Source organism: Aquarana catesbeiana, linkage group LG02 (genome assembly GCF_042186555.1).
Source record: "Aquarana catesbeiana isolate 2022-GZ linkage group LG02, ASM4218655v1, whole genome shotgun sequence".
NCBI lineage: Eukaryota > Metazoa > Chordata > Amphibia > Anura > Ranidae > Aquarana > Aquarana catesbeiana.
The window spans coordinates 212,941,023-213,085,201 of NC_133325.1; the positions used below are offsets into that span (position 1 = coordinate 212,941,023).

The 144,179-nt window shown below is 41.3% G+C and overlaps 1 pseudogene; it reads right to left on the reverse strand.

Annotated features, from left to right (window-relative positions):
• Nucleotides 1-2,421: 2,421 nt before the first annotated feature.
• LOC141126577 (uncharacterized) lies at nt 2,422-94,569 on the reverse strand (annotated as a pseudogene).
• Between the last annotated feature and the right edge of the window lie 49,610 nt (nt 94,570-144,179).

A 144,179-nucleotide genomic window follows, 5' to 3' on the forward strand; every position in this document is an offset into this window, starting at 1 on the left:
CCATGTGAGAACAATCTTTGAATACTGCCTGAAACATTTTGAAGTGTAAAGTGATACACCCTGAGGGCCCATTTCAATTCAGTAAATTGCAAGGTAACCTAAGCCATGATACAGCCTGCTTTCACTACAATAAGTATTATGTTGCTGGAAATATTTCTTAGTACTAATACTTTTTTTGTCTTGTAAACGCCTGTAAAGGCTTCCTAAAACATTTATATGTTTTAGCCCTATGAAAGTGATAAAGTGGAAGACGGCATTTTCAGGGGACTCTCAAGGTCAAGAGTAAATGGAGTGTCAAAAGAGCAGTGCTTGTTTATTATTATAAATAATTAAGGATAGAGCATTCTCCTTTTTGAGATGCATCTGTTCTTTTAAAGCTTCTGTTATTCTGGGGATAATTTAATGTCAATAAAAGATAACAATATGATTAATTATAATATAGTATAAATATATACTGTATATACACACAGTATATATATATATATATATATATATATATATATATATATATATATATATATATATATATATATATATATATATATACTGTGTGTGTATATACTGTATAGAATATACCGTATAATTTTTTTTAATATCTGCTTGGAGGTAGTCTTTAAATCCAAACTTCAGGCAGTTAAAATGATAAAAATCATGCCCTTTGTGATTTAACATATAAAAATTTTACCTAATCCCCTAATCTATGATTCCTCAGACTTCCTCCTTACCAATTTTGCGAAGACTGATTTCCTGAAGCTGCTCCTCATATTAAGCAGGTTCAACTGCTAGTGCTAGCCCTGCATTTTACATGACAAGGAGCGCCCACCCACATTCTGGCATGGGAGAAAGGGAGAAAAGGGGCCCAGGGCCTGGCTGCTATGGGACTATGGTGTTAGGGATGGTACAGCTTGCATGAATGCCTAATTGCTCAGATCATGCCTAAACATTTACTTGCCCTCTAATATTTATGGCTACCTTAAAGTGGAATTCCAGTTTATTTGAAAATACTGCCCTTAATCTGGAAAAATAAAAATCAGCTTTTGCTGATGCAATACTCATCCATCAGTCCTCAGCTGTCACCTGCAGTACTTCTTTGAATGACCCTTAAAGTATAACTAAATGCAAAGCTGTTTTTTTTTATTCTGAATAAAGAAAAGCTGACCATAGATAGAACTTACAACAGAATCTTCTCAGAACGTTCTAATGTTATTTGAAAGATTTTGTTTGCTTTTAACATTTGATTTTGGGCTTTACCCAATGAAAACCACATACACTGTTTACACTGCATTTGAAAACAAATATTGATTTGACCCATTAATCATTAGAAAAAATAATGATTTTTCTTAGAACATTATTTTCCTAAGAATTTTCATTCAAAATTCTAACCATCTATGGCCAGCTTAAAGCAGAGTTCCACCCAGATATATATATATTTTTTTTTAATGGATTATGTTCTATTAAACTGTTTAAACACTAGGAATCAATGCTATTACAGAAATCACAGCTTAATTCTGTTTTTTTTATATTACTTTTTATTTTTTCTCTGCAGAGCGCTTTCATCTCTAGTGTGGGCATGTGAGGCCCACTGGCATTCTCTTCCTTGATATAGTGATGCTGGTTACCCAGCATGCACCCCCCCATTCTCACGTGTGCGCTGTTTACACAGGGTGCAAGGAAAGGATAAGTAACTTGTTGCCATAACAACGGTCAGCAAAGGAGGAAGTGCCTGCCCCGTTGTTATGGTTTTATAGATACGCAATCTAAAGCAAACACATTTAGCCTCAGAGCTGCGTCACCGGTTTTGAAATAAGGCAATGCTAGCCTTCACGCTGCCCACTGACTCCTGGGAAAGGATAACAAACATCTCCCAGGAGCACTAGCGAGCACAGGCACCGAGGGAAATGACATCAGGCGCCACAGAGAGGAAGTGGCAGAAAACAAGGGACCCCATAGCAACAGCCCTGAATGAGTGAGTAAAAAAAAAATTTTTTTTCCAAATGATGTTGCTGATGAATATTACTGTTGATTTCTATAAAGTTAATTTTATAGGTGGAACTCCGCTTTAAGGGAGAATTTTTACTGTCTGTTTCTTTTTGACATCTGTGTTCCATTGGGGAGATTTCCCTTTACTTCCTATCCCATTGCCAAAACAGTATTGCCTCCAAAGTGAGGGGATCTCTGGTTGTCACCAGGGTCACCAGAACTAGTGTCCCCATTGGAAAATTTCCCCTTTATTCCTGTTCTGTTGACAATCCAACAATTAGAATTTTCTTTCATTTTCACCTTCAGTGATAATGGTATACAGGACAAATAGAAAGGGTGAATCTCGCTAATGGGGGTAAAGACAGCAATACAAACCTGACGGTTATTCAAATCCCTCTCCACTCTATTCAAAACTGAAATAAAGGATTTGCATTTTATACTTTAATCCACTTCCTTTGAGCTCAGGCTGTCATAGATCCACCACCTGTGGGATCCGCCACTTCCTTTGAGCACCAGTATGTCCCTACCAGTGTTCACACTTGCTTCTACCTCTTTCCTGCAGATTTTCCTGCTTGCATTACTTGAGTGAGAAGCAGAAGGAACCACCCTCAGTACCACCCCATTCTTCTCCCCCAACAACTTCCAATCATAAGAATTCATGTGCTGTACTAAGCTCTTGATGGCAGTCAGCCGCTCACTCCCACTAACTGCCTCCATTTGACAATCTTTTCCTCTTTGCTGCTTGAGTAAGTGGACCTAATTACCAAGAACAGGCACAAGAATTAGTTCACTGCATGTGCGTGTCCTTGGTGAAAAAAGGCTGCAATGATGTTTGGGCTCTGTTGTGGCTTCTCCCACACAACCAGGGCTTTGAAAGAACAAATTTATTGCTGTGAATCTGTGATTATATATCACCAGGGCTGCAAAAATGTTAATTTTTACCACTTGCTGACCATCCTATAGCAGTTTTACTGCTACAGGGTGGCTGTGCTTTGCAGGATCACGTCTATGTACCTGATCTTGCATTACGTCGAGTGCACACCATCGGAGGCTCGCTCCCTCTGTGATTGTATGCCTGTACCCATTAATCATTCAGGACACAGGCAGAACAGTGATCTGCTTATGTAAACAAGGCAGATCGCCGTTCTGTCAGTAAAGAAGGCATTAATCCTATGTTCCTTCAAAGCAGGGACACGGATCTATACCTTCCCCTAGTACAAACACCTCCTCCACTACAGTAAAACAGCAGCTAGGCACACAATTAACCCTTTGATCACCCCTGAAGTTAACCCCTTCCCAGCCAGTGTCATTAGTACAGTGAAAGTGCATATTTTTAGCACTGATCACTGTATTAGTGTCACTGGTCCCCAAAAAGCTGTTAGTGTCAAATTTGTTCACTGCAATATTACAGTCCCGCTATAAGTTGTTGCCATTCTTAGTAAAAAAAAAAAAAAATCCATAAATATATCCCATAGATTGTAGACGTTATAACCAATCAATGTACGCTTATTTTTTTACCAAAAATATGTAGCAAAATACATATTGGCCTAAATTGATGAATAAATTAAATTTTTTAGATTTTTTTTGGATATGATTTATAGCAAAAAGTAAAAAATATCAAAATTGACGGTTGGTTTTTTTTTTCATAATGCAAAAAATAAAAAATGCAGAGGTGATCAAATACCCCCAAAAGAAAGCTCTATTTGTGGGAAAAAAGGCCAAAATGTTATTTGGGTACAGTGTCAGACGACCGCACAATTGTTAGCTAAAAAAAATGCAGTGCTGTATTGCAAAAAATGGCCTGGTCAGGATCATTCATGAAGAGAGTATGAGGAAATGTTTTTATTTGTGACATTAAAATTATTCCTTAATGATTTTTCATCTGGCCATTGCATATAAATTGCTGGACAGGAGTTTCCCTCATGTGGGTGGATGTCCTATAGCTCATGCGTCTCATGCATGCCTATAAGATGGCATGCCTGCTCTGTGATCACTGTGTCCTTCAGACACAATGGATCACAGATTGGAGTACAGGGACAATAAAACTAGCCATGTACCTTGTGATTGCCGTGACCAATCACAGCTATCACACATGTAAACAAAGACTGCATGCCTGCAGCCTTTGAATTGTTTCCTTTGAAAGGAATTTGCTTGCCTGCTACAGTCATTGGAGTAAAAAATTCTGCCCTTTGAGCAGTATACTGACTGCTGCAATGATGCCACTGTATACCAGTGTAGCAGTCTGTGTTTCTGATTAATAGCCACAGCAGTACAATGTCACCATAATGACACTGCACTGCTCTGGTAACAGTACACATATAGAAAAAAAATTTAACAACATGGAAGGTAAATTAACAGAAGAGAAATCCAAATAAAATTGATATTTGGTGTGGCCACCCTTTGTCTTCAAAACAGCATCAATTCTTCAAGGTACACTTGTACACAGTTTTTGAAGGAACTTGGCAGATAGGTTGTTCCAAACATCTTGGAGAACTAACCACAGATCTTCTATGGATGTATGCTGCCTCAAATCCTTCTGTCTCTTCATGTAATCCCATACAGACTTGATGATGTTGAGATCAGAGCTCTGTGGGGGCCAAACCATCATGTCCATGACCCCTTGTTCTTCTTTTTACTGAAGATAGTTCTTAATGACATTGGCTGTATGTTTGAGGTTGTTGTCCTGCTGCAGAATAAATTAAGGGCTAATCATACATTCCCTCTGATGGTTTGGCATGATGGATAACTATCTGCATGTATTTCTCAACACTGAGGACACCCTTGATCCTGACCACATCGCCAACTCCATTTGCAGAAATGCAGCCCCAAATTTGCAAGGAACCTCCACCAGGCTTCACTGTTGCCTGCAGACACTCATTATTGTACCGCTCTTCAGCCCTTCGATGAGCAAATTGCCATCTTTTACAGCCAAATATTTCAAATTTTTACTCATCAGTCTACAGCATCTGTTGAAATTTTCCTGCACCCCAGGTCCTATGTTTTTGTACATAGTTGAGCCGCTTATACTCGTTTCCACGTTGGAGGTATAGCTTCACAACTGTTTCTGTTTCAGGTAATGACAGTGTTTCCTTGTCAAAAGAAGTTTATTGAGTATACAATGTTATAAAGATACATAAAGTAAGTTTACAAGGATCTATAAAGTAAGCTCATTGTTTTACAGTAGGGTTTATATAGGTAAATATCATGAAATTTCAAATATTAAACATTGGGTTCACGTAAACCTAAATTAAAGATATATATCATTTCCTTAGTTACTTTTGTAGGTATTTAAATGATTTATACCTACTATACATATTGTTTACAAGTAGAGTGTATATAGGTCAAATAAATTCTGATAATGAGCTTTAATCGTAAGGTGGAGAAAAGGAAAGAGAAAGAAGAAAAAGGGTTGAAAGGTAGAGGTATGGTCCACAAGGTTGTCCCGCTCGTCAGTTTATTATTCTTTTTAGTCCTCTTTGAAGCCTTAGAATGGGTGTCTCTGTAAGTCATTTAATCTGTTACCATGGCAACAGGACAGAGTCATTGAAGTTTGACAGGAACTGTTGTTTTATCCAAGGATGCCAAAGTTTTTCAAATTTTGGAATTTGGTTTTGATTGATGGCTACCATCTTAGCATGGGACATTGTATTATTCATTCTGTGAATTGTTTCTGCTAGTACCAATGTAGGAGATTTCCATGCCTTGGCCACTGTTTGTTTTGCAGCCGTTATTAGTTGGATCATAAGTTTGAATTGAGAGAGTGTTAACCATTCTGGTTTTAGATTAAGTAAAGCTAAATATGGATCTGGTTGTATTATTTTTTTAAATATTTTAGATGCAATCACGAAGACTTCCTTCCAGAAGGTTTGGATTACTGGGCACGTCCACCATATGTGTAAATATGTGCCTATTTCTGGGCATCCTCGAAAACAAAGAGCTGAGGTATTAGGTGAATATTTTGCCACTCTAGCGGGTACAAGGTACCAGCGAGTTAGGACTTTATAATTTGTCTCCAGTGCTAAGATGTTGGGTGAAGATGACTTAGATGTGAGCCATATGTTAGACCAGTCCGTGTCTTCTAAAGTTCGTCCCAGGTCCTCCTCCCACCTCTGAACGTAAGAGGGTCTATTAAGATTTGCTACTCCATATAATTGATTATAAAGTGATGAAATTGTACCTTTAGCAAATGGATCTTTTGTACAGATTGATTAAAAAATGGATAATTGGGATAATGGTGTATCCCCCTTTAGGAATGGTGTATAGAAATTTTTGATTTGGAGATATCTAAATATCTCAGAGTTTGGTAGATCATATTTTTCTCTAAGCGATGGGAATGAAGGGAATGATTTAGATGCTATGAAGTCATTTAGTGTCTGAATGCCTGATGTTGTCCAAGCTTTAAAAGAATTTGGGTAGATCCATGCCGGATAAAAGGCCGGATTTCTGATAAAAGAAAGGAGAGGATTGTGTGGAGATTGTAACTGATATTTGGTTTTTAGTTTATCCCAGAGAGATAAGAAGTGTTTAGTTATGGTATTATGAATTTTAAAGCGGTCTTTAGGATCAAGCCATAATAAATTTGATATTAATAGAGGGTCATTTTCTGAAGCCTCTATAAATACCCATAATGGGATTTCCTGTTTTGCATGGTATTTGGACAGACTGGCCAAATGTGCTGCTCTGTAGTAGTTAGTAAAATTAGGGTATCCCAGGCCTCCTTTATTTTTGGGAAGATGTAGTGTGTGTATAGGTATACGTGGTTTAGAAGAGCCCCATATAAACGAAGTTGCTCTTTTTTGTACTATTCTCAAAAAATAGGAAGGAATTGGAATAGGGAGGACTCTGAATAGATAAAGCAATTTGGGTAGAATAGTCATTTTGATTGCATTAATCTTCCCTATCCAGGATAAAGGAAGTTGCGACCATTGTTTTATTAGATTTGTGATCTGTCTTAATACAGGAGGATAATTGGTTGAGAATAAGTCAGAATGAGATGCTGTTAAATGAATTCCAAGATATGGGATTGATTTTTCTGCCCATGTGAATGGGAGTGCAGCCCTAGCCGGGATCAATTCCATGTTTGTGAGTGAAATATTAAGCACTAGGCATTTCTTAGGATTAATCATAAGGCCGGATAGGGCTGCAAATCCATCAAGAGCTGGTATTAAGTTAGGACCAGGGACCTGTGGTGATGATAGAAAAAGTAATATATCGTCTGTAAATATACATAATTTGTGTGTAATATCTCCTACTTCAATGCCAGTTATAGTTTGGTTTGTTCTGATGTATTGGGCCATGGGTTTGAGTATAAGGGCAAATAATAAGGGAGATAATGGGCAACCCTGTCGGGTACCTCTTTCGATATTAAAGGCTTCAGATTTGTATCCAGCATATTTTATATAGGCTTTGGGTTTATTATATAATGCTTTGATCCATGTTAAAAAGTGGGGCCAAAACCCCATTTTTGTAATGAATATTGCATATATTGCCAGGATACTGTGTCAAATGCCCTCTTAATATCGAGAGATAGAAAACATAAAGGGATTTTCGGTTTTTTAGCAATATGTGCCAATAACACTGCCCTGCGTATATTATCGCCTGCCTGTCTATTTGGCATGAAGCCTACTTGATCTCTATGTATTAATTTTCCTATAATGCTATTGAGGCGTTTTGCTATTATTTTTGCTAATAATTTAATATCAAGGTTTAACAGAGAGATAGGCCGATAATTCACACAGGAAGTATCATCAGAAAGGGGTTTTGGGATCATACAAACAATTGCCATTAGTGTTTCTTGCCGAAAAGAATGTCCATCTAGAAGTTTGTTAAAAGTTTCAGTGAGAATGGGAGAGAGTATTTCTGAGAATGTTTTATAGTATAAAGCCGAGTAGCCGTCTGGGCCTGGTCTTTTGTTAAGTTTTAGGTCTTTTATGGCGTTAGCAACTTCATCTATAGTTATAGGCTCATCCAAACTGCTTTTTTGATTCTGAGATAACTCAGGTAAGGTTATTTTTGAGAAGAAGGATTCAGCCTCTGTAGGATTAAATTCATTGTTTGTCTTGTATAAAGTTGCGAGATGTGAGTGAAATTTATGGACTATTTTAACTGGATTACAAGTGTAAACATTTTTTGATAATTTCAAACGTATTGGTTTGAAAGATTTGTTAGCTGAATTTAATGCACGAGCCAAATATGTACCTGGTTTGTTTGTATTCATGTAGAAATTGTGTTTGGAGCGTTTGAGGGATTTATCAACTGACTCAGTGAGAAATAGATCGTATTCCAATCTAGATTTTTCCAGATGAGATTTTGTACTCTGAGATGGATTATCTTGAAATGATATGTAGGCTGCATTAAAATTGAGTTCTAGTTTTTTTGCTAGATTTTTGCGTTCCCGTTTAAATAGTGCCATTTGTCTTTGTATTGTACCACGCAAGACAGGCTTATGAGCTTCCCACAGTGTTATTGGGGAGATATCTGTTGTATTATTAATTGATATGTATTCCTTTAAAGCTTGTTCAATGGCCATCTGATGTAGTGGGTGTTTGAGCATTATGTCCGGTAAGTACCACGTTGGGTCATGCGCTTTTGGTATGGCTGAGGCTATAGTAGTGTATACTGCATTATGGTCAGACCACGGAATCGGAATTATATCTGATGCAATAATTTCTGGTATCATTCCTATTGTTAGAAAAATATGATCTATTCTGGTGAAGGTTTGATGAGGGTGCGAGAAATAAGTGAATTTCTTTTTCATTGGGTTACTTTCTCTCCACGAATCTACCAGATTGTATTTGGAAAGAAGTTGAGAAAAAGGTAATCTAGAGGTTATTTTGGATGGTGTAAAAGGTGATTTATCTAGAAATGGGAGGAGGACCTGGTTCGAATCCCCACACATTATCACTGTTCCTATTTTGTGTGTATTAATCACTTGTAATATATGTGAGAGGAATGGTGTAGGTTGTTTGTTAGGAGCGTAGTAGGAAATCACCGTGATTGCTGTATCCATTATATAACCCATGAGTATCAGGTATCTACCTTCTGGGTCTTTAATTTCTGATGATAAGGTGAATGGTGTGGATCGGTGAAATGCAATTAGAGTTCCCCTTTGTTTGGTACAGGCAGAAGCCGTGTAAATTTGTTGATAAAAAGGAGAAATATATTTTGGAGTAGAATCTTTGGTGGTAATGACAGTGTTTCAACCAACATATGAAATTCATAATTATTAGCATGTGTTGATATGCACTTGACTCTAATCCTACAAAATCCCTGACTTTGTGTAAGTGTACAAAGCGTGCAAGTATACGAATTAATGCTGGTTTGTAGGGTAGTCACATCAAATATTGATTTGATTTAGATTTTTCTTATGTTCACTCACTTTGCATTTTGTAAATTGATAAAAAAAATAAACAATTAAATATATATTTTTTGGAAAGCATTCTTACTTTACAGCATTTCTTCACACCTGACTAACATTTTGCATAGTACTGTATATGTACACCAATCAGCCATAACTTTATGTAAATCACTATTCACAGCATTGTCCCTATCATGCTGCCACAAACACAATATACCTTGAATAGACTAAAACATTTCTTTGTGCAAAAAAAATCCTCAAAACAAATTTCCCAATGCAGTCCAAAAAAATTAAACGCACACAAAAAAATATATATGGATATACTGTATATCTGTCTTGCAAAGTGTCATTGTGCTTAAACTGCTCCAAAATATGGCTTCATAAGGTGCTCCAATGTAAAGTGCTTCTGTGCTGCTATTCCTGCTTCACAGTGCTGCATACATTGCTCTGTGCCCAGTGTCATTCACCAGATTATTTTGACTTTGTGCTTCTCAGCAACAAAGTCTCCTAGGCTTGTGGATATTCCCCTCCCAGATCTTTGCAGGATGATACATAGCACCTCTCCTTCACCATTCCACCAGCAATCTATTCCAATCCCTTGGCCTTAACTCCTCATGCCACATCCATCATATATAGGAAAAGAAGGCGGGGCTCTCATAGCGTAATAACGTTTTTCTCTTAAAATAAAAGCATGTCTCTAATACATCACAGTCACTTGTTTAAAGATAAAACATGCAGTAAAACCAGGAAATGTTCCACAGACTGGAAATTATGTCACTGTGTGGTCCCGTCCAACGTGTTTTGCCAGCCAACAGCTCTGGCACCAAGACACCAGCAGCAGATCTTTTAAGTTCTGCAAGTTGTGAGGTGAGTCCTCAATGGATCAGACTTGTTTTTTCCAGCACATTCCACAGATACTTGATTGGATTGATCTGGAGAGTTTGGAGCCAACACTTCAAACTTGTTGTGTTCCCCAAATCATTTTTGAGACATTTTTGCAGTGTTACAGGGTGCAAAAAAACAGGCTATTGCCATCAAAAAATACTGTTTCCATGAAAGGGTGTTCTTGGTCACTAACATAGTTTTGGTATGTGGTACATGTTTCCCAGCAGAACATTGCCCAAAGCACCTTCCCCAGGTATGCAATGCACACAAACCCAGCCATCCTCATGATGTAAAATAAGATGTGATTCATACAACCAGGCCACCTGCTTCCATTGCTCAGTGGTCCATTTCTGCTCATTTATCCAATGTAGATGCTTTTGGCTGTGGATACAAGTCAGCATGGGCACCTTGCAGATAAAGGGGGTAGTTGTTGGGGCTTAAAACTGTGGCGCAACTGAAAGGTTTTACCACCCCCCAACCTCAATGTGAACAAGCCCTGATGGTTACGGTGTCCAAAAATGTGATTGGTAGTCAGAAAATTAGATGTGTAATGTGGTATTGCCATACTGTGTGTTAGAAATATCTAATCAAATAACAACTTTGTGGGGAAAAAAATATATTTTTTCAAAAGACTCACTATGCCTCTTCGAAAATATGTTGTGCTGTTTACTACGGCATGCAAGTAATATCTTATTAAATTGCCAACTTTGTGTAAAAAAAAATAATTTTATTTTCTTTCTACATTTTCCAAAAACATATGCTTCAGGGCCTCCAAAGATAGTAAGGGAATTACAGGTAGTTGTGTAAACTATAGGGGGCACGCGCGGCGACGCGACGCCAGAGCTGATGCGCATGGCAGGTGGCCGCAGTGTCCGCTAGCGACCCACGATCGTTCCTCAGGGAGCCAGAACAGGGATCTGTCAATGTAGACAGACAGGTCCCGTTCTGTCAGGGAAGTAGAGAGAGATCTACTGTTCCCAGTGATCAGGAACAGCGATCTCTCTCTACTCCCTGTCAGTCCACACCACCCACAGTTAGAAACACCTCCCTAGGGAACACTTAACCCCTTGATCGCCCCCTAGTTTTAACTCCTTCCCTGCCAGTGACATTTATACAGTAATCAGTGGCTATTTTTAGCTCTGATAGCTGTATAAATGTCAATGGTCCCAAAAAAGTGTCAAAAGTGTCTGATCTGTCCGCCACAATGTTGAAGTCCCGCTAAAAATTGCTGATCACCGCCATTACTAGTAAAAATAAAACTAATAATAAAAATGCCATAAATATACCCCCTATTTTGTAGACGCTATAACTTTTGCGCAAACCAATCAATATACGCATATTGCAATTTATTTTACCAAAAATATGTAGAAGAATACATATTGGCCTAAACTGATGAAGACATTTTATTTATTTTTTGGATATTTATTATAGCAAAAAGTTTTTTTTTTTTTTTTTTTTTAATTTACGCTCTTTTTTGTTTATAGCACAAAAAATAATAACCGCAGCATACCATCAAAAAAAAAGCTCTATATGTGGGAAAATAAGGACATAAATTTCATTTGGGTACAACGTCGCATGACCGGCAATTGTCAGTTAAAGCGGCGCAGTGCCGTATCGCAAAAAATGGCCTGGTCAGGAAGTGGGTAAATTTTCCAAAAACATTTGGCAAAAAAATGACATTTTCAAATGACTCTCTATGCCTCTTAGAAAATACTTTCAAAAATGTGGTAATTTTCTGGGTGTTTCTACTGTCCTGGTGCTTCAGGGCCTCCAAAATGTTATAGATGTGTAATTTATGCCCCTAGAACTCCTGAATGTGCTCTTTGGATTTTGGTTGCCTCTATGTTACTAGGCTTTAAAAAAAGTCTCACACAAGTGGTATTGCCATACTCAGGAGAAGCAGAAGAATGTGTTTTGGAGTGTAGTTCTAATTGTGTCTACTGTATGCTGTGTTAGAAATATCTTAATACTTAATGTACTTAAAATGTGATAGGTAAATTAGGTGTAATTTTTGCCCCTAGTGTTGCTAGGCTTTGAAAAAGTCTCACGCAAGTGGTATTTCCAAACTTGGCAGAAGCAAAAGAATGTGTTTTGGTGTGTACCGTATTTATCGGCGTATAACACGCGCCGGCGTATAACACGCACCCCAAGTTTAGGAGGGAATTTTAAGGAAAAAAACTTTTTAAGGAAAAAAACTTACATTTAAATGCCCATGCCTTATCAGTGTTCATCTGCAGCCTTGTCAGTGTCCATCTGCATGCTTGTCCAGTGTCATTTGCAGCCTTTCAGTGTCATTTGCAGCCTTGTTGTGTCATCTGCAGCCTTTCAGTGTCATCTGCAGCCTTGTAGTGTCATTTGCAGCCTTTCAGTGTCATTTGCAGCCTTGTTGTGTCATCTGCAGCCTTGTTGTGTCATTTTCAGCCTTGCCCAGTGACATTGCAGACTTGTCAGTGTCACTGCAGTTTTTAAATATGGCGTCGCCAAGAGACACAGAGCCGATCCTGTGTCGCTCAGCGGCTCTCGGCTGCTTTCGGCTCCTCTCGTAGTCCTGTGGGCGGAGCCGAGCGCCGCCGACATTCATACATAGCCAAGTGCACTTGGCTAGGTTCGGCTAGCTCCGCTCACAGTCACGCCCAGTCCCTGTGTTATATCCATCTTAGGGTGGGACTGGGCATAACTGTGAGTGGAGCTAGCCAAACCTAGCTGAGTACACTCGGCTATGTATGAATGTCGTCGGCGCTCGCTCCTCCGCTCACAATCAGCGGGGGGGATCGGCGGGGATCGGCGTATAACACGCACCCGCGATTTTCCCCTGATTTTAAGGGGAAAAAAGTGCATGTTATACGCCGATAAATACGGTAATTCTAAGTATGTCTATGCTGTGTTAGAAATGTATTATTAATTATATAGTTACAGAGTTAGGTTAAAAAAAGACACAAGTCCATCTAGTTCAACCAAAAAAAGATATCTTATTATTCTGAAGAAATCAATGACATAACACTTAGGGGGGAGTCCTGAGACCTGTCAGTGCTGAAGAGGAGAAAGGTTAGTCTTGCATCAACCCAGCTTGAATGATTTGATCCCGAGGCATCAGACAGACAGAGCCAGAGCTGTGGGGAATGTCCCTGCTAATACTGAAGAACGGTTTAATGTGAATTTTTAATACCTTGAGGGTCTTTAGGGCCTCAAGAAATGTGATAGTTAGGAAATTAGATGCATAATTTATGCTTCTTGAAACCCAGAGGTGCTCCTTGGATTTTGGGCCTCTCTATGCATCTAGGCTGTGAAGAAGTCTCACACATGTGGTATCTCAATATTTGGGAGGGAGTAGCAGAACATGTTTTGGGATGTAATTGTATGTATGTCAACACTGTGTGTAAGAAATAACTCGTTAAAAATAGGATTTTTATAACAGCTTACCTGTAAAATCCTTTTCTTTGAGGTACATCAAGGGACACAGAGCCATAGTAGTTATTTTGTGGTTTATAGGCCACCTTCAGGTGATGGACACTGGCACCCCCTAGATTAAAAAGTGCACTCCCTATATAACCCCTCCAACTGGTGGGAGTACCTCAGTTTTGTAGCAAAGCATTACATGTGTACCAAGAAGGGAGGGACCTCTGTGTCCTGTGATATACCTCAAAGAAAGGGATTTTACAGGTAAGCTGTTAAAAAAATACTATTTTCTTCTCGTACATCATGGGACACAGAGCCATAGTAGTTACTATGTGGGATGTCCCATAGCAATGCCAACTGAGAGGAGGGAGACACAACAAAGTAGGGGACCAAGAGACTAGAGGACTCATACTGCAGCCTGCAGTACACTGCGCCTAAAGGCGATATCCTCATGATTTTTTTACATCTACTTGATAGAATCAAGGCTCCGGATGGAAACTGTCGGCATGTAAAAGAGTGTTGCCAGCAGTTTCCTTCCTGTAAAGCCTACTGGTGAGTCTCCCATCCTGGTCTTTACAGATACTTATGTTTAAAAAATTAATCTTCTGATGATCAGAAAATTGTGAGAAATAAATAAATTCATTGCTGTTCATAGCTTTTAGACATTTTTTTAAGGTTTATTCCGGACCATTCCATACCGAGGAGATATCATCAATATATTTTTGCCAAAGGATGATATATTGTGTATATGTGGCCAACTAGTCATTGGATAGAAAAGTTTTTTCCCACTCCCCCAGGTACAGATTTGCATAAGAGGGGGCGCAACACGTCCCCATAGCAACTCCCTGTACCTGGAGGTAGTGGGAACCCTTAAAAAGGAAGACCTTGTATCTCAAGATGAAGTACAACATCTCGAGTATGAACTCATTAAATTTCCACTCTGTGATTGCCTTTTGGTGTAGGACACGACTAACAGTGGCCACCCCTAGATTGGGGGGGATTGGGGTATACTATTTTATAATGATTCGACGTCTATGGTAACTAAGATCACCGAATCTGGGATCACCAGATCATCCAGTATTTGCAATAGGTGAATAGTGTCCTTGGTATAGGACGCCAGCTCTAAGACATGAGGTCTTAAATGCTGGTCAATGACTTGATGGAGGCTTGGTGATGCACTGCCCTAGAAGCACTAACAGCCCTGGTGGAGTGCGCTTTAATATGAAAAGGAGGAATTTTCCTCTTTAAACCATAAGCTTGAACAATCACTTGATGAATCCATTTGGAAATGGTAGATTTTGACGCTGCCTGTCCTTTTTTAGGACCGTCTGGCAACACAAACAAAACATCTGTTTTATGAATCTGAGCGGTCACTTTCAATAGACCTTGACCGCTCTCACCACATCAAGAGAATGTAGTGACCTTTATTCCACAGAAACGAGGTTCTGGAAAAAAATGAAGGCAGAACAATATCCTGGTTTAAATGAAAACCTGATACTACCTTCGGTAGGAATTCAGGATGAGGCTGCAATACAACCTCATCCTTATGAATAAACCAATATGGCTCTTTACAAAAAAGAGCAGCCCACTCTGATATTCTTCTTGCAGAAGATATGGAAACCAAAAAAATATATATATATTTTTTCCCCCGTCAAGAGGACCAATGAAATATCTCGTATTGGCTGAAAAGGCTGCTTCCGTAAGCCGACAGGACTAAAATTAAGTCCCAAGGGTTCAGGGGTGACCAAACTGGAGGATTAATCCACATTACCTCCTGAACAAAGTTACAAACCAGAGAGAGTGAAGCAAGTGGTCGTTGAAAAAAGACCGATAAGGCCGACATCTGGCCTTTGATAGTACTCCAGGCCAGCTTAATTCCTAATCCTATCTGTAGGAATTCAAGGATCCTACCTATGACATATTTCCTGGGGTGCCAACCCCTGGATTCACACTAGGAGACATATGCTTTCCAGATTCTATAGTATAGGACTCTAGAGGCCAGCTTCCTAGCATTAACCAAGTAGAAACTACTGAAGCTAACAGCTCACTGTGTTTCAGAATGTGGGTCTCAATAGCCAAACCGCTAATTTTAGCGTTTGTAAGGTAGGATGGAAAACTGGACCTTGCGAGAGAAGTCTGGCCATAGTGGTAGGGTCCAAGGGTCCCCTACCACCATCTTTATGATTTCGGCAAACCAAGATCTCCTGGGTCACGCTGGGGCCACAAGAATCACCTCCTTCCCTTCTTGCTTGATCCTGCAAGAAGGTGTGGAAGTAGCAGAACAGGAGGGAACGCATAGATCAGTAAAAAACTGATCCCATGGAAAAACCAAGGCATCTGTTCAGTATGCCATCGGATCCCTTGTCCTTGACCCACATTTGTTGATCTTGTTGTTAAACCTGGACGCAAACAGATCCACATCCGGAATTCCCCATCTTTGATATATTGACAGAAAGATGCCGGGGTGAAGGGACCAATCTCCTGGGAACTATTGTTGGCGACTCAAGTAGTCCGCCTGTCAATTCTCTATCCCTGGAATAAAAAATTGCTGATAGGCAAGGAATGTTGTTTTCTGCCCAAGATAGAATATGTTTCACCTCTTTCTGGGCCGCACAACTTCTCGTGCCCCCTTGGTGATTGATATAGGCCACAGCTGTGGCATTGTCAGATTAGATACTGACAGGACAATTCCGTAGTCTGGGTGTCCAGGCCTCAAGGACCAGGCGTACTGCCCGAATCTCTAGAATATTGATGGACAAGGTCATCTCTGATTTGGACCATTTCCTTTGGACAGATGCTTCTTCCAGGACTGCTCCTCAGCCCAGAAGGCTGACATCTGTTGTTACCACTTTCCAGGTTACTGGTAGAAAGGATTTTTCCTTTTTGAAGGTTCTTGGATATCAACCACCAATTGAGGCTCTGATGCACATCGGTGAATAACTGCATTGGAAAGTCCAGAGCTTGGACTCTTTTGTTCCAAGTTGACAGGATACTGTTTTGCAGCAGTCTTGAATAAAACTGCGCATAAGGAATGATTCTTCTTTGTTTTGAGAAAATGAATCAGTTCCCTTATGGAACTGATCCTTTCCCGGGGCAAAAAACACTCTCTTCTGAGCTGTATCTATGATCAGCCCCAAGTACTGCAATCTCCTTAATGGTTTTAAGGAGGATTTCTCCAGGTTGAGAATCCAACCTATGTATCCCAGGTAGCTAACTGCGGTGACCAAAGTTTGGTTTAAGAGGGCTACCGATTGATCTATTAAGAGAAGATTATCTTAAGTAGGCTAGTATTGTTATACCTTGAGCCCTTAACCTGTCCAAAGGTGGAACCAGGACCTTTGTAAACACTTGAGGTGCAGTAGCTAGACCGAAAGGCACAGCTAAAAACTGGAAATGAAGATTTTCTACCTCGAAGTGTAGAAATTTCTGGTGAGCAGGGAAAATCGGCACATGGAGATAAGCATCCTTGATGTCGCTTGACGCCAACAGTTCCCATCCTTGTAGGATGGAGACTACTGATCAGATTGACTCCATGCAAAATAATGGATATTCAAAAACCGGTTTAGATCTTTGATACCTACAATGGGTCTGACTGTACCAACAACTTTTCCTGCGAACCTGACACTTCCGTATCAGGTTCTTCGGAAGAGGAGACATCAGCCTCTTCCTGGTCCTTTGAAAGAAATTCATCATCTCTTGCTCCATGTTCCTCAGTAAGAGGGTCCTGAGCAATGGAAGGGGACCTGCTACGCTTAGTCCCACTCCCAATCTTTTGCTTCCAACTTAAAATGGTTGAAGAAACAACCTCCTTAGTAATATACACACAGGGGCTGCAGTGTTTAAGAGCAGCTGCAACACTTGCCCCTCCTGATGGCTCACTCTGACCAGCCATATTACTCTCAGGGGAGGATGCCATCTTTACTGGGATGGATCTAGGCTTCTGTGTGACTCATAAAAGTCTTTCTAGAGCCCCTTTTTGAGGTGTTTTTCACCCCCCCTTCTGAACATAGCCCGATGCACAAAGCAGAGGTACTATCAGAAGGAATGCATCCACTGCTTGAGCAATAGTCCAGCTCTGTCACTGCTATTAATGCTCAGCCTTATGCAGTAGTAAATGTGTCAAAGGAATGCCTGTGTCACCAAACTCTAATGCCCTGTACACACAGGCGGACTTTTCGACTGAACTTGTCCGCCAGAACAAATCTGTCGGACAATCCGACCATGTGCAGGCTTCATCGGACTTCCGACGGACCTTTTCAGTTGAAAATCCGACGGACTTTAGATTTGAAACATGTTTCAAATCTTCCTGCCGGAACTCCGCTGGAGCCAGTTCCTATCGGAAAATCTGTTCATCTGTATGCTGGTCCGACAGACCAAATACGACGCAGGGGCAGCTACAGCACCTGCCCGCGGGAATGTTTCCAGCGCGATCCTATTGTGCTGGTTCTCAGCGGCAGGGTACTGTACATCTCGCACTCGCTGCAATGGGAAAAACATATTTTCCTATTGCAGCGAGCATGAGAAAGAGGCGACAATGTCCCTTAGGTCTGGTATGAATTTAAGGGGAACCCCCTACGGTTTGCTTGATACTGTCTGGGAAAAAAGTGTTCACCACAAGGAGCCACAAGCAGGGGACCACAGATAGTGTAGTATATTTATAAAAAAAATGATAGATTCCACATAAAAAAGAAAAAGGCTTCATCCAAATGCCAGTAAAACAATTGTCATGACAAAAAAACAGTGCACTTACAAAGAGAGCCGCCAGCGAGACGTCAGCCTGTAGCTCTTGCCCCAAAGCATGTCATGCAATTGCACATCTTCAGGAGATGCTAGTATGCCAACATCCATACATTACCTCCTTAAATAGCCTGCTGCTGAACAAAGCAAAGACACTAGAGCCACTCGCTCTAGTGTCTTTGCTTTATTCAGCAGCCGGCTTTTTAACTACTTAAGGACCAGCCACCACCATTATGCGCCGCTATTTCAACGTTAAATACTGTTGTTATGGTAGCAGCTAGCTGCCATAACCCTGGCATTTTCAAAAACAGCGGATTGTTCTCCTTCAGATAAAAGTGGTCATGGTGGCGGGTCCACTTTTATCGGTGGCGGGAGAGGGCCCCTCCTGCCGCACTCTGGTCATCACCACCGCTTACGGGAGCTGTCGGTAGCGGCGGAGACAATTGGGACAGCTTTCCTCACTGGCTGGATGCCGAGTGAGGGAAAGATGACCCCGGCTCGGGTCCATAGCATTGGAGGACGGAAGCGACTTCAAACATTACTTCCGCCCAATGCTCTTAAAGGGGAATTTTTTTTCAAATGATATATTTTTTTGTTCCATTTTAGTGTAAATATAATTTCTGAGGTCTTTTTGACCTCAGATCTCATATTTAAGAGGTCCTGCCTGCTTTTTTTCTATTACAAAGGGATGTTTACAAATAAAAGTGACCCAATTTTTTTTTTTTTTTTAAAGGACAGTGTCAAAAAATAAGATAAAAAGTAAAATAAGAAAAAAAAAAGCAAATGGTCCTGTACTGGAATTAAGAAAAAAATGTCATCGGTAGTGAGAAATACAGAAGAGTATGATTCAGACTGACTTGGCCCAGAATCTGTAGAATATTGCCCATGGAGGTCACAGGACCAGAACAACCAGGACTTTTGCCCAAAATCTCTTCCTCTGTAACTTTCTTGCTGCTGAGTTGCAACCACTATCTTTTTTCCTGCTTTGCCACTTTAAAGCGGGGGTCCACCTATCTATCGTTTTTTTTTTTTTTTAGTTCATTCACAAACTTTTCTTCTCAGCATTACATACTCACATATTGTGTGTAATATGTCCGCCTGTGTCAGATTTCGTCGGAAAGAATAACTTATATTATTCACTGCAGGCGGTTTTCATCTTCATTGTGGGCATTTGAAGCCCACAAGCATTTATTTCCTGGATGTGGTGAATGCTGTGCTCCCAGCATTCACTGCTCGTTCCCGCACATGCTCAGTGGCATCCTGGGAAGCCTGAGACTAGCTCCCAGGAGGCTGTGCGGAGTGTGGGAGAGGCTAGAAACACGCCTACTCCCACGGGAGGAGAACCAGAAAGTGCAAAGAAGAATAGAAAAATAAAAGGTAATTACGGCGATTTAAATTTTTTTAAACGGCATGTCAGCATCTAGGCAAGGAAGAGAATACATACAGATATTGTTCAAAATTTGGGTGGAACTCCGCTTTAAAGAGCATCTTAACCCAAAATAAACATACAATATATTGCAGCTTTAGATTTCTTATATGTCATAGCTGCATTTGTGTTCTTATTTTTTTGTTGGGATACAGAATATTTTGTGCAACAACTTCTGTACATCAGTATTTAGTAGATATATATTCTTCAACCAGTAGATGGCATTGTTTATATCTTTGTAGCTGCATCTATGGACTGCTCTATGTCTTTTCTCTGAATAATGTTCCTATTTCCTGTCTGCAGTTAAGCAGCAAAGCCCGTGTGGACTGTGCACTGTCTGTTCTCTAGGGCTATATACAGATTTTCTAACATTTTCAAACAGTTTTTCAGTTATTTCTTCTGGTAATCCTGTGGATAATAAGCTTCATGTACCTTTGTGTTCATTCTTCTTTTCCCTGTGTTTAATGGGGACATTCATTATTGTTATACAAACTGGACTTAAAAAATGTCTGCCTTTGTTTATCTCCATTACAAGGTGAATTATTGGGACTAGAAGTTTAAAACAAAAGCAAAATGAGGTCCTTTGCGCTTTTTTAAAGGACACTGCAGTTCTGGCACGATCAACATGTATATTCTGCACCAACTGAAAAACTTCTTAGCTGGAAAAAAGAAAATTATTACATCACTGCATCTGAAGACTGGTAAGCTGCAATATGTTGAAATTTAGTTTTTGGATTTTGGATGAACAATAATAGAATGTCATGCACACACATCTATCCACCTCCTGTACAGACCTCAGGGTGGCTATGGTTATGCTCTGGCCAATTTCATTTAGGAGAAATGGGTTTGTAGTTGTGAAAACATTATCTTGTGTTTTTCTAGTGAAGCTGCAACAAAAAAAAAAATATCCTGCTTATGGTAACAATATACAGTATATATACAGTATATCCAGTTCAGCTTCAGAGCAATTTTTTTTTATTTTTTACATACATGTAAAAATCTTATTTTTTGGCAATAAAATGAATTCAACCCCCAAAACATTATATATTTTCTGAAAGCAGAGGCCCTGTAGAATTAAAAGGTGATTGTGCAACTGCTTATTAAATGCAATTTTTTAGGAAAAAATATAATAAAATTTATTTTAATGCAAAACTACACCATATAATACCTATTTTTGGTTAAAATATAAAAGATGAGGTTGCATTGAGTAAATAGATACCAAACATTCCATGTCTTAAAATTACGTGCGCCCACAATATCGCCAAAAACGATGATGCCCAAAAATCCCCATAGGTGACGCTTTAAAAGCCTTTACAGCTCATCATTTTAGAGTTGTTCTCACTCTGACGTTCGCAGTGATATGTCACGTGGTGCGACCGTGGTTTACATACGCATGCACACCCTGGGCTCGCGTTTGTGCAAGTGTGCAGGGCTATGGGGGTTTTCGGCAATTTTTTTTTTCATTTTATTATGCTTTTATTTTATTTTTTACTTCTTTCTATATTTATTTTTACTTGATTGCTACCACAAGGGGTTAATAAACCCCTATGTAATAGCATTAGGCAAGTGACAGGTACTCTTTATGGAGACAATAGGAGTCTAATAGACCTCAATGTCTCCCCTGCCCTTCACATCATCTAATCAAGCATAGATTGGTTTGGCTAGAAGTGTCCCCTGGCTGTGCTGGCCAGGAAAGGGTGCATCTGAAACCGGTAGTGACATCTGCGGTCCCGCGGAGCTTCCAGCACCAGTGCTTCCCTTCCGGTTTCGGTCCGTGGAACGCACACGTATCCCAGACTTCTTGATTTTAAACGTTTTAATGCCTTTTAAACAATGTAGGTGCAATTTAAACTATTATTGAAATAAACAGTTAAAACAGATTTACATTATGGGGCCCGTTTGTTGTTATCTCTGCATGTGAGGAGTCTGGAGGGACAGGAGTTCGTAAGAGAAGCTGAGACAGTCCTGTACCTGAAGATTGTGTACGTGCTTTGAATGCTGGCTTACGCCTCAAAGGGGAGAGAATCTGGTGAATGAGGTGGAGAAGGGGGAGCACGTTTGGAAATCACCAGTACACCACAAGATTTATGAACCTAATGCCGCGTACACGCGAGCGGACTTTTCAGCATCAAAGGTTCGACGGTCTTTCTGACGGACGTTCTCCGGAGTTACGACAGACTTTCGAACGACCGGACTTGCCCACACAGAACGGACTAAAATCTGGTCGAAAGTCCGTTGGTTTGAACGTGATGACATACGAAGGGACTAGAATAAGGAAGTTCATAGCCAGTAGGCAATAGCTGCCCTTGTCCGTTAGACTAGCATACAGACGAACAGATTTTTCGACCAGTCTTGAGTCCGTCGGAAAGATTTGAAACATGTTCCAAATCTAAAGTCTGTCTGATTTTCGACAGAAAAAGTCAGCTGAAGGTCCGATCAAGGCCACACACGGTTGGATTGTCCGTCGGATTCATTCCGTCAGACCAGTCCGGTCGAAAAGTCTGGTCGCGTGTACACGGCTTAATACTGCATTATGGACTTATTATTTTTTGCTTTTTAGCACAAATCACTTTATGGACTTTTATATTGTATCATAGCACATCACTTTTCCAGGGATGCTATCGTAAGCACAGCACAGGCACTTTATATTTTGCATAGGGTGCAAGTTTGATGATTCCAGTGTTACATGAATTTATTAACCAATATATTGTTGCAACCACATATTCATTAATAAGCGGTTTACCTATTTATTTTGATATTATATTTTATTTTGCTTATTTGCACACCTAACCACCTTATCCAGCACACTTATCGCAGGTGCATTTAAAGGGACATACACCACTAAAAATAAGCAGTGCCACACCCACTCCTTTTAAATAATTTTTGCTGACTCCAGAAGATGATAGTCTCAGTGGTGGGCGGCAGCTTAATAAACTCTTTTTTACGCATTTGTCCATACCATGGAACACCTTTTTTTTTTGGGTTCATAAGTGTTTTCATAGATCAGCCCCCTGCAGCAACCTCTTACATTGCGAGTTGCCAGGAAGTAGAACTGTACATTAAGCTTCATCCCTGTTGGAGAGGATACTGTAGAAATGCTTCCTGTCTGTAGCAGACTGATGACATCACCTCACCCTAGGTCATTTAACTGGAGCTCAAGGACTGTGTTTTTTAATTGTAAAAGGTATAGCTATTTTTTTTAAATGTTACTGTTGCTGGTCATTGTAATATGTCAGGAATTTATTTACACAGACCAGACAGAAAGATCCAGTTTAAACTGTGGCTCTTTAGGGCTATTACCTGAAGGTACTTACCTGATTTAGCTGGCTTGTGTCGCTGACTAGTCAGCTTATGTTGCTGTTTAATACTGAATACATGTATAAGCATCTTAAAGTAGTCCACATAATAGAATGCCATTTGCCAAATCTTTCTGTTTTTAGTAGGATCAGGCAGTGAATGATCTTTATGGAGGCATGCAGATGCTCAATGGCCAAATGCTTTTGGGGAAACGTCAATTGCACCCTTTCACATTTTCATTGTTCCTTCCAAAAGAAAAACAGTGCTAGTTCTGCCTGTGTAACTCACCTTCTATGCCTTGATTTAAAGCGTAACTCAAGTCTGCAGGAATCTATATTTTTATGCTTTATCCCTACATGTTGTGCAGCTTTCTTTCTTTATTTTAACATGTATTAATTTTCTAAAAAATGGAAAGAAAGACACATTTTTTATTTCACTCTGCACTGACTTGTAGAAGAAGTCAACGGGAGCCAGCACATCACTGTAATAACCCTTACTCAGGGGCGTCAGGAGGGGGTGGCTAGGGGGGGCTGAAGCCCCGAATGGGTCCCCGAAAAGCCCAGAGTCTCAGGAAGGCACCGTCCAATTGTTAGCCCCGAGCGCCGCTGGCTGCCACTGAGCGGAGACCAATCTGATCCGCCGAGTGCGGCCGAGTGTGGCCGAGTGACATAGTAGGTCCCGCCTTCTGGAGCTATGATGGACATCTCACTGGTCCAATGCTGGGACCGCGGGACGTGTGACGTCCATCATAGGCACTGCAGGCTCCAGAAGGCGGGAATTACAATGCCGCCACGCGACATCACTGAGATCCCCGCCCGGCGATCGGAGAGATCAGAGCAGTGGAGGAGCGATTGGGCGAGATCTGCCGCCAGTGACTGCACCGATGATTGTAGAGGAGGGGATGAGGATTTCCAGAAGAGGAGCCCGGCACTGTGGTGTGTTGATGACCTGAGCTGTGCTGGGGGCGGATGGCAGAGTGAAGAGCTCCGGCTCTCGGTGTGTCCGATCATGGGCACTGGAGTGTGCAGCAGGAGGCAGAAGAGTCTTCTCAATACCACCTTGTGCCTGCTGGGCCAAGCTGGGACTGGTACGGCAGACTCTACTTTGTATAACTACATGTAGGACAAAGCCAGGAGCTCCAAGGTCCAGACGATTAAATTCAAGCAGTCTCCTCTCCTCCTCTGGCTGCCTGCTGTGACACATGATGGATGCGCTGCACACCGCACACTATGGCTGAGGCTGAGCTGAACTGCAGGACACCTGGACACATGAAGTCTGTCTCCTGATCACGTAGATGAGGTCAGTGTATGTATGTTAGGTAGGTGTATGTATGTCAGGTAGGTCAGTGTATGTCAGGTAGGTCAGTGTATGTTAGGTAGGTGTATGTCAGGTAGGTCAGTGTATGTTATGTAGGTGTATGTCAGGTAGGTGTATGTAAGTCAGGTAGGTCAGTGTATGTTAGGTAGGTGTATGTATGTCAGGTAGGTCAGTGTATGTTAGGTAGGTGTATGTCAGGTAGGTCAATGTATGTTAGGTAGGTGTATGTCAGGTAGGTCAGTGTATGTTAGGTAGGTGTATCTATGTTAGGTAGGTGTATGTATGTCAGGTAGGTGAGGTCAGTGAATGTAGGTCAGGTAGGTGAGGTCAGGTAGGTGAGGTCAGTGTATGTAGATCAGGTAGCTGAGGTCAGTGTATGTAGGTCAGGTAGGTGAGGTCAGTGTATGTAGGTCAGGTAGGTCAGTGTAATGGTCAGTGTGTCAGGTAGCTGAGATTAGTGGTCAAAATTGATGGGCATTGGTAAGCCTCAGGCAGCAACCAGCAAGTAAGCTTACCCCCGCCACACAACCCCACCGCCCAGCCAAAAAATCCAGTGCCACGACCACCCTGGATCCCCCCCGGTGCCAGCATCAGACTTCAGGCTGAAGCCCCTGGTCTTTTTGCCACCTAGCAACGCCCTTGCCCTTGCTTAACATTAATTGACATTTAACAGATATCATGCCTACCCAAACTAAAACATACAACTTTAGCCACATTTAAACAGTAGAGCATAATAAACCAGATGCTGTGTATTACATTAAAAACAAAGGTATCGCTCTTTGGGACTTTATATAGGTGTGCACAATAAGCCGCTGAAATTAACAAATATAAATACAATAAAAACATTTATTGCAGAAATAATCACACATAAAAGAGTAGCATAAACAAAGACAAAGCCAATATAATTTGTACATGGTTAAAGATCTCATTGCATTAGAAATACATGAGTATACATAACATCTAAAACACTAACGCGTTTCGCGAGATGTGACTCGCTCTTCAGGGGTGGATGCATGTAGTATATATCTGGAAATGAATGACCAAAAAGATAATGTAACACATAAATAAATGATGGACAAACGGTAAGAGGAAAAAATGGGGTGCGTGGTGGGACTTTAAATGAGGCACATATATTGTGCCTCCATCCCTAATTTCAAAGTCAATAACAGGAAGTTTGGGACTTTGAATGAGGTCATAGACATAGTGGAGGTAGGTACCGGGTACAGATTGGTTGGGTATCTGTTCCTCCTTTGATTGGTCTAATTATACTTTACTAATTTAATTTTATTATATTCTGTAGATATCTCATTAGCACCCGCCACTGATGAGTGTGATACAAACGCGTCGGTCATTGTTTGGGATGCAGACACAAGCCCCCATTCAACCATCTACTTTGGGCATTTCGGGATGTCTCTTTTTATCTCGACATTATTATTTATTTTCCAATTTGATTATGTAATTTAGTTTATTATGGTCTCACTGTCTTATTTGCAAGTGCTGGTTACATGCCTTTTGTACCATTATGTACTCATCAGAATGTATTTACTGATCAATCCAGACCACTATGGGGCACTTGGCTACTATACTTGGATGTACCCTAGTTGTCTGTATTGCACGCACACTTATAATAGTGTGTGTGAACAAACATGAAATTATATTTACTACAATGTTTTTTCACCTATGTGGTTTCTGTTATTGACATGTTTTATGATTTCTATGACAATAAATGTGTACTTTTATTCAACCTACCTCCACTATGTCTATGGCCTCACTCAAAGTCCCAAACTTCCTGACAAACGGTAAGAGGGGCCTTACAGAAAAAGAAAAGACCCCATACTCACCAATCAGCAAGGCCTGGGTGCCTGTGGCTATGTTCACCGAGGATGGCAGCAATATATGCTTGGAAAGGGAGTGGAGGAAGCGGCGCCATCCAAAAATCCCGACCAAGGAACAACGGGAAGGCTGACATGGCATGGGTAGAAATTAGTGACCTTGGAGGTCCTGAATAATCAGTGTCAACTATAATATAATATGATATAATATATATTTAATTAAACATTGCTACATTGGCAAAATAATCATGAAGTATATAATGTGATGCATGAATGCATGTATAAACCAACATGTTGCGTTGGTAAGATGGGTAAAGGCCATGGAGGGATGTGTGCAAAACTGCAGATATGTGAAAAGGGATGTCCAAAAAGGCAATCCCTAAAAGAAAAAGGGGAAATGTGAGAAAATGTAAATATGAAAGAAAACATAACCAGGCACAAGAGAGTGCATGAGAAGGATGAAATATGTATACCTGTGTAGAATCAGTAGCTTACAGCAGTAGAGTGAACAGTCCCATGTGACGTGAGAGTGAAATGAAAGATCCAAGTCATGTATGCTCTCCCATTTATAACCCCACAAGGGCTCCAGCGGGCGCCGCCCCTGGATAATCAGTTCAGGTGTCTACTATAATATAATATGTATATAATCGACCATTGCTAAATTAGCAAAATTATCATAAAGTATATAATGGAATGCATAAATGTATTCCAGGGCATGAGTAAGAAGCATGCATGCGTCGAACGCGCGCACCCTCCCGCTGAACTTTAATCCGGAAGTGACGACATCGCAGCAGGACATTCCGGTGTTCACGGATCCCTTCCCCTGGATACTGAAGGCATTGGACTCCACCACTGCGTTCGCTACCGAGGACGGCTTCTCAGTGCACACCGGTCCCAGCCCTGCATCCTCTGGATAAGTGCGGATGACACCCATTATACATGCCTGTCTCTCTAATCTGTTTGTGAGTGTATTCGCTATTAAATTTTTAATATACTATACTTAGAAGGCGCCGCTTTCTTTTCCTCACTATGTTTTTATTGTACTATTAGGAAAGGAGGTGTGTCACTGGTGACACCAGATCTTTCTTTTATTTTTTTGCTGTTTGTTACATGTGTTTGCAGTCCAGATGTGATCAGGACTGCAAATGCATGTAACACACAGCATCTGGCTTATTATGCTCTACTGTTTAAATGTGGGTAAAGCTGTAGGTTTCCATTTAGGTAGGCATGATATCTGTTAAATGTCAATTATTGTTGAGTAGGGGTTATTACAGTGATGTACCGGCTCCAATTGACTTCTTCCACATGTAGAATACACTGGTATTCTAATAGCAGACTACAATGTCTGGAAGGGGGGGTCATTTCTCCTTCCTTGTATGAATCTGTTAGTTATTTTTTAGTTTAGTCGGCTGGCTTTACAGGCCATAGATTACATTTTCTTTCCTTCCACTACAGGAGAAAGGGAAGAAAATTGCTCAATTATCCCATCAACACAGTCAGTGTTGATGGGGGAATACCTCCTGCAGTGCTGTTATATTCTGCCAGGGGGGATTGTGGGGAGCGCAGGGAGCCTTGCCTGCCACCAGAACACAATGATCAGTGTTGTCAGCTGTAGCTGGCGGCACTAATCATTCAAGAAAAACCAGACAGGTTGGCTGTAACAAGTTGACTGATAGAACCAGGGTGCCCATACACAGATCAAAATTCACTTTAGCAGGGACCGGCTGAATTTCGATCAATGTATGGCCAGCTTAAATGAAATCCTGGGATTTATTTCCAATGGATGTTGGCTCAAGCTTGTCTTGCATACACACAGTCGCACAAATGTCGGAAATTCCGATCATCAAAGAACGCGGTGACGTACAACACGTACGACGAGCCAAAAAAAGTGAAATTCAATAGCCAGTGCGGCTCTTCTGCTTGATTATGAGCATTCATGGAATTTTGTGCGTTCTAATTGTGTACACACGATCTGAATTTCTGACAACGGATTTTGTTGTCGGAAAATTTGAGAACCAGCTCTCAAATTTTTGTTGTCGGAAATTCCGACAAAAAATGTCCGATGGAGCCTACACACCGTTGGAATTTCCGACAACAAGCTCCCATCGATCATTTGTTGTCGGAAAATGCGATCATGTGTACGTGGCATAACAGTTTCCAGTTCACAGCAGTTTCTAGAATTCAGTATGCACAGGGGGTGGGCTTTGCAGTAGCTCTTTCTCATTCAGATCAAACTGATTCTGGAAGTTGTGTGCACCACAGCAGCTGAAGCCCAAGGGGTGTGTCATAGACATTTTAAGACAGTCAAGAGGCCTTGTGGGAGACCAGACATCTGCAGACCAGAGGTGTGCATGCTGAAAAGCTCTTCAATAAAAATGTGGTGGCACAAAATGGATTGGTTAGGGGAGAAAATTACAGAGCAACAAAGTTTGAGACAAAGCACCAGAGGCAGAACAGAACAAAATAAAGTTGGAGTTCTGCTTTAACACAAATATGTGGCTGAGTTGAGCATTTCTGTCTATGGCAGAATCAGCTGCCAGGGGTGCCAAATAACAACTCAAGTAATGCCTATATAGCTAGCTTCCTTCTAATGTTTTTAGGCAGCTTTAGTCATGGAAATGATTTGCATTCCTCCATAACCTGGAAAAAAGAGATCCTAGAACTGAATGCAACAATTCTTATGTGTCATGTTAGTTTAAGTGCAAAGTGATAAAATGCCTTAACCATTTTAAGAAATAATACTGAGAACATCTAAACATAACTTTGAGCTGCATAATATCTTGGGTCTACCTGCATATATTAACCAGAATATTTTATTCATGTTCAGTCACTTTGTCTATGATGTTTACAGATTTTGATTTTACAAGGCAGCTGCCTTTTTCAAAGGTGCTTTTGCTCTTTGTGTCTAACCTACAACAGATGGAAATTTTGCTTTTTCATGAGAGACAGTAATATATTTGAAGTTTTAATACCTTTTAATCATTTTGCAAAAGTTGCACACATCTGCCACTTACCCTGCTCAACAATGTTAATAACTTACTAATTAGAGAATAATAAGGAAATGCATTGTTCATGGAACACTGAACTCTCCATCAAATTCTAGAATGCAGAGCATGAACGCTTTTGCAAATATATATTTTTCAAGCAAAACATGATATGGAACAATATTTCAAAATCTCCTGACAGAAAACCAATCTCTTTTCCACACAGAGAATGTTTTGACCATAACTCTTGATAATAGATCTTTTTAATTTTGAGCATGTGTGATGAAATATGAAAATGAAGTATCACAAATGAAAGATATACGAAGTCTTTCAATCTTTTGCCTAGAAATCAAACCTTTTGGTGGTCAAATGTTGCATTGCGAAGTCACAAAGTGGCAGCTGGCACCACACAGCTCTTCTATAATGAAAACATGAGGTGGTTGCCATTACACAGTCCTGCACTAATGAAAACAGTAGGAGGAAAGCATTACATTGCTCTAATGAAAACAGGAAATGACTGGCAGTACACTGGTATAATGAAAACAGGAGGTGGCTGGTATTATACTGGTACAATGAAGAAATTAAATGTATGGCATAACCAGTTTCATCATTTTCAATTTGAATTAGACCCTGCTGTTGGTAAAACAAGTTACAACATTGTAGTTCATCTTTGATATATGATGTAAATTAAAATATTGCATCATTCTTGTGTAAAATACATTTTACTTGTCAACAGGAGGCTTCCATAATTAAAAATATAGCTAGAGAAAAATGGAGCTGCTTCTTATCTGTATTGTGTTTGGATGAGTTTGAAGAACTGGGAAATTTAGGAGTGTTTGGCAACATGATAGAATCCCTATCCTTGAATGGAATGGTAGAGTTTTATTTAAAGTAAAATATCAATATTTGTGTAAAATCCTTCCAGTCCTCCTCCCCAGCATATATGTTCACTATACTATATATTTTGTATAAGGTGACCCATCCCTAACTTACCTCCTCTGACACCAGCGGCCACCCACGTTGTCATCTTAGCTGGTAAAAATCTAGTGCTGGCCCGCCCACACCTCTACATAAAATCCTATAGACCTGAAAGTGAGGTTGCTCCTGCAGTTTTGGTACAGAGTCTCGTGGGGGTTGCTATATAGAAATATACCTGCAAATGCAGAAAAGAATAGTGCTGTTCACTTATTCACCTAATTTGATTTTTTAGTGGTTATTTGCTTTTTATCATTTTAAAGTTACACTTTAGTCAAATTAAACAAAATATGAGCACAGGGGACACACTTACTATCAGTGTGAAGCATCCCTGCTGCTTTGGTTGAAATCTTCCGAATCACATTGCCCCTTCAGAGGTAATCATTCAGTGCTGTGGGGGTTAATATGTGACAGACACTCATCAAGAGTTCCAACTATGCCAGCCTTTCTGCCTCCACCCTCTCTTGCAGTCATAGAAGCTATACTATAGCGTCCACGAATAAAAAATTATCTATGAATGGAGGACAGGTGGCTGAATATAAGGTCTGCCTCCTCCATTCATAGATATTATTTATTCACTATAGTACAGCTTCAATGAATGGAGGAGGGTGGTGGAAAGGGTGGGCATAATTGGCACTCATGATGAGTGCCTTACACAGGTCCCTCACCCCTATTAACAACTGCAGCACCAGAGGATTACAGCTGCAGGGGTAGGGTGAAATTGAAGGATGGAAGATTACAACTAAAGCAACAGCAATCAGAACAAGGGACACTTTGGAGTGACAGTAAGTACTGTGCCTTGTGCTGATTTTCTTTTTTTTGTTGAACTACACTTGGGCCCCTTTCACACATATATGTCCATTTAGGCGGACTCCGCTTGCTCGGTGGGGATCGCTCCGTTGATCCCCTATGAGCCGGTGGATGACAGGTCAGTCTCTGCTCACTGTGCAGAGACGGACCTGTCAGATCTCCGCTCTCCTCTATGGGGGGGTCGGATGAAAACAGACCGCCTGTCTGTTTTCATCCAATCCGTCAGATGGATGGAAAATAGGGTTTCCATCCATCTGCATTTAGCGGATTGGAGCGGATCAGATGTCAGCGGACATGTCACTACATAGAGGTGCATGGAGCGTCCGTTCAGGTCCACCTGAAAAACTTACAGGCGGACCTGAACGGTCTACATGTGTAAAAGAGACCTTTAATAAAAACTGGCTCACACCATAAAATACTTATGTTTTTTTTAGCTCATTAAACTAATTCTGGCTATATGAGCAGCTAATGATTGGAACAAAAATCTGAGCCAAATTGTTTCTGAGGGAGGAAATGATTTATTTTTTTGAGCTACCTATAGTTTGGGGGTCAAATATGAAGTTTGATAAAGGGGGATCCACCCTTGAAAAGCATTGCCTTGGTTACCATGAGGAAGTGAGAGGGTATACATTGGCTCCTGAGTTCTAATGAGCAGAGCTCATTCCTACTAAATGTGAATACAATGTAATAATTGCTGTTTTATATGGTTAATTTTTATAATACAGATCAGTGTGCTCTCTTCTGCTTGTATATGTTTTTAAGGTTCTTTTGGGCATCACTTCTGCCATTTTTTTAGAAGCCTGAAAGATCAGTGTTTTACAATCTGATAACTGGAATCAGATTTTTTAACCACCTAGAATATTTAATAAGTGTGGGTCTTTTTGAAGTTTAGCTCAAATAATGTTGGTGAGTGTTGGTCCAAGAGATGAAGAGTGATATCACTCTCAGTGTAATGTGGTAAACTTTGTGTTTTTTTTGTAATCTATTTATACATTTTTAGGAGAAACGGGAAAAATATCCAACTACAGATAAAAGCACATATGTCAGTAATAATGAGAAGTGTCATACAGAAAGGGGAGACACAATCATAATAGCAAGAAGAAGTAATGGGTAAATAATTAACATGAATGTCATCAGCGCACCAATCATTTTTGACAGTGGATCGTTTTCTAGGTATAACAAGGTATAATGATTGTCAAGACATATGGTATACATAATACTTGTAAAGTCACAATGACATTACTCTGTGGACTAGAAAGTCAACGAGGTCCGACTCTACTAAATGTGCTTGTACACATAACACCAAAAACACAAAGGATTAAAAGACAGTAAAAGGAAAAGAATGTAGCAGTAATTGGGTAAGAAGAAAAAGTAAAGAGGGTACAAAGATACACTGGACGGTGTGGACAGCAGAATCATCCCAACCTAATGGGGGGAGTAAAAGAGCAGAATTGAAAGTCAATAGAAGCCACATCAACCTGTTAAAATGCATTTGAATTCTTCTGAGAAAGAGTATACATTCCAATAAAACCATCTTTTTGCATTGCTCTTCTCTACCCTTCAGTGAACTTGTTAATACCTCCATATCACTGATGTCTTTACCCCCTTAATGACCAGGCCATTTTTTGCATTGTGGCACCGTGTTGCTTTTACTGACAATTGAGCTGTCTTGTGATGTTATACCCCCCAAAAAATTATGTCCTTTTTTCCCACAAATAGAGCTTTCTTTTGGTGATATTTGATCACCTCTGCAGTTTTTATTTTTTGCGCTATAAACAAAAAAAGAGCGACCATTTTGAAAAAAAAAAATATTTTTTACTTTCTGCTATAATAGATATCCAAAAAAAATGAAAAGAGCATGGCACAACAGAAAACCTGCCAAGAGATGGCCGCACACCAAAACTCATGGACTGGGCAAGGAGGACATTAATCAGAGAGGCGGCACAGAGACCTAAGGTAACCCTGGAGGAGCTGCAGAGTTCCACAGCAGAGACTGGAGTAGGACGACAATAAGCCGTACGCTCCATAGAGTTGGGCTGTATGGCAGAGTGGCCAGAAGAAAGCCATTACTTTCAGCAAAAAATAAAATGGCATGTTTTGAGTTTGCGAAAAGGCATGAGGGAGACTCCCAAAATGTATGGAGGAAGGTGCTCTGGTCTGATGAGACTAAAATTGAACATTTTGGCCATCAAAGGAAAAGCTATGTCTGGCACAAACCCATCACATCACCCAAAGAACACCATCCCCACAGTGAAACATGGTGGTGGCAGAATCATGCTGTGGGGATGTTTTTCAGCAGTCAGGACTGGGAAACTGGTCAGGGTTGAGGGAAAGATGGATGTGTGATTTGAGGCTAGGACAGAGGTTCACCTTCCAGCATGACAATGACCTCAAAAACACTGCTAAAGCAACACTTGAGTGGTTTAAGGGGAACATGTAAATGTGTTGGAATGGCTTAGTCAAAGCCCAGACCTCAATCCAATAGAAAATCAAATTTGTGGTCAGACTTAAGGATTGCTGTTCACATACGCAAACCATCCAACTCGAAGGAGCTGGAACAGTTGTGCAAGGAGGAATGGGCAAAAATCCCAGTGGAAGGATGTGGCAAGCTCATAGAGACTTATCCAAAGAAACTTGGAGCTGTGATAGCTGCAAAATGTGGCTCTACAAAGTATTGACTTTAGGGGGGTGAATAGTTATACACATTGACTTTTTCTGTTATTTTGTCCTATTTGTTGTTTGCTTCACAATAATAAAAAAAAAAATCTTCAAAGTTGTGGCCATGTTCTGTAAATTAAATGATGCAAATCCTCAAACAATCCATGTTAATTCCAGGTTCTGAGGCAACAAAACACAAAAAATGCCAAGGGGAGTGAATACTTTTGCAAGGCACTGTAGGTGTTGCAGCCTCTGGGGCCTTTCAAAAAGGTGTGTATATGTAATGACAGATCATGTGACACTTAGATTGCACACAGGTGGACATCATTTCACTAATTATGTGATTATGTTCTGATCCATCACATATAATCCAGATTAAAAAAAACATTGAACTAAAGGCTGTAATGTAACAAAATAGGTAAAAAGCCAAAGGGGTGAATACTTTTGCAAGGTACTGTAGAGTGAATTATGGGAATCAGAAAAAATAATGAGATACAAAGAAACACTGTTTAAAACGGGAAAGGTCATGGCACAATGAGAAATAATTACACTAAAGGGAGCATATTATGATACTTAGAGGGGAAAATAGACATACAGTAAGATAAAATCATTAGAAGTATCCTTGGTCAGTCAATGTATCAGTTAATATGCACTGACCCCAAAGTAGAAGTGAAAAGGTCAGAAGTTAGCTGCCAAGACAACCAAAATAAATCAAATAAAAAAGAGCATTCCAAACCTTATACTTAGTAAAGAGATATTTTATTTCAAATGGGAAATACAATGTAGCAGCAAAATGCACCACTTCTTTGATGCTAACAAAATGATATCATATAATGAGACAAACGTATTTAAACTGCCATTTTAGTACTCTTTTAAATGACATTTTTTAAGAGCCAGAAGAATGAAATTATTTTGCTCTTTAACCTATAAACGCTATAGTAACATGCTACATGCTAGTTCATAACTAAAGAAATCCAGGTAGGAGGCCTGGTATTGTCAACTTTGTGGTCTGGATGAATTTTACTTTCTGTCAATAACATATCTGAAAAACTTTAATCTCAGGATCTGAGACGTGTCTGCCTTTAGTTTATACATCTCCCAATACAGGCCCTTGCTTGAAGTCCTATGAGGGGGATCATATGAGGTACCTAAACATCAGCCTGTGATGCCTGTTACTTTATGTGAATAAAGTACAAGATTATCAGTATACCAAAGGGTCCTGGTGAAGATCATTATTTTTCAATGGACATGGACCAGACCATAAAGAAATTGAGGGCTACTCCCTTTTTGTTACTATAACCCAGGCAAGATCAATGTTTAAATACTTGGTAAAAATCTACTGGACCATTGTTTGTTTGTGTTTTTTTATATTTTTAAAAATTCTTCTTGGCCGAACTAAAGTTGTCTTTTTTTATGGATGTATCAGTCTTACAGGTTTAAAAATGTACTAGTGTCCCTTTTAGCACTTTTTTAGCACAAGTGTCTCCATTATGAAAGTCATAATAAAGCTTGTATATACACGTCTAAAAAAAAAAAAAATTAGAGGCTTATATTTCCTTTAGGATAGTGAAGTCATTCAAATAGGTCCTTTTTTGTCTCTGGGCCAGCAGTGCATCCAGACCAGCTTGTTTACATCACAAAGACTCAGTTATTTGCAAAAGAAAACAGAAGAACTTTTTTTGAGACATATCAGACAAATACAGTACATCAGTGGTTACATTTTTGGGTAATGTAAGGATTACAGTATTACATAAATGCAAAAAAGAAAATTAAACCTTCAAATGTATGTACATAGTATTGTTAAGGGCTACGCTGTAGTGTATCAAATACACTAACAAATATCAAAGCAAGAATGGAAGGTAAAAGAGGTACAAGAAAAAGAAAAGTGAGGAAAGCAGGAAGAGAAAAAATATGAGATATGAGAGAGAAGTAGGGTAAGGTGTGATCTGGAGATGCATCACAATATATTGATCAAAAGTGGCATAAAACAAATCTATTAATTTACTGCATATCAAGACTTAGACAACATAACATTCAGCCAAGAGGTTGTAGCCTTGAAAATGACCCAACAGGACCATAACTTATGAACACTTTATAAGCATTCTTATTTTGTTGTGTGTTGTTCTTGATTGGCATAGAACATTTGTTACCAGTGCTTGGAATCTAGTGCTGGGTGTTTTTAAAAAAAAAACTCTATGAATGGTTGCTTGCTAGTATTTATTTTTTTACAGGAAAGTACCCCCATTTACACTTATCCTGCCTCTACCTGAGCACTTAACATTTAGCCACTTAAGGACCGAGCCTCTTTCTGAGATTTGTTGTTTACAATTTAAAAACAGTTTTTTTTGCTAGAAAATTACTTAGAACCCCCAAACATTATACATTTTTTTTCTCTAATACCCTAGAGAATAAAATGGCGGTTGTTGCAATACTTTCTGTCACACCGTATTTGCGCAGCAGTCTTGCAGCAGTCTTACATGTGCAATTTTTTGGGAAAAAATACACTTTTTTGAATTAAAAAATAAGACAACAGTAAAGTTAGCCCAATTTTTTTATATTGTGAAAGATAATGTTACGTTGAGTAAATCGATACCCAACATGTCACGCTTCAAAATTTCGCCCGCTCGTGGAATGGCGACAAACTTTTACCCTTAAAAATCTCCATTGGCGATGTTTAAAAAATTCTACAGGTTGCATGTTTTAAGTTACAGAGGAGGTTTAGGCCTAGAATTATTGCTCTTGCTCTACCGATTGCGGCAATACCTCACATCTTTGGTTTGAACACCGTTTTCATATGCGGGCACTACTCACGTATGCGTTTGCTTCTGCATGCGAGCTCGTCGGGACGGGGGGCACGTTTAAATTTCATTTTTTCTTATTTATTTTACTTTTTTTTACACTGTTTTTTTTTTTGCCAGCAACAGAACATTTTTGATAATGGATATTTCATTAAAACATATTTTGAATGAAAGCTGGGCATGAAATTTGAGCTGGGCACATATATCTGTAGTGTTTTCTTACCTCTCTTCAAAGCACTATGTCCCGTAGCTTTCTGCAGCTCATTAGGTCTGTTATCAGCCTGATAACTTCTGACAAGCTCTCTGAGATGGCAGCCTGAATTTTGTGTCATGGGAGGTTGCTATAAATAGATTAGCAGACAGCTTGCCGTCTCAGAGGAGAGCTCTGCACCTTCCTCCCTTCCTTTGCCAATGTGGAGAGGGGGTGTGTGCCTTTCCTCCAATCAGCTGTCTTGGCTGTATGCCAATAATCCACTCCCAGTGCTAAACAGGAAGAGAAAAATCTGTAACACAAAGAGCACTTTCTAAACGATATATAAAGATGAAGACAGCAGATAAACAAGTAAAACTTATGTAGGGAGATTTGTTTCATCCCTGTGTATCATCTGCGGCTGTTCACTTCCCTGGATATATGTGAGGGTTTACATCCACTTTAGATACCACAGAGGAGGTAGCAGTGTAAAATGGCCAACAGCAGGATAGTTTTGTTCAGTGATAATAGATCTAGGTAAGGTTTGCCTAACTATTTTTTCCTCAGGGATATGGGGTGATTGGGATGTGAGTGATATAATGTGAGGTAGTTAAGGTGCACACTGTGCTTACATTTCCTTTTTTTTCCCCTTTTCAAACAATGCAGCAGTATTTTGTGAACAAAAGAATGAATGATCAGTAACAAGTAAATACTCTGCTTTAAAGTAAAAGTTCAGCCTAAATTTAAAATCTCTAAATCTACTGACAGCCACATTCTAAGACTAAACTATCTAGCGCTGTAAAGAAGAAATCACTATACATACCTGAAGCGGCTCCGGTTAGGTCCCATGCTGAGCTGTCAGTGGCAGCTTCTGTGTGTGAGAGTGTGCAGAAGAGGCAGCCGACAACGGAAGCCTCCATAGTAACTCTCTGATTGACATCACTTCCCAGGCATTTCTCAGCCACTGTCAGCTGTCTCCTGCACACAGCTTCTGACACTGAAGAGCGGACCAGAGCGGCTTCGGAAAAGGTATGTATAGCAATTTTTGCTTTACAGGGTTAGATAGGTTAGTCTTAGAATGTAACTGCAAGTAGATTTAGAGATTTTAGTTTTTTGGCTGAACTTCCACCTTAACCATTTGACCTCCTGAAGATTCCCTCCCCCTTTCATGACCAAGCCATTTTTTTGCTTTTTGGCACTGCATTTGCACGGTCATGCGATGCTTGACACAAATGAAATTTAGATAATTTTTTTCCCACAAATAGAGCTTTCTTTTGGTGGTATTTGATCACCCCACCATCTGAATGTCGCAGATGAAATTAAGACAAGCAGACCAGGCAAGGTTTTTCCAATCTTCTACTGACCAATTTTAGTGAGCCTAGTATCCTTAGTTTCCTGGTCTAAGCTATCAGAAGGGGCACCAGCTTCTGTAGTCCACCTGCTTCAAGGTTTGATGTGTTGTGCATACAGAGATGGTATTCTACATACCTTGGTTGTAAAAAGTGGTTATTTGAGTTACTGTTGCCTTTCTATTATCTCAAACCAGTCTGCCCATTCTCCTCTGACCTCTGACATCAACAAGGCATTTTGTCCACACAACTCTCCTCACTGGATATTTTCTCTTTTTTGAACCATTCTCTGTAAACCCTAGAGATGGTTGTGTATTACATTTCCAGTAGATCAGCAGTTTTTGTAATACTCAGACCAGCCCGCATGACACCAAAAACCATGCCACGTTCAAAGTCACTTTCTTCCCCATTCTGATGCTTGGTTTAAACTTCAGCAAGTTGTCTTTACCACGTCTAGATGCCTAAATGGATTGAATTGCTGTCATGTGTTTGGCTGATTTGTGTTACCAAGCAATTGGATGTCACACCACTTCCTCAAACTCAATCTAGCCAAAACCGAACTTATAATTTTTCCTCCCCCATATGCCTCTTCCCCTGATCTCTCTGTCAAAATCGATGGCACAACTATAAGCCCATTCCCACATGCCAAGGTTCTAGATGTACATCCAATCACTGTCCAAATCCTGCCACCTCAACCTCTGCAACATCTCCAAAATATGCCCCTTTCTAACCAATGACACAGCAAAGCTCTTAATTCACTCGCTGGTCATCTCTCACCTCGACTACTGCAACTCCCTTCTCATTGGCTTACCTCTACATAGTCTATCACTTCTTCAATCCATTATGAATGCCGCTACCAGACTTATCCACCTTACCAATTGCTCTGTGTCTGCCACTCCTTTCTGTCAATCCCTCCACTGGCTTCCGCTCGGCCAAAGAATTAAATTCAAAATTCTAACAACTACGTACAAAGCCATCCACTATTTCGCCCCAGCTACATCACTAGCTTAGTCTCTAAATACCAACCTACTCGTTCTCTTCGTTCCTCTCAAGACCTCCTGCTCTCTAGCTCCCTTGTCACCTCCTCCCATGCTCGCCTCCAGGCCTTTTCCAAAGCCTCTCCAATCCTATGGAATGCCCTACCCCAATCTGTCCGCTTATCTCCTACTTTATTAGCTTTCAGACGATCCCTGAAAACCCTTCTCTTCAGAGAAGCCTACCCTACCCACACCTATCAACTGTATTTTCATTTTCTCCATCAGCTCATCCCCCACAGTTATTACCTTTTGTTTCCACTTTACCCTCCCTTCTAGATTGTAAGCTCTAACAAGCAGGGCCCTCTGATCCCTCCTGTATTGATTTGTATTGTAAGTGTACTGTCTGCCCCATGTTGTAAAGCGCCGCGCAAACTGTTGGCGCTATATAAATCCTGTATAATAATAATAATAACAATTGAACAGGTGTACCTAATAAAGTGGCTGGTGGGTGTACTTGTCCTTTGAATGAGCTGCAGGAGTGCTGATCAGCAAGCATGTAGTTCATTCACACTACCTACAGCATTGCAATGACAACCTGGACACAGGTATAGGCAACAAAGCTATAGACAGTGTGTGCAGGAGCCTGACATTGCACTTGTGATCTTCTAATTGTGGGTGCAAAGCTTTTCAGGCTCCTGTTTTAAAAAATAATAAATACACTATTTCTTTTTTACCTGCAAGAAGATGTGCATATATTATGTTTTATGTAAAGGTGAACTTAGTCTTTAAATGTATGTGCTATGTACAATAAAAGAGACTTAAAGGATAAGTTCACCTTTGGGAGCATGTTACACGTTACACCCAAATTTAGGATGTGCTGTGTAACATGATCCAGCAGCTCCCCTATCCTCCCGATCTTCCACTGTGATAGTATGCTGGTGTTCTTCTACCCGCATGCGCTGTCACAATTTAAAAATAGCGTGGCTGCATGGGGCTCCACCCACACAGTTGTGTCATTCATTCACTGTAACCGGTGAATGTGTGGACTACAAATACTGTCTGCCACCACGGCAGACAACTTGTAGTTCCCAATAAATTGTAAGAGTATGCTGCAATATCATCTCATACGTTGTGCATAGTAAATGCCGTGCAAGCACATGTTGGTTTGCCAACTGGGTTTGTGGGTGCATCGAAGCAAAATGAATAAAGTGAATGACCATACACTATTAAGTAGCACTACATTTAATTTTCTTAGCACTGGTCACCCAGTGCTGAACATGTGACAAAAGTTAACATCACTGTGTAAATAATATATTAAAAGTTCATAAATAAAAGTCTGATTTGTGATGTTCAAACAATCCTTGCGTGTTCTATTCCACCAAAACTAAACAGGATCCTCAAATTATATCCACCACTGTGTTCCAAGTGATTTCCACTCCCCATAAGGTTCCGCACTCACTGACTATATATAAAACACATGCTCTCATCAAAAATGCCTTTACAATGGCCCCACTTCCAATGCATCCTCTTCAGCTCCACACAAATATTTAAAAATATTTCTTTATTGTATTCCATTTACTGGGTTTACTAATTACATTGATTGTTTTATTAATTACATTAAAAGTTGTTTACCTTATAAAAATGTTCCCTGCTCTGGCCAACATGTGCAATGCTTCACTAAACTTCCGGTCCAGAAAACACACAATTACTCCTTAATGAAGCGACCATAGGACTTTCCGATGGAAAAAGTGCGATCGGATTGTGTTGTCGGAAATTCTGATCATGTGTGGGCTCCATCAGACTTTTTCCGTCGGAATTTCCGACACACAAAGTTTGAGAGCAGGCTAAAAAATTTTCTGACAACAAAATCCGATCAGTTAAATTCCGATCACGTGTACACAAATCCGACGCACAAAGTGCCAAGTATGCTCAGAATAAATTAAGAGATGAAAGCTATTGGCTACTACCCCGTTCATAGTCCCGACGTACGTGTTTTATGTCACCGCGTTCAGAACGATCGGATTTTCCGACAACTTTGTGCCACCATGTGTATGCAAGACAAGTTTGAGCCAACATCCATCGGAAAAAATCCATGGATTTTGTTGTCGGAATGTCCGAACAAAGTCCGACCGTGTGTACAGGGCATAAGTATTAAAGTGCAGAAGTTTCATTGACTTTCTGCTATTCTCTCCTCCCACATTTCCACATGTGGAGGACCACAGTGAAATAAAGTAAATACATGTTTGTTTTGTTACATAGTTACATAGTAGGTGAGGTTGAAAAAAGGCACAAGTCCAACCTATGTGTGGGATTATAAGTCAGTATTACATTGTATATCCCTGTATGTTGTGGTTGTTCAGGTGCTTATCTAATCGTTTTTTGAAACTATCGATGCCCCCTACTGAGACCACCACCTGTGAAAGGGAATTCCACATCCTGGCCACTCTTACAGTAAAGAACCCTCTACGTAGTTTAAGGTTAAACGTCTTTTCTTAAAATTTTAATGAGTGGCCACGTGTCTTGTTAAACTCCTTTTTGCAAAAAAGTTTTATCCTTATTGTGGGGTCACCACTCACCAGTACGGTATTTGTAAATTGAAATCATATCCCCTCTCAAGCGTCTCTTCTGCAGAGAGAATAAATTCAGTGCTCGCAACCTTTCTTCATAACTAATATCCTCCAGACCCTTTATTTGGTTTGTTGCCCTTCTTTGTACTCACTCCATTTCCAGTACATTGCATGCCATTGCTGAGCCTATCATCTACTAGGACCCCCAGGTCCTTTTCCATCCTAGATTCCCCCAAGGGTTCTCCCCCTAGTGCATAGATTACCTTCATATTTTTGCCACCCAAATGCATTATTTTACATTTAAATAATAAATAGGATTGGTCAGAACACAGAACCCTGTGGGACACCACTACTCACCCCTGAACATTCTGAGTATTCCCCATTTATCACCACCCTCTGAACTCGCCCTTGTAGGCAGTTTTAAATCCATGTACTCACCCTATGGTGATGCTAACGGACATTATTTTGTACAGTAAACATTTATGAAGAACCGTGTCAAATGCTTTTGCAAAGTCCAGATACACTACATCTACAGGCCTTCCTTTATCTAGATGGCAACTCACTTCCTCATAGAAGGTTAACCACTTGCCAACCATCTGCCGCAGTTGTACTGCGGCAGAATAGCACGGCTGGGCAAAACATTGTTATGTAGTGTCGCTTCGCCCTGTGGCTACTAGGGGGCGCGTGCGCACCACCGGAGGCGATGCGAGTGTCCGGCGGTCGCAATCATCGTTGGGATCCCACGATCGCTGGGGCACACGGAGATACGGAATCTGTGTGTGTAAACACACAGTTTCCTGTTTTCTGAGGGGAGAACAGACAAATCAGAGAGTATGAACAGCGATCTGTCATCTCCGCTGCACAGTCCCATTCCCCCTTCAGTTAGAACACACAATAGGGAACACATTAACCCCTTGATTGCCCCCTAGTGGTTAACCCCTTCACTGCCAGTGACATTTTTACAGTAATCAATGCATTTTCATAGCACTGATCGCTGTAAAAATGCCAATGGTCCCAAAAATGTGTCAAAATTGTCCAACGTGTCCGCCATAATGTTGCAGTCCTGATAAAAATTGCAGATCGCCGCCATTACTAGTAAAAAAAAAAAATTAATAACAAAAATGTCATAAAGCTATGCCCAATTTTGTAGACGCTATAACTTTTGCGCAAACCAATCAATATAGGCTTATTGCAATTTTTTTTACCAAAAATATGTAGAAGAATACATATCAGCCTAAACTGAGGAAAAAAATTTTTTTTTTTATATATTTTTGGGGGATATTTATTATAGCAAAAAGTAAAAAATCTTGCGATTTTTTCAAAATTGACGCTCTTTTTTTGTTTATAGCACAAAAAATAAAAACTGCCAAAAGAAAGCTCTATTTGTGGGGAAAAAAGGATGTCAATTTTGTTTGGGTGCAATGCATGACCGCTTAATTGTCAGTTAAAGCGATGCAGTGCCGAATCGCAAAACGTGCTCTGGTCAGGAAGGGGGTAAAATCTTCCGGGACTGAAGTGGTTAATAGATTGGTTTAGCAAGAACGATTCTTCATGAATCCATGCTGATTACTGCTAATGATACCATTTTCATTACTAAAGTCCGGTACAGTATATAGTCCCTTATTATCCCCTCCAAGAGCTTGCATACTATTGATGTTAGGCTATCTGGTCTATAATTACCAGGGATGTATTTTGAGCCCTTTTTAAATATTGGTGCTACATTGTCTTTTCTCCTATCCGTTGGTACCATTCCAGTCAGTAGACTGTTAATAAAAATTACTAACAATGGTCTGGCAATTACTTGACTGAGTTCCCTAAGTACCCTCAGGTGCAAGCCATCCTGTCCCGATGATTTTCTAATGTTAAGTTTAAGTCTAATTCTAATTCTGTCCTCTGTTAGCCATGAGGGTGCTTCCTGTGATGTGTCATGAGGATAAGTACTGCAGTTTTGGTTACTAAATACCTTCGCCATCTCCCCATCCTTTGTAACCAGATGTCCTTCCTCATTCTTTATGGGGCCAATATGGTCTGTCCTCCCTTTTTTACTGTTTACATACTTAAAGAATTTCTTGGGATTTTTTTTGCTCTCCTATGTGTCTTTCATGTTCTATCTTAGCCACCCTGATTGCACCCTTACATTTCTTGTTGCATTCTTTATAAAGTCTGAATGCTGATGATGATCCCTCAACCTTGTATTTTTTGAAGGCCTTCTCCTTTGTTTTTATGTGCATGTTTACATTGGAGTTAACCCATCCAGGACTATTGTTCGATCTTTTAAATTTAATACCCAATGGGATGCACTGGCTAATGCCCATATTTAATATGCTATCCTAAAGCAAACCCATCTCTCCTCTGTGTTCTTTGTTCCTAAGATTTTATCCCAGTTTATATCTTCTAGCAAGGTTCGTAGTTTAGGGAAGTTGGCTCTTTCGAAATTCAGTATCTTTGTATTCCCCTTATGTTTCCTATTTGTGTGATTTATACTGAAGCCAATTGACCTGTGATCGCTATTTCCTAAATTGCCCTGTATTTTCACATCCGTGATCAGGCCTGTATTGTTGGTAATCAGTAGATCTAGTAACGCTTTATTTCTAGTTGGTGCGTCTACCATCTGACCCATAAAATTGTCCTGTAATACATTTATGAACTGGCGAGCCTTAGACGAATGTGTGGTTCCCTCCGCCAAGTCTATGTCTGGATAACTGGATAATTAAAATCCCCCATTATGATGACACTTCCCACTGCTAATCCAAATTGTGATAGGAGGTCCACCTCCACCTCCTCCTTCAGGTTAGGGGGCCTATAATACAATTATTACAACATTTTTAAAATAGGAATTGCACCAAATCAAATCGGATGGGTGGAGAAGTGGATGGACCAGACATCCTCTTCTGCACCAATTGTGCCACATGTATGTGTCTGCGTAACTAGAGTGGCCAGATGTCCATATGTAGTCCTGGATGGACATGTACCATGGTGACTAAGATAAATCTCCATAGGGAACCATTAAAGCTAGGAGCCACAGCAGAAATAAAAGTCTGGCAAAGAAATACATCAGGTTGATCTTGAGATAAACAGGATAATGGCAGCAATATTAAAAAGCATCTTATAACATAAATAAGTGTGGTTGCGTCATAGAATATGTGTTGATGAGGTTTTAATAACGCCTTAAGGTAAGCCTTTTCTAATAATAATAATATAAAAAGAAAACAGTGCATTCAAGCTCTGAGAATGCATATTGTGGTCTTGATTTCAATAAATTGTGTCCTTTGTAGATGATTTACTCTATCAATATCTGTGTATCATCTTCTCACTGGATAACAAAACATGCATATAAGCCAGTGTCATGACATCACAGCCTGCATCACTATCAGTGCAGGCACAGTGTCAAAGCTGATGCTTGTGTATTCGTATCATAACAGTGGAGGCCAGCATGGTGACCTAGCAGCTGACATCAGCATACAGCACCTGGCAGAGTGCTTGGACTGGTGCTCATGCCTGTGCAGTACTAAATTGAGTGCCCACAAATAAAGGTGGTGAGGGGCGAAGGAGGACATTTCAGGAATGGGGGGACTTCACAGTCTAGAAACGTGCAGAGAAATTTCCAGTGATGTGGGAACACTTTATTCAAGTATCACACATACTACAGGCTTAAAAGTGACAACAAAAGTGTCTTTCCTTGATCAAATTAGTATTGAATTATTTGAAAATAACAGTTTTATACTGCAACTATTACAGTTTATATTGACACAATGCTTTTATATTTGATGGCTCCAACTACTTTCAGATGCAGGTAGTGGATATGGGACTACGTTTGCTCTGTTGTACACAAACCTGTACTTGGAGTGAAAATGCTGGCTTTTTTTAAGGGAGGATTCGTCTATGTACCTGCACCACATTGGGGCATGGCATAGGTACATACAATCCCTTGAAAAAGTATTCATACCACTTGAAATTTTCCACATTTTGTCATATTACAACCAAGAATATAAATGTATTTTATTGAGATATATGTGATAGACCAAAACAAAGTGGCACTTCATTATGAAGTTAAACCTGAGTTCCAGTCCCCCAAAACTTTTTTTTTTAAAGACTACTCTGTAATTGTCCAAACATGTACATTAACATTTGCAACATGTCATATACTTTTACTTTCTTGAAAAATAACTTTTTACTTACAGATCTCAGAAGCAGACAGGTTCAGTTTTATCTGTGGGCATCTGAAGACCTCCTGTCTTCGTTTCCAGGATTTCCTTGCAGCTGGCTACCCAGCATGCACCTCCCGATCTCGCGAATGCGCAGTAATGCCGCTGCATGGCTCTCCTTCTTCCTGACAGGTTGCCAATGCAAGATATCGGCAATACGCGATTCTCAAGGGCTCCTGGGATACATGATGTCGCTATGCCAGGAAACCTTGCGAATTGTCTAGTGACGTAATCACCTTGGCGGGGATGGCAGAAAGTACAGAAGAAATCACACTATTAAAAGGTATTACCAAGAAAAAAAAAATAAAAAAATTGCACTGGGGAAAAGGATGAGCTAAGAGCATACCATAGAGAGAAAGTGCAGAAAATGGGTGGAACTCCGTTTTGAAAACCATTTATTATTTTCCTTTAATTTGTTTTTACAAATATCTGAAAAGTGTGGCCTGCATTTGTATTCAGCCCCCTTTACTCTGCTACCCCTAACTAAAATATAATGGAACCAATTGCCTTCAAAACTCACCTAATTAGTAAATAGAGTCCACCTGTGTTTAATTTAATCTCAGCATAAATACAGCTGTTCTGTGAAGCCCTCGGAGGTTTGTTAGAGAGCCTTAGTGAACAAACAACATCATGAAGGCCAAGGAACAGACAGGTCAAGTATACAGTTGTGGAGAAGTTTAACCACTTAAGGTCCAGAAGGATTTTCCCCCTTAATGACCAGGCCATTTTTTGTGATACGGCACTGCGTTGCTTTAACTGACAATTGCGCGGTCGTGCGACGTCGTACCCAAACAAAATTGATGTCCTTTTTTCCCACAAATTGAGCTTTCTTTTGGTGGTATTTGATCACCTCTGCGGTTTTTATTCTTTGCGTTATAACCAAAAAAAGACAGACGATTTTGAAAAAAAAACAATATTTTTTACTTTTTGCTATAATAAATATCCCCCAAATATCATCAGTTTAGGCCAATATGTATTCTTCTACATATTTTTGGTAAAAAAATCACAATAAGCGTATATTGATTGGTTTGCGCAAAAGTTATAGTGTCTTACAAAATAGAGGAAAGATTAATGGCATTTTTATTTTTTTTTTATTTTACTAGTATTACTAGAATTACTAGTAATAGCAGTGATCAGCGATTTTTAGTAGGACTGCGACATTGCGGCAGACAGATCGGACACTTTTGACACCATTTTGTGACATTATTACAGCGATCAGAGCTATAAATAGCGACTAATCACTGTATAAATGACACTGGCAGGGAAGGGGTTAACACTAAGGATGCAATCAAGGGGTTAAGTGTGTCCTAGGGAGGTGTTTCTAACTGTGGGGGGGAGTGGACTGACTGGGAGTACAGATAGATCGCTGTTCCTGATCACTAGGAACAGGCGATCTCACAGAACTCTCCTGTCAGAATGGGTATACGCTTTGCTTACACTGGCAGATACCCGTTCTGCCTCTCTGAGGAGCGATCACGGGTGGCTGGCGGACATCATGGCCGCTGGACCTGCGCATCAGCTCCCCCGCTGTGCAGCGTGCACACAATATCTCGTGTACGAAATGAGTGATTGTGGGCGAGCAGTTTATATTCAGTGGGTGGTCCTTAAGTGGTTAAAGCAGGGTTAGGTAATGGAAAAATATCCCAAGTTGTGAACATCTCATGGAGCACTGTTAAATCAATCTTCCGAAAATGGAAAGAGTATGACACAACTGCAAACCTACCATAAACATGGCCTTTCACCTAACCTGACAGGCTGGGCAAGGTGAGCATTAATCAGAGAAGCAGCCAAGAGGCCCATGGTAACTCTGGAGGAGATGCAGAGATCCACAGCTCAGGTGGGAGAATCTGTCCACAGGACAACTATCAGTCTTCATTCCACAAATCTGGCCTTTATTGAAGAGTGGCAAGAAGAAAGCTATCGTTGAAAGAAAGCCATAAGAAGTCCCATTTGCAGTTTGCGAGAACCCAGTTGGGGGACGCAACAAACATATGAAAGAAGGTGCTCTGGTCAGATGAGACCAAAATTGAACTTTTTGGCCTAAAGGCCAAAACGCTATATGTGGCGTTAAACTAACACTGCACATCACCCTGAACACACTATCCCCACCATGAAACATGGTGGTGTCAGCATCATGTTGTGGGGATGCTTTTCTTCAGCAGGGACAGGGAAGCTGGGGATGGATGGAGCAAAATACAGGGCAATCTTAGAAGAAAACCTGTTAGAGCCTGCAAAAGGCTTGAGACTGGGGCAGAGGTTGACCTTTCAGCAGGACAGCGACCCTAAACATACAGCCAGAGCTACAATGGAACGTTTCAGATCAAAGAATATTCATGTATTAGAATGGTCCAGTCAAAGTTCAGATCTAAATCCAATGGAGAATCTGTGGCAAGACTTAAAAATTGCTGTTCACAGACGCTCTCCATCCAATCTGACAGAGCTTGAGCTATTTTGCAAAGAAGAATGGGCAAAAATGTGACTCTCTAGATCTGCAAAGCTGGTAGAGACATACCCAAAGAGACTTGCAGCTGCAATTGCAGCAAAAGGTGCTTCTACAAAGTAGGGGGGGGGGGTAAATACAAATGCATTGAGCACTGTTCAGATATTTATTTGTAAGAAAATTTGAAAACCAAATATCATTTTCCTTCCACTTCACCATTTTGTTCCAAATTTAGGTTTTTGGTTGTAACATGAGAAAATGTAAAAAATTTTCAAGGCACTGTAGGTGACATCCTCGTGCTGCGGTTGAGCCCTATTGAGATGCTGACACATTTCTGAAATGTTTTAAACATTAACCCATTTCCTTTGAAATTTACCATGGTGCATGATAAAAATAATCTATTCCATCTGGATCTTATGATCCCACACCAGAAGGATAATATTATTAAAACAAATTAATTTAGGAAACTAACTTCTGGGAATATGGTCTTATATGCGAACAGCGTTCACCCAAGATGCATTATAAAGGGTATTCCAGTAGGGCACAACATGCACATTAGATGCAATTGCACCAAAGATGAGGATTTTAAGCAGGAAACAAAACTTCTACAACAAAGACTCTTGAAACAGGCTATAATAATAAAAAAAAGTGCTCACGCAAGTTTATAAATTAGCTAAAAATAGTCCATATGACAATTTGCTTTTCCAAAGTGAGTTTTCACCAGAACCTCCAAAAGTCCACCCAATCACCCAGTTTTGTGACCAAGTGGATTTTATATGCTGGGTGTTCATGAAACACTGGTATATTCTGACTAGTGATCCAATTGCTCAATATAATGCTGAGGATTGATCCAGTATAACTTTTAGAAAATTTTATTCTCTAAGGAAAATGCTAGTTCCAAGTCATTTTGAAATGGGTTCTAGGGTTCATTCCTGTCCCTCTACCTCTAGGATCCTGTCAATGCTGGGCATGCAAGTATTGAAAATGTATTAACACTGATCATAACATTATCTTGCCAAATGGGCAAAAGCTCATTATGTATCATTTTGTCAATTGTCAAACTCCCGATGTTGTGTATTTGTTACCATGTAAGTGTTAAGCCTTCTGTGTGGGAGAAACAAAATGATGTCAGTGGAGAAGAATACACAGGATAACCTTACAGTATATATGACATTTCCACAGGAAATCTGAGAAGCCTGGTAGCCAGACAATCTGCATGCTATCATCACAATCAGTTGCAGGTTTTGAGTTTTGTAGCATTGGATAGGGTGCACCCACACACTTCTGGTGGTGACTCAGAAAAAGCTTCAGGTCAAGGCTAGGTGGATCACAAACCTGAATGCAATACACAAACTTGACCGAACACCTTCATTTTGCACCATATCTGTGAGCCTGAACCTTTCACTCTCTATTTATAAATACTGTATATGCGGTATATAACGAGATAGATAGATAGATAGATAGATAGATAGATAGATAGATAGATAGATAGATAGATAGATAGATAGATAGATAGATAGATAGATAGATAGATAGATAGATAGATAGATAGATAGATAGATAGATAGATAGATAGATCGATCGATCGATCGATCGATCGATAGATAGATAGATAGATAGATAGATAGATAGATAGATAGATAGATAGATAGATAGATAGATAGATAGATAGATAGATAGATAGATAGATTTGTCCCAGCCCACTGTGTCTCCACTTTACAACTAGATGAGGGCATATTGTAGCTGATGTGGGCACTGTGATTCCAAATTTACGCACTGAACAGGCACGAGTGCCAGTTAAAGCACTTTGGTAGGTGCTAATTGCTAATGTCAACTTTTAGGTCAGCAATGCTGGCCTGCACCACTATGCACATGTACGAGCATCAGTCTTGACACTGTGCCTGCAGGCTGTGATATCATTACACCAGCCTATATACATGTGCAGCCATTTGATAGCATTTACTCCACACTAAAGCATGCACAGGTTTTTTAGCATAGGCAGGTTGAATCTCACTCCCCAACCTCTTGTAGACAGACCCTGTTCCCTTGGTTTGAACCACTAAGCATTTACAAAGTAAGATCCCTGGCTTATTTCAACCTGAAGCTGTTTAGCCTCTACTTTTTCGCTGGTTTACCGAGCAATAAGTCTTGTCATACTTTATTTATCCTCCCACAGGATGCTTATCCATTTATGTGGGCATTCCTGTCCTGGTTTCCCAGGTCCATTTGTGGAGATGGATGGTTATTGTGTCTGGGGCCTGTCAAGATAATGAAGGAGAAAGGATTTTTTTGTACTTTTGGATCTGTATTTGGAGCTTAAACATGTAAGTAATCTATGTGATTTTGATAAGTCAAAAGGGCATAAGATAGGGATATAAGCACATAAAAAAAAAAACAAATACCATAGCATTTTGGTCTTATTGTTGTCAATTAATTTATTTTTATGCTATTATATATATATGTATTCTTTTGCTTCTAGATGGTTCTTGAGACCATTGCTTACCATCTCTTACTAGTACTTCAACAAACACAGTTCTGAAGAAGCAGCATTTCATGTAAGGTGTTAAAAAGCATTTCTTACATTACTGTGATGAATATTTGATGGAATACAGAACAGTGGTTGAATGTTATTGTTTATGGTATCTGATGATAGTACACATTGTAGTCTTTGAATAAGACCATGTTGGGTCTGCCATTTTACATACAATTTTGCCCATATGGGTATATAAGATACTGAGTCTTCAATGTCACAATTTAAAGTCCTTGCAAATTTGTACTTGCTTTGTGTATTTTTTTGAATGAAGACATTCTGGACTTCTGTTCCAGATAACAATTTAAGGTTGGAAGAAAGGTGGTTTGACCTTAGATTGCAGAAAGGGTTCTATACTGTACTATAATGATCACCTCTCAGGTGGTCAGGCAATATTGCTTAGTGTAGCATTACCCATAGCAGTCCCCATTCTTGTAAGCCAAACAAGCTTAGCCTAGTGGTATCTGACTTCCCCCAGGAATGTGATGTTCATTGGCCAGGAAGTACAGAAGGCTGAAGAAACTTGATTAATAAACAAGCCAGGGTCAGTATAGGCAGTGGGCAGAAGCAACACTGTTCTGGTGTGGTGGTGGTGAGCAGAAACACTTTTGATGACTGCACTGGTTCTGGTGACACTGTACTGATGTAGCAGAGATCAGGGACACTGTTGCTGGCTTCACTGGTCTGGTGACATTGTCACTGGCGTGGCGGCAATCAGTACCACTCTGACTGGTTGTACTATTAGGCCTTATTCACAGGGAGTACCCATTTTGAGGGTTGTGTTTACCCACATAGGAATGCACAGGCAGTTCCATTTATGTCTATTGAGGCACAGTGGCTGCACAGACACAGCCACTGCTCCCAATCTGTCTGTGTTTGGGCCTTGTACGGATGTCAGATTGGGAACATTGGCTGTGTCCATGCAGCCAATGTGTCCCAATAGACTTGAATGGAAGTCATGTGCATCCCCATCCAGATAAACGTGGTACTTGCATGGGTTACACATTGATATGTCCCATGTGAATTTGTACTTTTGGTGACACTGGTGTGGTGGTGTTCGGGGACACTGTGACTGGCTGCACAGGTGTGGTGAGTGTGTAAGGGCTCATTTACAATTGTGGTTGGGGGCCAGTAAAACACAGCAGTTGAGCTGCATTTTTACTGCCTCTCAACCGATCCCCTTTAGCTGGGAAGGTAGTGGCCAGGGGTGTACACATGCTACAGCATACCCCTGTGGCACTTGGCAGGCATTACTGCCTGCTGAGTTCAACAAATTCAAGTGAATGGAGCCCCATTGTAACTGCATTGCCACCATGCACAATGCATGTGGCTGCGGTGTATTAGTCCAACATTTAGGAGGGTAAAACTGTTTAATGCTCTCTGAAAAGTGATCTGAAACATGAATCAATCTTCCAAAAGCAGCACAAATGTGAATGAGCCCTTCATTTTTTTTAATAACTTAAAAAAATAAAAGATCACTGTCACCATTCAGTGTCACTATGGTGACATTATATTGCTCTGATCAATGATTAGAGACACTTTATGCTGTGCACAGCACTGTACTACACACTTTCTCTCCTCTCTTAGCCAGTTCCTGTGAGAGGAGAAACTTCATTGGCTGATGCTTTGCAGCCCCTGTTTACATCACTGTGATTTGCCACAGCAATCACTTAGTACAGGGCCAATCACAGCAGCCCTGTATCCCAAACCTTGATTTGCTGTGTCTGGTGGACACAGTGATCATAGATCACACCACTGTGTGGCCCCCAAGGTGCCCAAATGAGGAAGATGTATGGCTATGTCCTCCCAGTACGGTGTTTGTCCCACCCGGCCGTCTATCTATAGTGGCTGGGTGGAAGCAGTTAAATAGCTTTCCTCAGGTGTTAGACTATTATTTTATGTATATTTTAAACTGACAAGCTCTATAAGATTTGCACACATAAAATTGTTATTAAGATAATATTCTGACCATGAGGGATATTCTGACCATGAGAGAAGATATTTTCCAACATTGACTTCTACTTAGTGATGCAAATGAAGTACATTAATGCAACCTGTTCTAGTCTCACTTCAGCTAGAATAGCTGAAATCGAAAGATGTCCTCAGCAGAAAAGTAATTGAAAATCTCAAGTTCTGTATAGGGTCTAGCATACAAATTCCTAGCTAGTATTGTCATATATTTTTATTAGCAGATATTTTGCATCATAATCAGTTTATTTATAGTACATCTAATTGTCTTAAGTTAATTTATGTTGTATATCTGACGCATAAACACTCTACAGTTTGGTGTGTTATAGAGTTTTGTACATTAATGTTGGACTGAGAAACAATCACAAAGAGGGGTGCGCCTAAAAGAAGGTGATGGGTCAATTTGGTACAGTAGGTGATGGTATTTTGGCCCACTACCTTTTCTTTGGTGCTCCATCGTTTTCCTCCTTTATTGATTGCACCCATAGTTGTCTGAGTGTATCACAGACTTGTTTTGAGGACTGATTGATGATTTTGAGAACAGGTTTTCTAAAGATTTATCAATATTTGGAACTTCAAAAAACTTCAACTAAATATACTTTTATATCCAGTATCATCTTTTTTGCAAGTTACCTATAGGTCAGTAAGCAACGTAACTTCAGCTTGCTGTCAAGCAAAAAAAATGTCTTGTGTTTGAGATCATACTGGAGGAGAGGGGGATACAACACCCTCACAAATGTCAAAAGCAAAAACACAAATATTTGTGTACTCTCATTCTTATTGATGATTACAATGAAAGTGGGACAGGAGGCACAATGTACAATAAATCCACCACTGATGCATGAAATATAGTAGTCAAACTTTCCCTGCAACTTTTCCTGCTTTGTCTTCTGCACTCCATTAAAAAAAACTGTTCTAAAAATATGCTGTATTATAGCATAGTAGAATGGTTGGCTACAATGAGACTACAACAGGTTCTGCAGGTAAAAAATAACAATTAAAAAAGCCACCCACTCTCTGGCAGTTCACTCTAACAACTGTGCTCTACGCTAGGATGTTCTTTGACTTTTCATCATTTGAAACAACAGGGGTCATCAGGACAAAAATGATTACTAATGTTTCAGTAAAGGAAAAGCCCAGAGATGGACCTGGGAATTAGCATATCACTGTGGGTTGAACTGAATGGACTTGAGTCTTTTTTCAACCAGACTAACCAAGCAACTATATAACTGCAACGGGCTCACAAAATACAATATTATGCTTTATTAATAGCACTATAAATGCTTTATTATATTGTTTAACCTCCCTATCATCTAAGTGGGTGTCAGAATTAAAAAAAATATATTTCTAGTGTCAAATCAGCTTTTTTTTAATATAATAATAAATCAGAAATACAGTAAATTCATCTTTTGCAGGTTTAAAAAAAAAAACTAAGTGTGCATCAATTGATTTATTAAGTGCTTTTAACTATATTTGTACTAGCTACCTTTTTTACACACTACTGTGATAGTTACTGCTACAAGCATGTCCTTTGTGTATGGTGTTCATGAAAGTGTGGCTGTTCTCTAATGTTTACTTTTTTCCTTCACATCAAAAATATTCTAAACAACTGAGTTTTTCCTGATTTTTTATTTAAGAAAACTACTAAACAGTTTTTGTTTCAAACAGGAAAGTGAAAAGATGAATAATGTATCAATTAAATTCACTGCTGCATCAGGTTTGACATTTCCTTTCAAAAGAATCCCACTTCAAGGTGACAATGGCTTTTTGTTTTAAGGGAAAAACACCAGCTCCTGCCTTTGGGCATCACCGCTGGCATTCTTAGAGCTTGCTGAGTCTTGTGCCAAAATTTAGCTCTGATTTTGTTTTGCTGAATTAAATTTGCTTTTTATACTCTATGCAGCACGAAAGAAATTAAGAGCAATGTTTAAAATCTTGATCTGTCCTTGAATTTACCTATGTGATCTCTAATAAAAAAGTTCAGAAAACTAAACTAGGACAATACTAAGTTTTGTCATTTGTAGCTCCATTGTAGCTCCATTTTGATGCAATTAATATGCATACAAAATCAGCTGATATTGACAAAAAATAAAAGGTCAGCAATAATAATCATAATAAAAAAGTGCAATATGTATTCAAAGATCCTCTGTGTCATAAATGACAGGCATGATTTCCCCTGGATTTAGGTCCTCAAAGTGCTTTTGGGCATCACTAGGGATGAGCTCAGGTTCATCTGTTCAGGTTCAATGAGAACTTTCAGGATGTTTGGTGAGACTTGCCCAGCCTAACATTCCAGAATGCATTGCAAAAACAGCATTGGTCAAAATCTTGAAGTTTAGTGTGCTAAATAAAAAATGATTTAAAAAAAATGATTTTTATTTAGCTTTTTAGTGCTTTAGAGTTGTTGTGTTGGTATTTGGTTTTTTTTTTTTGTTTTTTTTTTTAATGTTTGATACTTGAGCTCTTTATGGGACAGTAGCGGCAACAGGAGCGTTAAAGGCTTTGTTCACCTTTTTTTTCTAAATTCCAGCTCCCAATATGCACCAATATAGCAATCATGTACTTTTTTTGCAAAAATATCAAAGCTTTCCATAAAATTTACAGACACTTACCTTACTGTCCTCATCCATGTTTCCAAACATATCTATTGCTTCTGTCTTACTTTCTTACAGACTATAGGTCATGACACAGGAAGGAGCTGACCAGCTGACCTCATTAGCATACACCCTGCAACATCCACCCACCCACTCCCAGCTGCACGTTTTTTAAATGAAATGCAATCAATCAGTGATCTCTCTTCTCATTAAATACACAATATACAATCATATTGCATAGTGTATGACCATCTTTATACAAGTACATAGGAGGGAGTGGACAGAAACACTCAGTTATCAAGCCCTGTTCACATTCTACATAGTGAGAACTCAAATTCCCACATGTGCTTTTTTTTTTTTAGCAAGGCAGGGAGGAGTTTTGGAGCATTTTCACTCATCACACATAGGGAAGCCCATCCACCTGAATGTGCTGCCGTACACACAGAAATCGGTCCAAAGAAGCTTCAGAACTTTTTTTTTAGAGCAGAACTTGGTGCGTTTTTTACTGCGATTTTTGGTGCAGCACATTTCTGAAATGCAAGGAAACACACAGATGTGAATGGCACCTCATTGTTCTTGTGTTACCGCACCAATTTCACATTCAGGCCCCATTCACGTTCAGGGAATTTGAGTTCCTGCTATGTAGAGATGTGAATGGGGTTTGACAGCTGAGTGTTTGTCCATTCCCTCCTATGTACTTGTATAAAGATGGTCATACACCATGCAATCTGATAATATATTGTGAGAAGGGTGATCACTGATTGATTGCATTTCATTTAAAAAATGTGCAGCTGGGAGTGGGAAGGTGGATGATGCAGGGTGTGTGCTTATGAGGTCAGTGTCATGACCTATAGTCTGTAAGGAAGTAAGACAGAAGCAATAGATATGTTTGGAAACATGGATGGAGGACAGTAAGGTATGTGTCTGCAGATTTTATGGAAAGCTTTGATATTTCTGCAAAAAAAGTACATGAATGCTATATTGATACTGTAACGAGCCCCTGCTCGCTCTGTTCCACTCTCCCGACATGCCTCTGTGGCTATTGAATCAGATTGCAACGTCTGATGGTTCGGTCATCTGATGCTCCGGGAATCTACAGTTATGTGCCGTTCAAATCCAGTTGTGATATCTCATGTGATAGCTCAGAACAAACACCAGGCAGGCTGTATGTAAGTTCAAACAGGAATCTCACTTTTATTGATGCACACAACACACTTTTATACACAGCAGTTTGAACACCCCACCCCCAACAACCACTTTCCTATTGGCCAATTGTAAAGTACACTCTAGTCTTCACTCAGGTCCTCTTGTCCATGCAAATGAGGACTTGAAACAGGGTCAGCAGAGATTGGTCCGATAGCTTGAACAGGAGGACTGATATGTGCAATGACACAGAGAAGCCCCAGGGGGTAATTAAAGTACATAAACAAATGGTCAAACACAGAACAATGCCTTCCTTCCAGACCATGGAGCCGTCTGGAGGGGGTTAACCTTAAGACAGGGCAGAAGACCCCCCACTGTGTAATAAAATCAAAGGAGAAATACTTCAGTATTCCAAGCTTCATGACAATCCAGTATTCCAAGGTTCATGACAGATACACAGGGGAGCTGGAATTTAGAAAGAAAAAAGTGAACAAAGGTAAGGTAAACTTATCCTTTAAGTTGTCAGTGACACCACAGAAGTTGCCATTTGATTTTTACAGTGGAACACCCCATACTATTATGGGGCAGTTTAGTCCTCTAAAGCACAACAATGTGAACTGTACCAGAAAAACACATTCCCCATTCAGCTCTTGCTATAGCTAAAAAAATAAAGGAATAACCCCACATTAATATTATGCATGGGAAAGAGAAAGGTTCCTTTGCAGTGTGCAGTTATCAGGGGGAAGTAGCTTTCGTATTCACAGGTCAAAATGATGGCCTGGCTAAAGCATAAAGAGGCAGGGTATATGTGCCTTTCTTTTTGGGCAGTGTTTATGTCATACAGATGGAGCACCCAGAGGTTGTGGTGGAGTGACTAACCAAACCTTTATCATCCTTCTCATCTGTCTCCCAAACAAAAAGGAGCAGGAAGTCATCAGCTGCAAAAGTAGTTTTCTTGCTCCTCATCCACAGCTACTCCTTTTCCCTTGCAAACTGGCAAGGAGATATTATTTGAGCTCAATGTCAAGTACTTTCTGCAAGAGTTTGCACAGCATTTAATTGTATTTGAGATTTAGAAGAAGAGCAACATGAGCATAAGGAGAGGTGACAAGCAGGCAGGGAGAAACAATTGACACACATGTTCCTGCAGCTGCAACCTACTGTCAAGTTGACTTCAGCATTGAGGAGGGGGGAATGATGATGAGGTTTATACCTGGAATCCATACCTGGATTCCAGATATACTAGACTAGGAAAGAGAGAGAGAAACAGCATGAGCGAGGTAGGAAGCCAACCAGCAGCAGCTTGCAGATGAGAAGAGAAAGCAGCCTCCCTATTTTACCAAATGAGAGAGCTCCACATGTCCAGGCCACTGTAATCCTCCAGTCGACCCACCAGATTACAACTGCTGGATCCAAAACAGCTTTAGAGGCACTCACAGTTGTTGCCGTAGAGATAAATCAGGGCAACAGCATTTTTATTGTCAACATTTCCAAGATGGCTTGAGAAAGATTAAATGATGCTCCATTGAAACATTAACTTATAAATCTCACTTATTCATAGATGAAATAGAACAGGACCTAGTACAGAGCCTTGTGGTACACCACTAGTGACTGGTCTCTTCCAAATGAAACCCATTTCAAACCACACTCTGGTATCTATTCATCAGCCAGCTGCCAGCCGCACACTCATGAGCAGGGGCGCACTCACGAGCAGGGGCCAGCACTCTATGTATATTGCCACCAGACAGACTATTTACTGTTTCCTTTTTGCTGACCCAGCTTGCCTCTGACCTGAACTTGGATCCTGCTTCTGCTCTGTCTCCCGTTTCTGACCACGGCTCAGTTCTTGACCACTTCTCTGTCTTATGACTCGATACCTCGCTGCCTGCTTGCTGCTGACCTCGGCTACCCTCTGACCACTCTGCTGTTCCCAGCTCTGCTCTCACATCTGGTTCAAGTGCCTATTTGGTTGTCATCTGTATCAGCTCTGCTCATCACAGCAAGTTCCTGTCTCAAGCCTGCTGGGAGCTCTGACAAGTGTCACATCTAGAACCCGCAACCTGTGTGAAGTACCCCTTTAACTTGGGCTTGATCTCATGCACAGCTGCCAGGGTCTGCATCTCCTGCTGCGACCACTCCTATCAACACCTGCTGCCATTCATGTTCCTCCTGTCCCTCGGTACCCTCTATTCCACCTCGGCAGGACCTGGGCTGGACATACAAGAGAGACCTACCTCATCATTTTAGTCTCAGATCAGGTACTTCACAGTTATTGTGCTGCTTCAGCATCTCCATTCCTCCCTCTGCTCCCACGTAAACTTTTGTAGCGCTACCCCTGCAAGGGCTGTAGGTAACTGTCTCCCCTATTCCCACACAGCCAGGCAACAAGCACTTTTGACTTGCATCCGGACACAAGAAGTCAGTCTCTGGACTTGTTTTTGTTGTTTTTATTAAGGATAATAACTTGGATGGGGTAAAGGGGTTATGGGATGCACAAATTGACAGAAACAATGAATTGTGAACAACCTCCATCTTCTTTACAAAGTAATGATCCTAGACTGCTCTCCCCCCTAGACACCTTCAGTCCTTTAGGATCAGCAACAAAAAGTCCCTTGAGTGCTTGGAGATCTTAGCCTCCTTTAGAAACATAGCACCATCTGTAAACTGCATGCAGGAGTTTCTCATGTCCTTTGTAGAACTCCTGACAGCAAAACTGTCTGTAGGTACTACCAGCTCACCTGGCTGTTTTGAAGATCTCCCAGAGCAAGGGATAGAAAGGTTGTCCTTCAGAAATCTTGCTACATATGGCAATCACTCCCTGGGTGTGCTGATGTACTCACTCTGTCCTCCTTGCTCCCTGCTGCTCCTTAGGCCCCCACAGACCCAGGGGTCCCCTCCTAGGTCACCGACTGGCTCCTCAGAACTCCATCTTCCACCCGACTACTCTGCTGGCATGGCTCCCCCATATTTAAGGGCTGATATAACCACCCTGCTAGGATATTCTGTCTGGGGATTGCCCCAGTTCCTTTAAGTATGCAGTTCGGAACTTCCTGGCCTCTATCCACTAACTTCTAGAAGCTTCTGCCAGCTTCTAGATACAGGGGGAGGTACAAGAGACCTGCCTCTGTATAGCCTCCCAGCCTGACCTGCAGTAACCCGACCCAATTTCTGACTCACACAACTTACCATGAGTCGTGACTTAAATTTGCCTCTACTAACACTAATAGCACACTAGAGGGTGCTACACTTTTGTATAACTGCAGTGTGATTTGAGTTACAGTTCTGAGTCTGCTGGGGCTGATGACATCACATCACAAGCCACCAACTCAGGGCAATTGGATATTGATACAAGGAAGACTTTTATAACAAATAAGATGTATACAACATGTTAAATGCACATATAATCTTGAGAATCTTCTATGAGAAGATTTTTGTTAAAATGAGTAGTATGGTGAGAGGATCTTTAAAAGTTAATAGATTTACACTATGAATGAACGTTCAACTATTTTTTAAGTGTCCAGTGGAACTGATGCATTGCTGGAGGCAGGTTGAGAGGCTTCAGGGGCTCTGTGCCTCCATTTTTAAAAAACTACATTTTCTTATTTCTAAATTCAGGACCACCATGCCCCTAAAAAGGTAGAACATAGTTTGTGTTTTTAATGACATATCTCCCCTAATGGTGCACCTTTATGAGGGCATCAAATGTTAAATGGTTATCTTGACTCAGTTTTGTTTCTTTCAATATGGACAATAACCTTTGGGAACCTCTACCAATGGGGATTGTTTGTCAATGTTCTCATAATCTGGCTTTCATTGGTCTAATATCTATCCAAATATAACATGATAGGCATAAGTAGGTATCATAAACTACAAGCCTAGGCATCAATACATAGAAAACAAACATGGTTATACATGTCATGAAATCCTTTGCCACATATAATTCCCCAGTCTGTATGAACATCCCTTAGCTGGCAACATAATATACAAACACAACATGGGGTTAAACGGTATAGAGCTTTCAATTCTTCAAAAGGAGTTATCAAGCAGGTTCATCTCTGATAACTATAGTGCACCAATTTTGTTTTCCTACTCTTCATGTACCTACGTTTTTTGTCAGAAGCATTGTCCTTTAAAGCTGTAGTTCACAACTCCAGTCCTCAAACACATCCAACAGGTAATGTTTTGAACTTTCCTTAGATAAAAAAAGCTGTCATGCAGTAAACACAAAGCCATTTACATTGATTTTTTTATTTTATTTTAATTAAAAATTTTAATTTTTGCAGAAAAATAATACAGCATAGATTTGTAAATCCATCTATGGTAAAAAAACAACAAAAGGTATGCAATTCGACAAACTGAAATAGCTTCATAAAATAGCATTATTACCAAAAGTATAGGACATTGTAGGAGGCACACTTGAAATAAAATTCCTCAGCAGAGAATACATGTAGACAACCAAAAGAGAAGGGAAGAAGGTGGGAGAAACCCCAAGAGAGGGGAGAGAGATCGAAGGAAAAAACATCAACAAAAGGGATAAGGAAAGCAAAACAGCCAACCCCTATCACCAAAAAAAACAGCGAACGGCATGTTAACACATCAGTATCTTAGCAATCCCCTGGTCAACCGTTCCAGCACTAAAGAGCGGCAGAGTAAACATTACAAAAAATGGGATGCACAAAATCATAGTATCAGTTGTTTGTACTAGTCAGAGGACGTGAAATCTATCAAAGCCATTTACATTGATTTAAAGCACCTGTGCAAGGTGAAGGAAATCCTGAAAACATGACCTGTTGGGGGTACCTGCTGACTAGGGTTGGGAACCTCTGCCCTGAAGGGACCTAACTATGTTTTCCCCCAAGCAAATTCTAACACATTGGCTCAGTTTTTTTTTCTTTTCTTTTTTGCTTTTTTTTAATTGTATGTTTCTTGCATTTTGTTATGCTGCCCGCCAGGGATTTTCTTTTTGATTTTGGCACAAAATGTCTAAATGTGTTCATGTGAAGATGAGCCTTGAGCTAAGTCCTCCTTATTGTGAACATTTTTTCCAATTTCTGCTGTTTTGCTTTCTTTTCTGCTATCACCTAGATCCAATTTTTGTTTTTTGCTAAAGAGTTTAAAGAATTAGTAAGATATTTAATTATCTGCTAAATTGTATTCTATGTTAGTGAAAGTTCTTTAATTGTTTTTGTACATTTAAATTCAGACAGTTCCAGTACTAATTTTGTTAACCTTTGTCACATTCCAAGTTTTTTGTCTCATTTTCACACGTTCCTTTTAACCTCAAACTGAGACACATCTTTGTTAATCTAAAAACCTTTTCCTGCATTTCCACATTCCAGATATTGTTTCAGTGTGACTTTTGTCCAAAACAATCTCACTTATATTTCAGCTAATGGGTAGGTTTGCTGTTATCCTTCAATCAACTTTTAACGAATGCATTAAAAGAACAATTGGTTGACTTTCAGCACCCCTTTACTACAATGCCGCGTACACATGATAGGAAATTCGGCCAGCAAAAGACCGATGAGAGCTTTTGGTCAGAAATTGTGACCGTGTGTATGCTCCATTGGACTTTTGCTGGCCGAATTCCAGCCAGCAAAAGATTGAGAGCATGTTCTCAATTTTTCGGTCGGAAAAAGTTCCTATCCGAAAATGCGATAGTCTATAGCAATTCCAACGCGCAAAATTCCTGGGGCCAGCCCACGGGACACCCCTGATGTAGTGCAAGGGCCTGCCGGATTGGATTGATGGTGTCTCCTCCTCCTATATCATTTTGGTAAATTGAAAGGAGATTGTAAAGAGATTGTACAATCAGATTGTATAGTGTATGGCCACATTTATACACCTAAAATTACCTAGTTGTGCTTTCAGTGTCATTAATTGTTAACGGCACACCAAACACAGAATAAAACACACATTTTGCCACATGAAAAAACAGGTGACAAATGCAGTAACAAATTTTCAAAAATGCCCTATGAGCTACTTTGCTAGGTGGAGCACAGCCCATTGAAAATGACTGACTGTCCTATGTGTGTCACAGGGAAAACGAGCCAAAAAACATGCACTCCACAACAGGTGTGAATGGGGCCTGAAAGTGAAATTGGTGCGTTTACAGAAGAACAATGAGGCTCCATTCACATCTGTGTATTTCCAAATGCATGGCAAACTGTGCAGAAAATGTGCGCTTTGCCATGCTTTTCATAAATCCTGCAAATGTGCATCATGTTTGCGTTGTCATCACATGTCAAAGGCTCCCCAAGTGCGGTAAACACTCTGAACACTGCAGTAACGCACCATGCAGCACTCCAAAAATAGTTCTGAAGCTTCTCTGGTGCTATTGTTGTGCGTAGGGCAGTCTATTCAAGTGAATGTGCTGTCCTATGCATGATGAGTGAAAACACTCCAATACACACAAAACAAATGCACGCAGGAATGTGAGTTTTTGTTAGGTGGTGATGTGAATGAGGCCTCATGACTGAGTGTCTCCATCCACTCCCTCCTATGTACTTGTATAAAGATGCCATACACTATGCAATCGGATTGTACAATCTCTCTACATTTTACTTTAGATTTACCAGAACTATGGAATAGAGGACACACCTGAACAATCCATCCAATTTGTAACAGATCAGGCAGACCCTTGTACTACATAGCTTATGGAAGATCTAAAGGAGATTGTACAATCAGATTGTATAGGAAGTGGGTGGAAGGTGGTATTGTAATGAGGGAGCTGTGGTCCAGAGTGGTGAACATGCCCTATCACACCCTCTTCTGTGATGCAACAAGGAAGTGATGGCTTCTGGGAGATGGCCTAACAGGAAGCGAATGCTGATACAAGCTACAGGAAGTGATGTAATCTGAAAATCGGTACCAGACATGTGTCTGCCAAGAATACTACGCTTCTTTATTCTTAATATCAAACCATGTGCTGTATACGTGCATATATATTTTCCATTATGTTATCTGTATAATTCCTATATTTATATGAAATGAATACATTTGTTATTGTATATAAAACGAATACTCTTTTTTTATTGTTTGTTATTTATTACAACCAATAAACATTTCATAATGCAATTCAATATGGTACTTTTTATCTCCACTACCTAAGCACTTCATATAAAGTCCCAAATCCCCTTTTTTGTATATACCAAATATCGGGATGGAGGCACTTAATTGCGCCTCATTTAAAGTCCCAAACTCCCCTTTTTTCTTTTTCATACATTATCGGGATGGAAGCAATTGGGTACATGGGATTGGTAGTGTTCCCCTACCCTCCCGGTGTGAGTTTTGCCCTTAACTACAGGGTATCATCATATATAAGATATGGCCCCTTTTATGGTTTATACACCGTCTATATTCAACTTAGTCATGGACATATTATTGCTCATAATTGTTTTCATCTATTTTCATGTTATTTTTTAATTTTCTTAGGCAGCACCTTGGTCACCGATCGATTGCCCCACATGGCTTTTTCCATAGGGATCCTGGGCACGCCCTCCACCTGGCCAGTTTGTGCTTGTGTGCGGTTTTTGGACGTTTGGGCATTGCTGGTCTTCCTCTCTGTGGGAGCTGCGATGCACCAGTGGGTTCTCCCTTTCTCCCCATTCACTCAGTGATGGGAGACATAGGGCGGACGCTCCTCTGCGCATCGACGCCACGTACCCTACGTCGAGCGTATGACGTCACATTTTGACATCACTACGCCGACGTACAGCGTGTCCATCCCAGTGTCATTATGGTAGGATTTCCTCCGCGCCGACCGCTGAGTGTATACTCGGCTCAGGTGCGCCGGCTCCTCCTCTATGCCACCCACGTGGCGTTGGCGGCATATTTATATTCCCCACTTGGAGCTGGCTGTTGACACAGCTGGTCTCTTCCTGGGATGATTGCACACCAGCCTTGCGGTCAACGTTTGGCTGGTTGATGCTCCTACATGTCACAATGGGGTAGGTTGTTGTATTTTCCTCTTTTCCCTTTGTCTATTTAACTGACTGTTCCATATGGGTTCAGATGTCCCCCCTTGGTGAACTCACTCCTTCCTGTCTCTTCTCCCCTTTTTCACCTACCACCCCCTTTTCCTTGCACTAATTGCACACCACTTCTCATCCCAATTTGGCCACTATACATTTTTCACTTCCACTGTCACTCCTGGTGTAATATATAGATTTCCAATACTCATTCACCTTTTCATTACACACACTATTACCTTTTTTGGAGTTTACTGCGTTTACTATTTAGACTGATTATTGTTATTTGTGCAACAATATTGCAAATTTATATATACCTCATATTTTGTTCCCAGATACGTCTGCTCCCATCACTACACACTCCTGATTTTGAACATATTCTGCTCCATCTTGCCCTTCTTCACCCTGCCTGTTGTTGCATTTATATTTATGCCGCCTCAGCTCCCGAGGAGGGGTTATGCTTCTGGCCCGTCCTACGCCCATTGCCGCGCACCGCACTTGCTGTCAGAGTTGGTGAGTGTGTTTGATCCAATCATTTGGATACATCAAATATTTATTTACATATTTACTTTCTATTCTTACATATGGACATCTTGGTTCATTATTTTTATATGTATTTTCTAGGAATTTTGGTTACATCAGCTCCTGATGAGTGGGGAATACCCACGAAACGCATTGAGCTTTGTTTTTGATGCCCCAGCTATATTCTATATGGAATTTCTCTCATTTATACCACTGTTGTTTTTTCCAACCTCTTGATTCAGTAAATACACATATACCATGCGATTGCACCGATCGGTACCAGACATGTGTCTGCCAAGAATACTACGCTTCTTTATTCTTAATATCAAACCATGTGCTGTATACGTGCATATATATTTTCCATTATGTTATCTGTATAATTCTTATATTTATATGAAATGAATACATTTGTTATTGTATATAAAACGAATACTCTTTTTTTATTGTTTGTTATTTATTACAACCAATAAACATTTCATAATGCAATTCAATATGGTACTTTTTATCTCCACTACCTAAGCGCTTCATATAAAGTCCCAAATCCCCTTTTTTGTATATACCAAATATCGGGATGGAGGCACTTAATTGCGCCTCATTTAAAGTCCCAAACTCCCCCCTTTTTCTTTTTCATAATCTGAAAATCCATTCAAAGATACAATAAGATTGACAAGATTCTAAATATCATGCGAATGAGGTAAGCGAGAGAAAAGCACATTGGGAGGGCTGGGTCAGGAATGGCATTGGAAAATGCTTCTATTTATTATGAAAAGTGAAATTCTGCCCAAAAAGATGAACTTATTCTTTAAAGTATAACTAAAGGCACAACTTTGTTTTTAGTTTTGAATAGAGTGGAGAGCGATTAGAACCCCTGTCAGTTTTTTATTGCTGTCTGTGCCCTGTTGGAGATTTTCCCTATTTGTCTTGTTTACCATTATCATTAAAAACACGAAAGTAAAAGAAAATCACAAATTTTGGGTTGTCCCAAGAAAAGTAGTAATGGGGACACTAGTTCTGGTGACCTGGGGGTCCCCAAGGAATTCCCTTAATTTGCAGGGATTTCCTATCACTTCCAGTTTGGCTTAAAGACAGGAATTTAAGGGATACTCTGCATTGGCACACAGATGATGAAAAAAAATCTGACAGAGGTTATAACCTTCCCTTGCTCTATCCAAAATGAAAAAAAAAGTTTTTGCTATAGTTCTACATTCATTTCACTTTGTGAATAACACAGTGTATTGTAGACACGTTACTACCATTTATCCTATTTAAATTGTAACAGTGTACATTGGTAAAGGAATTGCTATAATAATGTACTTGCTGTTAATAGAATGAATATGTGATTAGGAAGACCATGACAAAGTGGGGGTGTGGAGGTAGAAGCAACCCAAGCGTATATCTGTTAATAAATTGGTAGGCGCTTTTCAGCGCAAACAAACCTTGACAAAAAGTGTAAATTCATGTAAAATGGTCCATTCTTTTTTTTTTCAGTCTGTAAAAATAAGGAATAAAGCTGAGAGTGTATTGGTTCATCTAATCAAATTGAATTGTGTATTGCTTGTACCTAAGAGCATCAGGCTTGAGTTCACAATGTTATGTCTAAGTTGCTGTGAAGCCAGTTCCATATCAGCTGGTGAAACTTTCAAGTGCATAAGGTCACAGTAACAATTTAACTAATTCCTATATGGTTAAAATTCTAAATGAACAATGAATAACAAACATACATACCAATGAACGGGCATTGGCCATGAGCTGTACTTTCTGTTGTCCTGGGTATTATGGCTTATGGCTTTTTGAGGAGCTCTGAAAGAAATTACAATTTCAGGCAGGCACCTAAGGGTATCAGCATGCCTTTCAGGCTGCCATTGTACCTATTATAATAAATGGAAAGGTTAACTGTAGCCAGGCTATGGACATTCAGGCATTTTCATACACTCAACAAGCTGTAAAAAAGCTTTACAAGCTCTCACTAACATTTGGAGAAATTAATCTTAAAAGTTAACAGCAGAAGCACTAAAATCATCATCTAAATCTGGCTATACAATGGTAGATTTTTGAACATACATTCATACTAGACATTGGCAATTTATTTAATAACAAATCCAAAATCAGCCGAATTTTGCATCTTTCGGACTTTCGGATTCATCCGATTGTCCAAAGAAAAAACAAGAAGGAATTTCAACTAATATGAAAGAAATTATAGCGAAAATAACAAATGAATTGGACATGATTCGTTCATTCGTTAAAGGTCTAATGAAACAAAAGGTCAACTCAGAGTAAATCTTACAGTCTAATCAGCTGAATAATTTTGTGCTGGAGGTTGGATTACTGGCAAAGTGCATTCCTGTGACCTGAATGAGAAGGGTGCTGTATTGGATTTGAGCAGAGGAGAAGAGATATTGTTATTGTGTGTGTTAATGGATCCAATAAACAAACAACTTTCCAAACTACGAATTGTTATCACGAATATATATACATACATAAATATTGAATCAAATCAATATACATACAAATCAAATCAATTTGGTATAACGAATATCGACACTCTACAGAAATATCAAATTATCCAAAAACGAATTAACGTAACATAACGAATATAACAGAATGAAATTATGTATTTTACGAATGAAAACGAAACAAAACTAAACAAAATTTTCCATTGTGCACAAGTCTAATTCAAACAAATATTCGTACAAACATTCATACAAAAAATCTTCATACATTCAGTAGCTGGATGACTGTTATTCAAATGTACAAATTCTTGTTTGCTTTAAACATTTGATTTTGGAGTGAATGGACTATACCAGCCTTTCTCAACTGGTGTGCCATCAGAGGTTCTCAGGTGTGCTGCGGGATCAGGGGAGAGAAGGGCTGTCAGATGAGCCCAATCTCCCGATCCCCTGCCAAACTGTACATCGGCACTGTGAGAAGCTCCGTCAACCTTAGCAAAGTGAAAGTAAAGTGCAGGGGAGTGTGCTATGCTCTCTGCTTCCCCCTACAGTGCAGTACCCGGCTGAATGAGGAAACTGAAAAGGTACTGTGCTAGAAGCTAGATTCGTTTTAAAAGGGCTTTATACATGTGTGTATATGTGTGTGCATGTAAGTGTCTGACTGTCTGTCTGTCTGTCTGTCTGTGTGTACATGTGTCTGTATGTGTGTGTGTACATGTGTCTGTATGTGTGTTTGTGCATGTGTCTGTATGTGTGTGTGCATGTGAGTGTCTGTCTATATGTGTGTGTGTGTACATGTGTCTGTATGTGTGTGTACACGTGTCTGTATGTGTGTTTGTACATGTGTGTGTGTGCATTGCACAGTTGCGGTGTAGTGATGCTGCATTAAAACAGGTGGTAAAGAGGCAACATAATGCCTCTTTACCGTCTGTCAAATGCCTCTGAAAAGTGATCTGTGCATGGGTCTGTATGTGTGTGTGTGAATGTTTGTGCGTGTGCATGTGTCTGCATGTGTGTGTGTGCATGTGTCTGTATGTGTGTGTGTGCATGTTTGTGCGTGTGCATGTGTCTGCATGTGTGTGTGTGCATGTGTCTGTATGTGTGTGTGCATGTGTCTGTATGTGTGTGTGCATGTGTGTGTGTGTGCATGTGTCTGTATGTGTGTGTGTGTGTGTCTGTATGTGTGTGGGTATGTGTCTGTATGTGTGTGTGCATGTGTGTGCAAGTGTCTGTATGTGTGTGTGCATGTGTCTGTATGTGTGTGTGTGCATGTGTCTGTATGTGTCTGTATGTGTGTGTGCATGTGTCTGCATGTGTGTGGGCATGTGTCTGTATGTGTATGTGCATGTGTGTGCATGTGTCTGTGCATGTGTCTGTATGTGTGTGTACACATGTCTGTATGTGTGTGTACACGTTCTGTACCATCAGAACTGCTTTTGTAGGGTTTGTTTGTGATAGCAGCAAGGACTGCTTCTCCTCTGGAAAGCAACCCATTTACAGATTGCTATTCACAGGCATTTGACAGGTGGTAAAGAGGCATTATGTTGCCTCCTCATCACCTGTTTTAATGCAGTATCACTACACCGCAACCGTGCAATGCACACAGTTGCAGGGTAGACCCCATTCACCCTGGGTATACCTCCAGTTGCAGCCATAGCATGTGTACACCCCCAGCTGCTGCCTCTGCAGATAAAGGGGGAGAAGTTGGGGGTGGTAAAAACAGCTTAACCATGTGGTTTTACCACCCCTCCAACCTGACATGTGAACAAGCCCTTGGTTCACATCTGTGTGGCTGCCTGCTGTGTGTAGGGCAGCCCATTCATTTCAATGGGCTTCCTTACCCACAAAAATGCAGGGAAAGATTTTCCCTGCACTGCACCAAAAAAAAATTGCACTGCACCAAAAGCACCCCACATTTTCCAATTTGTGGGGTACCATTAGGAATTAATGGTATCACTAAAGAGCAGAGCATTTGTCTGTGTATCAGGAACAAGTGCAATTTTGCGCATGTTCCGTGACAGTAACGTGAACTAAGCCTTGGGCTGGGGTGCCTCAAGACTGAAAATACTTTTTAAGGGTGCCCCAACTGGAAAAAGGTTGAGAAACACTGGACTATACTAAACAAAAACCACATACATAGTTTGAAATTAGTTTGTTCAAATAATTGCAAATTTGACCTCATTATTGATTAGAAAATTGAACAAATGTTCCTAAAATGAACATTTATTAACAAAATGTGACTATTCTACAGCCAGCTTAAACCAACAGTGACTTGGCTGTCTTCCAGACTTCTAGTCTCTAATATAAACACAGAAGTACAGTAGGTGCTCTGGAAGGGAAGAACAGGGTGTGGTAAGCTGTTGAAATCAGTGATCCCACTTAAAAATAAAAAAGTCCATACATTTTTGCTCAAACAAAATGTTCACAATTCCATGCAGCTTTTTCTTCTCACTATTGGAAATAATCTCCATGCAGTAAGCCACATAAAAATTGGGCTCTCACCAGCTAATAAGACCCTGAGAAATTAGTGGCTCATATAACACATGATGCAAGTAAACGCGTGGGCACCAGATGTTGCTCACCTTCTCTCAGGTCCACCTTCTAGTCATCCATCTGTGTCCCAAATAACCGTGTCCCAAATAACTCAAGTAAATGTTATAATAAAGACCCAATCCATAGTGTAGTAATTAATTAAATAAAATTACAAAATAAATATATGCTTATATTAAATTAATGTACAACAGCTCTAATCACCAGTGACATGAAGAAAACTGCAAATAACTTAATTCACTTCACCACTGTTCAGTACCCAACACACAAATAGACTCTCACCAGATATTCTGACCCTTGGATCTCAGTAGGTCATATCAGGCATGAAGGAAAGGGTCATGGCTCTCAGACACCTCCATCCTTCTTTGGAATCTTCTGTCCAATCAGGAAAGACCAAAAGCAAAGCTCATAGTGTAGTTTACTAATCAACCAATTAAAAAAAATATATATATATAATTACAGGAGTAAAAAATTGCAGCAGTGTTATTGGTATATAAAATTGGTAATATTAGATATCGCGGATATACAACTTCCTGTTCTGGTCAGCTACTGACATCACTTCCTTGATATGTTTCATCACATGGACTTTTCTAAGAAGCTGAGTGGATGAAGAGAAGGTTTAAAGAAGTAGAAAGGTGCCTGGGAGCTATGTCCCATTACTTCATGCTTGATATGAACCCCTGAGATCCGAGGGTCTGAGTATATGGTAAGAGTCCATTCACATGGGGGTATTTCATGGTAGTGAAGTGCTTTGATGAGAAGAGTTATTTGCACCTTTGTTCATGTCACCAGTGATTAGCGCTGTTGCACATTAATTTAATGTAAGCATATTTTTATTTTTGTAATTTTATTGTAAGAATTACTACACTATGAATTTGGCCTTTTGGTCTTTTTTAAAACATTTCCTCAAGTTACCTGAGACACAGATGGATGTTTAGAAGGTGGACACGTGAGAAGGGAAGCAACATCTTCTGGCGACACTCTCTTTCACAATGTGTTATATGACCCATTGATTTCTCTTATACCAATGAAATTCACTGGTATAAGCAATCATAATGTGTAAACTAAAAAAAAATCCTAATCACTTCCCCAGAGTAGTACAGTTTTAATGGTAACACGGTATTGCTCTGGTCACAGTGTGTTAAAAAAAAAGTGTAATAGGAAAAAAAGAAACCCAGTTTTTTTTACATACTGTCACCAATTAGTGTCCGTGATCACCACCACACCAGTTATGTATTTTGAAAAAAAAAATGACAACTTCAAAAAACATGCCATGCATCTTTCTAAATACATTAGACTGTCTACTTTCCCAAAAAGTTTTTTTTTGTGGTATTAGTACTGTCCTGGAGTTTTTGGGCCTCAAGAAATGATGGGGTGTCAGTACATTAGGACTGATCAATTTTCAGATATATATATACCATAGTTTGTGGGCTCTATAACTTTTCTACTGACCAAATAATAAACATTTATTTGGGTTATTTTTCACCAAGGAAATGTAGCAGAATACTTTTTGACCTAAATTTATGAAGAAAGATTATTTATATGCAAAGTATTTTTTTGTTTATTTAGCAAAAAAATAAAAAAACACTGATAGTGATTAAATACCACCAAAAGAAAGCTTTATTTGTGTGAAAAAAAAATAATAAACATTTCATATGGGTACAGTGTTGCATGACCTCATAATTGTCATTTAAAGTGTGACAGTGCTAAAAGTTGAAAATTGGCCTGGGCAGGAAGAGGGTAAAAGTGCCCAGTATTGAAGCAGTTAATTTGTTGTTATGTAAGTGCCACTGTCTTTCTGTATATAAAAACAATCATGTTCCTTTGTATACTCAGAGTACAGGCAGTCCCCTGGTTACAAACAAGATAGATTCTGTAGGTTTGTTCTTGAGTTGAATTTGTATGTCAGTCGGAAAAAAAGGTAAATTTTTTAAGTATAACTCCAGCCCAAAATATATTTTTTACGTGTTTTGGATAGTATAGGGAAGGGTTATCACCCATGTAACATTTGTTTTGCTGTCCGTGCCCCTGTTCAGAAGATTTCACCTCACTTTCTGTCCCTGTGACAATAGGATTTTGAAAATTTTGGATTGTTGTGGAAACAAGGATTGCTGATAACGCTTCAGTTGGAGACACCTTTTTTCCACGATAACTCTTCCAGGAGTGAAGTTCCCTTCCTAGGGGTAGATTTCCTTTCACTTCCTGTTTCTCCCTCCATTCCTAAGTAAGTCCTTTATAAGTCAGATATGTGTAACTCAGGGATTGCGCCTCTACAGAAATACACTTTTCTTCTCATTATCATCAGTAACCAACACTGCTTTGGCATTTGAGGAGAACTTAATGCATGAAATATATTACAAAATAAAAGAACATGACTGTCATTGCTAAACATGGCTACATGAAAACAAAAGCAAATGTAAGACAAGGAAAAAAGACAACCAGATTACAAAATTACATATTTAAAAATTGTTTCAGAAAAAAATGTTTTCTTTAAAAAAAAAGAATTAGTTATCTAATCATGCAAGCAATGGTATACATTATGCTGATATTTGTCTTTATATTCAAATCAAACATATCTTGATTAATGTTTGCTTTTCCATTGATGTTTTGTTTGTCTTTAAATAGAAGGGTAAATACAATGCATGCTTCAGAGCTAAGAGATAAACATGACCTTCTTTAGCAAGATGCAGATATGCTTCTAGTAAAATGCTGACACTTTACTTAATTACATTAATCCCATTTATGAATTATACATGGAAAATAAATCTGTAAATTATCCAAGTTTCTCTTCATTCAGCTGCTTCTATGGGTAAAATTAGACATAATTTTAACTTAGTCAGGTAATCTTCGTTGTGAAGACTTCATATTTTACAAGACAGAATTACATATAATAGCTAGCTTTGACTGTCATAGAAACATATTATTGCATTTGTTCAAAAAGATTTGACATAATGCCTATTAAGCTGCACAGGAACATTCACAATGCTAAAATTGTAATTGCAAGACTGGAAAACATTTGATCAATTACAATGTATGGACATATTTTTATACTGAAAATGAAAAGGCTATAGATATAATCACACTTTAAATACCTTACAGGAACAGGATGAGCTTGTCTTTATTTATCAGGAAGAATCTGAAGACATCAGTACATAAATCAGCCAGCTCCAGCTGACTATAGTATTATAATGATCTAGGTTCCTTTTAGATTTATTGAAAATCTTGGCAATTAAAATTGACAAAGATATTGAGGAAAATATCCTAATGAGCTTAGCTTAGGTCAGGGGCAAGTATTGAATGCCATGGAGGAGGGAATTAGATACTTAGTGCTTATTAACATAATTGGAAAAGGATATAAACGTTGGTGGATTTACCAATGGTATAATTTAAACCATTTTATTTGGTTGCACGGGATATATTTATCAAGTTTTAAAGTAATTATGAGGCTAAATGCTACACCAAAAGAACCATCTATAAACAATGTAGACAGACTTTAGTGACCTGCAATTGAACGTTTGATTTAATATGCATGACTTTGTCAGCAGAATCAAGAGGGTAATATACCTTTCACTATCTGCAATTTTGCCGTATGCAGCAATAGATATAAAGGAAATGGAAATACAATTTAAAATTGTATTTTTTTCTATTTTCAAGTGGTCTGTAAAATTATTAAAAATATAGAGAGGGTCATATAAAGGATAGCTGCATCCATATGAAATTAAAGTATCTCTCCAGGCACAATTATTTTTTTCTAAACTTAGATTTAAAGTATAAACGGGTTAGAATCAAATAAAATTTTCACTGATATCTGTCCTCTCTGGGCATATATTCCCTGTGTGTGTCCTGAAGATCATTGTCAGAACAACAGAAAGTGATGAGAATCCTAAAATATTACAGTTGCCACCTAAAAAGGGGGTAAGGGAAATATTCCAATGGGTACGCGTACTTCAGTTATGGTTGTCTGGGTGAGAATTTCCTCTTGTTTTGAAGAGACTTCCTATTGCTTAATTTTGTTTCTTAGACAGAAAATGAAAGGAAATCTCCGCAATGAGACTCCAACAGCAAAAAAGATTCAGAGGTTTTAAACATTTGAAATGCTACCCATAAACCCAAAAAAGTTATGGCTAGAGATATTATTTAAACAGTGGCAATGATCAAATCTGGCAAATCTTTTGATTCCCCTATGTTCTTTTATTTATATATTAATCAAGTATGGATGAACCAATTATTTGATCATTGCTTGTAAACAGGTAACCACAATGCTGCCTTTACCATTAGCATTGGAATGACCTCACACATTAGTATTCAACTAAAGCTGGCCATAGATGGAGTAATTTTCTCTCCTGCAACCACAGGTTGCAGGAAAGAAAATCACTTGATTTCCACAACACAGTCAGTGTTGATGGGGGAATCCTTCCTGTGGGGCTAATATGTTTTCCCAGTGGGGGGGACGGGGGAGACATCTCGTCCAGGAGAACACACAGTGAAAAAACAGCAGATGTTATTTTGCTTGAATTAAAAATTGAGCAAACAGCCGTGACTGACTGGGTACCTGGAATACTTCCTATAGCATTTTTGTCTAATTTACTAATGAAATAAATATTTACACCTCAAACATCCTGTAAAAAGTGGAAATCTGACTTCTGAAATGTTCATATTCAATGATTTACTCAAAAACCTTTTTATCTGCTCTTTAAACCAAATACGTTTTAAATAATAAGTAGATAATTATAGTTGGGAAATTTTAACAAAATAGCTTAGTTTAATGCATAACATATTTAGGAAAAGTTATAATTTAAATGTATATTACATTTTTTATTACATTTATTTTATTATATTTTCCAAATATCTTCACTAACATACTTTCTCATATTTATCAAGAACCCCAAATAGCTGAAGGTTTTGATTCACAGTGCTGTATAGTTGATAAACACGTTTGCATATTTATTTGACTGTTCTGATTGGTATTTGATGTGGACACTTGTTACATGGCTAGGCAAGGAATTAGGCAGTAGCAGGGTTGGGATCCATCTAAATAAAGGTATTTACTTTGCCTAAAACACAAAAAACCTCCCTCAAAAAAAAAAAAAAAAAACACCTTATTGTGAAAGGTGAAGGGGGGAAAAGAGAAGACGTTTCCTCTTATGAGGGAGGTTCCTCTTGAAGTTAGCACAGGCGCTTACAATTTGAAGTTAGCTTGATGTTTTAGCTGGAGGGATTATATAAAAAAAAACTACACATAGCATAGCAAAACTCAGAAATAAATTGAGCACTTATTTCAGCTAATATATACTGGGAAAACTAATTGGGAATGAGGGAGGGACACAGGGCAAGTTAGGTATAGGTAGTTGGTCAGTCAATTGACTGATCAGTTCCTGACCAAGCACGTGTAGAGTGTAATTGCTGTAACCAAAATTAACTGCATATAAAACAGGGCTAAAAGTCCTGTTTTATATGCAGTAATATATACTGTGCATATTCAATGGTTTTACTTTTACCTGCTTTTTTTCTTTAAACACAGTAGTCACTTACACTAATTTGAAATCAAGATATCACTAAAAGTGGTTGTAAAGTGAGAACATGTAATCCCCTCTCTTACATGAAGATATACAGTGCAGTATCTGTAGTTTGTAAAAATGATTCCGCAAAATACCTTATTTTACAGCGCGGCTGGGTGTTCATGTGACCTGCGGTGTTCTCCTTACGATCTTAGCACTACAGTGCAGGGAGCTGTGTTTCACCACTTATGTCAGCTGGAAGGAGAGGAGGAGACCAGTGGGAGGTCACGTGAGCACCCAGCGGCGCTGTAAATAAGGTATTTTGTGGAATAATTTTTTAAAACCACAGATACGTCACTGTATATCTTCATGTAAGAGAGGGGATTACAAGCTTTTGCACTAGTAATATTACAGCTATAGAAGGGAGAGGGGAGGGGCGGGGAGGAGATGGCTGATACACAGACTCCCGAGCTTATAGGCAACAAGGGGGAGATGAGGAGAGGGGAAAGGAGTAGAGCAGCGGGATGATGGAGGCATGTAAACTGACCATGGTATCATGGATCAGCAGCCGTGATTACGGTGGTTATTAGAGGGTGGTTGGAATGATGGACTTTATAGGCAAAACACAAAAGATTAAAAGAGAATAACAATGTTTATTACAAAAGTTGTTAAAAAATGTACAGATAAAGATATACTTATTATGTAGATAGTGTATGCAAATTGCTCTCAGGTATAAAAAATTTGTGAATCTATGTAAGTCAATGTACATTTTCTAACAACTTTTGTAATAAATATCGTTATTCTCTTTTAATCTTTTGTGTTATGCCTATAAAGTCCATCATTCCAACCACCCTCTAATGATCTCTAATATATCGGGACGTGGAATTTACTATCTATACATCCTATCCACAGTGCCACTCTGTGGTGATACGAACTCTTTTAAAAGATTACGGTGGGTATTTTAAATAGGGGGACACAGTAACAGGCAGGATCAACCTGATTTTTTAGAACATAGAGAGAGATAAATGACACTGCACAAGCACTATGCTGTATATCCTGCTTTAAAGGATTGGGATCTTTTTTTTTTTTTTTTTTGGGGGGTACAACCACTTTAGCATTAATAGCAACGGTTTTGGTAACAATATTTGCATGCATACCCTTGCCTAAAATGAAAAGTCATTTTCAAGTGTTGTTGCAAGTTAAGCACATTTTAATATAGCTTATGTTATGGAGGCTTTCCACTATGTAAAATTAATTAGTTTAACCACTTCCTTCCCCGGACCATTTGGCTGGCCAAAGACAGAGCACTTTTTGCGATTCGGCACTGTGCCGCTTTAACTGACAATTGCGCGGTCGTGCGACGTGGCTCCCAAACAAAATTGATGTTTTTTCCCACAAATAGAGCTTTCTTTTGGTGGTATTTGATCACCTCTGCTGTTTTTATTTTTTGCGCTATAAACAAAAATAGAGCGACAATTTTGAAAAAAACGCATTATTTTTTACTTTTTGCTATAATTAATATCCCCAAAAAATATTTAAAAAAACCCATTTTTTTCCTCAGTTTAGGCCGATACGTATTCTACATATTTTTGGTAAATAAATCGCAATAACCGTTTATTGATTGGTTTGCGCAAAAGTTATAGCGTCTACAAAATAGGGGATAGTTTTATGGCACTTTTATTAATAATTTTTTTGACTAGTAATGGCAGCGATCTGCGATTTTTATAGTGACTGCGACATTATGGCGGACATGTTGGACAATTTTGACACATTTTTGGGACCATTGTCATTTTTACAGTGATCACTGCTATAAAATTGCACTGATTACTGTAAAAATGACACTGGCAGTGAAGGGGTTAACCAATAGCTGGCTAGGAAGGGGTTAAATGTGTCCTAGGGAGTGATTCTAACTGTTAGGGGGCGTGGCTATGAGTGACACGTCACTGATCACCGCTCCCGATCACAGAGAGCTGTGATCAGTGACAGTGTCACTAGGCAGAATGGGGAGATGCTTGTTTACATTAGCATCTCCACGTTCTTCCTCTCCGTGAGACGATCGTGGGTATCCCCGTGGACATCGAGTCCACACGACCCGTGATCCACTCACAGAGCTTGTGGCGGGTGTGTGCACGCGATGGCACGGCGGAAAATTCAAAGGGACGTACAGGTATACCCATTTGCACAGCCGTGCCATTCTGCCGACGTAAATGTACAGGCAGCGGCCGGCAAGCGGTTAAACAGAATGTGACGGGAGGTCCCGTGGAACTCAGAATCCCTTGGAAAGTAGGGGATGTCCTTGTTTCAGCTTCCCATATACATCTTATGTCTAAGTCACCCAGTGCTATCCTGGCACAGGGTGAGTGAGAAAATATATCTTGGACTACTTAAAATGGGACAGTAATATTTGTCCACAATATCTCCCAGGATGTATGTAGAGACTATTATTGGTTTGGTTGATTCTGAACTCAACCTGTTAATTGAGTGAGCTGATCACATTAGCCTCCAGGACTGGCTAGGAAACGAACTGTTGATGACTAGGCTGAGGAGGGGGGGAGGTTGTTGTTTGTATTGTTAATTGTAATTAGCTCCAGCTATTGTGTTTATACTACTGTGTGAAGCTCGGTGCCCACAAGTCTGTCATCTGGTCTGGGTAAATTTTTTAGTAAATTAGCTCATGTTAATTAGGTTAGCTTTGAGTCAGCCTGCTGTATAAATGTGTGTGAGATCTCAAATAAAGAGTTATTCCTGATGTACTCCAAGACTGGTGTTGTCTAGTTCTTGGGGGTTCCTATAGCCAGATCCATTGGACTCGTGTTCCAGAACTTAGGAAGCGGTATACTGACGGAAGCACTCAAGCGGAGTGTGGGACGTTCCGTGACACAGAATATATAGTGTTTTTGTAAATGTATGCAGTATTTATTGTGACCATTAGTGAGAAATAACATTTTAAATATTTTTTGTATGCTAAATATGAAAATCTGCATATAAAACTTTTTATAAAAAGCCAGCAGGCCTAGACCTTGTCTCTTATTCACATGTTTTCCAGAATTTCTTCAGTGGCTGTGTTTACAAATTTATTAGGAACACCTATACAGTTGCTTATTCATACACTTATCTAATCAGTGGTCTTAACTGTGGCAAAATTGTTGGTGCCAGATGGGCTTGCCTGACTCACATGTTCCGGTGTTTAATAAGCCCGGCACCCGGTGTGTTTAGCATGTGTTTTAAATAGGGAATAGTCTGGCCGGCATCCACTGGTTACCACTCACTATTTATTTAAAACGCATGCTGAACACACCGGGTGCCAGTCTTGTTAGGCACCAAAATATGTGAGTGTACCTATGTTTGTTTAAGCACCTTTTAAAAAATAAATTACAGTTTTACGCTATGGGCTCCCCCCTCTGTGATTTCTCTCCCTACCTATGGAGTAATTGCAGTAAAGACACCACATAGGGGTTTGTTTCCCCACAAAGAACAAGTGACCACACTAGAGATAGGTGGTCAATATCTAGGGTGAGTGTACATCCATGTGGGGCACCTGGTCTGAACACTAAGCAGTATAGCACAAATTTGTTCAATTTGGCATAGAGCATGAGCACCTTTCTTCAATTCTTTGGGTCTTTATTTACATTCAAGTTTGATGTATTATCTTTTGATTTATTAAGCCAAGAGTGGTGTCCGTTTATATTTAATGCTCTTTTATATGTTCCTTAAAGCAGAACTTTACCCATAACAACTTGATCAAAAATAATGTTCTTGAGCAAGGAACATCCATTCCACATTATTAATTATGCTACCAAAATTAGTGTATGCTGTAAATTTCTGCCATCATTGCTCCTGTTACTTCTTGTGGGAGGCTGCCATTTTACTGAAGCCCAGAGACTCAGCAGTAAATCATAAAGCGGAACTAAACCCCTTTGATTCAATGGTTTCAGAAAACAGTTACACTCCTGTAATGTCAGGATGGATAACTGTCACATTTGCTTGTATCCTCAAGCAAATTGTCAAAACATCAAATGGCTGGTGAGCAAAAAAAATCTGGTTGGCCACAAGTCCAGTCCAGCTAGGTGATGCCGTTCTCTCTATTTGTGTCTTTGGATATGTTTTTATAAACTTGATGAAATAAAAGTGATTTTACTGGACATGCAGCCAACCAGAAGTATTTTTGCTCATTGGAATCCGTGATGGATGGGGTCAGCACCTGGTCTGTGTGTTAGTGGAGGTGGAGATGGGAGACTGACCCAGAACGGTATTCACACACGTCAAATGGTTGATGTCATAACTGATCACATGTGCAGCACCATTGCAGTTGCAGATCAAACTGAAGCAGCTTCCTTGGCTGTAAAGGATAGGAGGGCTTAATTCCACTTAAAGGCTGTCAGAATATTGACCTCTACAAACTCGTCAGTGCCTATAAATGCTTAAAAATGGAGAGCAACTGAGCATGTGCAGAGCAGGGTGAGACAGTGTATTACTTGATTTTAAATAGTATAGACACTTATTCTTAATGTTTTACATACCTATACCTGCAAAAGGAGCCAGCCTGAAGTGATCTAGAACTAGATTTTTCTTAGTAACATTACCAATGACTTGAAATCTCTTGTTGGGGTTGTTTCCTACTCTGAGGCAGCTGTAACACCTGCCACAGGTATGAAAATCTTTCCCTTCATAGGTAAACAATATGGGTTTGGGGGGGTCTTTGCCATTTTTAACCACTTCAGCCCCGGAAGATTTTACCCCCTTTCTGACAGAGCACTTTTTGCGATTTGACACTGCGTCGCTTTAACTGACAATTGTGTGCGAAGTTGCACCCAAACAAAATTGACGTCCTTTTTTTCCCCAAAAATAGAGCGTTCCTTTGGTGGTATTTGATCACCTCTGCATTTTTATTTTTTGCGCTATAAACAAAAAAAGCGTAAATTTTGAAAAAAACACAGTATTTTTTTACTTTTTGCTATAATAAATATCCCCCAAAAATATATAAAAAAACGATTTTTTTCCCTCAGTTTAGGCCGATATGTATTCTTCTACATATTTTTGGTAAAAAAAATCTCAATAAGCGTACATTGATTGGTTTGCGCAAAAGTTATAGCGTCTACAAAATAGGGGATAGTTTTATGGCATTTTTATTAGTAATTTTTTTTTTACTAGTAATGGCGGCGATCTGTAATTTTTATCGGGACTGCAATATTATGGCGGACACGTTGGACAATTCTGACACATTTTTGGGACCATTGGCATTTTTACAGTGATCAATGCTATAAAAATGCATTGATTACTGTAAAAGTCTCACTGGCAGGGAAGGGGTTAACACTAGGGGGCGATCAAGGGGTTAATTGTGTTCCCTAGTGTGTGTTCTAACTGAAGGTGGGAGGGGACTGTGTAGGGGAGATGACAGATTGCTGTTCATACTCTGTATGAACAGACGATCTGTCACTTCTCCCCTCAGAGAACCGGAAACTATATTCTTCATCCAAGAATCCAATATAATGCATTTTCCCTTTAACCTTTTCGCTGTCAGAACCATTTTTTCATTTTTTTCACACATGTATAAAAAAAAAAATTAGGCCTGAAGATTACACAAAACCCCCAAACATTATATATTTTCTGAAAGAAGACACCCTAGAGAACAAAATAGGGGTAGCTCCAATTTTTTATGTCACACGATATTACTGTAAAGGTTTTTGGTAACATATAAAAATAAAGTTTGCACTGAGTAAATAAATACCCAACATGTCTAATCCTAAATGTGTGTGCACCCATGAAATGTCGACTTCAGTACCCTATATTTTCTATAGGCGACTCTTCAAAAGTTCCCAACAGGTAATCAGTTTAGTGTTACGGAGGACACTAGGTGCTAGAATAATTGCTCTCATCCCAGCATATGTGGCAATATGTAACATGTGTATTGCAATCAAAGTTTTCAATGTGTAAGCGCTCCCACATGCGCATTTACATTCATACGTACGCATATGTGGGGGTGGGGGGCCTCAAACAATTTTAGGGGGATTTTACATGTTTGGGTGTAAAATTTTTTTTGCTTAACTTTTTTTTTCAGCACATAGGGATTTTTAGGTGGCAGGTTCTCTTTAATGAGACCCATTAGTTTGTACTCTAAAATACCCTGCATGTCTCCTCTGGGCTCCACTGACTATTGCAATGCACATAGCATTGTAAAGCATTCCTTCCTGGCTATGCTAGCCGGGGAAAGTGACAGGTGATCCAGAAGTGATGTCATACACATCCCTTTCCGGGTCACAGCAGGAAGGGGTGGAGACTGGATGTGTGTTTGGTAACGGGAGTGTGTAGAAGCAATCAGGTGTCACCACAGCAGCAACCCAAATGCTTCCACCTGACAGGCAGGAACCTGCCTGTCAGTTTTACACACAATCCTGGTGGCTGCAGCCACCAAAATCTTCTTCTTGGGCACAATTCCTTTTGACCCTCATAAATTGCCCCCTGGGGAAATTTACCAGACAATTTCTATAATGGCAGCTAGGGATGAGCCGAACACCCCCCTGTTCGGTTCGCACAAGAACATGCGAACAGGAAAAAAGTTTGTTCGAACATGCGAACACCGTTAAAGTCTATGGGACAAGAACATGAATAATCAAAAGTGCTAATTTTAAAGGCTTATATGCAAGTTATTGTCATAAAAAGTGTTTGGGGACCCGGGTCCTGCCCCAGGGGACATGGATCAATGCAAAAAAAAGTTTTAAAAACGGCCGTTTTTTCAGGAGCAGTGATTTTAATAATGCTTAAAGTCAAACAATAAAAGTGTAATATCCCTTTAAATTTCATAGCTGGGGGGTGTCTATAGTATGCCTGTAAAGGGGCGCATGTTTCCCGTGTTTAGAACAGTCTGACAGCAAAATGACATTTCGAAGGAAAAAACCCATTTAAAACTACTCGCGGCTATTGCATTGCCGACAATACACATAGAAGTTCATTGATAAAAACGGCATGGGAATTCCCCACAGGGGAACCCCGAACCAAAATTTAAAAAAAAAAATGACGTGGGAGTCCCCCTAAATTCCATACCAGGCCCTTCAGGTCTGGTATGGATATTAAGGGGAACCCCGGCCAAAATTTAAAAAAAAAATGACTTGGGGTTCCCCCTAAATTTCATACCAGACCCTTCAGGTCTGGTATGGATTTTAAGGGGAACCCCGCGCCAAAAAAAAAAAAACGGCGTGGGGTCCCCCCAAAAATCCATACCAGACCCTTATCTGAGCATGCAACCTGGCAGGCCACAGGAAAAGAGGGGGGGACGAGAGTGCGCCCCCCCTCCTGAACCGTACCAGGCCACATGCCCTCAACATTGGGAGGGTGCTTTGGGATAGCCCCCAAAACACCTTGTCCCCATGTTGATGAGGACAAGGGCCTCATCCCCACAACCCTGGCCGGTTGTTGTGGGGGTCTGCGGGCGGGGGGCTTATCAGAATCTTGAAGCCCCCTTTAACAAGGGGACCCCCAGATCCCGGCCTCCCCCTGTGTGAAATGGTAAGGGGGTACTTACCCCTACCATTTCACTAAAAAACTGTCAAAAATGTTAAAAATGACAAGAGGCAGCTTTTGACCATTCCTTTATTTAAATGCTTCTTCTTTCTTCTATCTTCCTTCATCTTCTTCTTCTTCTGGTTCTTCTGGTTCTTCCTCCGGCATTCTCGTCCAGCATCTCCTCCGTGGCGTCTTCTATCTTCTTCTCCTCGGGCCGCTCCGCACCCATGGCATGGGGGGAGGCTCCCGCTCTTCTCTTCATCTTCTTCTCTTCTTCCTTCTTCTCTTCTTCTCTTCTTCATTTTCTTCTCTGGGCCGCTCCGCACCCATGCTGGCATGGAGGGAGGCTCCCGCTGTGTGACGGCGTCTCCTCGTCTGACGGTTCTTAAATAACGGGTGGCGGTGCCACCCGGTGACCCCGCCCCCCTCTGACGCACGGGACATGACGGGACTTCCCTGTGGCATTCCCCATGACGTCACAGGGAAGTCCCGTCAAGTCACCATGCGTCAGAGGGGGGCGGGGTCACCGGGTGGCCCTGCTCCCCGTTATTTAAGAGCCGTCAGACGAGGAGACGCCGTCACACAGCGGGAGCCTCCCTCCATGCCAGCATGGGTGCGGAGCGGCCCGGAGAAGAAAATGAAGAAGAGAAGAAAAGAAGAAGGAAGAAGAGAAAAGAGGAGAGCGGGAGCCTCCCCCCATGCCATGGGTGCGGAGCGGCCCGAGGAGAAGAAGATAGAAGACGCCGCGGAGGAGATGCTGGACAAGAACGCCGGAGGAAGAACCAGAAGAGCCAGAAGAACCAGAAGAAGAAGATGAAGGAAGATAGAAGAAAGAAGAAGCATTTAAATAAAGGAATTGTCAAAAACTGTCTCTTGTCATTTTATTTTTTTTTGGCACGGGGTTCCCCTTAAAATCCATACCAGACCTGAAGGGGGGAATTTAGGGGGAACCCCACATCATTTCCCGCGTCATTTTTTTTTTTTTAATTTTGGTTTGGGGTTCCCCTGTGGGGAATTCCCATGCCGTTTTTATCAATGAACTTCTATGTGTATTGTCGGCAATGCAATAGCCACGAGTCGTTTTAAATGGGTTTTTTCCTTCGAAATGTCATTTTGCTGTCACACTGTTCTAAACACGGGAAACATGCGCCCCTTTACAGGCATACTATAGACACCCCCCAGCTACGAAATTTAAAGGAATATTACACTTTTATTGTTTGACTTTAAGCATTATTAAAATCACTGCTCCTGAAAAAACTGCCATTTTTAAAACTTTTTTTGCATTGATCCATGTCCCCTGGGGTAGGACCCAGGTCCCCAAACACTTTTTATGACAATAACTTGCATATAAGCCTTTAAAATTAGCACTTTTGATTTCTCCCATAGACTTTTAAAGGGTGTTCCGCGGCATTCGAATTTGCCGCGAACACCCCAAATTGTTCGCTGTTCGGCAAACTTGTGAACAGCCAATGTTCGAGTCGAACATGAGTTCGACTCGAACTCGAAGCTCATCCCTAATGGCAGCTATCAAATGGGATATAGGAGTTTCTACCAGTAGCTTTAAGATGAATATATGTTTGGGTTCTGCCTGACACTTTTATATTTTCCAAATCCAAAAAGTTGATCCGCTCTCTGCTGTAATCATTGGTCAATCTCATATTTTTGTAATTTTTTAACCCATTCAGAAATTCCAGTAGGCTCATCTCACTTCCTTTCCATAATATTATAAGGTCATCTATAAATCTCCTATAGAGTTTGAGTGGCGGGGGTCTTTTTTTTAGCAGACATCCTTCCTCCCACATAGCCATATATATGTTGGCAATACTTGGGGCAAATTTGGCACCTATGGCTACATCCGCTATTTGTTTATAGTATTTTTCCTCATACCAAATATAATTATGCTGCAAGCAGAACTCCAAATGCTTCAAAATTAGTTTCCTATGTTTATCATCCAGACGCTCATCCCTTTCTAATGCCCCCTTGGCTGCCTCCATAGCTCCTTAATGATTAATATTGATATACTGGGATGCCACGTCTGCTGTGACCAATATCTTAATCCGCTGTAACCAATATTGTATTCTCTGTGGTCTATATCCCCTCTAATAACTTTAGTATACGAGGTATGTCTGTTAAATAATGAGACTGTGATCCCACCTAGTAAACAAAGCAGTTAGAACCGGTTATAACTGCATGCATGGTGACCTTGAACATGTTTGAACCTGCATGACAAGCAGCAATACTCTATGACGTTCAGTTGATTGTGAGTCACCATTTAGTTTGGTTGTAAGTTTAAAAGTTGAACGTGTCAATTTGAATTTTTTAGTAAAATTGCACAAAACACCAACAAAATGTTTTCAAATGCTTACTACTAGGGATGAGCCTGATGTTCGAGTCAAACGTAAGTTCGACTCAAACATCGGGTGTTCGCCTGTTGGCCGAATAGCAAACAATTTGGGGTGAAAGCCGCGGAACACCCTTTAAAAGTCTATAGGAGAAATCAAAAGTGCTAATTTTAAAGGCTTATATGCATGGTATTGTCATAAAAAGTGTTTGGGGACCTGGGTCCTGCCCCAGGGGACATGTATCAATGCAAAAAAAGTTTTAAAAACGGCCGTTTTTTCGGGAGCAGTGATTTTAATAATGCTTAAAGTGAAACAATAAAAGTGTAGTATTCCTTTAAATTTTGTACCTGGGGGGTGTCTATAGTGTGCCTGTAAAGTGGTGAATGTTTCCTGTGTTTAGAACAGTCTGAGAGCAAAATTTTCTAAAGGAAAAAAAGTAATTTAAAAGTACACATGGCTATAATTAATTCCCGGTCCCGGCAATACACATAAAAGTTCATTGATAAAAACGGCATGGGATTCCCCCACAGGGGAACCCCGAACCAAAATTTAAAAAAAAATGTATGGGGGTCCCCCCAAATTCCATACCGGGCCCTTCAGGTATGGTAAGGATATTAGGGGAACCCTGTGCCAAATTTTTTTTAAAAAATGGCATGGGGGTCCCCCTCAAAATCCATACCAGAGACTTCGTCTTTTTTTGTTTTTTTATTTTTTTAATAAAGGACTTGTGCCAAGGCGTGTATTGCCTTTTTTTTACCATTTTCACACATTCTGCCCATCAACATGGGGACAAGGTGCTTTGGGGGGCTACCCCAAAGCACCCTCCCAATGTTGAGGGCATGTGGCCTGGTACGGTTCAGGAGGGGGGGGGACTCTCTCATCCACCCCCCTTTTCCTGCAGCCTTCCAGGTTGCATGCTCAGATAAGGGTCTGGTATGGATTTTTGGGGGGACCCCACGCCATTTCTTTTTTCAATTTTGGCACGGGGTTCCCCTTAATATCCATACCAGACCTGAAAGGCCTGGTATGGAATTTGGGGGGACCCCCACACATTTTTTTTTAAAATTTTGGTTCACGGTTCCCCTGTGGGGGAATCCCATGCTGTTTTTATCAATGAATTTTTATGTGTATTGCCGGGACCGACAATTCATTATAGCTGCGAGTACTTTTAAATTACTTTTTTTCCTTTAGAAATGTCATTTTGCTCTCGGACTGTTCTAAACACAGGAAACATGTGCCACTTTACAGGCATATTATAGACACCCCCAGGTATGAAATTTAAAGTAATATTACACTTTTATTGTTTCACTTTAAGCATTAATAAAATCACTGCTCCCGAAAAAACGGTTGTTTTTAAAACTTTTTTTTTGCATTGATACATGTCCCCTGGGCAGGACCCAGGTCCCCAAACACTTTTTAAGACAATAACTTGCATATAAGCCTTTAAAATTAGCACTTTTGATTTTTCATGATCGTGTCCCATAGACTTTAACGGTGTTCGCGTGTTCGAACAAATTTTTTGCCTGTTCGCATGTTCTGCTGCGAACCAAACTGGGGGGTGTTCAGCTCATCCCTACTTTCTACAGCTTATGGTAATGATGGCCTGTCTCGTGCACGTGTGTTTGAGTGGCACAAAATATTCAGTGAGGGATGTGAGAATGAATTCCCAAAAGTTAAATCGGGACATGTTTTGAGTCAGTTGCTTTAAAGTGATTGTAAGGGTTCATATTTTTTTTTAAGTAACAAACATGTCATACTTACCTCCAGTGTGCAGCTCGTTTTGCACAGAGTGGCCTCGAACCTCGTCTTCTGGGGTCCCCCGGCGGCTCTCACAACTCCTCCCCACATCAGATAACCCCCTAGGAGGAGTGGGTTACCTTGCGGGCATGCTCCAGAGTCCATCATTCCGCATCCATAGCTGCTGAATGTATGACTCGGCCCCGTCCCCCAGCGCCTGCATCATTGGATTTGATTGACAGCAGCGGGAGCCAATGGCTGGTGTGCTAGTTCCCGTCGCGCAAATTTCGGGGCTCAGGTAAGTATTAGAAGGGGCTCGGGGGCACTGCTCAATTAAAAAATGTTTTTCACCTTAATGCATAGAATGCATTAAGGTAAAAAATGGCGAGGGTTTACAACCCCTTTAAAGAAGAAAACGGCGGATGTGTTGAAACAACTGACAAAAATTGATTTTCTCCATTCCTTTGACCAGTGGAAAACAAGACTGCAGCAATGTATTAGTGCAAATGGGGAATATATTGAAGGGGACAAGCATTCAATTTGTAATACATATAAATAAATAAATAAAGGTGAGTTATTTAATAAGTCTCGTTATTTAATAGTAACACCTCGTATGTTTCATATCCTTCCTCTAAACCATTGGTTGGAGAAAAAAATTAATATACTGTCCCAACCTCGCTGAGAGAAAATTTATCCCATTTATAATTAGGCATCCTGGAGGCTTTTCACTATTTTTATGTATCTTAGTTATACAATATATCACCAGGATTTTACAAGTTGTGGGTATCAAATACTTTTGTTCTTTTTTATTGAGAACACCTTTTTTATCCCCATATTGATTCAATTTTTCCAAATCCTTTTTATATTTTGCTATAGAGTTGTTAGGTAATATTTGGTAAGTACTGGAAGCACTCAATTAATGATCCATCTCCTCCTTATAGTGCTCCTTTAACCACACAGATATCCCCCCCCCCTTTCCCTTATCAGCCAGTCTAATGACTGACTTTTTAACTCTCCAAATCCTTAATGTCCCTACTTTATCTCTTTGTCCCTCTATTTTCTTCAAATCTTCATACAGTTTCTTAAAGTATCCACGTACCAGTTATCATTCATTTTAAAATTAAACACCATCTTATTTTTTTAACTTAGTATATGTTCTAGTGACTTCCTGATGAGCAGTAGTCTCCACTGGATTCAATGCAAAATATTTAAGGGTCCTACCAAATTTTTAGATGCCCGCATATGAATCAAACTCGTTCAGAGTTTTTTTAGGGCAAATTTTAAACCTCTATCCAAAACCACAGATATCCCCCCCCTTTCCCTTATCAGCTAGTCTAATGACTGACTTTTTTACTCTCCAAATCTTTAATGTCCCTAATTTATCTCTTTGTCCCTCTATTTTCTTCAAATCTTCACACAGTTTCTTAAAAGTGTCCATGTACTGGTTATCATTCATTTTAAAATTAAACACCATCTTATTTTTTTAACTTAGTATATGTTCTAGTGACTTCCTGATGAGCAGTAGTCTCCACTGGATTCAATGCAAAATATTTAAGGGCCCTACCAAATTTTTGGATACCCGCATATGTATCAAACTCTTTCAGAGTTTTTTTTGGGCAAATTTGAAACCTCTATCCAAAACCTGTAATTCCTTTCTTTTTAATTCAACACTGCTGATATTAAAAATACCATCATGTAATACTCTCTTCTTCTTTTGTGCCTTCTTCCTTGCCTCCCAGGATCCTGATATCTCAGATCCCCAAAAAAGGAGCTGGAGATATATGCAGGGTTCCAAATCAATGTCTAATGGGGATGTAGTCTTGTGTATTGGAGGGCCTGCTAAATCTAGGTCTTTGGGGTTTAGGTCTAAAGTGTCTGAATCCTAAATGCCTGTCAATTCTGTTGGACTGGGAATTATGGTTGATTGTAATAGGGTCTTCATTCTTCATTATTTACCCCTCTCTTCTCAAACTGGGGTCTGAAAGTCCCCTTTTTCCCCTTTTTATCATATTTCTATCCCGTATAGTAACCACTTGCCTACTTAGCACTTTTACCCCCTTCCTGCCCAGACCAATTTTCTGCTTTCAACACTGTCACCCTTTGAATGACAATTGCCTGGCCTTGCAACACTATACCCAAATTACATTTTTATAATTTTTTTCACACAAATATTGCTGTCTTTCGGTGGTATTTAGACATCACGTTTTTAAAATTTTTTGCTAAATAAATGAAAAAAAAATAGAAATTTTTTTTCATAGTTTGTTATAAAACTTTGCCAACAGATCATTTTTCTCCTTCACTGATGTGTGCTGATAAGGCTGCACTGATAGCTGGCACTAATGGGCACTGATGAGGTGGCACTGATGGGCACTGATACATGGCACTGGTGGGCACTGATGAGGTGGCACTGGTGGGCACTAATTAGGAGGCACTGATGAGGCTGCACTGATAGGTGGCACTGATAGGTGGCACTGATAGGTGGCACTGATGGGTTCTGATAGGTGGAACTGATGGGCACTGATAGGCACCACTCATAGGTGACACTAAAGAGGAGGCAGTAATGGGCATTGATTGGCAGCACTGATGAGCACTGATTGGCAGCACTGGTGGGCACTGAATGGCAGCAGAGGTGGGCACTGATTGGCAGCACTGGTGGGCACTGTTGGGGCTGCACTGATAATCAGGACACAGTGCCCTGATTATCAGTGTCGGTGTCCCGTTACCAAAAGCTGGTTATCGGTTCTCTCCCCTCTCTCCCCATGCTGACAGTGTGCAGCTTGATAAGATTAATATTGTGGAGAATGATATTTATATTTATCTTTATGTTTGGAACTTGAGCCATGACGAGAATCTCTTTCTATAGAATTTCTGAATAATTTAGATAATTCTGGCATGCGCATCTTTGAGGTCACTTTCTGTAGGAAAATTCCTTCCCCTGTGGTATTATTAAATTACTAGAATAAGCTATTATTTCTTCTATGCTTATGGTTTTTATAATGGAGATAAGTATTACTAGGACAAATATAGAGGATACATTTCACCACGAATATAACACATTCAGAAATTAAAATCTCTGAAAGTAGAATAACATTTTGAGGCATTGGATCACCAGAAGCACTAAGAGTTCTCAGGTTAGTTCTTAAGCAGTATAGAGAGATTGAGGTAGCTCACCCAGGAATGGTGGCTGAAGATTTAATTTCATTCAGATTATTTTATTATACAAATCTAGTGCATCTAAACAGTTCAAATGCCTCCTCCTCATTTCATTAGAGCATGGTACTTTCAAACAATAGTGCCTCCTCCTCGTTTCATTAGGGCATGGTACTTTCAAACAATAGTGAAAGGCTTTTCACTATTTTTATGTATCTTAGTTATACAATATATCACCAGGATTTTAGAAGTTTTAGAAGTTGTGGGTATCAAATACTTTTGCTCCTTTTTATTGAGAACACCTTTTTTATCCACATATTGATTCAATTTTTCCAACTCCTTTTTATATTTTGCTGTAGGGTTGTTAGGTAATATTTGGTAAGTACTGGAAGCACTGAATAAATTATTCATCTCCTCCATATACTGCTCCTTTAACCACACAGATATCCGACCCCCCTCCTTTCCCTTATCAGCCAGTCTAATGACTGACTTTTTTACTCTCCAAATCCTACTTTATCTCTTTGTCCCTCTATTTTCTTCAAATCTTCATACAGTTTCTTAAAGTGTCCACATACCGGTTATCATTCATTTTAAAATTAAACACCATCTTATTTTTTTAACTTAGTATATGTTCTAGTGACTTCCTGATGAGCAGTAGTCTCTTCTGGATTCAATGCAAAATATTTAAGGGTCCTACCAAATTTTTGGATGCCCGCATATGAATCAAACTCGTTCAGAGTTTTCTTAGGGCAAATTTTCAACCTCTATCCAAAACCACAGATATCCCCCCCCCTAACCCTTATCAGCCAGTCTAATGACTGACTTTTTTACTCTCCAAATCCTTAATGTCCCTAATTTATCTCTTTGTCCCTCTATTGTCTTCAAATCTTCACACAGTTTCTTAAAAGTGTCCATGTACTGGTTATCATTCATTTTAAAATTAAACACCATTTTATTTTTTTAACTTAGTATATGTTCTAGTGACTTCCTGATGAGCAGTAGTCTCCACTGGATTCAATGCAAAATATTTAAGGGCCCTACCAATTTTTTGGATACCCGCATATGTATCAAACTCTTTCAGAGTTTTTTTTGGGCAAATTTTAAACCTCTATCCAAAACCTGTAATTCCTCTCTTTTTAATTCAACACTGCTGATATTAAAAATACCATCACGTAGTACTCTCTTATTCTTTTGTGCCTTCTTCCTTGCCTCCCAGAATGCTGATATCTCAGATCCCCAAAAAAGGAGCTGGAGATATATGTTTCTCCATAATCATTCTGCAGGGTTCCAAATCAATGTCTAATGGGGATGTAGTCTTGTGTATTGGAGGGCCTGCTAAATCTAGGTCTTTGGGGTTTAGGTCTAAAGTGTCTGAATCCTAAATGCCTGTCAATTCTGTTGGACTGGGAATATTGGTTGATTGTAATAGGGTCTTCATTCTTCATTATATACCCCTCTATTTTTAAGCTGGTGGTCTGAAAGTCCCCTTTTTCCCCTTTCTATCATATTTCTATCCCGCATAGTAACCACTTGCCTACTAAGCACTTTTACCCCCTTCCTGCCCAGACCAATTTTCAGCTTTCAGCCCTGTAAACCTTTGAATGACAATTGCGTGGCCTTGCAACACTATACCCAAATTAAATTTTTATAGTTTTTTTCACACAAATATTGCTGTCTTTTGGTGGTATTTAGACATCACTTTTTTTACATTTTTTGCTAAATAAATGAAAAAAAATTAGAATTTTTTTTTCATAGTTTGTTATAAAACTTTGCCAACAGGTAATTTTTCTCCTTCACTGATGTGTGCTGATAAGGCTGCACTGATAGCAGGCACTAATGGGCACTGATGAGGTGGCACTGATGGGCACTGATACATGGTACTGGTAGGCACTGATGAGGTGGCACTGGTGGGCACTGATGAGGAGGCACTGATGAGGCTGCACTGATTGAGGTAGCTCACCCAGGAATGGTGGCTGAAGATTTAATTTCATTTAGATTATTTTATTATACAAAGCTAGTGCATCTAAACAGTTCAAATACCTCCTCCTCATTTCATTAGGGTATGGTACTTTCAAACAAAGTGTGTGCTGGAATGAATACATTGGAGATATATTGAGGGGTAAGTAGTATGATAGTGCCAGATGCTGGTTAAGTCTAGAGCTTAACTAATATCTGGTGATCACACAAATTACCCCTCAGGATCCCTCCAATTAAAACCTAAAAGAGGTTTAAACACCTTCACATTATGTCCTGAGCTAACAAAAAGTTTTGGCTTTGCATACAATTCAAATCACCTGCAAATATTTAGACTGCAATAGGGCTTTAGGTTGGTTTAGTTTCTGGGTTGGCACTCCTGCTGTAGCCATTATCATGGGTTTCCACTCTCCTTGTTGGATTATTTAATGTATGTTGTATTAGACAGCATGCAAAAGGTGGTGCCAGAGGATCCAAGTGAGGTTAGTATCCCCTAAATGAGGACAGGAACAAGCAGGGAGCTCTCGCTGTTGGAGTAGCCAAGACATATTCAAGAGAGGAGCTGACTAGGCTCTACCTTTTAACCAAAATACCACTTTTGGTTGGATTGACTGATTAAGCAAGCTTTAACTAAACAAATATTATTATAACTCCACATTACAGAATCAGAAAACTATTAAAACTACTGCTTAGAAAGCGCTGTCAAACATTAAACAGTGCTGGTTTTAATTACTCCCCATACAGCCTTTTATACCAAAACAGAAGCATTAATTATCTCCCTTTGCCAATGTTTCTTATAAATCTTTATGCACAAGGTCATGCAATACAAATGATATGATTGACTAACCAGTGAGTACATAGAAAATTAGAACTTTTAAATAATATCTAACCCATGTCGCACCCCCAGAAGTGATTGTTTGAGTTTTTACAGTAAATTCCTGTCTGAATATGATCATAGGATTCTCAACCAATTTTGAGCTGTTTTTTTTTTTAATATATGTAATGATATTGTCATGTTTATTTGGATTTGGATTCTAACATACCTGTATACTATGGGCATGTATCCAGTATGAGATCCTCAACATTTGTTTGCCGCTGCTGCAAAATTGTCATCCTCTATTGGCATTTAATTCTACATTAGTAAAAAAACAAGCAATTTTAAGTCTTTAAATATGACAATGCTTGTCATTTGTGCCTTCAACTAATCACCTCTTTTCTGAAATTCAGTTATTCAATATACTTTTGTCATTCTGGTTTATATCCTTGACCTGAAGGACACTAGCCTTTTAGCAAAACCATAATGGCATTTCATACAGGCAAGAATCCTTTCAATGAAAAAAATATGTTTATGTTGCCCATATTTCACGAGAAAGTGGAAAAATGGGGCCACACACTTGATTAGCGGAGGAGTAGCAAGAGAAAGAGTAATGAATAGTTTAAAGTGGATTTTCAGTGAATGACTCATGAAAATAATATAAGCTTGTAAAAGATAAAGGTGTCTGAAAAAGATTAATGCAGGTTAACCACTTCAGCCCCAGAAGATTTCCCCACTTAATGACAGGCCATTTTTTGTGATACGGCACTGCGCCGCTTTAACTGACAATTGCGTGTCGTTGTACCCAAACAAAATTGACATCCTTTTTTTTCTATCAGGAACCATGAATTAGACCGAGACAGAAGTAAAGTTAAATCACACTTCAGTAACCGGATCGGGTAGTCAGGAGCCAGAAGGACTGTCAGCCGAGCAAGTCTTCAACAGGAACGCAGGATAAAGTCAAAGGCGAAGGCAGAGATCAAGTGAGCTGGACGACTTTAAGTAGGCAGGACTAAAAAGCAGGATCAACAACAGCTGGGTAACTGTGGAGAGCGATGGGAGCTGGCAATTAGCTGACAGCTGAGCGGCCAGCTCAGAGAAGGAAGGGCTGAGCCCAGCCCTGACAGTACCACCTCCTCAATGACCCCTCCCCCTCGGAGGACCACCGGGCTTGAGGGGAAAATGTCTATGGAAATCACAGAGGAGGACAGGGGCATGTATATCCGAGGATGAGACCCAAGAACGTTTCTCCGGACCGTACCCTTTCCAATGCATCAGGTACTGTATGCACCCACGGAACCTACGGGAGTCAACAATCGATTGTACTTCATACTCCTCATGGTTCTCAACCTGTATAGGATGAGGACGTGGCACCAAGGTGGTAAAGCAATTGAAGACCAAAGGTTTCAATACGGAGACATGAACCTCATTTGAGATGCACGTGCTAGGAGGAAGATCCAAGGCATAAGCCACTGGGTTAATCCTGAGAAGGATACGGAAAGGCCCAAAAAAAAAAAAGAGGTGGGAACTTCAAAGAAGGAACGCAAAGTCAGAGGTTGCGAGATGACAGCCAGACTCTGTCCACGACCTGGTAAGGAGGTGCAGGCAGGCGTCTGCGGTCAGCATGGAGTCTGTACCTATTGTTAGCATGTTGCAAAGCCTCCTGAATTTGTGCCCAAGAGCAAAGAAGACCACGGAGATGCTCCTCTAATGCAGGAATACTCTGCGGAACAAACAAGTCAGGCAACATGGAAGGTTGGAAGCCATAATTCTCCATAAACGGGGACAATTGGGAGGCAGAATTCAAGGCACTGTTGTGAGCAAACTCTGCCCATGGTAATAGGTCTGACCAGTTGTTATGATGGTCAGAAATATAACAATGTAAGAATTGCTCCAAGGACTGATTGGCTCGTTCTGCGGCCCCATTAGACAGCGGGTGATACGCAGAGGAGAAAGCAAGCTGCATTCCCAACTGTGCACAAAAGGCTTATCAGACCCGGGAGACAAACTGACTACCCCTGTCCGAGACAATCACCTTGGGTAGTCCATGTAAGCGAAAGATCTCCCGAACAAAAATGGAAGCCAGTTCCTTAGAAGTGGGCAGCTTCTTAAGTGGAATACAATGACACATCTTTGAGAACCTGTCAACCACCATAAGGATAACAGTGTTGCCTTGGGAGTTGGTTACCTCCACAATGAAATCCATAGACAGATGGGTCCAGGGCCTCTCTCCATTGGGTATGGGTTGCAGGAGGCCCACTAGAAGGTGTTGTGTAGTCTTACTCTGAGCACACATGGAACAGGCAGCTACGAAGGCACTTACATCAGCCCATAGACTAGGCCACCAGAATTGTTGGGAAATGGCCCGAATGAGTTGATTCTTCCCAGGGTGGCCAGCTGCCTTGGGAGAATGGCAAGTCTGGAGCACGGTAGTATGGAGACTCTCTGGGAAAAAGCAGTGGTCATAAGGTTTCTCAGAAGGAGCATGGACCTGAGCAGCAAGAATTTTGTCACCCAAAGGAGAAGTAAGACTGGTGGGAACCATAGCCAGGATACGATCAGGAGGAATCACAGGAACCGGAACCGGAACCGACTCCAACTTGGAAGTGGAGGAAAATTGTTGTGACAAGGCGTCAGCCCTTACATTCTTAGTACCGGGTAAGAATGAGACAATGTATTTAAAACTCGACAAGAAAAGAGCCCATCGCGCCCTTCTGGGAGAGAGGCGCTTAGTCTCAGACAAGAATGTGAGATTCTTATGGTCAGTAAGAATGAGAACTGGCACAGTGGTACCTTCAAGGAGATGTCCCTATTCTTTCAGGGCTAAAATGATCACCAACAGCTCTCTGTCACCAATCTCGTAATTGCACTCTGCAGGTGACAATTTCTTGGAAAAGTAGCTATACGGATGCATAGCGCTCCCAGAGTTAGGACGTTGAGACAGAAGGGCGCCAACTCCAGTCTCAGAAGCATCAACTTCTAGGATAAAAGGCAATGTAGCATCAGGATGTGCCAACACAGGAGCAGAAACAAAGGCAGCCTTACTCTGAGCACACATGGAACAGGCAGCTACGAAGGCACTTACATCAGCCCATAGACTAGGCCACCAGAATTGTTGGGAAATGGCCCAAATGAGTTGATTCTTTCCAGGGTGGCCAGCTGCCTTGGGAGAATGGCAAGTCTGGAGCACGGTAGTATGGAGACTCTCTGGGAAAAAGCAGTGGTCATAAGGTTTCTCAGAAGGAGCATGGACCTGAGCAGCAAGAATTTTGTCACCCAAAGGAGAAGTAAGACTGGTGGGAACCATAGCCAGGATAGGATCAGGAGGAATCACAGGAACCAGAACCGACTCCAACTTGGAAGTGGAGGAAAATTGTTGTGACAAGGCGTCAGCCCTTACATTCTTAGTACCGGGTAAGAATGAGACAATGTATTTAAAACTCGACAAGAAAAGAGCCCATCGCGCCCTTCTGGGAGAGAGGCGCTTAGCCTCAGACAAGAATGTGAGATTCTTATGGTCAGTAAGAATGAGAACCGGCACAGTGGTACCTTCAAGGAGATGTCCCTATTCTTTCAGGGCTAAAATGATCACCAACAGCTCTCTGTCACCAATCTCGTAATTGCACTCTGCAGGTGACAATTTCTTGGAAAAGTAGCTATACCCATGTATAGCGCTCCCAGAGTTAGGACGTTGAGACAGAAGGGCGCCAACTCCAGTCTCAGAAGCATCAACTTCTAGGATAAAAGGCAATGTAGCATCAGGATGTGCCAACACAGGAGCAGAAACAAAGGCAGCCTCGAGACTCTCAAAGGCCTTAATGGACTCCAGAGACCAACTCTGCGGGTTACCGTCCTTTCTGGTCATATCAGTCAGGGGCTTAACCAGAGACGAGAAGTTAAGAATAAACTTCCAATAATAATTGGCAAAGCCCAGGAAACGCTGCAGAGGACATAAACCCATGGATCGGGGCCACTGTAGGACTGCCGAAAGTTTCTCTGGGTCCATCGAAGAACCAGCAGCGGAAATGACATAGACCAGGAATTTAACCTGTTCACGATGGAACTCGCACTTGTCGCTCGAGGGGTTAATGTATGACCTAAGGAGGTGATTCTAACTGTGGGGGGAGGGGACTGACTGGGGGAGGTGACCGATCGCTGTCCCTATGTACAAGGGACACGCCATCGGTCTCCTCTCCTCTCTGACAGGACGTGGATCTGTGTTTACATGCACAGATCCACACTCCTGCTCTGTTACCCGGCAATCGCGGGTGCCCGGCGGACATCGCGGCCGCCGGGCACGCGCACCGGGTCCCGCGTGCGCGCCCCCTAGTGGCTCGGGAGGGCGAGGACGTCATATGACGTCCTCCCAGAACAACAGAAGCCTCGTCCAGCCGTCATATGACGGTGGGCGGTGGCTTAGTGGTTAATAATAATAATAAAAAGGTAAACAGAGTAAGCGTAGTCAAACAAGCCAGAGTTCAGTAACTGGATCGGGTAGTCAGGAGCCAGAAGGAGCCAGAAGGAGCCAGAAGGAACATCAGCCCAGCAAGTCTTCAACAGGAATGCAGGATAAAGTCTCTGTGATGTTGACAAAGGCAAAGGCAGGATCAAGTGAGCTGGATGACTTTAAGTAGGTAGGACTGACAAGCAGAATCAACAACAGCTGGGTAACTGTGGGGAGAGATGGGAGCTGGCAATTAGCCGACAGCTGAGCGGCCAGCTCAGAGAAGGAAGGGCTGAGCCCATCCCTGACATTTTCCCACAAATGAAGCTTTCTTTTGGTGGTATTTGATCACCTCTGCGGTTTTTATTTTTTATAAATAAAAAAAGAGCGACAATTTTGAAAAAAAAAAAAATTTTTTATTTTTTGCTATAATAAAAAAATGTCTTCATCTGCTTAGGCCAATATGTATCCTTTGAAATATTTTTGTTAAAAAAAAAATCATTTTGTGCAAAAGTTATTGCATGTACAAGATAGGGGATAGATTTATGGCATTATTATTATTTATTTTTTTACTAGTAAAGGCAGGGATCTGCGACTTTTATAAGGACTGCGACATTGCGGCAGACAGATCGGACACTTTTTTGGGACCATTGACATTTATACAGCGATCAGTGCTATAAAAATGCATACTGTGTAAATTTCGCTGGTAGGGAAGGGGTTAACACTGGGGGGGGGGTCAAGGGGTTAAATGTGTTCTCTCATGTGTGTTTCTAACTGTGGGGGAAAGGGACTGACTGGAGGAGGAGACATATCACTGTTCATAATTACTTCAAACAGCAGATCTGTCTCTCCTCTCCAGTCAGAACAGGGATTTGTGTGTTTACATCCCCGTTCTGGCTCTCATGCCGGCGATCGTGGAGGGGCGGCGGTCATCGCGCCCGCTGGTCATGCGCATCGGGTCCCCTGTGCCTGCTATGGCTCTTAAAGAAGCCAATGTACAGGTACGGCGATTCGTGGGAATGAGCCACTTTGCCGACGTATATGTATGATTGTGAGCTGGTCGGCAGGTGGTTAAAGAAGGAGGACAAACTACATCAAAAGGAAAAGAGAGAATATGAAAGTGAGAATTTTGAGGAAGAGGAACAAATGAATGAAGGGAATAAAGACATACATGTTCAATAAAAAAGATAACCTAGACTTGCCATGTGTAAAACTAAAGAGGGAGATCTATGGGGTGGACAGAACAGTAATATGAACTCCGGAAGGAAAATACAGATTATACCACCAATGAAAATTATTCCACTGCATTAAACAATTGAGTACTGTCAGTGTACTGTCATTTTTTTATGTTCACTAACATACACATTTTCAGGATAAGCTTTCAGGGTGTACAGTCTTGTTTAAGTTTTAAGTAATACTACTGGGACCTTGAAGAAAGAGGTACACCCCGAAATCTTGTCCTGCAAATTTGGATGTTAGTGCAAATAAACAAAAGATCACAGACAGCAATTGTTTTTATAACAAGTGAACTAATACATGTACAGGCATCTGCTACATTAAACAAAAGCAGAAAAAATAACATCCAGATTGAGTTCAAAGAAAACTGGAAATGAGAACTTTCATGAGAAGATCCATCACCTTATTAAATAGGAATAAGTGGGAAAAAAATATTGGATTTAAACTGGAGGGACAGTAACAGATTAAATAATCTCTTTCAGGCAAAAAAGTTAAAAGACCTACAGGCTAATTCACCACAAAGTGTGGTGACAGGCAGTTTACTGCATTGTAAATCACCTGTCACCACAAGGACACTCAGAACACACAAGTTTCCTGTGTGTCCCACTCCAGCTGCAATGCAGCTTGGAGCTGTGCTCCAGCATGCTGCCATTAAATGCAGACATGCTGCATTTTATTGCAGTGCACTATACAGAATTGCATGGCACTGTACAGCAGTACAGCTCATCCTGCTGCTGCACAACACATGAATTAAGTGTAATTTTGTACACTTCAGATACAGTTTGTAAAAATTAAAAAGGGAACTGTGTATAATGGCTGAATTGTGCAATATACTTCCCCACATCGCAGTAGGGAACAGACAGCTGCAGAAGAGGTAAAGTGGTCTGGCAGCTGTCTGTTCTTGTGTAAATACAACCTAAAATATGAGCATGCAATATATGAGCATGCAATATATATATATATATGTATATATATATACCAGACAGCCCTTAATAAAAGGCATGATGACAACAACTCTAAATCCTTGAGTGCTTCCTCTCAGCAGGTTCTGAGACAGGAAGTTCCAGGTGAGAGGTGAGTGGGGAGGAATTACAGAGGAGACATTACTGGAACTTGCAGCAGAGGAGTGGTCTCTTCTCATTGGACCCTCAGTGGAGGTATATGGCTCACATGAAGTGATCATTTGCTGATACACACCCACCATCCTGGATGAGGTCTACCTGCTGAGTGGAAGCACTCAAGGATTTAGAGTTGTTGTCATCATGCCTTTTATTAAGGGCTGTCTGGTAAGCCTTTAATCCTCTTAAGGTGATGGGTATTTATTGAGGTGGAAGTCACGCATTTATCTTTGCAGCGAAGTCACTTTCATAATTTTTTGCTTTATTCATGGACACTAAGATTTTGATAATTGTTTTTTCGTTTCTAATCATGGTTCTTTTTACACTTTTTGTTATTTACAGCTAAGGTTGTCATGATATTTAGCCAGCGCTGCACTTTTTTCTGTATATATTTATGTGTGCCCCCTATCAGGGTTATAGTGTTCAGATGCAGGATACCTTTCACAGGTTGTTTCACTTATTTATCAATTTTGTTCACCTAGCGCAAATTTTTCTTTAGAAGTTCCATTTGAGGATGCTCAATAGGGTTTAGGTCTGGAGACATGCTTGGCCAGTCCATCACCTTTACCCTCAGCTTCTTTAGCAAGGCAGTGGTCATCTTGGAGGTGTGTTTGGGGTCAATATCTTGTTGGAATACTGCCCTGCAGCAAGGGAGGAGATCATGCTCTGCTTCAGTATGTCACAGTACATGTTGGCATTCATGGTTCCCTCAATGAACTGTAGCTTCTCAGTGCTGGCAGCACTCATGCAGCCCCAGACCATGACACCCCCAACACCATGCTTGACTGTAGGCAAGACACGTCATGGGTGTGCAGTAATGTTTGTCAGCTTACCTGTTCATGTGTTCTGCTTAAGACGCCAGCCAGGAATCTCTCCTCAGGGAACTCTATATTAACCTGTGCACTGCAAGCCAGCTCTGCTGATCAACACTGTGTGTTTAGCTTTGGTGTGCGACTTGCTGTGCCTTCTACATCTGATTCCAGTTACTGATCTTGGCTTGTTCTTGACTATCCTTACCTGCTTGTTAACCTGACCTTTGGCTATCTCCTGACTATACTTACCTGCTTGTTGCCCCAATCTTTGGCTATCTCCTGACTATCCTTTATTGTCACAGTCTGCTGCCTCCACTCCACCTCCTTGTAATCTACGTGAGCGTGAGTTGGGAGGCCCTAGAGGTCGTGACCTGGAGCCCGACTGCAGCTAAATCCATCCCCAACACTAGGGGCTTCTGGTGAACACCCACTGGCTCTTAGAGTCCGTGCCCTGGGAAATCTCATGCTCTAGCTCCCAGTGTCATTCGTATAGGTACTACAGAGTACCTGCTCTCCTGTATATCCTAGAGCTCCATCTACAGCAGTCAGCCATAGGGTCCAAAACCTTGTGATGCACTCCAGACCCCAATGGGGTGCATCTGTCACCTGGACTCAGGTGACCTGACAACACATTTGTCTTTGTACTCCTCACCTGGTTGCCGCCACACACGCTTGACACCATCTGAACCAAATAAGTTTATCTTGGTCTCATCAGACTACAGGACATGGTTCCAGTAATCCATGTCCTTAGTCTGCTTGTCTTCAGCAAACTGTTTGTGGGCTTTCTTGTCCATCATCTTTAGAAGAGGCTTCCTTCTGGAATGACAGCCATGCAGACCAATTTGATGCAGTGTGTGGCATATGGTATGAGCACTGACAGGCTGACCCCAACCCCTTCAACCTCTGCAGAAATGCTGGCAGCACTCCTACGTCTATTTCCAAAAGACAACCTATGGAAATGAGGCTGAGCACGTGCACTCAACCTCTTTGGTCGACCATGGCGAGGCCTGTTCTGAGTGCAACCTGTCCTATTAAACTGCTGTATGGTCTTGGCCACCGTGCTGCAGCTCAGTTTCAGGGTCTTGGCAATCTTCTTATAGCCTAGGCCATCTTTATGTAGAGTATCAATTCTTTTTTCAGATTCTCAGAGAGTTCTTTGCCATGAGGTGCCATGTTGAACTTCCAGTGACCAGTATGAGAGTGTGAGAGCGATAACACCAAATTTAACACACCTGTTCCCCATTCACGCCTGAAGCCTTGTAACACTAATGAATCATATGACACTGGGGAGGGAAAATGGCTAATTGGGCCCAATTTGGACATTCTTACTTAGGGGTGTATTCACTTTTGTTGCCAGCAGTTTAGACATACTCACCTATTAGGTGAGTATGACATTAATGGCTGTGTGTTGTGTTATTTTGAGGGGACAGCAAATTTACATTGTAGCAAAGTGTCATTTCTTCAGTGTTGTCACATGAAAGATATAATAAAATATTTACAAAAATGTGAGGGGTGTACTCACTTTTGTGAGATGCTGTGTATATAACATATATATTGCAACTAAGCGCAGTTCGCCCCCTGCAGGTGGTACAGGGGGTGAATGGCACAAAGAGGCACAGGCTACCCAGTGGACCCTAGAAGACTTACGTGGAGGTCCTTGAAGAGAGGAGCTGCTGTGCAGGAACTGGTAACAGGAGTTCTTAGCTGGAAGAGAACAAACAGAAAGTCCAGAACCAGGCTGAGGGTCAAACCGGACCCACCGGAACACACCGGAATCAGCAACACTACTGCAGGCTGAGGGATGGTGTCAGGAAGACACAAGGCAAGTCCAGGTTACAGGCAGGAGGTCAAGGCAAGGAGACAGGAGACAAATCCAGGTCACAGGCAGAGGGTCAAACACAGGAGATAGTTGGAGATCCGTATAAACAAGCCGAGGTCAGGTCCAGGAGAAGAGTAGAGTAGTCAGGTAGCAATCCGGGTCACGACGGGTAAACAGGCACAGAAGACAAGATCAAGTTTTCAAAAAAGGAAGCTGAAGACGAACCAGCAATTTGTCTGAGTCCTAGAGCCCTTAATATAGGCCAGCTGAAAGGTTCACGTTGTGCGTGCGCCAGTGTGCATGCATGTGCACTGGAGCGCCAGACTGCAAATGCGCATGCGCCGGAGTGCCGTTCCGCCGCGCATTCGTGCAGGAACACGACCAAAGCGTCTGGAGGAATTATTCCCCTGACAGTGCCCCCCCGAGGGGTGGCCTCTGGACACCCAAACTAGACATTAACTCTGGATGTTCTCGATGAAAGGCCTGGACCAGACGTGGGGCATGTAAATTTTTGGAAGGTTCCCAAGAATTATCTTCAGGGGGATACCCCTTCCACCTAATCAAGTACTGGAGTTGTCTTCCCCTTTTCCTGCAACTCAAGATTCTTTCCACTTCAAATTCACTTTCCCTGTCAGGAAAAGGGCTGGGAACAACAGGCTTCATGAGAGATGCATGGAATACTGTATGCACTTTGTAAGATTTAGGGAAGACTAGTTCAAAGGCCACAGGATTGACCACCCTCTTGATTCTGAAGGGGCCTATGAACTTTGGCCCTAGTTTCCATGAGGAAATTGGCAACCTGAGATTAATGGCTGACAACCAAACTTCTTTGCCTACCTTAAAGGCTGGATTCTCCTTCCTTCCCTTGTTATAGTGCTTTTGGTAATCCTCCTGGGCTTTCTGCATGGCTTCCTGAATTCTCCGGAAGTTCAGCTGGATGGAAGCTACTCGGTCTTGTACCGCAGGGATAGACAACTCAGGAACCAAATCTGGAAGAAAAGAGGGATGGAAGCCAAAGTTAGACCAGAAAGGTGTTTGATTGGTAGCAGTATGGATGGAATTGTTATACGCAAACTCCGCGTACAGCAGTAGAATGCCGTACGCGGAGTTTGCGTATAACAATTCCACTGGTCCAGTATCTTGAGAGTCAGAACAAAAACATCGGAGATACTGTTCCAGGGTTTGGTTCGTTCTCTCCGTCTGGCCATTGCTTTGGGGATGGTATGCAGAGGAGAGACAGACCTTTATTTCCAGAGATTTACATAATTCTCTCCAAAACTTAGAAGTGAATTGGGCACCTCTGTCCGAGGTGATGCTCACAGGTACACCGTGCAATGTAATAATTTCTTTAAAGAACACGTTGGCTGTAGCAGAAGCAGAGGGAGTACCAACCATGGGCAGGAAGTGTGCCATCTTTGAAAGCCAGTCAACGATAACAAGAATGGTGGTGAACCCCCCGAGGGAGGTAGGTCCACGATAAAATCCATGGAGATTTCTGCCCATGGCCGTTCAGGAATAGACAAAGGTTTTAGTAGACCCCAGGATTTATTATTTGGACCCTTACTGCGTTGGCATGGGATGCAGGAGGCAACATAATTCTTACAGTCCTGTCTCCAACCCGGCCACCAAAAAGAGCGAGAAATTAGTTCAATAGTCTTTTGTGTCCCAAAGTGGCCTGCCAGTTTATGGTCATGGAAGGTCCTTAAAGCTAGAGGCCTTGACCACAGCGGGACAAAAAATTTTCCGTGGGACCAGAGTAAGTCATCATGTTTCTCCAAGAAGGACATGTCAGGATCAGAACATTGAATGGATGCTGATTTAATAGAGGTTATTAGGTCAGCTTTGTCGGGAGATTTCAGCTTCTAAGACCACCCAGATAGGTTCAGGTAATGCAGGAAGACCTCCGTTGACCCCCAGGCCTGGAGATATCAATAAAGTGACACAGGAGACAGGTTTGCTTAGCCACTTAATGACATCTAATTTGAGTTTCAGAAATACAGCATTTATGTCATTTGAGGGATGGGAGGAGTTTTACTAACCTTATACATGTCATTGAAATGAAAATAGGTTCAGTTAATATTTAACTATTAACTGGTGTTATAAGACAAAATCTTGCATCATTTCTACTATTAGAATATTCTTTAACAGGTGAAGGACACACTTATCTTATCAAGAACAAACATGAGCTAGGCCAAACTCCATATTCTAGCTAAAATGTATAGGCAACCTTGAGAAGGTTTTCTATAGATAACAGCTTAAAGATAATGTGGGTTTCAGAGAAAACTCAAATATGAGTTTTCTCAATTTTCCTGTAAAACATAAGATGGTCTCTTAGAACTAAAATGGAGTCCCTCATGATATGTGCTATGTTCTTTACAATCCCCTCTTTGAGACATTATTTATATGGCTCACTATCTTTCACAGTTATGTAAATTTTCTTCTATCATAATACATACTCAGATAAATTCTATTCGCAGCAGCAGGATCAGGGGTTCGGGATGCCTTAACAATTATACACATTATAAGCTTATAACAGGCATATAGGAACAAAACAAAAAGAGTAATCATAATTATAGTTATGGCAGCACTCTTTATCCATGCCAAAATTCCTATCCCAGAACTTAGGTTTGCAAAAGGATCCCATGTCTTAGCAATGTTTCTAGCTTCATCTTGTAATTTGCTTACTTCTTTCCGGTGTTGTGCAATTATATCATAATAATCTGGTACCTCCATACTTGTGTTATGAAACCAGGTACAACACTCATAATCTTCTGCGTTTTCACATAACCCAGTTAAAGCAGCACTCATGCTTTCTATGGCTAACTCGTGTAGTTCTAATTGTTTTTTAATTGCCCTAGTTTCTATATTTAATTTAGTAATATCATCAGAATTCTTTTCCATTATTTCATCAATGATTCCAGTGTAATTATTCAACCTTTTCATTAAGTCTATTCCCCACCCAGTCCATGAGGGGAACCAAGCCCATGCCATTAAGGAGTGGGGTGAAGTTTAGAGGTACTGCCATTAAGGGGATTCTAGCAGTGCTAGGATGGAGTTTACTACATATCCAACATTTTTCAAATCCAGATTTCTGGGCGTAGCTATATTTAAACTTCAACAATAACATTTTATCTGTAAAACTTTCTGAGTTTTCATTTCTCTCGTGTCTGTCATGTGTATTATTCTGTTGTAGAGTGTTAGAGGCCCCACAAATACCCTTTATGAGTCCCAAATCTTCAGAATAATAAATACAGTTAGTTATCAGCCAAGTTGGCAGGAACACAATCAGGGCAGCCCAGCATAGGAGGCACAAGGCCTTCCCAGAAGTCCGTGGTGAAATAAGCGACGTCATCTTGTTCAGAGTCTTGACCACCTGCTTCACTCAGTGTTCGAGGATTTATATCATTTGCTTCACCTCTCTGTGCTTTATCTTTGCCTTGCTTCTTAGGGTCCTGGTTGACCTTCTTTACGCGACTTGCATGAATCCAGGCCTGTTGTCCTTCTACCAAAATAGCTGTGCGGGTGACTGCGATCACTGTGGTTGGGGGTCCGAAGGGAAACTCTTGTTTCTTGGTGCGGTTCAATCTCTGGACCACCACGGTGTCACCCACCTGGAAAGGGTGTGTAGGTTCCTGTGAAGAAGAAGGAGAGGTGCGAGCAACATTCCTTTCAACTTTATCCAAAGTTTCAATAAGTTTTTTTTTACATATTCTTCCTGAATAAGATCTAGGTCCCCTCTTTCTAACATAAGTGGCTGTCTGGCCCATGGGGTGGGGAATGGCCTACCCATTAAGACTTCAAAAGGAGAGTATCCTGTCTTTTTAGAGGGTGTCATTCTTACCTCGGCTAGTACAGCTGGTAGGACCTTCTTCCAATTTGCATACGTACCTCCAGTGGCCTTCCTATAATGTGGGTTTCAGAGAAAACTCAAATATGAGTTTTCTCAATTTTCCTGTAAAACATAAGATGGTCTCTTAGAACTAAAATGGAGTCCCTCATGATATGTGCTATGTTCTTTACAAGCTTGAGTGACCAAAAAAAAATTTAGTGGAGACAAGATGGTACTGGGTTCAATTACCTGAGAGGTTTTGTGGAACATCCGGGAGAGTGCGTTCGCTTTTCCGTTCTTTGAACCAGGTCTGTAAGAAATATGGAAATTAAATCTGGAGAAGACGAGGGCCCATCGGGCCTGTCTGGGTTTTAAACGTTTTGCTGTCCTCAGATACTCCAGATTTCTATGATCGGTGAAGATCATGACAGGATGAGATGCCCCTTCTAGCAAGTATCTCCACTCTTCCAGAGCAAACTTGATGGCCAACAACTCCTTATCGCCTACGTCATAATTCTTTTCTAGTGGACTTAATTTCTGGGATGCGAAGGCTATGGGATGCAGGAGGGCCTTGGGGCCCTGTCTTTGAGAAAGGATGGCCCCAGTAGCTGTTTCTGAAGCATCAACTTCCAGTATAAATTGCAGGGCTGGATCTGGGTGTCATAAGACTGGTGTGGATGAGAATAGGGCCTTTAACTTAATGAAAGCTTCCTGTGCTTCTGAAGACCATTGAAAACGGTTATGTTGGCATGTGAGTTGGGTGATGGGAGCTACAATAGCTGAGAAGCCAGCGATAAGCCTCCAGTAAAAATTTGAGAAATCTATAAATCGTTGAACTCCTTTTTTATCTACAGGAGCCGGCCACTCCTGGATTGCCTTGACCTTCTGAGGGTCCATTGCGACCCCGTTGGTGGCGATGATGAATCCCAAGAATTGCACAGTTGTCTTTTCAAATTCACATTTTTTCTGCTTTAAGATATAATTTGTGTCTCCTGAGGATTGCCAGGACCTGTTTGACATGTGTCTGGTGTAGTTCCATGGTGGCAGAAAAAATGAGGACGTCATCCAGGTAAACGACCAGGAAGTTATCAAGATATTCTCGGAAAATGTCATTTACCAGGTGTTGAAAAGTAGCCGGGGCATTGCAGAGCCCAAATGGCATTACCAGGTACTCGTAGTGCCCGAACCTGGACCTGAAGGTGGTCTTCCATTCATCACCATCTCGAATTCGAATAAGGTTGTAGGCACCACGAAGGTCTAACTTGGAGAAGATCCGGGCGGATCGGAAACGTTGAAACAACTCTGGGATGAGAGGAAGCGGATATCGGATTTTAATGGTGATTTTATTTAGCTCCCTATAATCAATGCATGGTCTGAGAGAGCCATCTTTTTTTTCTACGAAGAAGATACCGGCTCCAGCCGGTGATGAGGAGGGACGGATAAATCCTTTCTCAAGATGTTCATCTATGTAGGATTTGAGAGCCTTTAATTCTGTCTCGGACAAGGGGAAGATGCGGCCAAAAGGAATTTCAGAGCCGGACAAAAGGTCTATAGAGCAGTCATAAGACTGATGAGGTGGAAGACGGTCGGCCTGTTGTTTATCAAAAACATCCTTGAATTCCAGATAAACTGGAGGTACATGTTTAAGATTGTCAGTTATTGGTACTATGGTTGAGCAAGAGGCTGGTGCTGAAAGGAGGCAGTATTGAGAACAGTATTGGGAGGAAAAGGAGACTTCTTTTTTATTCCAATTAATCTGAGGTTCATGAGCCTGTAGCCAGGGAAGCCCCAAGATGATGGGAAACATAGGGGGAGGAATAATGTCAAAGCGTAGGAACTCCTGGTGACCGGAGTCTGTGGTGGTAAGGATAGGTCTGGTTTCCTGAGTGATAAGTCTAGAGCGGGGAAGAGACCCATCATCTAGGTGTACCTGGAGGCTTTGGTTCTTTGTCAACAGAGGGATGTTTAATCTTGCAGCTAATGAAGCATCCAGGAAGCAACTGCAAGCTCCAGAATCAACTATGGCTGGCAGGCGAGTTTCCTTTCCCGTTAACTGTAAGGAGACAAAGAGGGTAACATAAGTCTGTGAAATACCGGAGACTTGATAGTTTAAGGCAGATCGAGGGTAAGACTTACTGGGTCTCACAGGACAGGAAGGAAGGAAATGTCCAGAACCCCCACAGTAAAGGTACAGGTTACCCTGACGCCAACGTAATCTTTCCTCTGGGGTAAGAGGAGAACGGACTAGTCCTAATTGCATAGGCTCAACCTCAGGAGTGATGGAGACTGGAGGAGCCGGGTAGGATGGATGGATGGGAGTTGTTTTGGGGAGCATCCAGCTGGGACGAAGAACCTGGAAGTGTTCTGAGCATCGCTCCCACATACGCCAATCCAATTTGGTGGCTGCTTGTATCAAATCCTCCAGAGTGTTGGGTCTCTATCCTGGCCAGCTCATCTTTCAGGGTTTCAGACAGCCCCTGACGGAACTGGTACTTAAGGGCAGGTTCATTCCAGCCGGTATCGGCTGACCATTTTCGGAACTCCACAGTATAGTCCTCTACCGGCCTTCGCCCTTGGGATAGATTGTGCAACGTTGCCTCAGCCGTAGCCATGTGTTGGTGATCATCGTAAAGTTGTGCCATACTTTCAAAAAAGGTATCTACTGAATTCAACACAGGGCTCCTCTGTTCCATTAAGCTATGGACCCAAGCTTGGGGTTCATCGGCTATGAGGGAGATGATAAAGCCGACCTTGACTACTTCAGAAGAAAAAGTCCTGGGTTGCAGAGCTAAGTACAGAGAACAGGCGTTTTTGAAGGCTCTGAATTTTTTGCGGTCACCAGCGAATTGCTCTGTTATAGGAACCCTGGGTTCGGGGGAAGCCACAGTCACTGTAGGGTTGGGTGATACCTGAGAAGAGGCCCCACTGGGAGGAGCAGGAGCTGCGGCTGCTAATGGGGGTGCCCCAGAAAGTTGCTGAAGACGATTGTCAATTTGGGTGTATCCCTCTTGCAACTTCTGAACTGCATCGGTGAGTGCTGAGACTTGTTGACATAGGATCTCAAGCAGGGAACGAGCTCTGTCGGCCTCTGACATGGCTGGTTTGTACTGTCAGGAAAGTACTTACCAAGGCCGAGATGCCGAGAGCAGTTCACTCTTGCAACTAAGTGCAGTCCGCCCCCTGGAGGTGGTACAGGGGGTGAATGGCACAAAGAGACACAGGCTACCCAGTGGACCGTAGAAGACTTGCGTGGAGGTCCTTGAAGGGAGGAGCTGCTGTGCAGGAACTGGTAACAGGAGTTCTTAGCTGGAAGAGAACAAACAAAGTCCAGAACCAGGCTGAGGGTCAAACACCAGAATCAGCAACACTACTGCAGGCTGAGGGATGGTGTCAGGAAAACACAAGGTAAGTCCAGGTTACAGGCAGGAGGTCAAGGCAAGGAGACAGGAGACAAATCCGGGTCACAGGCAGAGGGTCAAACGCAGGAGATAGTTGGAGATCCGTATAAACAAGCCGAGGTCAGGTCCAGGAGAAGAGTAGAGTAGTCAGGTAGCAATCCGGGTCACAACAGGTAAACAGGCACAGGAGACAAGATCAAGTTTTCAAAACAGGAGGCTGAAGACGAACCAGCAATTTGTCTGAGTCCTAGAGCCCTTTATATAGGCCAGCTGAAAGGTTCACGTGGGATGTGCACCAGAGCGCGAAGGCGCATGCGCCAGAGGGCCGTTCCGTCGCGCATGCGTGCAGGAACACAACCAAAGCGTCTGGAGGAATTATTCCCCTGACACAGTGATGGCTGACTTTCTACAACTTTCTCCCATCTCCCGACTGCATCTCTGGAGCTCAGCCACAGTGATCTTTGGGTTCTTCTTTACCTCTCTCACCATTCATATATTAACTTTTTAACATTTAAGGATTATGGAGGCCACTGTGCTCTTAGGAACCTTAAGTGCAGCAGAAATTTTTTCGTAACCTTGGCCAAATCTGTGCCTTGCCACAATTCTGTCTCTGAGCTCTTCAGGCAGTTCTTTTGACCTCATGATGCTCATTTGCTCTGACATGCACTGTGAGCTGTAAGGTCTTATATAGACAGGTGTGTGGCTTTCCTAATCAAGTCCAATCAGTATAATCAAACACAGCTGGACTCAAATGAAGGTGTAGAACAGGGATATGCAATTAGAGGACCTCCAGCTGTTGCAGAACTACAAGTCCTATGAGGCATAGCAAGACTCTGACAGCCACAAGCATGACACCCAGAGGCAGAGGCATGATGGGACTTGTAGTTTTGCAACAGCTGGAGGTCCGCTAATTGCATATCCCTGGTGTAGAACCATCTCAAGGATGATCAGAAGAAATGGACAGCACCTGAGTTAATATATGAATGTCACAGCAAAGGGTCTAAATACTTAGGACCATGTGATATTTCAGTTTTTCTTTTTTAATAAATCTGCAAAAATGTCAACAATTCTGTGTTTCTCTGTCAATATGGGGTGCTGTGTGTACATTAATGAGGAAAAAAATGAACTTAAATGATTTTTAGCAAATGGCTGCAATATAACAAAGAGTGAAAAATTTAAGGGGGTCTGAATACTTTCCATCCCCACTGTATATGCTAAGCTATATGGCAATGCAGTACTTGTCTATAGTAATGTGACAGACCTAGCCGGGAGAGAGACTTTTGGAGGGGACTGAATGCTAGCCTCTTGACGATCGATCGTGGGCCCTGGCATTTAGGGGAACGGTGCTCTTTGTGAGCTGTATGCCTGGGAACCCTTGAGGTAGTACTACTGTGGATTCGGGTCCTGGTCTCCCAGGACACACAGACTCTGGGGACCCTGGATTTGCCATATTAGAAATAGTGGCTGATTCATAATGCTGGGACAAATACTGTTAGGTGATGCTGATGTCAATTCCAGCTGCCTGTCTGTCTGTTGCCTGCTAGAATGTGTATTGTAAATAAGTCTCTAGTATGGGATCTAAGAGTCATTAGATCCCCATTGTTGTTTGTGTTAATTAACTTTGTTATTGTGATAATGTTGATTGGGTTCTCTGAGCTACAAGACAGCCAGTCTGGCCTAAAGGTCATGTCTGAGTCATCTAGGCTGTCTAAAGGGATTAGTTAATTAGCCCATGTTAATTAGGTTTCTGGTCACAGGTGTATGTTCAGAGTAATATGAGCTGGAGGTACGCACCTCCTCTTTTAGTGTATAAAAGAGCCTGTATTTTTCAATAAGGGAGATTCCTGGTTGAACTTACATACAGCCTGCCTGGTGTTTGTTCTGAGCTACACAACTGGATTAGGACTGCACATAGCTGTAGTTCTAGTCCTGGAGCATTGGATGACCGAACCATCAGATGTTGCGATCTGCAGTCTGATTCTATAGCCTCAGAGAAGTGTCAGGAGAGTGGTATCGAGCGAGCAAAGGGCTTGTTACAGGCTGCAATATAATAAAGAGTGAAAAATTTAAGGGGGTCTGAATACATTTCATCCCCACTGTGTATATATATAGATAGATGCTAAGCTATATGGCAATGCAGTACTTGTCTATAGTTGACTGGCCTATTAAATGGAAAATAGAAACTTCTGGTTCTGGTTTCTGATGTAGAGGATACAGGAGACCAGAAATCCAGTAAAGAGGATTTAACCAATATAAAACCATGCCCGGAGAAGCCGTGCTCTAATACCCACTCCAGCTCCTGGCAAACGCGCTGCCTTGAGAAAGATAGCTGGTATCCAATCGAAACATGTCGGTATATGCAGAAGTTGACGTCACCAATGCAGGGGCATTGCTGGGGAGTGTGCACTGTCATCAGAGTTTTATTACTATTACATATTTTCTGGTTGCCAGTGGCTAGGCCCAGCCTGTTTGTGTTAAGTTGATTAGTGCTCGTCTTTCTTGCCCTGCTCCTATTGTACCTGTCAATAGGCACACACATGCTTTCACTGCATTAGCAATATTGACACAACACAGCTCAGAAGCAACATGCAGCTGGCAATATAGAGTCAGTGTCTTGTTTTATTGTTATACGTGACATTTATTTCTTAAATTTTAATTTTTGTATAAAATTTTAATTTTTGTGTAAAATGTTAATTTTTGTATGTGAGCACTGCAGGAATTGATTATAGTGTTTGATTTGTGTTGCTTTTGGAGGATTTAGGCTGTCTTCTAGCTGGCTGCCCCACAGATTTTTTTAGCCACTTGTTGCTCTCCTATATGCACTTGAGTCATTTATTGTCACCTTCAAAAGGATTCAGTCTTTGAAGCACAATATTTTGCAAAAGGCCCAAAGGCTGATTGAGGCAAGGCTGCATCAACATCTTGGAAGAAGAGGCTGAGCAATCAATGGCGGCCTTGAATGTGGGTGCACATCAGGTAAGGATTCTAGCCTACAGAGTAGAGGACTTATAAAATAGGTACAGAAGAAATAATTTAAGCATAACAGGACTGTCAAAATCTTACAGACCAAACCTTCTACCATCAATCTGTTTTCATAATATTCTGGACCTATTGGGACTCACCAAGCCATGTAAGTTAGAACAGGCACACAGTTTTGGGCTCAATACACCAGAACATAAAACACCATGGCCAGTGCATTACTTGGATTATATCAACTGCACAGTGATAATATAGGCGCCAGCAAAGCACTATCCATAGATGGCCATAAGTTATTGATTTTTGCTGATTACTTGGTGGAAGTGACAAGAAAAAGAAAAGCCTTCCAACAGATTTGCACAGTGCTATTTAAAAAGAATATTTACTTAACAGTGGCATACCCTGCTACTAGTCATTTCCAACACCTGAGATCAAATAATATGCTTTCACTTGCCCAGAGGAAGCCCAGCAACTACTGTATTGAATGTAAAGAAAGCCACCTATCTGTCTGCAGACACAGACCAGACAGATAGCACAGACTCTTCCCCTTACACCAGATGAGCCTCATCATCCATGGCAAGATAAGATAATCATTGATATACAACAAGGTCTCCAACTAGCTCTACTGAGATTTTATTTCATGCTGTTTAATCTTCTATACCACTGGGACAGCTAAGTAACATAAAGTGTACTATTTCTTTTTTTTACACTATTCTCTCTCATATTTGATTACTCTTGATGCATTTTGATTTGTGTTAAAAACTTTTTGGGTCATAGACCACCTATGCCTGGCTCTAGCCAAACCTAGTTGTTTGCCTCCTTGGTGATTCTCAGAAATCAACAATCCAACCTACATGGAAGGACAATCAAACCGGTTACTTCATGTCTTTCTTGGGAAATAGGAAAGTGCTGCACACACCTCTTAGTTTTTCTCCTTTAACTCCCCTAGGCTGAATGGGGTGAGTGGTAGAGTCTATGTATCACACCACAGGAAAAAAGTTAATTCTGTAAGTAATACATTTGTGTCAGAGCTATCTGATCAAGCTAGCTAGCTAACTCTACTTCTCTTGCTACTTAAAATTCATTTGCTGTTGTTTCTTTCATTTTAATAATATTTTTATGTTGTTAAGCTCTCTCTAAATTCAAGATATGATGTTATGCATCCTTATCAGTCTCTTTATAATTGACATTCTGTATGTCTATAGTACAGCAAAAAATGATTTTGATTACAGTCTCAATACGTACACTAGTATATACAAGGTCTAGTGTAAACATGAAGGTGATTTAATGGCATGTAAATGGCCTACATTCCCTGACTAAGCGTAATATGGTACTGAGATACCTGAAGCTCTTCATGATAGACATAGCTCTAATACAGAACACACACCTACCCTCTGCGGACTTCCCCAGAATGCATACAGTACATTATGGGTGGGAGAAGTCATAGGTACCCCACTCTGTAAGTAGAAGGGTTGGTGTCATGACCATAATAAACAAGTCATTGATATAATTCAATTATGTCTAAGAGATATGATGATAAAGGCAGATGGCTTCATGTATATTTCCAACTTCGCGATAAAACTCTTCCCATCTATAATATCTACACATTGTATTTTCCTAACCCACCCTCCAAAGCCTTTTTCTTGGAAATTACCTCAAGGATAATGCAGGATGGTACAATGAATAAAATCAGTGGGGAGACCTCAATTCAGCTATGGACAATAGGGAGGACAAGACAGTTTCAACAGGCACACTGTGCCAAACAATGAGAAAAGATGCTTCTGAGGTCTCTCTGTTAGATTAGAACTGGAAATAAAGATCATATACACATTTCTCTGATTCCCATCATACCCTCAGAATAATAGATTACATTTTTATGTCCCCTTTTCTATAACCTCATGTTTCAGACGCTTAAATTAATCCAATATCATTATCAGACCTTTACCTGCTAGCTATAACAATACAAGATTATGTGCGTAAATGTGATGCCATACTGTGGAGATTTTCCTTTCACCAGGTGCAAAAAAGCTCTTTCAAGAAATGCTTATAGAGTCATCACAGCAGTATGAACATCATAATGGCACCCACAAATCCAAACCAGCATTATACTGGGAAGCCGGAAAAGGTTTCTAAGCACAAAATTATTTCATATGTAGCGTCCAAAAGGAACAAATAAGATCCCACTACAACAAAGCTAGCAACATATTGCATAATGCCCAAATCCAGGTGTCAACTTCCCCAACAAAACAATCAAAGGAAGCTTGAGTAAATGCAAAAAAAAAATTGACCACTGGGCAGTCCAACAGGAAATTACTTTTCGGGCACACACATATGGCAATAAAGCAGGAAATCTTCTAGCTAATCTACAGTAATTAGGGGAAAACACACCACAACACATATTGTTGCCCTTAAAGGTAGTAACAATGTTTTTTTTTTTTAATCTCCCCCTAAACAAATAAATTCAATACTGGAGCAGTTCTACCACAAACTCTATTTAAAACAAAAAATGAACACACCCACAGGTAAGGAATTTCTAAAACAAGTCACTCTTCAGCATATCTCCGGAGGCCTTGTCCAACCTTAACAAGCCCATCTCAATAAGGCCCCTTTCACACTGGGGCGGTGGGGGCGTCAGCGGTAAAACAGCGTTATTTTTAGCGCTGTTTTACCGTCGTTTTTGCGGCTGTATTCGGCCGCTAGCGGTGCGGTTTTAACCCCCGCTGGCGGCCGAAAAAGGGTTAAATCCGCTCGTACAGCGCGGCTATAGCCGCGGTATTACCGCGGTATAGCCGCGCTGTCCCATTGATTTCAATGGGCAGGAGCGGTTTAGGAGCGGTGAATACACCGCTCCTTCACCGCTTCAAAGAAGCGGTTGGCAGGACTTTTTTTACCGTCCTGCCAGCGCACTGCTTCAGTGTGAAAGCCCTCGGGCTTTCACACTGAACAAACAGTGGAGGCTGTTTACGGGCGGTTTGCAGGCGGTATTTTTAGCGCAATACCGCCTGCAAACCGCCCCAGTGTGAAAGGGGCCTTAAGGAAGTTTTAAATGTAAATAAACAGCTCCTAAATGGCAAGGCCCTGGGACATGATGGTTATATGGGTGAGGTATTCAAAATACTACAAACATAAATTTCCCTGACATTACACAGTTTGTATTAGACATGTGCGGTTAATTTCGTACGAATTTCCGAAAATTCGTACATTCGGAAGCATCCGAAATACGAATTTCTATGCTTCCGAATTATATACGAAATTTTGTTGACGAATTTCGGATCCAAATTCTGTTACAACGGAAACGTGACTGGTGTTTTGTTGACCAATCAGAGGTTTTCTTCTGCTGCTGAGGGAGGGTTGGAAAAATTACTTTTTTTAATATGGGAGTGGGAGGCTGGTACTGGTAGTCGATGGGAGATTCAGAATCGGACAAAATAAGAATGTTCTTTAATATCATTTTATTATTGTCATAATAATTACGATTATTCCTTATGATGAAGTTAAAAACCCTGAAACTCAGCACAGCACAGGGATGGTGGGAGCCCCTCATAATGAGCACAGCAGGGGTACAGCCCAAGGAGGAAGTCAGCACAGCACGGGGATGGTGGGAGCCCCTCATAATGAGCACAGCACAAGGATGGTGGGAGCCCCTCATAATGAGCACAGCAGGGGTACAGCCCCAGGTGGAAGTCAGCACAGGGATGGTGGGAGCCCCTCATAATGAGCACAGCAGGGGTACAGCCCCAGGAGGAAGTCAGCATAGCACAGGGATGGTGGGAGCCCCTCATATTGAGCACAGCTCAGGGATGGTGGGAGCCCCTCATAATGAGCACAGCAGGGGAACAGCCCCAGGAGGAAGTCAGCAGAGAACAGGGATGTTGGGAGCCCCTCATAATGAGCACAGCAGTCGTACAAACCCAGGAAGTCAGCACAGCACAGGGATGGTGGGGGCCCCTCATAATGAGCACAGCAGGGGTACAAACCCAGGAAGTTAGCACAGCACAGGGATGGTGGGAGCCCCTCATAATGAGCACAGCAGGGGTACAGCCCCAGGATGAAGTCAGCACAGCACAGGGATGGTGGGAGCCCCTCATATTGAGCACATCTCAGGGATGGTGGGAGCCCCTCATAATGAGCACAGCAGGGGTACAGCCCCAGGAGGAAGTCAGCACAGAACAGGGATGGTGGGAGCCCCTCATATTGAGCACAGCAGTGGTACAAACCCAGGAAGTCATCACAGCACAGGGATGGTGGGAGCCCCTCATAATGAGTACAGCAGGGGTACAAACCCAGGAAGTCAGCGCAGCACAGGGATGGTGGGAGCCCCTCATAATGAGCACAGCAGGGGTACAAACCCAGGAAATCAGCACAGCACAGGGATGGTGGGAGCCCCTTATAATTAGCACAGCAGGGGTACAGCCCCAGGAGGAAGTCAGCACAGCAAAGGGATGGTGGGAGCCCCTCATATTGAGCACAGCTCAGGGATGGTGGGAGCCCCTCATAATGAGCACAGCAGGGGTACAAACCCAGGAAGTCAGCACAGCACAGGGATGGTGGGAGCCCCTCATAATGAGCACAGCAGGGTACAGCCCCAGTAGGAAGTCAGCACAGCACAGGGATGGTGGGAGCCCCTCATAATGAGCATAATGAGTCGACGACTGCCATATTAAGAAAGGTATTTTTTTTCTTTTTAAATTCATCATAACGAACATTCGTAATTGTTACGAAAAGTTAACAAACCTATTTCAAGTTAACAAACCCATGATTTCATACAAATCCAAATTGAATTTCAGACACGAATTACGAAATACGAATTAACAGCTAATACGAAACGGAACGAAACAAAACAAAACAAATTTATTGACAGCGCACGTGTCTAGTTTGTATAGAGACATATGGATGGGGAGAATATCTATCTATGGGAAAAAGGCTTACATAAAGATGTTTCCAAAAAAAGGCAAAGATCATACACAACCAGGATCTTATCAACCAATATCCTTAATCAATGTTGATATGAAAATTCTCTCCAAACTAGTAGCCGACTGTCTAGCATTCATTAAACCTACTCTCATATCACCTGGCCAGGTGTCAAGGCTGGGCCCAGCCCTTCCTTCTCTGAGCTGGCTGCTCAGTTGTCAGCTAATTACCAGCTCCTATCTCAGTGACTCACCTATTGATGATCCTGCTCATCGGTCCTGCCTCCTTAAACCGTCCAATCCAGATGATCTCTGCCTTCGCCTTATGCCCCGTACACACGGTCGGATTTTCCGATGGACAATGTCCGATCGGAGCGTGTTGTCGGAAATTCCGACCGTGTGTGGGCGCCATCGGACATTTTCCATCGGATTTTCCGACACACAAAGTTGGACAGCAGGAGATAAAATTTTCCGACAACAAAATCCGATCGCGTCAATTCCGACCGTGTGTGGCCTGTTCCGACGCACAAAGTGCCACGCATGCTCAGAAGAAATTCCGACACGGGACAGCTCGTTCTGGTAAACTTAGCGTTCGCTATGGATACAGCACTTTCGTCACGCTGCAATGTAAAAAATGGTTTAATACAGCGCACTCTCTTCTTCTTTATAATGTGAGAAGAATTAAGTAGTTTTGCTGCTCATATTCACACACACTTCTCACAAACTTTTATTTGTGTTTTTTTAGTGGGATTCCCTCAATATATTGTTATTAGTTGTCACATCTGACAGTTTTATATTTTTTATGTTTTTTTTATTTTGTTTTTAAGCCTTTTTTTTTCTTTAATGTTTGTATTTTTTCCAAGGCTGATCTTTGTTCAATGTTATTTTTATTTTTACTCCAGAATATTTTTGTGTGTGTTTTGTGTGGCAAGTTACCCCAACACCATTGATATCTTTTATTATTTAATCTCAAGGAGATTGTTTGGTGTTGGTGTCCCTTGTTCATTTCACATTGTATATTAGAAATGTACCTGAATCCTCACAAACAAACTGTCATTTTTGAAGTAAAACACATAGGAGAGTATAATTCAAAACAAAAATCCTTTATTAAGGGATCAGAACCAAACAAAGAGGGAGGCAACACTGGATCAACAGGAGAAATTAGCGAAGCCTGGGACCCCCACGGCAGACATCAATTCTTCAACATCAAAATTGGTGGCCTGAGGAGTCCATATGTAAGGGAGGGCAGTCTGGTCCGGGATTCGCAGAGATCCGGATAGCAGCAGATGACATCTGTGTCCCCAGGCTGTGGTACCACAAGAGGCTGCATTTTTTGGCCGACCAGACTGGACCCAGGGCAATCACTGTCTGGTCTTCCTTTCACACTTCCTTCCGGGCTGTGGCTGTGCAGTTGGAGATGTGGCAGGAGGAGGAGTAGGACCTGGAGGAGGAGGAGGACTGGGGGGACCTGGAGGAGGAGTAGGACCTGGAGGAGGAGGAGGACTGGGGGGAACTGGAGGAGGACTGGGGGGAACTGGAGGAGGACTGGGGGGACCTGAAGGAGGACTGGGAGGACCTGGAGGTGGACTGGGAGGACCTGGAGGAGAGGGAGGAGGAGGAGGACCATCCCAAAGCTGTGTGTGAGGTGTAATTTGGCCCCTCATACCTTTCTCCAGAGCCTCCGATATGAGGGCCTCACACATGGCTTTTTGGCCCTCCTCCATCCTCTGCATTTTATATGCTATGAAGGCAGCAATGTTCTCCTGCCTGGTCTGTGGTGCTCCCAGGACCTCTGTAGCCCTCCAAAAGAATCTGATAGCCGCCTCCTCTAGGGCACTCGTCCTACTGCCACTTTCTCTTTTCAGGGGGGGTGGAGGGACCTTGATATCAGCCAGCCGGCTCGGCCCGGCCACCTCCTGGCTGAGACTTCCCTGTCTATGAAAAAGGGACATAGTTGTAATGTTTTGCATCATCAATCACAATCCTAAATTAGTACTCCAAACTAACATCTAGTTAACATCATTGATTGGACAAGCAGAAATATTTAGAGGAATGCTATACCTGGCTCAATCTGTGCTCCTCCACATGCGGCCTGGAAGGCCCAGGTTGGGCGTCAGAAGCCTCAGCCAGGGGGGAAGGAAGTGTGGAAGGAAGACTGGAGAGGGATGACCTGGGTTCAGTCTGGCCTGCCAGAAAGTGCAGCCTGTCGTAGTACAACATCCTGGGGACATAGATGTCACCTGCTGCTCCGGATCTCTGTGAATCCAGGACTTTCTTGCGCTCCCTCAGATATGTGCTCCTCAGGCCACCAATGAAAATCTTTAAATAAGTGATGTCTGCCGTGGGGATCACCTGCTTCACAATTTCACACAATTGCTCCAGTGCTGCCTTCCTCTTTGCTTGGTTCTTGAAATGGGGGTGTTTAATCTCCCACAGACAGGGCAGCTCACTTAGCATATCAATGAATAGTGACATGAAGTCAGTATCTCTCATTAAGATATCCATGTTCACTGCAAGACACAACACAAGACAAAGCCTAATGTCAGACAAAACTCTCCTAATCTTGTTACAATATAGGCCTCAATCTAGAAGCAGTATAGGCACAAGTTTGTCTCTTACCTTCGTTCTTACGATCGGCGCGTCCAATGCTCCTTCCTCCGCTCACAGATCGTACGTAATACGCACGCGTGTTACGCTTTATACACACTGCGCATGCGTGTAACTCCGCCCGCCCCTGACGTTCTTTCTAGTGTATTCCCCGCCCCTTTTCGTTCGGCGCAGTGGGTGAAGAGCATGATGGCAGAGTTACAGCAGGTGCGGGCTAATTATAGCAACGAGGAGGAGGAGGAGGAAAGGCCGGATCCAGGCACGTCCCGATCCAGAAGGAGACGTTTTAAGGCCACAAATATGTCGTTTGGGGAGATGTTGGAGATGGTACACATCATGAGGAAGTCCGACTATGACGGAAAATATGGGCCTTACCCCAACCCCAACATCCGAAAGGCAAAAATCATTGGTAAAGTGGTCAGGAGTCTAGAGCGGAATTTCGGGGTACGAAGGTCTAAAGATCAGTTCAGGAAGCAGTGGTCGGACCTGAAGTTGAGAGAGCCAGAGCAGTACCGAAAGATCCGGAGAGTGCTGCAAAAAAGTAAGTAGTTGTGCTGTGTTCCTATTCTTTCTGTCTTTATTACGTTCGTTCTGCTCCATATGCTTTTATTAATTGTAACGTTTAAAAGGGTAACTTTAATGTTCATGGGCCCATTATTCGTTCGTATCAAACATTTTTATTTCGGCCTCTAGAACACCATTGTTTAGGCCATATGCATTTTCACACATTTTTTGGGGCCTACTTGGATGCCAAAGATTTGTTTGTGTAGATGGGTTTGTTACTAGAATGAAATGACAACTAGATTGTGTGTAAAGAGAGGACACTGAGCAGCTGTTTTCACATCTGGACACTGGAGCACTAGTGTGGGACCCCAGAACACCATTTTTATTAGGGGGGCACACAGGTGCTCCAGTGTATACTATAGGGGGGGCTACATCTGTGAAGCTTGTACCAAACATGTAAAGTATTGCAGCTTGACAAAGGGCAATAAAAAAAATATACATCTTGGAACTCGGCTAAAATAGACAATTGTACCCCACTTCCAAGCAATGTTTCCTATTTCTAGTTCTGCCATCAAATATCTGTGTGCTAATTATACCATTTTTGTTTTACATAGGGGAGAAAAGACTCGGAGGACAGCCCTCATCCGAGGAGACCACAGACCCCCCACCTATGGAAGAAGGTGAAATACCCCCAAACGAAGAAGAAGAGCAGGAGGAAGAAGAAGACGTGGTGGAGATTGGCACCACAACAGGTGAGTGTCTGCGACCACAGGCTCAGGTAAAAGAGATGGATGGTGGCAGATTTTTGAGACCTTTTTTTTGTTCTTTATCTCTTTTTAGGTGATCGTGATGTGAGGGATCCTGAACGCTTTACTTCAGAAAGTGCCCAGATACTTATCGGGGAGATCATGGGGTGTAATCTCCAATTGCAAAACATCCAGAACCAAATCAGTGATGTTATTAAAAAAAATAATAACATCATTGATGTTTTGGGGCGAATTTAAACCCCACAAAATCACCTGTTTTATTAATGTGGTCCAATCTTCAAAAAATTTTTAAAATGTTTAGAAAAGCCAAATTTGGAGGATGCACACAGTGTGCCAACATGTGCTATCTGCCATCACGGGAGATCAATGGACGCGTTTTGGGGGTGCAACACCTTCCTCAATTATAAAGTCGCATTGAGGAAGGGCTTTCTCCCCCAAAACACGTCCCTTGATCCCCCCTGATGGCAGATAGCACATGTTGCCATTCGTAAATTGGTGTGCATCTTCCAAATTTGGCTTTTCCAGGGGTGATTTCCCCCCATCTGAACGCTAGATCAAACCCAGTTCCTAAATACTGATGTCTGATCTAGCCTTCAGGTTTTACCTAATGTGAACTTTGTAAGTTCAAGTTTTTTGGCTTTCTTGTTGGTTTTACACAGGCCTGTTTTATCTGAAATGGATATTTTGATTTTTCATAATGCTACTGCAAACATTGTTATACAACAAACATGTTGGTTTGTTTTAAAAACCTTTGGTAAATGCGCATGTGATTGTGCAGGTATAAAAAAGTGCCTTACTCAAGAATGTGTGGATTATTGTCTCAACACTACAACACTTTTGGGGTGATGTAATTGTTGTTTTATGCACAAATGGGGGTTATTTCCTAAGGGCAAATCCTCTTTGCACTACAAGTGCAGGTTCAGTGCAGTTGCAAATGCACTTGTAGTGAAATGTGTTTTTGCATTTAGGAAGTACCAGCCAACACTGTTTTTTATAAGGTTACCCAATCACGACATTTTCTGCACTCAACACATTTCTGTCAGGGTCAGCTAAAACAAACACAAGCAGTAAATGTCCACCAAGAATTTCTTTTGGTTGTTTTTTATTTGAAAAAGGTGTCACAGATTGTCTGGCATATTGATAGCCCCCCTACCCGCAAAGAACTCCAGGTATCGTAACCGGACATCACGGGCATTCAGGGAGGGCAAGCCAGGACGGCCGCTTTCAAGTGCCGTCATTGTTGATGTATTTGGGATTCCGGCCTCAGGCCCAACTGAGCCAGCATAGTTGGCTGAATGTTTTTGTAGAAAATTATGGAGAACACAGCAGGCAAGTATTATATGGTTCAGTTTATACTCCGCCATATGGATGGGTGTCATAAATAATCGGAACCGGCTGGCCAGGATTCCAAATGTGTTCTCCACCACTCTTCGGGCTCTGGCCAGCCGGTAATTAAAAACCCTCTGTTCCGGGGTGAGGGTCCTCATCGGGAATGGCCGCATCAGGTGGTCCCCCAGCGCAAATGCTTCATCAGCAACGAACACAAATGGGAGACCTTCAACATTGTCCTCTGGAGGTGGCAAGTCCAAGCTGCCATTCTGGAGACGCCTGTAGAACTCCGTCTGGGCGATGACTCCACCATCGGACATCCGGCCATTCTTCCCCACGTCCACATACAAGAAGTCGTAATTAGCCGACACCACCGCCAACATCACTATACTATTAAACCCCTTGTAATTATAATAGTACGACCCCGAGTTGGGTGGTGGGACGATGTGGATGTGTTTCCCATCAATTGCCCCTCCGCAGTTAGGAAAGTCCCACCACTGGGCAAAGTGGGAGGCCACAGTCTGCCATTCCTGTGGCGTGGAAGGAAACTGTTGAGGAAAAAACAATAAACATTACTATTTTTTCACAGAAACCTGGCAAGCAGATTAGACACAAACATTATGGGTCAACCTCCAGATAGCATTTATTAAGGGGAATTTAACAACAACAAAGTATAAGGTACACCTATCATATTCCCCCTCCCCCCCTCATGGGCCATTTCTAACATTATAGGGGGGGAACTCTTGGACAGGTAACCCTCTTCACTTCATTGAGAGATGAATGCATAAATACAGGGTATTACTTGGAACAGCCCCTCCTTAGTTACACTATTGGCAGCCCACTGGACAGGTAAGAAGTGTCATAATACAAAGATATAAATACACATTGTACACATTTGAGCACATTTGGACATTCTGCTATTACCTATCAAGATCATAATAGGATACAAGAACTTTAAACAGTACCATTGGAAAGTATACAGGCAGGCCCTTGCACTACATGCTTTGGGGAATTAATCCATAAATCTGAGCACTAAAGAGATGGGTATAGTGTGTATGGGTTTGGCAAAGTCAGCAGATAGATGATTGAAGATAGAGAATTGGGATCAGCTGACTTAGCAGTTGGGGGAGGGAGGGTTACAAAAAATTTGGGGACACCACAAAAAAAAGCCTCTGCCACTCTGCCTGAATTTAAATCAAAAATAACATTTCAAAACATTTTAGGGGGTGTTTGGGGTAAAGCACTACTATGGAGCTGATAAAATACATTGTTAAGTGACTACATGAGGTGAATATAGGGGCAGGAGACACCATGCTGGGGAGGTTATTGAAGGGCAAATATGTATGAAGGACCTAAAATAATAATTACATAAAAATCCAGCATGCATGAGGACAAAGGGGACATTCACAGCATATTACAATCATGGTAATTATGGAATGAGGGAAGAAATACAATATATTATCAAACATTCAATACAATAAAATGTGATATAAAAGGATAAAAATCTTACCTTCATATACTCCTTCTGCAGGACCTGGATGATGGCAGAACAGGTCTCTGGGATGATGATCCCCAGAGCCTGGGGGGAGATGCCTGTCGAGAACTTCAAGTCCTGCAGACTTCTCCCTGTGGCCAAATACCGCAAGGTAGCGACCAACCTCTGCTCCGGAGTGATGGCTTGCCTCATGCAGGTATCCTGCCTGCTAATATAGGGGGTCAGCGAAGCCAACAAACGGTGAAATACGAGGTCCGTCATCCTGAGAAAGTTCCTGAAATCATCAGGATTATTCTCACGGATCTCACGGAGCAAAGGCATATGACAGAACTGGTCACGCTGAAGCAACCAATTCTTGGTCCATGAACTCCTCCCCACCCTGTTCATGGACTGGACTTGTGTCAAGGTGAGGACCCCAACACCAAGCCCCCGCACAGCACGAACTCTACGAGGAGTACGCATACAAAACATGGCTAGAAAACGGTCGGCTGCTCAGAACGAAGTAACAGAACGCACTGAAGAACAGCAAGGCCTGTGAAGAGCGACCTGAAAAACAGCAACGAGCGGACAAGATCGCACAGAAAACTCCAATACGAACTGACTGCACGCACTGAAGAGCAGATACAAACCCACAAGCACAAACTGAACGTCAGAAAACCATCTGAAAGCCACGAGTCTGAAAAAGCGCGAATCGTCTCTCACCAAACTTTTACTAACACGAGATTAGCAAAAGGAGCCCAAAGGGTGCCGCGCTTGGTTCTGAACTGGCCTTTTCTAGTCTCGTCGTACGTGCTTGACGTCACCGCGTTCTTGGCGATCGGAAATTCCGACAACTTTGTGCGACTGTGTGTAGGCAAAACAAGTTTGAGCCAACATCCGTCGGAAAAAATCCGAGGATTTTCTTGTCGGAATGTCCGAACAAAGTCCGACCGTGTGTACGGGGCATTAGTCACATCTTGAGAGATGCTCTCCTGTGTTCCTGTGTGTAAAGACTTGCTTGGCTGACATTCCTTCTGGCTCGCTGATGTTTTAGCTTGTCTGACTATCCATTCTGGTTCCTGAACTCTGGCTATGTTTTGACTACATTTACTCTGTTTTCCTTTTTTTATTATTATTAAACACGTGTGATTTAACTGTACTTCTGTCTCAGTCTGATTCATGGCTTCTGACAGTAGGCGAAGGCCATGAATTCAGAAGATACAGTCAATCCACTTGTTGGTAATATTTTTTCCAGATTGGATGAGTTACAAACGCTCCTGAGTCGCATGGCTCACCTGGAATCTCCCACTGTGGTTGCTCCGGTACAACCTGTGTTGCAGGCCATCTCATGTCCATCAAACAGGGTACGAGAACTGTTGCCGATTACGCCATTGAATTCCGTACTCTGTCAGCGGGGGTTGCTTGGAACAATGAGGCCCTCATGGCTGCTTTTTCTCATGGTCTCTCAGATACCATCAAAGATGAGATTGCAGCCCTGAGATATACCCACTGAGCTGGAGAATTTGATCACGTTTGCCATCCTCATTGACTCCAGACTCAGAGAAAGACTCTCTTTTAAAGAGCGCTTGCGGAAGCCTCCTGTACATTTGTCTCTGAGCTTTGCAGTCACACCCTTGCCTCTCTCACTTCCAATGCCTCCTGGTACCAAGTCGGACAGTGAAGATGAACCCATGCACTTTTGTTTCACGCGTCTCTCTGCAGATGAGAGAACCTTTAGGAGGAGGGAGAGATTGTGCCTTTACTGTGGCCAGGCAGGTCACTTTTTGAAGTCTTGTCCTACCAGGGAATGCCCGAACCTTGAGGTCCAGTCACAGAGAGACCTTAGGTGGTGTTGTTTTGTCCCTAGTTATCCAGAAGGATAAGGCCCTGGTTTCAATTACCCTTAATTGGGATGAGTCGTCCGTCGAGATACAGGCTCTAATCGATTCTAGGGCTGCAGGCCTGTTCATTGATGCTGCCTTTGTATAGAAGCACTTGATTCCACTGCGGCTGCATGACACTTCACTTGCCATTGAGGCTCTTGATGGGGGACCTCTACAGCCTGCTCATGTGACTCATGAGACTGTTCCATTGTCCATGGCCGTAGGGGCTCTTCGCCATGAGATAATCCAATTCCAAGTTATTTCCTCACCTAAGTTTCTGCTGGTTATTGGTTATCCTTGGTTACAGAGGCACAACCCCTCTTTTGATTGGCTACATGCTGAGGTTCTCTCCTGGTTGCCACAATGCAGTAAGACATGCTTCCAGAAGGTAGCCAAGGTCTTATGCACCTCTTCACTCTCCTCCCTGCCGAAAGAGTACTGCGATTTTAGCAATGTCTTTGACAAAGGTCAAGCCGGTAGTTTGCCTCCACACCGGTTGTATGATTGTGCAATTGACCTTCAACCTGGTGCCATAGCCCCTTGTGGCTGGGTTTACCCTTTGTTGGTCTTGGAGGATAAGGCCATGGAGAAATATGTTGCAGACACAATTTCTCAAGGTTTCATCCGCAAATCCTCGTCTCCTGCTGGTGCTGGTTTCTTCTTTGTGAAGAAAAAGAGCAGTGAACTGAGACCTTGTATTGACTGTAGGGGTCTCAATTGTTTCACGATTAAGAATGCTTATCTGATTCCGTTGATTACGGAGTTATTTGACCGCCTCAAGGGAGCAACGGTTTTCACGAGCTTGATTTAAGAGAGGCATATAATCTCATGAGATTAAGGTGGGTGACGAGTGGAAAACTGCATTTAATACCATTATTTTTTTTGCAAAACAATCCGGGATGTTGGCAACATTTTATTAAGGGTTATATATATTTTTCCCTTTGTGGTTCACCATACTATATATTTATGAATTTAATACCAGAACAGCCCATTATGAGTACCTCTTAATGCCTTTTGGCCTTTCTAACGCCCGGCAGTTTTACAGGAATTTATTAACGATGTCCTCCGAGATTTGTTGCAGTTATGTGTGGTGGTTTATCTCGACGATATCCTCATATTTTCCAAGTCCCTGGAGAGCCACCACACAGATGTCTGTCATGTGCTTCAGAAACTAAGAGAGAACAAAGAGAAACTAAGAGAGAACAATCTCTATTGTAAATTGGAGAAGTGTGAATTCCATCGTGAACAGGTTAAATTCCTGGGTTATGTAATTTCCACTGCTGTTTTTTTCGATGGACCCAGAAAAACTTTTAGCAGTCATACAGTGGCCCCGCAAAAAAATGGGGGGTAAAAGGTCCTTGAATCCACACTCACCAAAGTTGCAAACAGCAAATAGAGTACCAGCCGATTCGTCAATATGTGACGGGATACCTGCCCTAAAAGCAATGGCACTATATCAACAACAGGAAGAGGAGACAAGGGAGTTCCCAGAAAGCAAAAAAGGGGAATGGTCAACTACGGCTTATGGTACAAAAATGCAAAAAAGCTTTATTAAGGGTGGGGGTATTTACATATACAAAAAATTCCAAATATATGTAAGATAAACAATGTATCTAAATAACACAGTCCGTCTCACTACACTAAACCAAAATTAAAAACCATGCTGCAACATTGATGAATAAAACTGCAGAGCGTGCCTGCAGGCCAAAAACGCATGCAGTGTCCATTTGAATCCAAAGAAAAAAGTATAGCACCAAACATTACTTGGAGTAAGCTACTGATGGGATATCAAGTCTTATGTGGTCTAGTATTAACTGTGCATCAGATTGAGCAGTACTGAAAAGAAACTACATATATCCACATAGACAAGACCTTACATAGCTGAATTAGGTGGGTTTTTTTAAAAACCTCTGTTAGAAGGAAATCCTCCACAAGCAGCTTCCAACCTCAGTGCACTAAATGTGTGTTTACACCAGTTGTTTTGGAAATAGAAAGACCAGCGTTCCTGTTACTAGGTATGTCCAGTGCACAAACACTATTTCCCCAATGCAGCATAAAAGGAGCAAAGGACAAACCACGCCAAAGAAAGGGCTTAGTCTCTTTTCCAATCTAGACCAGGATGATATTTTCACAGTTCATCAGTTTCAAGTGTGTCAATCCATGCAGGAGGGTGAATGGCAAACAGATGCAAAGACTATTGATAAGCAGGTAAGGAGTGGCCCCGACCTGTGGGTTTTGCGTCCTCTGCAGCATTTTCTTGGCTTTGCCAACTATTATCAGAAGTTTATTTGTAACTTTTCGTCTCAAGGTCAAGCCCCTGACTGATATGACCAGAAAGGACAGTCACCCACAGAGTTGGGCTACCCCAGGTGATTGTCTCGGACAGGGGTAGTCAGTTTGTGTCCCGGCTCTGGCGAGCCTTTTGTGCACAGTTGGGAATTCAGCTTGCTTTCTCCTCTGCGCATCACCTGCAGTCAAATGGGACCACAGAACGAGCCAATCAGTCCTTGGAGCAATGGAGTGGAGCACCTCCCACTTCGTGTTCCTTCTCTGAAGTTTGCACCTCGGTTTATTGGGCCTTTCCGTATTCTTCGCAGGATTACCCCAGTGGCTTACACATTAGACCTTCCTTCTAATATGTGCATCTCAAATGTATTTCATGTCTCCTTTTTAAAACCTTTGGTCTACAATCGCTTTACCACCTTGGTGCCACGTCCTCACCCTGTTCAGGTTGAGAATTATGAGGAGTATGAAGTACAGTCCATTGTTGACGCCTGTATTTTCCTTGGGCGCATACAGTACCTAGTGCATTGGAAAGGTTATGGTCCGGAGGAACTCTCCTGGGTCCCATCCTCGGACATACATGCCCCTGTCCTCCTACGTGATTTCCATAGACGTTTTACCCTCAAGCCTGGTGATCCTCTGAGGGGGAGGGGTCACTGAGGAGGGGGTACTGTCAGGACTGGGCCCAGCTCATCCTTCTCTGAGCTGGCCACTCAGCTGTCAGCTAATTGCTAGCTCCTATCTCTCCACAGTGACTCACCTTTCGATGATCCTGCTCGTCTGTCCTGCCTACTTTTTTTCATGGTTTCTGACACCAGGCTCATCAAAGGTTTTTAAGAAACATTTGCAAGGTCATTGCAATACTGGAATATGCCAAACATAACCATAACCAACATATAGCATTGATAACTATTGACATGGAAAAAGCATTTGATACTGTATGTATGAATTGGATTGGCTATTCCAGCTATTGCAAAACATGGGGTTCCATGGACAGTTCATTAACTTCCTACCATCTATGTATAGAAACCCCATGGCCAGAATTTATACCTCGGGCTTTATATCCTCCTCATTCCCCTTATCTAAAGTGACCCAGCAAGTGTGTTGACTATAACACATACATGAGGAAGCTTTATTACTCTACTACTTTGGAAATACTTATGGACATTTACTGATCATTGGACTTTTGTAATATTTTAGTTCAAGCGTAACTCCACTTTTGATGAGAAAAAAACCCATTCTCCTCTGGTTGATCTATGTACATTGCAAGGATTATAACAACCTTTGTTGCAGAGTCCTACCTTTTGTTGTTCTGACGAAATCCCTGTTTGTTCCTCTGTGCTGAGTGGGTGTAATGGGAGTGGTTTTATAATTATCAATCAGCTGCTGCACCTGCAGAGCACTAATGAGGAAAGCTGCTGGGCCTGCATCCCTTTAGATGTGTTCCTATTGGCAGTATCTCACCAACAATTACATTTTTGCTGCAGGGGATGCCTGAAATGTGACTTGTATCTTAGGCAGACTTCTTGGAAAATTGGCGAGCCAATCACACAAGCAGTAAATTATGCTTCTGGCCTTTGTGTACAGAACACCTCCAGTTAGCCATATTGCATTGCATTTTTAGAAAATTACAGCGGCTGCAGATTGAAAAGGAAAGGTCATTTTAATAGCATTCAATTACAATATGACTTGTGTCGCAATTGTATATGCTATATTATTTTTTCTTTATTTGCTATTTTTTTTCCTCACGAGAGTGGAGTTACCCTTTCACTATCTTGTTCACTTTTTTGTTTTTATTTTACAAATTTTGTGAGAGCTACAATTTCTTGTTACTTATATTGTGTTGAGGATTGTATATTTCTCGTATTGCTAGCTGCTATCCCCCTTCATACTTTTTTTGGGGGGTGAAGCACTGATTTCATTTATATTTATTTATTTTATTTGACCAGGAAACACAGAGGAATGTAAATGAGCCCCCCAAAAGCCTATATCAAATAAAAATATTGCCTTCAAACTAGAGTAATGATCTTCAATTTCTCATTATACCCCTCCTTAAGCGCAAAAATCCAGAATGTCTCTCTTAAGCTGCATACACACGATCGCATTTTCCGATGGGAAATGTGTGATGACAGGCTGTTGGCGGAAAATCCAACAGTTTGTACCCTCCATCGGACAATTGTTGTCAGATTTTCCACGGACAAATGTTGGATAGCAGGCTTTAAAATTTTCCACGGACAAATGTCTGTTGTCAGATTTTCCGAGCGTGTGTACACAAGTCCATCGGACAAAATTCCAAAGTACAAAAATGCATGCTCGGAAGCAAGGACGAGCCAGAAGCAGTCGTTCTTGTAAACTAGCGTTCGTAATGCAGAATTAACATTCGTGACCTGGCAAATTATGAGATCTCGAAATGCAGCACACATTCTCTTCTTCTTTAATGGGATAATAATGAAGCTGCTTTGCTGGTGATACTGACGGCGTTATTGCAAACAAATTTTCAAAGGTTTTTTTTTTTCCTAGTGACATCAAGAATAATATTATTATGCTTGTTATTTTTTTTTTTTTGGTGCAAGTTACCACAACACCATTATCCCGTAGTTTTTAAGATCAAAGATACAATGTTGGTGTCCCTTGTTAATTTTACATTATTTTTTAATATTTTTAGTATTTTTTAAAATATAAATGCCTACTCCCAAACTGTCATTTGAAGTAAAACACATAGCCAAGTATTATTCTCCACAATTTTTTTATTGTGCATTAAAAAAAGAAAACAAATAAAGTTAGACATACTATCTGCCAATAGAACTTAACCAAAAAGTGCATTCTATGCATCCAAAAATATAGAAAATATACCAAATCAAAAAATAAAATAAAAGCCTCATGAATGTGTCCTGCTTCTTATGCCGCGTACACACGGTCGGACTTTTCATCTACAAAAGTCCGACAGCCTGTCCGACAGCCTGTCCGACAGACTTTCAACGGACTTTTGGCGGACTTTTGACTGACTTTTTACCGACCGGACTTGCCTACACACGATCACACCAAAGTCCGACGGATTCGTACGTGATGACGTACGACCGGACTAAAATAAGGAAGTTCATAACCAGTAGCCAATAGCTGCCCTAGCATTGGTTTTTGTCCGTCGGACTAGCATACAGACGAGTGGATTTTTCGACCAGACTCGAGTCCGTCGAAAAGATTTGAAGCATGTTCCAATTCTAAAATCCGTCAGATTTTCAACCGAAAAAGTCCGCTGCAGGTCCGATGAAGCCCACAAACGGTCGAATTGTCCGCCGGATTTGGTCCGTTGGCGTCCGTCGGACCAGTCCGGTCAAAAAGTCCGACCGTGTGTATGCGGCATTAATATAGGGGGTCAACAATGCCAAGAGTTGGTGAAAGCAGGGGTCTGTCATCCAAAGATAATTCTGAAAATCATCTGGATTATTCTCCTGGAGCTCCTGCAGCAAAGTCATATGACATAATTGGTCACAATTAGGCTGCTTTCACACTGAGGCACTTTACAGGCGCTATAGCACTAAAAATAGCGCCTGCATAGCACCTGTAAAGAGCCTCTCCTCTCACTAGCACAAATCAACACTCACCAAACTTCTGCTTCTCACCAAACAAAGGGTGGCGCCTGACAATTCAACTTCCTCTTTTTCAGCTCATAGTACGTCTAGTACGTCACTACGTTCGTGTTTGTTGGCCGACAATTGTGTACCGTTTGTATACAAGACAAAATCCAGACACATGCCTTCGGACAAAAGTCAGAGGTTTTGTCTGTGGAAAATCCAATCACGTGTACGAGGCTTTAGACATAATCTGTAAAATCTTTCTCCTCGCAGGTAAAATAATCAGAATTGTTTCAATACCAAACAACTCTAACCCCTGCGTGTTTCCACCAAAAGGTTGAAAGTATCAAACATGGACAGAAAGAAAGGCTCGAAATAGTGCAGTCTATGGAAGACATACCAGGAAGCAAGCGGTGGACTCTGCTTCCATTACAGTGTAAGTTGCTTCTTCTGAATGTTACGAGGAACGCCCGCTTTTACACCTATGAAATGCCTTTTGTTACTGATAATTGATGCATGGAGAAACTTTTATACAATAAAGTAAAGAGAGAAAACGGATTTACACTGTTTGGAGCCTTTCTTTCTGTCATGAGAACCGGGGGATATGCTGTGACACCTGCTTTCCTGTCAAAGGGACCTGAGGTTTATCAATCCATGTTTGATACTTTCAACCTTCTGGTGAGTTTGAACCCCAAAGGGGAATGTAACACACACTCTGCAGTGTTGGGTGTTTAAGAGTTACAACATAGCAAAACTTTCCACTTGAGGTTTCTGGGACTTCTCTTACATCACCTGTCAATTACTACTACTCGTGTGCATCTTATAAACATGAACGCTGATCATGAACTTCATGACAGTAGCGCTACTATAATAATTTTAGGCATTAGGTCTGGACTTGTGCAATTTTTATTATTACCAATTGTTTTGATGTTTTGTGCATTTGCATTTTAAGCGGCAGCTTTCTTTATTAATATTACATAGTTTCTATTAATACTACATAGTTTTTAACATCTAGTGTTATAACTGTGAAAGATCTATGATTGTCTGAAGCCTGACATATACTTTAGCGCTGAGATAGTGGAAGGAGGCCAAGGAATTTACTGTATTTTTTTAGATATAGCAGATGAACTGCCTAATATGGAACACCCGACCATCTTTCCTAAAAAATGTTTTTTTATCATGCGCTAAAAATGAACAGGATTTACATTTTGGCAACTTACTCTTGTATGACCCTATCATATTTAGAAAGATTTGCATATCCTTTACCTTATTTGGCCCATTTTTAAGGTGACTAGGGGCAATGATGCTTTTAACATTGGTGGCTTTCCTAAATATGATTTTTGGAACATCAGGGAGAACGATTAACAGTGCTGAATACTGCTTCAGGATAGGCCAATGCTTTTTAATGGCCTTCTCAATTGCCCAATGTTAATCACTCAGCAAACCTAGTAATGATCATCGTCTCCCTAGGTTCATTGGGCTGTAAATCAGGGATGCATCCCATGCATTGTATCCAAATTTTTTAAACTGATTTGGAATTGAAAATATCAGTGCCATGGAATTTGGCTGCTCTCCTGCATTGCCCACCTGCGAAATTACCCAAATCCCCATGCCACAATATATTGATTAGAGACACGGTCTTGGCTTAGAAAGCGATGTGGAAATAGCTTCACAAGTCCCCATATTTCACAAAATATTTGCCTATCAGAGGAAACTTGGCTTTTCCTGTAGGTGAAGAACATACTTTTGGCAAATGGGTAGGTCGGGAACTGACCTACTTACACCACTTATATGATGTGAATACAGGCAATCCCTACACTTTTGAAACCCTATGCCAAAAATACCACATTTCACCATCTGACCACCTTCACTTCATACAAGTGTCAACATTCTGGAAGAGTCTTACATTTTATCTTAAATGTGAATGTTCCCTTTTGGATATCCATCTCTACCGTCTACCCATAACTGTCCCCAATTAGTGCCTTCAAATTAGACAAAGCATATACAAAATTGGTGTTTGGACTTTTAAGATGATAGTATTGTACATAAGATACTTCAACATTGAGGGCTCTGTAATATCTTAGTAAGTGAACAATGACATGAAACGCAATACAACATAATGCACTGTGCCTGTTTACCATTTGAATGCCATGTTTAACACACAAGGTCCAGTAATCCATGCTCTAAATGTGGGGATCAAAAAGCGACACTAGTAGATTGTTTTTGGTACTGCCCCCCAATCCAAGAAATCTGGGAATAAGTCTTAAGCCGGCCATAGACCGTTTGAATATTGCCTGGTTCAGCAGGAATCAGCCAAGATTTGAACAATGTATGGGCAGGCTTGAATGATCAATCAACTTGGGTACAACCAGTCTGTGGGATTCTACATACGATTATTGCTGTTATAGCCACCAGCAATAATTACTGTGTTCTCCCAGAAGGAGGGTGGGGGAAGATCCATGGTTGGATCAAGTGTTTTTCTATCCTGCAACCTCTGGTTGCAGGAAAGAAAATTACTCTATCTACGGTCAGCCTTAACATACACATCAACAATTTGGGGCCAAAGGATCCAATCCTAGTCTTGTTTAGTCAATGGAAGTTTATTCCTCTCCTCTGACCCTTAGCTCCGTACAAGTGTCTATAAGACACTTGTTCAATATATAAATATATATATATATATATATATATATATATATGTAAGACTTGTTCAATATATAAAAATGATCAACCAGTGTTAACGACAGAAGAAGGCATCAATTTAACCCCTTTTCGGTTGGCTCCCCCGTAAGGTAACATCACTTCGCCTTTTGACCACAAGGGGGCATGCGCGCCGCCGGAGGCATGCGCTCACGCCCGTAGCTCACCGCTGGAGCCAATGTGAGTGCCCGGCGGGCGAAATGACCTCCGGGCACCCACGATCGCTCGTGATAGAGCGAGAACTGGGATCTGTCCCACCACTCCTTCAGTGTCACTTACAACTCTACTTCCTCCTCTCCTCTTCCTTTCTCCGTTGGGGTCCCCCAAGGCTCTGTTCTTGGACCTCTCCTTTTCACACACTAGGGAACACAGTTAACCCCTTGATCGCCCCCTAATGTTAACCCCTTCCCTGCCAGTAACATTTATACAGTAATCCTTGATTCTGACCTCTCTTTCAGCCCCCATATCCAATCACTGGCTAAATCCTGCCGCCTTGAACTCCACAACATCTCCAGAATTCGACCCTTCCTGACTAATGACACCACAAAGCAACTTATTCACTCCTTGATTATTTCCCGCCTTGACTACTGCAACTCTCTCCTTAATGGCCTACCCTTAAGCAGGCTATCCCCCCTTCAGTCTATTATGAATGCTGCTGCTAGACTAATACACCTCACTAATCGATCCGTGACTGCCGCCCCTCTCTGCCAATCTCTTCACTGGCTTCCCCTACCCCACCGTGTAAAATTTAAAATGCTAACCATAACATACAAGGACATTCACAACATCGCCCCCATCTACATCACCAACCTCATCTGCAGATATCGCCCAAATCGTCCCCTCTGCTCCTCCCAGGACCTCCTGCTCTCTAGCTCCCTTGTTACCTCCTCCCATGCTCGCCTTCAGGACTTCTCCAGAGCCTCTCCCATCCTCTGGAACTCCCTGCCCCAGTATGTCCGATCAGCCCCTACCCTGTCCACCTTTAGGAGATCCCTGAAAACTAATTTATTCAGGGAAGCCTATTCCACACCCACATAACAACTATCCCCGAGCCTCCCCCATCAAATCATTCTCTGCAGCTATTACCTTTTTTACCACCACCCCCTCCCTTTAGAATGTAAGCTCTACAAGTAGGGCCCTCCTGTACCTTTTGTATTGTACTGTAATTGTGTTGTCCCCCCTATACATTGTAAAGCGCTGCATAAACTGTTGGCACTATATAAATCGCGTATAATAATAATAATAATAATAATCAGTGCATTTTTATAGCACGGATCACTGTATAATTGTCTCTGATCCCAAAAATGTGTCAAAAGTGTTCGATGTGTCCGTTGCAATGTTGCAGTCCTGATAAAAATCATAGCTCGTTGCCATTACTAGTAAAAAAAAAAAAATTTATAATAAAAATGCCATAAATCTATTCCCTATTTTCTAGATGCGATAACTTTTGTGCAAACCAATCAATATATGTAGAAGAAAACACATCGGCCTAAGTAAATTTTTTTTTTTTTAATTTGGGATATTTATTATAGCAAAAAGTATAAGATATTGGGGGTTATTTATGAAAGGAAAATCCAATTTGCACTGCAAGTGCACTTGAAAGTGCACTTGGAAGTAAAGTTGCTGTAGATCCGAGGGGGACATGCAAGGAAAATAAAAAACAGCATTTTAGCTTGCACATGATTGGATGATAAAATCAGCAGCGCTTCCACTCATTTCAGATCTACCCCTTAGATTTAGAGCGACTGCACTTACAAGTGCACTTTCAGTGCACTTTCAAGTGCACTTGCAGTGCAAAGTGGATTTGCCTTTCGTAAATAACACCCATTCTGTTTTTTTCAAAATTGTTGCACTTTTTTTGTTTATAGCACAAAAAATAAAAAACACAGAGATGATCAAATATCACCAAAAGAAAGCTCTATTTGTGGGAAAAAAGGGACGTCAATTTTGTTTGGGTATAGAATCGCACGACCGTGCAATTGTCAGTTAAAGCAACGCAGTGCCATATCACAGAAAATGGCCTGGTCATTGAGCAGCCAAATCTTCCGGGGCTGAAGTGGTTAAACAGTTTAATTAGCATTGGTCATTATATATACTGTAGATAAAACTCTTACAGCCCTGGAAAAAGCTACATTGATGCCCACCTTTACATAATCATTCTTACAGAGAGAAGCGTTAGACCATTCTACTTTTGGGGATTTGGTTGCTGAAATGAGATATCAATGACACACACACAAGAGACATCTCATGCATATAAGAAAAAGTGAGCTTATTATTTCCAAAAGTTTATGTTGTTTTACTTAAAGGGGTTGTAAAGGTAATTTTTTTTTTTTTTTAAAATAACAAACATGTTATACTTACCTTCACTGTGCAGCTCGTTCTGCACAGAGTGGCCCCGAACCTGGTCTTCTGGGGTCCCTCGGCGGCTGTTTCAGCTCCTCCCCGCAAGCATTTACCACCTTAATGCGAGCTCCCTCGCATGGTGGTGAGTGCTTGCGGGCGCGCTCTCGTGATACAGCCAGCGGCTATAGCCGCTCGCTGTATCACTCGGCCCCGCCCCCCGGCGCGCCGCGTCATCGGATGTGATTGACAGCAGTGCGAGCCAATGGCTGCGCTGCTTTCAATCCATCCACTGCAGCCAATCAGCGACCAGGCTGAGCTGCAATGAAGATGACGAGGACGAGCAGCGAAGATTCGAGGCGTCAGGTAAGTAAAACGGGGGGCCTGGGGGGCGGCGGTACTGTCAAAAGTTTTTTCACCTTAATGCATAGAATGCATTAAGGTGAAAAAATTTTTACCTTTACAACCCCTTTAAAGCTTGTTTTTTCCTTAACCGCATTATCTGTAGAAACCAAAGATAAACAAAGTCTGCTTTAGACGCAATTGGTTACCCTGTACATTGCTTAATATCTGTTGCAGTGGAATGTAGTTGGGTATATTATCTATATTTTTACATAGATTTGTATTAGCATGGCCAACTGCATTGCTTACTACTTCAGCATGGTGATTTATCTGCACATAGAATACAATCTCAACAACTGTGCTTACCATTTAAAAATATCTTTAACAATAACATACACTATTCATAAAAAGAGCAAACCTTGTGTTCTTTGCTTCACAATTAGTACCTTTTCCAAGCTGTACTTGAAAGCAAATTTGTTGTACACAATCTCTTTTTCTTTTGGAAAGTACTTTGTAAATCTTCTTAAGAACGCTCATAAAAATGTTTTTAAAATAATAAAAAAGTCAAATAGGATTTAAGAAGCCAGGTTGGGTTGTGTGAGAAAAGACTGGTTGACCCAGAGCATAAAACTGTAATGCCCTGTACACACGGTCGGATTTTCCGACGGAAAATGTGCGTTCGGAGCTTGTTGTCGGAAATTCCGACTGTGTGTGGGCTCCATCAGAATTTTTCCATCAGATTTTCCGACACACAAAGTTTGAGAGCAGGCTATAAAATTTTCCGACAACAAAATCCAATCGCGTCAATTCCGACCGTGTGTGGACAATTTGATGCACAAAGTTCCAAGCATGCTCAGAAGAAATTCCGTGACAGAACAGCTCGGTCTGGTAAAATCAGCGTTCGGAATGGATATAGCACTTTCGTCAGGCTGCAATGTTTTAAATTGTTTAATGCAGCGCACTCTGTTCTTCCTTATAATGTGAGAAGAATGAAGTTGTTTTGCTGCTCATAGTCACACAGACTTCTCACAAACTTCTTTTTTTATTATCGTGATTTCATCAATATATTATTTTTATTTGTCACATCTGACAAAAAAGATATATATTTTATTTTTTTTGGTTTGTATTTTTTCCAAGCCTGATTTTTTTTTTTTTTTTTACTCCCGAATATTTTTGGGTGTGTTTTGTGTGTCAAGTTACCACAACACCATTATTATCTTGTATTATTTAATCTCAAGGAGGTTGCTTGGTGTTGGTGTCCCTTGTTAATTTCACATTGTATTTTTGAAATGTACCTGCCTCCTCACAAACAAACTGTCCTTTTTGAATGAAAACACACATAGGCGGGTATAATTGAAAAAAAAAATTCCTTTATTAAGAGCTCAGAACCAAAGAGGGAGGCATCGTTGGATAAACATCAGAAATTGGTGACGCCTTTGGCCCCCAGGGCACACATCAATTATTTTACTGCAAAATTGGTGGCCTGAGTCCATATATAACAGAGTGCAGTCCAAGAGAATCACGAACAGCAGCAGATGACATGTAAGTCCCGAGGCTGTGGTCATACAAGATCCTGCATCTTTGGCCAGACCAGACTGAACCCAGGGCCATCACTCTCTGGTCTTCCTTACACGCTTCCTTCCCGGCTGTGGCTCTGGTGGTGGAGTTGTGGTAGGAGGAGTAGGACCTGGAGGAGGAGGGGGAGGAGGACCTGGAGGAGGAGGAGGAGGAGGACCATGGGTGAGCTGACAAATGTGGCTTTCACATGTGAGTTGGCCCCTCAACCCCTTATTTAGAGCTTCTAAAATTACAAACTCACATAAGAGGCATTGGCCCTCCTCCATTTGCATAATTTTGCATGCAGTTAGCTCAGCAAAATCCTCTTCCACACTGTGGGGTGTTCTGAGGGCCTCAGTAGCCTTCCAAAATAGGCCTATTGCTGCCTCCTCCAGGTTACTCCTCTTCCTGCCACTTTTTCTTTGAAGGCGGAGGAGAGGGACCTGGGTATTGGGCAGCCTACTTGGCCCAGCCACCTCCTGGCTGAGACTTCCCTGTGTATGAAAAAGGGACATCGTTTTAGTTTTTGGTTCATCAATCACAATCATAAATTAGTACTCCAAACTAACATCTATTTAACGTCATTGATTGGACAACCAGAAATATTTAGAAGAATGCTATACCTGCCTCAAGCTGGGCTCCTCCACATGTTGCTGCCTGGAAGGCCCAGGTTGGGTGTCAGAAGCCTCAGCTGAGGTGGAAGGAAGCGTGGAAGGAAGAGTGGAGAGTGCTGGCCTGGGTTCAGTCTGACCTGCCAGAAAATGCAGCCTGTCATAGTACCACAGCCTGGGGATATAAATGTCATCTGCTGATCTCTGGGAATCCTGGACCCTCTTGTGCTCCCTTAGATAAGTGCTCCTCATGCCAATAATTAGGATCTTCAAATAGGTGATGTCTGCCGTGGGGATCACTGGCTTCACAAATTGCAGCAAATTATCCAGCGCTGCCTTCCTCTTTGGTTCTTATAATTGGGGTAGTTTACCTGCCACAGACAGGGCAGCTCCCTGAACATATCTATGAAGATTGGCATAAAGTCATGATCATTGACTAGATCCATTTTGTCTGCAAGACACAACACAAGGCAAACCCTAATGTCAACCTAAAGTCTTCTAAACCTGTCCAAATACAGGACTCAATCTAGAAGCAGTATAGGCCCAATTTGAAATCTTACCTTCGTTATCACGATCAGCGCCTCCGATACTCCTTCCTCCGCTCACAGATCGTACGTAGTATGCATGCATGTTGCGCTTTATATACACTGCGCATGCATGAAACTCCGCCTGCCCCTGATGTTCTTTCTAGTCTATTCCCTGCCCCTTCTCGTTCGGCGCAGTGGGGAAGAGCACATGGCAGAGACACAGCAGGTGCGTGCTAATTACACCAACGAGGAGGAGGAGGAGGAAAGCCCGGAGCCAGAAACGTCCCGATCCTGGAGGAGACGATTTAAGGCCTCAAATATGTCCTTTGGGGAGATGTTGGAGATGGTCGACATCCTGAAGAGGACCGACTATGACGGGAAGTATGGACCTTACCCCAACCCCAATGTCAGAAAGGCCAAGATCATGGCGAAAGTGGTCAAGAGTCTGCACCGGAGGAAGCAGTGGTTGGACCTCAAATTAAGGGAGCACGATCAGTATAGAAGGATCAGGAGAGTGCTGCAAAAAAGTAAGTAGTTGTCCTGTGTTACTATTCTTTATTTGTATTATGTTCGTGCTGCTCCATGTGCTTTTCTTTACTGTTGTACAGTTTAAAATGGCAACTTTCATGTTCATGGGCACATTGTTCGTTTGTTGGAAACATTGTTCGTTCGGCATAGAAAACACCATGTTTTGGCCATATGCATTTGAATACATTTATGCTAGCCTACTTCTCTTAAAATAATTTGGGTGTGTAGATGGATTGGTAACTATAATGAAATGCAAACTAGATTCTGTGTAAGGGGAGGACACTGAGCAGCTGTTTACACATCTGGATGCTGGAGCACTAGTATGGGACACAAGAACACCCTTTTTATTAGGGGGTCCACACAGGTGCTCCATTGTATACTACAGGGGTGTCTCCATCTGAGAAGCTTGTACAAAACAGGTAAGTATTCAAGCTTGACAAAGGAAAAAAATATTTCTTCATCTTGCAACTCTGCCAAAACAGACAATTGTACCCCACTTCCAAGCAATGTTTCATGTTCCTATTTCTGCCATCAAATATCTGTGTGCTAAGTATACCTATTTTTTTAAAAAAAACAACAGACCCCCCACCTCATGAGGAAGGGGAAATCCACCAAAGCCAACAGGAGGAGGAAGGAGACGTAATCGAAATAGTCACCACATCAGGTGAGTGTCTGCGACCACAGGCTCAGGTAAGAGATGGATGCCGGCATATTTTTTTTCTATATTTTTAGGTGATTGTGATGTTGTGGATCCAGGTCATTTCACCAGTGAGAGTGCCCAGATCCTGATCGGGGAGGTCATGGGGTGTAATAGGGACTTGGAAAACATCCAGAAAAACATCAATGATGTTCAAAACAAAATGAAGAACATCATTGATGTTTTAGGGAGAGTTTAAAACACCTCCAAATACTGTACTTTTTTCTTGTTTTTTGGATCGAAAAATTTTTTGCACCTTTTTTGACATATTCTCAAAAAGCCAAATTTTGAAGATGCACACAGTGTGTCAACATGTGCTATCTGCCATCACGGGAGATCAATGGACGCGTTTTGTGGGTGCAACCCCTTCCTCAATAATAAAGTAGCTGAGAGGAAGGTTTTGCACCCACAAAACACATCCATTGATCCCCCCATGATTGCAGCTAGCACATGTTGACATTCTGCAATTTGTGTGCATCTTCAAAATTTGGCTTTTCCAGGGGTGACTTCACCCCATCTGAACGCAATATCAAACACAGTTTATAAATACTCATGTCTGATATTGCCTTCATTTTCTACAAAAGTGGAACTTTGTAAGTTCCAGATTTGTGTAATGTCCTGACATTAGTAGAAAGGACATTTCTACTTTTATTAATGTGACCCAAAAAATTGTTATACAACAAACATGTTGGTTTGTTTTAAAAACCTTTTATAAATGCACATGTGATTGTGCTTGTATTAAAAAGATTGATAATCAAGAATGTGTGGATTATTGTTTCAATGCTCCAAAACTTTTGTTGTGGTAAAATTGGTGTTTTCTGTGACAATGGGGGTTATTTCCTAAGTGCAAATCCACTTTGCACTACAAGTGCAGTTTCAGTGCAGTCTCAAGTGCACTAGTAGTGCAAAGTGTATTTACCTTTAGTAAATAACACCCAACAGTGCTTGCTAATGTTACACAATCACGCCGTTTTCAGGACTACACACATTTCAGTCAGGGTCAGCTAAAAGAAACACAAGCAGTAATAAATGTCAGCAAATATTTTAGTAGGTAACTAATTTTTTTATTTAAAAAAAGGCTCAGATATTGTCTGGCATATTGATGGTCCCCCTACCCGCAAAGTATTCAAGGTATCTTAGACGGACCTCGCGGGCACTCAGGGGGGGCAAGCCAGGACAGCCAGCCTCAAGCACCGTCATAGTTGGTTCATTTACATGAATTCTGGCCTCAGGCCCCACTGAGGCAGCATAGTTGGCAGAATTTCGCCTTAAAAAGTTGTGTAGAACACAGCAAGCCAGGATGATATGATTCAGTTTATACTCTGCCATGTGTATGGGTATAAGAAATAGGCGGAACCGGCTGGTCATGATTCCAAACGTGTTCTCCATCACTCTTCTGGCTCTGACCAGCCGGTAATTAAAAACCTTCTGGTCCGGGGTGAGGGTCCTCATAGGGAATGGCCGCATAAGATGGTCCCACAGCGCAAACGCTTCATCCGCAACAAAGACGAATGGGAGTCCGTCTGGGCGATGACTCCACCATCTGACAACCGCCAATCTTCCCCACGTCCACATACAGGAACTCATAAGTAGCCGACACCACCGCTAACATCACAATACTATTGAACCCCTTGTAGTTGTAATAGTATGACCCCGAGTTGGGGGTGGGATGATGTGGACGTGTTTCCCATCAATTGCCGCTTCGCAGTTAGGAAAGTCCCACCGCTGGGCAAAGTGGGAGGCCACAGTCTGCCATTCCTGTGGTGTGGAAGGAAACTGTGGAGTCAAACCAGAAAAATAAATGAATCATTTTGCACATAAACATGGAAAGCAGATTAGACACAAACATTCTTGGCCAACATCAGTATAACATTTATTTTAGGGAGTATTTAAAGACAAAGGTATAAGGTCCACCTATCATGGGCCTCATGGGCCATTTTATAAATGTTATGGGGGGGGAGGGAGATGTTTTGGACAGGTAACCCTCTCCACTTCATTGAGAGATGAATGCATAAATAATGTGTATTATTTTGGCCAGCCCCTCCTTTACACTATTGGCAGCCCACTGGACAGGTAAGAAGTGTCATAATACAAAGATTTAAATACACACTGTACACATTTGAGCATATTTTTACATTCTGCTATTACCTATCAAGATAATAATAGGATACAAAAACTTTAAACAGTACCATTTGAAAGTATTCTGGCAGGCCCTTGCACTACATGCTTTGGGGAATTCATCCATAAATCTGACCACTAAAGAGGTGGGTATAGTATATACGCATTTGGCAAAGTCAGCAGATAGAGGATTGGTATCAGCTGAGTTAGCAGGTGGGGGGAGGGAGGGTTCAAAAAGATTTTGGGAGACCAAAAAAAAAGCCTCTGGCACTCTGCCTGAATTTAAAGCACACATCACAATTTTACACATTTTAGGGGGTGTTTAGGGTAAAGCGCTACTATGGAGCTGACAAAATACATTGTTAAGTGACTACAAGAGGTGAATATAGGGCCAGGAGAGCATGCTGGGGAGGTTAGTGAAGGCAAATATGTATGAAGGACAAAAAAAAAATTACATAAAAATCCAGCATGCATGAGGACAAAGGGGACATTCACAGCATATTACAATCATGGTAATTAGGGAATGAGGAAAGAAATACATTACATTAGCAAACATTCTATACAATAAAATGTGATGTTAAAGGATAAAAATCTTACCTTAATTTACTCCTTCTGCAGGACCTGAATGATGGCAGAACAGGCCTCTGGTATAATGATCCCCAGAGCCTGGGGGGAGATGCCTGTTGAGAACTTGAGGTCCTGCAGGCTTCTCCCCGTCGCCAAGTACCGCAGGGTAGCGACTAGCCTCTGCTCCGGAGTGATGGCTTGCCTCATGCAGGTATCCTGCCTGCTGATATAGGGGGTCTGCAAAGCCAACAAACGGTGAAATATGGGGTCCGTCATCCGGAGAAAGTTCCAGAAATCGTCAGGATTATTCTCACA